Source organism: Convolutriloba macropyga, chromosome 8, assembly GCF_964194025.1.
Source record: "Convolutriloba macropyga chromosome 8, txConMacr16.3, whole genome shotgun sequence".
Classification (NCBI taxonomy): domain Eukaryota; kingdom Metazoa; phylum Xenacoelomorpha; order Acoela; family Convolutidae; genus Convolutriloba; species Convolutriloba macropyga.
The window spans coordinates 653,774-768,574 of NC_134475.1; the positions used below are offsets into that span (position 1 = coordinate 653,774).

Genomic DNA, 114,801 nt, shown 5'->3' on the forward strand with positions numbered 1-114,801 from the left:
ACTAGGTACACACCACGATATATCTCTAATTTCTATATTACCATCATTGGCAACTGCACCAGGATTAGCATTAACTCTATATAGAGCTCTATCATTATTATTCCCTTTTAATATTAGTTTAAATCCTAAACCATATATAATCTTTTCTAAATCATTTACGAAACCAAATAGATCACTCATCTTAATCATCATATACATATGAACTCGTTGTGCAGCAATATGGTCACCTTTAAGTTGACTATCTCTATTGCTCTGATTTCTAATAAAACCACTCTCATATTCATCATCAGTACTAGTTAATAACTTATACATCAATAAATTAGGATGACAATGATCTATATATTCAATAGTCCTATCACCACTAGTTTCAAGCTTAATTGAACTAAACAATGCCATCATAGCATAATTAACTAATCTGATATAAGCATCATTAGCAAATACACCACCAGCACCATCTGATACAACAAACTCTATCTCTAGATATGAATCACGCAAATTTAAGTGATTCTCTTCTCTATTGAGTATGATATTAACGTTAGTATTAACCGTATTCATTGTTGCCAGATTATTTGGTTTATATTTTACAATCTTACTTTTATGTGTATCATTATTATAACCATAAGTTGTATCCAAATTAAAATCCATTTTTATTAGATAAAAAATGACTGATTCACGAAGCGGTTTCACCGAGAGTTTAATGTTAAGAAAACTACAAAATATACACGAAGCTTTACCTAAAACTAAAGAAGAGCGTACACTTAACTTTAGAATGATAAAACCAACAGAAAAGTTTAACTTTAGTGAACCTATACTTAATACAACAAAGTTAGGTTTAATTAGATTATCTGTTTATAATTCAGTGTTTAATGTGAATAGGAGAAAAAATCAATTCTTATATGCTAGTACTGTCATACAAGATGATGAAGTTTTACCTCGGGCTCTTAGCTCTGACCCTAACTTTAACCCTATCTCTACCTCAAGCCCAAACATTACATCTATATTTGGTTATAATTATAAAGGAATCCCGTTGCTATATTCAACTATTACACCGGGGGCATATGAGTTAACTGATATAGCAGAATTAATAAAAAAAGAAACTGATGGTAATGTTATAATAGAACCTGATAAGAATACGATGAAATGTTTAATGGAAATAAAACACGGAGCACTCAGCTTTGATATAGAAAACTCACTAGCCTCATTACTAGGATTTAGAAAAGTAATTTATAAAAAAGAAAGATATAAATCTCAGAAAATTATTGACATTATGGGTTTTAGTACTATTAACATTCATTGTAATGTGATATCTGGAGCTAAAGATAATGGTAAAGATACAGACATACTATATACTTTTAATCTAACTGAACCACCAGGTTACTTGATAAATATTATACCAACTAATATCTTGTATCAAAATGAAACTAAAGATAGAATGGAATATTTAGAATTTCATATTAAAGATGAGCATGGAAGACCTATAGACTTTAATGGTGATTTATTAAGTTTACTTTACATCTAGTTTAGTCTTTATCTTTATCTTTATCTTAATCTTAATCTTAATCATATCTTAAACTAAACTACAAAATTTTCCTATCCCAATTAATTCTTAGTTTACTATTAATATTTTTATTTTTAGTTATATCAATGACAATATAATTATAAGGCTCTTTCCATACCTTATTACATATATTAGCAAAATCACTATAACTAAGTTCAACATTATTAAAGAAATCATGATATATAGATATGAGGACTTTACCTCTCTGTTCAAATAAAAAAAATAGATTACAGTTCTCTCTAACACTCTGCCCATCTCTGCCTATCCAGAGAACAGGTTTTGATTAAGATATATCATATTGCAATTATTATGTCTACCTCTACAAAAGTTTTCATTAATAACTGGTTCTTTGGCTCTAACATCATCGAATATCATTAGTTTCTTTAAGTCTTTGGGTAGTTTATCGGGAGATAGTAAATCTTTTATATCTTTAATAAATTCAACATCTGCTTTTGGGTTTATTCTTTCTATACCATGGTACTGATCACCAGTAGGTCCAATGATGTATAGCTTATCAAAGTATATACTAGCTAGAATTAGTTTTTTTAATAAGAATGTCTTACCACATTCACTAGGACCAGATATTATACATCTAAAGTTATCTGGGAATGCGGCTTCAGTAATTATATCATCATCATCATCATTTAACCATGAATGTAGATCATTATTTTTGTTTATAGAGATACTGTTAGTAGGACTATTGTTATTAGGTTTAAACTTTTGATGAGGCTTCACCCATGTTTCACCATGTTTTTCATCCAATAAATATATAAAATTATCATTATCATAATCATTATCAATATCATTATCATTATCATTATCATTAGCAATATCAATGTCATTACCACTATCATTAGCATTATCATTATCATTATCATTATCAATGACATTATCATTATCATTAACATTAACATTATCTTTATCATTAAAATTATCATTATCATTAACATTAACATTATCTTTATCGTTAACATTGTCTTTATCATTAACATTAACATTATCTTTATCACTAACACTAACCTCATCATTATCTTTACTACAACCTAAACAAAAACACTCATTTTATATTCCTGGATATTTACATTGATTGACTAGAATATTCAAAGCACTTTTAATTCTAAATCCTCTATCAATAAGATAGATCATATATAAACAATAAGCCCCACAATAAGATTCATCATATTGTTGTATTCTCTCATTATAGCCTAGATCAACATATTCTTCTAAAGATAAAGGTGGAGTTTCTACACCAAAACTATCAAAGTAATACATAGGACCATCTTCTTTTCTTATAATTAAAACCCAATGTGTACCTTCAGTTGGATGTAGATTTACAATAATGTTAGAGTTAGGTTCACTTACCATTTCTGGTTTATCATCTCTCATTACAATCTCAATTGGTGTTAGACTTATGTCTTTACCTATATCTTTTATTCTGATATCACTCATAGCATTATTAACAATATTAAATTTATTATTGAATTCCTCAAAAGTTAGGATGAGCATTTTAATATTATAACTTTATTACATCTAAGTCCAATTATAAGTCTAAGTCTAAATCTAAATCAAATCTATTTTTATTATATAAAAATGGAAACAGGTAGCGCAGTTTTTATTTTTATTATTATAATTTGAATTTGTTATATAATATATGATTCAAGACCAAGTAAATATACAAAACTAGAAGAAAGCTTTGGTGGATTTATGAATAGGAATCTAGTTAGATTTGAATATGAAAAGTCACCATTACATACTATTGTTTATGGTGGAACTGGAACGGGTAAAACATATTTTAATGGACAATACTTAAAGTTATACTCAGCAGTCCAAAACCAAGACCAAAACCAAAACCAAAACCAAAACCAAAACCAAGACCAAGCTAAAAATATAGTTATAGTTTGTAAAGATGACAGAGACAGGATGGATCCTGAGTCTAATAAGTTTTATACTGGGTTTAATAAATGTGATATAAATATGATCACAAAAAATAATATGCATAAATTTCAAAATTGTGTAATAGTACTTGATGATATGGGTGATAGGTTAAATAAGGATATAGGTTATTATTTTACTGAAGGTAGACATTATAAAATTCAAATGATTGTAATGTGTCATAAACCAGCTCAAATAATTAATACAGCAAGAATGAGTTGTGATACTATTTATTTAACAACTTATAATGGACCTGACCTATTTAAAAACTTTAATGAGATATATAAATGTGAACATGACTTTAGTAAAATAATTAGTGAATTAAATAGTAACTATTATAATTATACAGATGGAATGTCAGATGAATCTCGTTATGGTATAATTAAATATAATAAAAAGGAAAATACTTTTATTATTATTAGTAGTAATAGAACAATGATATATGATTCAAGAGTTGGTTTCCTTGATTTAAAAGCTCTTAGTTTAAAAGATGCTTTAGGAAGAGAAGACATAAATAAACTTATAGCATATATGAAACCACTAAAGATTAATGCAACAGATAGAAATGTTATTAATCATGTTAATTATCAGTTTTATTTTAATAAACTTCTTACTTTAAATAATATTAAAATTCAGAATGATGTTCTAACTAAAGAAATGATTATGGGAAGGGGTATGAAAATTTTATCAAATATTGGTGGAATTATAGGCACAGGTTTAATTATTTTTAGTTATATTTATCCTGATTCAATATCAAGAAATGCTGGAACTGTAGCAATGGGAGCAAGCACAATGTTGAGTGAAGTAAATACATTAGTTAATGTTGGATATGGAGAAGAGTTGGAAGGTGAAACACGAAGCAGCTATACTGATCAATGTAACTGTGACTTCGTCAATGAAGAGACGGGAATTTTGAATAGAAATGGAGGAAAGTTTTTAAACAAACTATATATAAATAATGAAGAATTTAGAGAAGAGATTATAAATTTTGTTAAAGATAAAAAAAATTAGACCTTGATTTGATCTTAGATAAGAGATGTAAAACTAATACACTCAATATTTTAGGAAATAAATATTTAACAGAGTGTATCACATCTAAAGATAATACTAAAGATTTAATTGAAATCATGGCTAAATATTACCCTGTGAAGGATTAGGTAAATTTTATAGTTTACCCTATTATAAATGCTTTTACAATGCTTAGAGTGTAACTATAAATGTGGAAACATTGCTGTTTTAAAATATCATTATGAATCATTTCATAAAGATAAAACTGATAAATGTATGTGTGGTAGTATAATATTAAGTGGTATTTGTGCTAATAATTTTTCTCCGTGGGGTTGTTCTTTAAAAAATGAATCTAGTTCTAGTTCTAGCTCTAATTCTAGTTCTAACCCTAGTTCTAATTCTAATTCTAATTCTAGTTCTAACCCTAGTTCTAGTTCTAACCCTAATTCTAACTCTGTTTCTGGTTCTATCTATGACTATAACTCTAACTCAGATCCTAACCCCAACCCTAACCCTAACCTTATCCCTAACCCTAACCCTAACCTTAACCCCAGCTCAGAAGTGTTAACTAGATGTTGTAATAAGTGTAATTATATAAAACCACTAAATAATTTTGATGAGGGTAAGTATACATGTAGAAGTTGTACTTCAGCTAAAGTTAATTTTCCATATTGTACTTCTGTTGTGAGATATGATGGGATACGGGCTCATGTAAAGAAACAACATCCAGATATAGAATTGACTAGAGGATTTAGTAGAAATCTGCAAAGCAGGTTCCCTGATATAACTGATCGGTGTAACCGCTTCGCGGATAAAACAATTAATCCTAGTTGAAAAAGTCCTAGAGCTGTAAGTCCTTTAGTTAATAACCAAACAGAAGAAAATTGTTCATGTAAATACTATAATTTTGTATCATTTCTTTTTAATAATGGAAAAAATATAGAAAAAATAAAAGAAAATATAAATTTATTGAAAAGTATAGATAATTTGAAATAAAAAGTATAAAAAAATAAAAAAAATATCAAAAAAGAGGGATTCACTCTTTAAGAGCGAAAAAGAGCGATCTTTTCTACTGGGGATCACTCCGAATAAGAGTGAATCACTCTTAAAGAGTGAAATATAAATTTTGCTTTGATTTTTTGTTTTATTTTTTGATTTTTATTTTAATTTTTATCAAATTTAGAGCTAATATATAGTAGTGGATAAAACAAGGCTTCCAGAAATCAGTAAAATTTGGCCAGATTCGACATGCGTGATTAGCGCTTGGAGAAAGGGTCAAATTTTGCTGGTGGTTGGAAGCCTTGTTTTATCCACTACTATTGTTTTGTTTTGCTTTTGTGGTATTTGACCTTAATTTGCTATAAAGTGTGTAAAGTGTATACTTGTGCCACTGAATTTATGGATTATATGCCTAAAGAAAAAAACAGATGGTGTTCAAGATTGAAAGCAAGATGCAGAAAGTGAAGAACGTTAAACATGTAGATACAGACCTTTATATCAAAGCTGTGATTGATAAAGATGGCTATCAATACTTATAAGTTAGCATAATAAATGCATATTGCTGTTGGGTATTGTTCTAACGGTGGTTGTAAGTCAGTTATCGGCCTGGATTGGAGTTAAAAATTTGTTAGAGATGTTTTATGAATGAGATATTGTAAGAGGAAACACAAAGAGGAAGATATTTGCAATGTAAGACGAGCAGTATGATGATAATAACACATCAAGTTTGTGATTCTGTGTGTTTGAATGAGGTTAGAGATCATTTTCATGAAACTGGTAATTACAGAATGCCAACTTGTAATTTGTTTAATCACAATTATAAGCATATTGTCTACATTCCAGTTATATTTAAGGATTACAGAAAAGGATATTACTGCAACCTGTTCACCATGAAAAGTTTAAGCAGAACAAAAAAGAAAACAGCCAGAAAATTCCAGTGATCGTAAAAAAATTAAATCTGGCAAATTAAAATTCCTTTAGGGTTTTACTCTCATTTGAAAGTATGTTTATTGCGAAAAATGAATTAACACTCAGTTTTTTAGTTTAAATTGCTTTTTTGTTAGTCTCTGTTTCAATCCAAAAGAATTCATAAGTAGTATATCTAGAGTCTTTGTCGTCTTTTTAGTAAGTCACTTTATAGTTTGCCTGCATGCCGTAATAACTTCCATAGTAGACATTAGACTCTACGTTGCCTTCACTGACCAACATATTAATTTCATCAGGGATATTTTCGTCGTCGAGAGGAACTTGAACTGGTGCTGGCCGCTTGGGCGTAGTTATGGGGGTTAGCTTCAGTTTTCTCATTTTCTGTTGTAACGACATGGTAAATTTGAAAATATGCAGGTGATGAAAGATATTTGTTCAGCGTCTGAATTTCCTTAGTGTTGCAGAGAATCTGTTGTTTTTGCAAAATATTATGTCCCAGTGATTCCATTCTCTCTTCTTTTAATAAAGTCATTGTTAGTTAATTATCAATCGTTATGTAACTTCATACTGCCAATTTTAGAGATCAATTCACCTGAAGAACTGACGGAGCTGCCTTCTTTTTTCGACGGCTCATTGGATGGCAGGGAGATCCAAAAGAAACACAACTGTGCTTTATTTTTAACACAAGGTCTCCTCTTTTGCTTTTCTGGCCGGTAGAAAGAGTGCAGAGCGAAAGTAATATTATCAATTGGCGATTTAATATCTTCAATTTTAGGACATAAAAGAATTTCCAAATGTATTACCTCTTTTTGCAAGAGAGTTTAAAAAGATTCTGTTTTCTCTTTCCCTTTGGCAAAAAATGTCCCTAACTGAAACCGGAAATTTATGGCTGCAAAAATTTGTGATAGAAACCAGTAGGGGTGAAAAAATTTAATAACTCACTTATGAGATCTCCTGTCACTAGCGGAAAGTGAGTGGTAGTAACTGACGGAAGAAAAAAGAAAAAGAATTGTATCCGAATAAATCTTTGAGCAAAGCAATAACTCTTTTTATTATGAAACCAGTTTCTTGTAACGAAAAACTTCAAAAACTGATATCACTATATCCTGATCCAGCATTCCATCAAAATGAACAAATTGTGTTTGAACGCTTTCACCAAAAACAAAAAGCCAAACCCATGATATGACCCAATTACTCGTTTGTGATTGGACAAGGTAACACATAGGAGTATCCAGTGCCTTAGTTTGAGACTTGATAAGCAACTGCACTGGAAGAATTTAGCATAAAAAATATCTTAAGTATTGGTTAAATATTTTTCTTCAAGTTACTACAGCTGAAAGTTTTTAAATTGTATTGGGGCGCTGTCTTTTTTGCGGCACGAAGAAGAGTACTGGAGAAGATCTTTTCTAAAATCATTTTTATTGGAGTAAACTTTGAAGCAGGAAATGAAACACGTGAAAGAATTTGGAGTACTTTTTGCCAAATAAATTGAAGAGTGAAGCAGAAAGGGAGTGGTTTTTTTTGTTCGTATCGTTGTTTTCTAAGGAGCGAGGAATTGAGGTCTGAAAAAACTCTAAGTGAGTTAAGTTGTTTGTTCCAATGCGACATTTTCAAGATTTTTTTTTTCAATTTTATGGGTTAAAAGTTTTGGTTAAGCTTTTGTTTTATTATTAGGCTGGTTTAGGTAGTGGTATGAAAGTTTCTGGAAATTCATACGAAGTTAATGCTATTTCGGAGGTTTTTCATGTATTTTGCTGATTTTTGGGCTAATTTATGCGATTTTTTGAAGATTATTTTGTCTTACTGCCTCAAATGGGTATTGAGAAGACCAATTTTACTTAAATAATTTTTAGATAACAAGTGTTGGTACAGTTTTTTAGATATGAAAAACTTTTTTTTTGAGAAATATGACAAAAAATGGCGAAATTTGAAACTAATTTTTTAGATTTGCCTTTTTGTGTTTTTTTTTTCTGTTTCTCAGACAAGTTTCTCCGCTTATTATGACTTGCAAATTGTGTTGCGGGCATCTGGATACCCTATTGGCGGAAAAGAATTTTTGTTTGCTTATATGTGCTTTTGTAAGTTGTTTGTAAGAGCTTATTTTTTCATGATTTGGCTTCAAGTATATTTATAAAAAAAATCTCATAAGTGTTTTTAGTAGGTACTAGTTGTTTTGGTGAAGTAGTTTTGGCACAGATAATTATATCGGGATCTCAATGAACGACAAAATTTGATCGATTTTTAGTATAATTTAACAGATTTGATTTTCTTGTTTTTACTTTTTTTGTTTTATAGTTTTGCTTCAAGATAATCATAAATTAGTGGAAGCACATTTTGTCTGATCAGTAGTTGAATGGTGTTTAAGTGGATTCTACTTCGAGTCGTTTCCAGATTTCTCCCGGCTACGTTTTTTTAAGATCTGTTCACACATTTTTATGATTTTTGAAGTCAAATTGGAGTAGTGATTTTGGTCACGCCGAAACAGGAAGTGGAGCGAAAAAGCGAGTGGCTTTGTGGCTTGTAATTTTTTTTCTAGTTTTAAAGTAGAGGGAGAAAACGGTGTTTGAACAGAAGTTCGCTTTCTCGCCAGTGGTTTTTTGTTCGCAGGCCGCAATTTCACTTCGATTCTTACTGTTTTTTCGATTTTTGGATCGGATTTTTTTTTCAAAATGGATATCCCAATCCATTCATAGTTCCTTCTAGGTTTAGTTATTGGTTTGAACCAAATTTCTATTTCTCGCCAGTGGTTTTTGCCCATGCGGCATTTTGACATTGTTTTTTTGTTTTTTTTTTTTAATTTTTTTTTTTTTTTTAGAAATGGTTTTTCCAATTCACTCATAGACTGTTCTAGTGTATTTTTTGTTGAGTCAATGAAAATTCTTTGAATTGTACTTCAGGACTTGACTTGTCCTGTTGTCTTTCATTTCCTCGTCACTTGACCCTGGTTACGAGATAACCAACCGTCAATTGAAGTCAAAGCCTTGAGTGACAGCAAAATGCTTGCTTACATGCAAGAGCTAATTCTGAGAAATGGTACCATTGCTAGTAGTATTTATAGTTGAACATGTTGATGCAATTTTATTCATCAATTTATTTTATTTATTTCCTGACCAACTGACCCTGTGGTTACGAAATAACCAACTGTTTGAAGACCAGTTTTGTGGCAGAAAAGGTTGGCGGTCAAGCAAGCTGATAGGCAAGAAGGCCGAATTCTGAAAAAGATATGTCAAGTAAGGCAAAAACTTTCGAGACGAATTTATAATAATTTATACCTGGTGGGCTAGTGGGCACGCCATCGATAGCTTGCGGGCTCAAGACAGCTGGATCTTATAAAAATGACGCATGTTTGTTTCTTTGATGCATTTGAATTTATTATGAATTGCAAATACTATGCGCAGTCTTGATTGTAAAGCTTGACAATGAATTCATTCTGAGAGATTACATTACACAACATCCTGCTAGCTTTTACTTCAGCTTACTTTGCAGAAAAATGCATGGAGCCATTTCTGAGAAATCGTAGACTGAGAGTTTATATTTACGTCTACGTTAACTTTGGTACATGAACGGCTAAACAGCTCTGAATACGGTTATACATAGAGACCAGCAGTAGTGAAAGCATTTACAAAATATAATTTTGATGTTATTTAATGCTACAGTCGTTGAACCAATCAGACTTGGCTCTGTGCGAAAGCCCAGACGGGATTCACCATTGTTTAATGTTATATTTTTATTATACCATATGACCCGAGCCAATAACTATTTTGCATGGCGCATGACAAAATAACAATAGCCGAGGACGAAAACTCGATACTTACAGCGTTACCATCTTCATGTCTCTGCTGATTAAACAGTGGCTTTTATTAAATCAAATTTTCGCGTTACAATTCTGATGACGATCTGCGAGTAGTTTTATTTTATTACACGTTTTACCGGATCAAAAAAAACATCCCGTTTCAAAATATCTTTTTTCAAAATATCCTGTTTGAAGAAATATCCCGTTTCTTCGTAGTTTTAATACACGTTTTTACCGGATCAAAAAATATCCAGTTTCAAAATACTCTTAGAAATTCTTCCATCATCAAGTCATTAAGTTGGGCCTGCCAAAGACATGTTTACTCTAATTCACCAAAACAAAAGAGAAAACGCAACTCGAAACGATTCAAAAAATTTACAGAAACTCGTGGAACTTGATTGCGTCCTCAGCTCGCGTCGTCAAACACAGGTTGCGTACTTTTTTTTATCCAGACACCAATACCAAATTTGCCAATCTCAATTTGCCTTATGTTTTACATTGTCTCAGTGATAATGAGCATATCACACAAAGCTAAGTCAAATTTATCTTTAAAAAATTGGATTTTGTTTTAGCACCCGGACCTAACGCGAAGTCAATATCAAAACTAAGTAATTCTTTACAAGTCTCATTTCATTACTGATCTACATCCAACTCCAGATCCAAGTCTTGCATTGTAATAAAAAAGATCTCTTGCATCAGTTGACCTGTTGCATCAAGCGGAACTGTTATAGCCTACAGATGGCTTTTGTGGCTTCACTCCATCACCTGATTTCGGGAATCATTCCGAGTACGATTCACTGGATCAACAATATTCGCCACATTTCCTAGAATCGGTCCCTGGACAACACCGAAAACTTAACCGCGGTTTCTTCATTACTTTTTCTTAGTTGGAAATGCCAGACATAATATCATGATAGGAAATCTTCAATAAATTGATTCAAATCTAGTCAAATTCTCGTCAAAACGAGAAAACGTGGCTGACTTTAGCTTAGCACTTTTTAAAATGACCTATAACTCATCATAGGGACACTTCTCATCCGGCTTGGAGTAGCTTTGGGGTTATTTGAAAGCACTGTGGGGAAGTTGGTATAAATTAACCTTGAAAACCTGGCACATTACAAAACTCGGATGTTTTCACCCAAAATGCGTTTTCAAATGATTTTGACTTGAGAATCCATCTTGTTATTGAAACGAATGTTAGCCAACTCTTGCCCAAGCCGTTCAAGACTTGTAAAACAAGTATAAAGACTTGCTCAGTACTGAATAACGAAATGAGACTTGTATTTAGATTTTCCTAGTACTGATAAAGAATTGGAGTTAGTACTGAGATTAAAGTTCGGTCTAGGTAGTTACCGAAAAGCAGCGACCGTATAACGCAGCGAGGTTCACGGTATATTTGCAATCAATGAGCTTAAAAAAATCATGTTACGCTCCATTTAAAATTAAATTCACATTAAAATTACCGTAACATAATACAATATAAATTTTCCTCAGCTGTGTTAAAGTGAAACAATTTTTCTCTAAAGCATTTTTTTACTTTCTTTCTACATTGCTGAACGTCCACTGGTGTCTTCTTCCAAACCAAGGCAGATAAATTTATGCCTCCATCAGACCTTGAAATAATATATGATGCTGTTTTTGCAGCAATTTTTAAATGACGATAGAGCAAAATACTTGTTTATCGATGGCTTCAGAAGTTTTTTAAGGAAACTGTTTTCATTGCTGCTACAACTACTCCATACACTTCAGAATCATTGAGTGAGACACATGTTTTGTCAGTAACAAAACACAGTAAAAAACATCGGCTCTGGCGCCTTCTGAAAAATTCATTTGAGGTTAAACAATATGCAGCAGTGCTGATGTCAAACCATTGTTCACGAGTGAATGTTTGTGAGGTGAAAGTTAGGGTAAATTAGAGTAAAACTAAGGTTTCTGTTGAAATGATCAGGTCATATATGTTAGGTTTGATAATTGGGTCTATAATCAGCAAAACTTGTAATAATCGTTGAGGTGAATTCATGATGAGGGAAAAAAGTTACGCTTCAATTCACATTACAAGTCAAATTAACCTAATAGTCAATAAGGTATAATTTTTTCTGAACGTCACTTAATTCGTTCGGCTAAAACCATAGCAGATAAGTGATATTATATAATGCTGTTTTTAATGAAATTTTGCGGTGCTGATATCCTGAAAAATTTGTTTTTTTTTCTATAGGCTCAGATGCTCATTAAAAACCTTATTTTTTATCTCTACGACATCTACTCTTTAAGCAGTCGAACAATTAGGCGAGACATTTGCCTTGCCAGTGACAAGGGAAGAAATCAGCATCAAATGAGAGAGATATGTTTAAGTCATTCAATAGTCATTTCTGATTAACCATTGTAGAATCTATTTATTGCAAAAAGGCAAAATTGAAAATATGCCAATTGAAAAAATTGCTAACGGTCAAAAAAATTTTAAGTTTAAAAGTTAATGTAAGTCACATTAAAGTTAAAGTTTTTGTCTAGTTGATCAGGTCAGAGCAGTTAGGGCTTATAAGATCGTTTATTATTACCAAAATTATAATAACACTTGAGGTTTAGTGAAAAAAAGGTCATCTGAAGTGAATTTAATATGGTATAAATTTTCGAAACGAATTATAGCCTAACAATTACTCTTTTTTAACTCAAATGAGAGCAAAAACAAATTTACGCGCAATTTATCAATAATTTGAAAATTTACTCTAACAGTACTTCAAGTTTCAAGATAAGTTGGAGAAAAATTTTTCATGAACCAAAAATTGAAGTAAAGTCTTCTACGCCAATTGTTATAAAATTTTGGTCGTATATTTCATTATGAATTTACGCAACAGTAGCAGATACCTATCAGCTACCTACATATAAATGAAATCTCCGAACCCAATATAGAGCGAAACGTTCCAAACTGGTAGCGATAGAGAAAAGATAGCAAATTGATATTTCTGAAATAGTGTTAATGTAAATCGTTCTATGAGTAAACGTAAAACCGCTTATTGTTCCGACCCCTCTTGAGGGGGGGGGGAGGAACTATATACTCAACTGGGTTTTTTTTCAGTCAATTTTGGCCGACCGATATATTCATCGTAGAGAGTTGAGACTGGTATCATTAGAAAGCTTGTCCAGCGTAGAATATGGAATCAAAAAGATTTTTTTGATTTTCGTTTTTGAAGGGAAATATCGAGGTTTAAACTTTCGAGAAAATAGAGTGAATTCCGTTGATTTCATTCAACTTTTTCGGAATTTTTACTAAAATTTCGCCAATTTTTTGATAAAATTTAATAAAATTTCATAAAAATGTTGTTGATTTTACGTTTAAAGACAAAATACCTTGTCGGCTATTTTCATTGAATTTTTGTTGTCACAAATTCCGGCTATAAGTTTCACAAAATTCAGACTTTTTCATCAAAAATAGCACGAAATAAGTTTCTTTAGTCCACTATGATTAAATTTGCAGGAAGCGCTCACCCAAACACCACTAACACAAGTTTTGTGAAAATGGGGCTAATTCCGCTTCAACTTCCGTTGAGAGTGCTCTGTAAATAAAAATTTGCCGTTTTTTGCTAACTTTATTCTTTGATTATCAAAAACGCAGCATTTACTTTTGATTTTTTAACAAAATATCTATATCAATGACATTCCAAAAATTATATATTCTTAATGGACAATCAACACTAGCAGGACTAGTTCTGTACCAATCTTGGACCGTTACAATCCAAAAATATATCGGATTGTCATCAGTCGGTTTTTTATAAAAAAAAAGGCGATTTATATTTTTTATAATAATTAAATAAAAGAACATTTCGAATCAAAGCTCACTAGTGATAGGTCCTATTAGCTTCCTAATTAGTTTTAAATCAATTTGTCTAGTTGATTGCTTGAAGCTTATGGTCGTTTCGACTTTTAAAATATTTGATTTTTAAATAAATAAAATAGCTTAATGAACTTTGTCTCCATTTTTCTCTTACTTTGGTCCACTTGTGGCTTAGTGTCAGCAATCAAAGAGTGCTCCTTCTCTCAGCCAAATTCAAAATTAGTCTTTATTGCGGTTTTTTGCCTTAAGTTATGGTGTTCTGGCTTTGATAATACTAGATTTCACAATTTGTTTTGAATTTTTACATATTTGCCCGTTTTTCATGTTTTCTAATTTTGTCAAATTATCACGTTATTGTCAGTTCATATATCATATTTTTCGCGTTCAAAATAATGCACAATTGATAATATTTAAATTCTTAAAGATATAGATTGTGATTCTTTACTGCTTCGACAATACATTCTCGAAGAATTTATTTGGTATTTTTAATTTTGTCTTTAAGTGTCGTTTTTACTTTGTCTTTTTAGTCGTATTTAATTTCCTGTACAATGACCCGGTTCGATTTGCCTTTCCTGGAAGAGTAGATGAGCCGACGTTCTGATATTAGAAGATAAATAATGGCTTTCATGACTTTGAGAACAATTGTTTTCCAAAATGAAAAAAAAACGTTTCAACTTCGCAATTTTGTTCCTTTTATTGTCTGTTTGTTACCTGGCCTCTTTAATTAAATGTTTAGGATGACAATTTTTGTCAAGAGAAGGTGTCAAAATGGATTGGTGTCACAAAATCTAATGTTAAAGAATTCGTTAGGAATTTACTGACTTCGATACTGGTTTTTCACAAAAAGTAAATTAATTTTTGATTTTTGTCATATTTGACGTTCTTTTTGTAGACGTAAGACATGTTCTGTTTAATTTCAGTTCTCAGGGGCTTCCTCTAAAAGAAAAAATGAACCTATTCAATTTTTTCACTTTGTAATTAATGGCTTTTATGTCTTTGGAAATAATTTTTTTTCGATAAAAACAAGTTTTACTTAATCTTGCTTTTTTCTTTTTGGACTAAATGTTACCTAGTTTCATTAATGAGAGTTCACATAATACATTTGAAGGGAAGGTGTCAAAAGAGATTGATGTCACAAAATCTAATGTTTGTCATTTTATTCTCCACCTGACCCGATAAAAGCCACCTATACCCCCTACAACCCTAGTGCGACCCCCCACTAGCTTTGTAGTACCATAAAAACCAGTCCCAGCTCGTCCCAGTATCAACCGTGAAGACTTAAACACAAATAAGCTCTGAAAACGCCACAATTTTGTCAGGAAAAATCCAGTTATTTCCCACTAGAGTCAAAAATATTAACATCTGACAAAAATTAACCATACCATCAGCACTCCCACGTCTATATCTCTCAGAATATGCACTCCCAGCCCCCCAGTGCCAATACAAGCTGAGAAAAGTCTGCCAAAATAACGAAAATCACAAAAATTTAAGTGAAATTTCTGAAAAAAGTGATCAAACATGCATCTTAATACCCGAATATGCCCAATTTTATTGTTAATTCAGTTAGCCCCACTCATGAGCAGTCCAACCATAGCAATATCAATCATTCTGAACAAGTTTTTCATAGCCTCATAGCCAATAACCTATCCCCTATCTGAGCCTTTTCAAAAAACCCAGGTTCACTGCAGCAAAAACGTTATAACTCGTGAAAAAATAGTTGAAACTGCCCCAATTTTTGCGCTGCAGGGTTTTTTGAGCCGATAAAGCGATTCACCAATTTTGAGCGCAATCGAAGCATTTTAAAAATCGAGTGACGCTGGGCCCCTCAATTTTGGAGACTTTTTGAAAATTCACGAACATGTTCATAAAATCCAAAATACTGATCGAAAACCTGATATTATTAGCTTAAAATCCGCATTCTTAAGCTCTACACGCCCATATCAAAAATATTGAAAATTTTTAAGTAAAATGTTGAAATAATAGCAAAAAACTGAAGCCTACCAAACTCTTCTCAAATTCGTCAAAATAGAGCCAGATTTAGAACATAAAAATAGTATCAAATAGCCGAATTATGAGCCCATATCCAATATTCAGTCTCCCTAGTAGTTGCCCAAGCCCAATAAATCCATACAATCGCACAGAAATTCATAAATGTTGAAAAAAGTGAAAAAAACGAAAATTGCAGATATTTCACAAAATTTGGTCCGAAATTCTAAAGTGAAAAACTCAATATATTATAGTCAAATAATGCATTAAACTACACCAATAGCTGCCACCAACATAGTACTCACTAGTATGACCCACAATTACTGTCAAAAATCAATTATCTTCAATCTATGTCAACTTATGCACCAAACATGACGCTTCACAAGTAAAAATTCAGTACATTTCACAGAAAAACTGGTATAAAACCTAAGTTAATCGACTCCAAATCTACTAAAATGCTACCCCTGATAGCCAAAGATATCAGCACTAACAGTTAGCACCTGACTTTGGCCACTAGAGAATCACCAGACTGACACATGTCTCGAAGAAGCTCAATTAGTGGAAAAATCATGCCTAAAATCTAGCATTTTGGACGTAAAAATCAATGTTCTGACCCGATAAATAGCTTCAAACCCTATAATTCAGTAATCTACATTAGTACCAGGCACAGACAGCACCATTTTAGCCATTCAAAACCGATAATGTATGAACAGTGACGACTTATGCAACTCGAAATTTCATGATTCAAAAATAGCCAGGTTCAGATCACCAAAAACAGTAATAACTTTGCAAAAAATGCTTAAATTGAGCCAAATTTTTGCGCTGCGGGGTTTTTTAAGCCAGAGAAGCGACCTGCCAATTTTGAGCCCTATTGGAGCAATTTAAAAATTGAGTGACGCTGGAGCCCTCAATTTTTCGCATTTTTCGTTTTTTCAGACATCAGTAAAAAAGTTGACCAAAAAGTCTCCAAAAACCTGAATTTATTGCATAGTTATTCCCCACCGATGTCTACTGAGTGGGCCAAGCCAAAAAATTTGCCCAAAGTTCAATAAAAATTGAAAAATCCACATATTTACCACACCAGCCCTGATGCGGAAAAATCACCAAAATTACGAAAAAATTACATGTGAAAATTAGTACCAAATACTCTTCCAAATCAGACCAAATTACATACAAGTGCTTCTAACAACCAGGACAAGTATCTAGAACCATTATAACCAGTCTATGATCAATAATTAACAAGTAAATTAAAGTTAATGCCCAAAAATCAAAAAAAGTCGTTATGTCACCAAAATTTCACTTTCACAAATATGTCATTATAAAGTCACACACCGCAATTAAAATGTTACCACATGCTCATACACACCACAGCTCCTAGTTCCAATAGTCAAAACCAATTATCAAAGCTACAATTGACAAATAAAAAGTAAAAACTCACCTATAAATGAAGTTAAGCTATATGATGAATGCAATTGTACCGACACTAGTCATTTCTCATCGGCACTATCCTCAGCTACGGTACCACCACCACTAGTACACTGACCGGACTGACCCCTTGTCCTAGTAGAACGAGTCACGTACCGCTCAGCATCGTCCAACCTGTTTAAATGTCATTATAATAAACAAAAAGCCTCAAAATTATATGAAAAACACGATAAATATTCACAAAAACAGTTAAATACTCACTTTGGAAAGTCCACAATTGGCTCACAATGGTACCAATACTCATTGTCGATGAATTTCCCGATGCACTGGATCAGTATAGCAGGAGCGGTGGCTTTAGCATTGATAGAATGCCTGTAACACACCCAGCCGCCCCCCATTTCCTCAGTATACTGCCAATAAATATTGACGTTGCATCCCAGGAAAGAAGCCATACCGACAAACTAAACAACAAAACCTCAAAGAGTGCCTACCTACACATGCACATATCAGAATTAACAGTAATTACAATAAAACTTTACCCAGAACTCGGCCAACGACCCATTATCTCCACTCTCAGCAATCTCATACTCCGACACAAAGTACCCTAACTGGTCTTTTACAAACTCAGAGAATCCAGGCGATCTTGGCCACAATAGCCAAGCGTAGAGCGCGAACATTATGCTTGGGAACCTTCTTGTCTGCAACAAACCAAACAAATGTGAATTAAAGTAATAAACTTAGTGAAAATTGCGACAAAACACAACAAATACCTGACTTCCGACCATTTAATGTGTAGTACAGAGCACTGAGAGCACACAGACCACCAACTTCGGCCCTCACACCAGCCGCACCAAGCAACTTTGGAGTTTTAACTGACACTATGTCCACATACTCAGCATAAATGTCATTGTAAAACTCCTACCCCAATTCGGCACACACGTTCGCACGCAGATTTGCACGGAAAAAGTGCAATGCACCTCTTTGCCGTGCATCTTCTTCACGAAACATGGCACACACTCACGACTAGCTCTAAACAATAAGCATACACCACTCCACAATTAATAATACATGTAACAAACTAAATAAAACCAAATAAAAATATAAATAAATATTATAAACATATGCAATTACCTTTCAACAGCGGCCTGCAATCCTCCCATTGACCGTGGAAAGAAGAACCCAGCAGCTTTCAGGCGATCGACTTGTGACCTCACACGAGTAATGTGCTTTGCAGAAGCACTAAACCCAACATGAAGCGAAGCCAACTCCTGAGACACCATCTGCTGAGTTGGAATTTCCTTCTCCTGAACTTGCATCTCGTTGCCCATCTTCACTTCCACTTTGTACATCAACTCCTCCCGATGTACGGCCAATTCTGATGTTCCCACGTTCTTTGTCCCCAGTACCATATGTTCTGCTTTGTCCCGATAAGCTCGTCGCTCCTCTGATGACCGAACAAATGATGGATACATCCATTCAGACTGAGACAACGACTTGCTTCGCAAGAAAGTCAGAAAATCCTCATACTGAGCAACATCCATGATTCACAATAACTATCTGAAAGTTTAAAAATTGAGTCAAACTAGTTATTAAGCAAGCAGAAAACTAAAGTGTTAAGTCAAAAATGAACAATCACAGGAATGATAACACACAAACAGAACAATTTATGCAATAAATGCCAAGGACGTTTAAATACCATGCTATAATGACCACTAATAGTTAATAACACATGCCGCAAAACACACAACAACGCTTTGAACACACAATTACACCCTTCACTAGCATTCACTTGTTTACTACGCCTCTCTAATTCTTCCTTTTGTCCCCTACTTATATCCTCAACCCCCCCCCCCACAAAACAAGTCTTGATATATTAATTACTACCATATTACTAGCACCATGTACGAAGTATATTAGTAGCACCAGTCAATGTAACATGTAAAACTACAATATTACAGTCAGTCCCAATAGTCCTTACACAGTCATATTAATATTACTATTACACAATATTACAACTATTAATATAGTTAAATAAAATAAAAATAAATAATAAGTCACACTGAATCTTCCTCGACAGCCTCCCCTGATCTTCCCACTTCCCTCCTCCTCCTCCTTCGATTTGCCCACACTCCCAACAATCCAGATACTAATGATAATAATGAAAAGAATACTAATATAATAATAATCCACCACTCAGTCCCACCACCACTCCCATTATCAATAACTATATCATCTACTGCTGTCATATTGCACTTTGGATGTTTCAATCTTGACCAGTGAATAGCGTTCCTTCCAACAAACCTGGTCCCATTCACACAGCACCCAATAATTATGGCAGAAACAGTGATATTAAAGCACATGGTGCAATATTGTGGGCAAAATAATCTGAAAAACTCGAAAAAACATGTAAAGACTGCATAATTCGACCCCCCCAACCACTACCCCCATCATCACACACCCATCATTCAACCAAATAACCACACTTCAACATGTTTAAACACCATATTCAGTAGTAATATCAATAAATACACACGTCAGCACACATCACCTAAAAGTAAAGTACACCTGAAATAAACAAACATCAAATAAACAAGTGCCATATTGAGAAAACTTGATCTAGAAGCCCGAGTGAAAGTAACTAAATGAGCAACTAAACACCGGAAGACCAAATAGAGCCAGTTGAAACACTCAGAAGAGCCACATCAGTAGAAGATTGTCCTGAAACATAGTCGATATTATTGAAATATGGAAATGTTACTCACAATTGTGTTGAATCTCTTACTTTTCGGCCCCACTTTTGAAACCCCGATTAATACAGAAGCAGCTCTGGATAAAGGCATCATCTTCCATAAAGAAGGAAAGATTCTGATTTCCGAAAAGTTCATAAATTTGGAATTTTTAGTACCGTTTCCTCGCTATAATTTCACTATCAGACAACAAGTAGAGACTCTACTTAATGAACTCTCAAAAAAATGGATCACGCAATCGGAATTTTGCAACCTTACCCATAGCACTACTTACCGGAACCAAACAGCTGCCTTCAATGTTGATTGGCTTTACACGAAAATACTCAATGAAACCATAGAAGCCGAAATTGAAGTCCTAAAATTGTGCAACGAGACTGAAAAACTCCTTACTAGAGTCGAAGAAGACCCTCACACTCGACAAAAACGAGCCGCCCCGCTTGCAATAGCAGCCGCAGTTGCTGGAATTGGACTCTTTGGTCCAGGAATCGCAATGAGTAGCGGAGGATGCGGTGGAATTACAGGAATTTTCGGATCTTGTCAGCGAACGTCCCAAAATGCTGAGAACATCGACAGATTAGCCAACAGTTTCAACAGCCTCAATGACTATGTAATGGAAATCGGCGCACAAACCGATGAGAAATTCTTCCTAGTTGCTGACGAACTTGCAAAGGTTTACAAAGTTCAAAACGAAATGCAAGAAAACCAGAACAGAAACTGGAAACTAGTAGAGGAACAGTTTGCAATTATAGATCACAATCTGAACGCACTAGCAACCTGCATGGAAATCCAATTATCACAGCAACAATTGAATTTTAACTTTGATACAGCAGCTTCATTACTTCTCACTCTTTATGTAGATATTAAAAGTTACAGAGCAGCCTTATATTCTTTTCGAATTAATGTTATAAACGCAATTCCTACTTTGCTTGACAAACGTCTTCCAATCTCCTTAGTGCCTCGTAAATCTTTGATAAAGATCCTTGATTCAGTCCATGATAGCCAAAAGAACGCCCCAGATCGTCTAGCTTTGGCAATACCCATGACTGACATACTTTCGTACTACGATGCGAAATTAGTACAAGAGATTTCGACAGTTGAAGACGGACTTTTACTGACACTAGCCATTCCCCTAGCCTCTAGCCAGACATTGTTCGAAGTTTATCGTGCAATAGTAATCCCTATGCCTCAGAAGGACTCCGTAGACGCCTTACGATATGTAATAGAGGGAGAGTACTTAGCAATCTCAGAAGGACAGATGGAAACCACAGTATTGACGAAAGCTCAGTATGACAACTGCCTTGGATCGCCACGATACAGAATCTGTCATGAGACAATGGAAACCCACCTAGGATTCTCCTCGTGCCTAGCAACCCTCAAGTTTCACCACACAATCTCAGCATTGAAAGTATGTGATACAGAGAAGGTTGTGTTACCCAACCCAGAACGAGCACAGAACCTCGGATACGGAATTTGGCTCCTAACATCAGCTTCAAGTGATTATACCCTTAGTGAGATTGGTATGGACGAAAATGGCCGACACATCAATGTTCCTCACAAAGGTTATAACATCTGTTTAATCACATTAAAATGTGGACATACAATGTTCAGTGACAACATTAAGATTCGAGCTGATTTACAAAGCTGTCAGTACCTTCCAGCAACCAGAATTAATGTTAAATTAACAGATCCACTTGCCCATTTAATTGATTCAGTGCCTAACATACATGAACTTCCGAAATATGACTCTCCCACCGAAGCAAATCTCGATTTATTGAAGAAAGTTAAAACGGAATTTATTTACTCGAACAGAAAATTATCAACAGAGTCACTAGATGCCATAGCAAAGCCAATTACCACTGAAATGAAGACATTCAAGCCAGCACTAATTGATGAACTTGAATCTTACGTACCGATCAAACTTTCCTTTTCATTAACTATTATTGTTTTTATCGGAAATCTAGCATTACATATTTTCTTCATGTTCTTATACCATAAAGTAGCCTTTGTACGAAGAATGGTACCAAATTTCATGAAGCTCAACGGAACCAATGTACCGCTAAACCCAGTAGTTTCCGTGCCCAAACATCTAAAAGCAGATGTAGTCACAACTCTTGCCAAACAACTCAAGCAACCGCCAACAGTCATCTCTCCAGGAGAACTTGGAACCCTCAAACGACAACGACGAAATTCCATGCCTGCAACTTCTACCATATCACTCAACACCATAGACCGATTTAACACAGACGACGAACTGGACCATCAAGCTCAATCCCGAGAGGAGAGTATGCTTTAAGCTCTTGAAAGTCTTATATAGTTCGACAAGCATTTTTCTTTTAACAGTTAAAATATCCCTTCATTCATTAAGTTCTATAAATCAGTGCTTTATAAGTTCAAACTAGTTCTCCAATCCACACCATAAACCAGTGCTTTAAATCATCCATTCAGTTCGACCATATGTGTTTTCCCAACATCAAGTTTAGTGCCATTATTCAAAGAAATAACCACGATTCTTTTCAAGGCAAATTCAATGTCTCCTCTTAATCCTAACTTTATCTTATGTTCTCACTCTTTATTCAACATTAGCGCACTTTCACATTCTTAATGTTCCTTCAAAGCTCTTAATCTTGTCTTAACTTTCCTCACTTTAACCTTTATCGCATTTGTCTTAACTTAAACTTTATTTCTCTTAACTTCTTTAATTGTCTTTAACTTAAATGCTATCGTTCCTAAACAATTTTCTAAGAAAACATAAATTGGGTGGCTCTAACAAAAATATGTTTATAACCTCATATTCGTGCAGATTATATGTTTTATAGAAAAATTGTAAAACCCCAGTTCTTTCCCTAAAATTTTCATGGAAAATTTTCATAAAGTCGGGTAGTGTCACGCCCCTATTTCGTCCCTCATAGTTACGTGATGATATTCCTCAAAATATCCATAATTAAGTGCTTTATATTAATTAATATTCAGTTAGTTTCAAGGCCATATATAGCCAGTATTTCCATCTAGGCCTGTAACCTCTAATTTGTTTATGTTTACGAGAAACAACCGCAGATTGACAGTTTTACTAGCAAACACTTCAAGTGCCTAAAAGCCTCAATATTTACTTTTTTGAGTTTCTTGATGATAAATTCACATAATCAGTAAATAAATTCATGAGAGATTATGTACTTGGTGAAGTAATTATTCTGATAAAGTAGGTGCTAATACGGAATTGTATATGTACTGAACAAACACCAAGAGACGTACAAAAGCCGGAAATTGCCCAACTTGAAAATCAGTAAATATTTGCGAAGGACCAATACAACTCAAGGCACAATCTTGCGGAACCCACAATCACCAGAAAAGCGGAGAACCAGCCTGACAATCAGTTGCCTATCATCTCATAAAACTTGATAAACTTGAGAAACTTCTTGTTAAAAATATTAAACAATTCTTGCTAAAAATAAATAAAGATTGAACTGGAAATTCTCTTGAAAAAACTCCAAGTTTGGTAAACTTAGTTACAGAAGAAATAGCGACTAAATTAACACTAAAATGCAAGGCAAACTAGTGGATATATCACGCATCCGAACCGCTCAATAAAAGGCTATTACTAGCTAATTTTATTCAAAATATATCTGCTAAAAATCGCACTGTGAAACACCAAAATAAGTCCTTGTAAAATGCTAATTATTCAAGTTAATTACTTCAAATATAAACCTCAATAACACCACGAGGATCACTATTAAAAATCAGTGCGTAACAGTCACCATAACAATTAAAAACAGATTCCCATCTATACCACATATCCTGCTTTTCAGTAAATAATTGATCTCACAATATATATTATATTTAACATTGTGAAGTATTTACGCAAACCAATTATGACACGCACAGACATTATTGCTAATTTTAAATAAAAAATTATTGAATATAGGATAACAGCATTTGCTAGTTAGCATAACTAAAAAAATTTTGCTTGCTATCATAACTACTAGTAATTGTAAAATTATTTAAACAGCACTGAGAACTATTTAGTGCAATAAACATAAATTACAGGGCAATTTTAGCAACAAGTAATTACAACAGAAATTAATTGAATTGTAGCACATATCCAGTAAAAGAACAATAATTGAGAATTCTCTATTATTATTAACATATAATAATGAATAAAATTGATCGACAAAATTGTAGCGACAATGAACGATAATATAAAAACAAAAGAAGTGTAGCGCATTTCAATCAAAATGACAGCAATTTGCAAGGAGTCGTAGAGAGTTACATTTGGTAACACATTTCAACTAAAATCAAGACATATAGCCTACAAAAACCGAAAATTAAGTCTATTCGAAAACTTAAAAGAATCAAATGAATATTAAAGAATGTAAAAAGCGGTCATTTTGAACACGTAAGAATAGATTAATATTGATTCTCTTCATCAAACCGACCTGCTAACTTCTTGTTCACAATCTTCGTTTTTTACGTTGTTTGATGGGCTTGCAATGGACGAAATTTTGGATCTCGGGGCCTACTATTGGTAAATTAAAATTTGTCTCTTCAACATAGGGCCTCGAAATTTTTTCATGAATTGTTATCGCAGTGACGGGAATTTCCACGGTTCTTTGCTGTTTGGGTAGGTTTTCAGAAGGCTCTTCACGTTGCACACATAACGTTGACGATCTTAATCGTAGAATTTGGCCGCTCGTCTTCGTTTCTTCCCAGTAGATTTTGGTGGAGTTGGAGACGTCAGGGGGTTTGTCTGTAATGGCTCTGGTATCACGGCTATTGTCAATTGACAGTGGCTGTGAGGGTTTTCTGGCAGGCATCGGTTGTGAGATGTCTGAATTCGTGGAAATGACTTTGGATGTGTTCTCAGCTTGTGGATGTCTTACTTTCGTCTCTCCTCTGAATCTGTCTAAAGTTCTATTATGTGCTGACTAACTTTTTCTTCGGTTAGCTTTTCTTGGGAAGAGGCCTTCTTTGTGCATATAACCTGTAATATGTATTACGTTCGTTTTTTGTGCCAAATTTTGCTATGTTTTTTGCGAATTTATCCTCGGGTACAACTGGTTTTGTAATTGTTGAAGTCATAGGGATGTACCCGACACCATAGTTTCTGGAGCAAAAAATTCGTACAAACCCCGGAGATCTTGTTCGGACCTCTTTGTCACCTTCCCTGCCAATTTCAATTTTAGTGACTAATTCCTGCTTGGGATAGGTTTCAGTAGTTTTGGGTGGAGTATTTGGTGCAGTAGTTTTGGGTCCTAGAATTAGGAAACGGAATTGTTTTTCTACCCATTGTTTCGTCGTCCACCGTCTAATAGCTCCCTAATCATAGCCTCCACCTCCAAAATCTCATTTCATTCTGCCGTGACCTGTCCATTGTCAACAAAATAATTAGCTACGGGAACTGTATTGTTGTCTAAATAGTCATTCAAAGTTATTTCTTATATTAAAGTGCTAAAATTAGATCTTTACTTATTTTACTAAATGGCCTCTTTGGTGGTCTACCGAAATGAGCTTGGAAAGGCGATACAGTTGTTGTTTTTTCATGGATGCGTAATTTGCATACTACTGATTTAATAGGTGACTTTATTGAAAATGTGTTGCAATACTTGCACCCTAACAAATCTCATGCATCCTAAACTTCTTTTAATTGTTCTGTATTAGTCTTTCAACTAAACCTATAGCTCTATGATCATTTGCTGAGGCCGTAATTAGATTAATATTGTTGTTATTGCAAAATGATTTAACTTCCAATTAATCATCTTGCTTGATCTAGAAGCACGTTTCTATGAATTCTGTGATTATTTAATATCTTGATCTTTCTCTTTTGTAATTTGACCAACGAAGTCTTTTTGATTTTTTTTTATTCAGTTCCAAATATGGAATGAGATGTTTCCAATGTGATGCTGGTATAACAGATTTGAAATTTTTGCCTGGGTCAGTGAAAGGTTTGCATTTTGCGTTTTTTTTTCAAAATTTTCTGCGGATGTAAGGCCAGAAAGTTTAATATCCCATGGATATCTTTCACGACAAATATGTAGATTTTATAACGGCCTCGCGAATGCACTCGGGAATCGACACCCGTTCGTCAAAGCACAAACATCCTGACCGGACGTGTAGATCGCGCCGATAGGAGTGGACTTACTGGTTTGCATCTTTCAACCCGTGCTCATCATCTGGTGGCGTACAGTCTGTTACTTTATTCAGTGCTGCGTATTTGGTTGTAAAGACTGCAAGAAATTTTTTTAAACAATCGGGTTAGGTTGTTTTCAAAAATTTCTGTTCTCAGAAGAGGGAACTTCGAGTTTTTTGAGTTACTCAAGTTCTCTTTACAAGTACCCTGGATTTGTGTTGCTGTTTTGCAGTTGAGGGACGGTTTTGCAGTTGATGAGTTTTGAATCAGGAGCAACTGATTTGTACGACAAATAAGGGCGGAAAGCAAAGTGGAGTTGTTTACTTTGCAAGCATTACTGGCGTCAAAAAAGTGTTTTTTATTTATCACCTCAATGTGTTGTGAATGGCATTTTAATGGTGAATGATTCGTATATACTGCTACAATTGAGTCATGATTGCAGCTAATTGTGGCAACCCGCAATTCCTGTCATATTCGTTCGTGACTTTTGCTTGCTGATATGGATGGCGCAAAATTCATTCAACAAGACAGGTTTTATCAACTGGGATGCGTTCCATGTTAAAGTAAAAGTTAAAATTTGTTTGAAAGATGCTCCTTCATGATAGATAAGAAGGCTCGATGATCTGTAATAACGATGAAAGATTAAATAAACAAATAAGAATAGAGTGTTCTACAGTTCTCACCACTCCGAACAAATCTAATCCGACTCGACTTTGTAAAATTTGTTCAGCCAATTATTATTGAGCAACTCGTTTCTTATTTAAAGATCTTTTTCGCTCTAAGCACTGTTATTTGTCACATTGAATTCAAAAACAGTTTCCGGAGGTAGGATTATCTTATCCGGGGAGGGGCTTCTCTACGAATGATCGATAGAAGTTACCGCTTTGACAAGAATCGCTAACTTCCAGATTACACGCTAAAGCTGCCGTCTCTAATGTATGATTTTCACAGAACGGTTAAGTTGCAAGAATGGCACATTCTCTGTTTGCTAACGGCGCCAAGTGATGATCGGTTTACCGGAAAAGAGTATTCTTATTGCAAATGTAGCCAACAATCAATTTAATCGGAATAGTTCAACGAATCCACTATTTCATAGCTATAGTGAAATTACTGTTTTCTTACTTCCGAAGCAGTTTCGCTACCAAAACACCTGATAGTTATCTATTTGGAAACATAGAGTTTTTCATCTAGTTTAGTTTTAGGGCTAAAACAGGAGACGTTAGAAGAGAACAGAATTGGACAATAAGATTCAAAATAAAGAAATGTGATACATTTGAAAAGTGGGTTGTGTGAAAAAAATGGCCCCCCTCTCTAGACAGGAGGTAAATCTAATACAAGTGAACAACTATTTATCATCTGGATCGAAGTCACCATAAGAATTTGGTACATATACCCATCTGTACCACCTATCCTACTTTTCATTAATTAATTGATCACCTATATTTTATCTGTAACATTGTGAAGTATTTACGCAAAACAATTACGACACGCACAGACAATTTTTGTAATGTAAAAAAACATATTGCATTATTTATTTATATATATATATATATATATATATATATATATATGTATATATATATATATATATATATATATATTTATATATACATATATATATTAATATATATACATATTTATATATATATTTATATACACACACACACACATATATATATATATATATATATATGTATATATATACATATATATATAAATATAAGTATATATACATATATACATATACAAAATTTTTTTGCTAGTTAGCATAACTAAAAAAATGTATTTGCTAGACAACTTAACTAGTATTAATAGTACATATATTTGAACTGCATTGAGAACTATTCAGTGCAATAAATATAAAGTCAACCAAAATTTTAGCAAAGAGATATTAAAACAGAAACAAATGGAATTTAGCAGATATCCAGTATAAGAACAAAAATTGAGAATCCTATAAAATTTTTAACATAATATATTTATTAAAAAATTTTAACAAAATGGTAGCAACAATGACCGGTAATATAAAAACAAAAGAATTGTAGCAACTTTCCATCAAAATGACGGCAATTTGCAAGACGATAACGGGTGGTAAATTTGGTAAAAAAATTTCAATTAAACTCAAGACATATAGCCAAGAAAAACGGAAAAATAAGTCTAATGGAAAGCTTAAACGAATCAAATGTATGATTAAAGAATGAAAATACGTTTGAATACGTTTGACTACATTTAATTTGATTCTCGCCATCAAACTTACATGCTATCTTCTCGCTCACAATCTTTGTATTCCTACCTCGTTTGATGGGCTTCCGACGGACAAAAATTTGGATCTCGGGGCTTAATATTGTCAAATTAAAATCTATCTCTTCAACATGGGGCCTTAAAATATCTTCACGATTTGCTGTCTCAATTACGGTAATTTTTTCGTTTCTTTGCCGTTTTGGTGGATTTTCAGATGGCTCTTCACGTTGCACACATAACGTTGACGATCTTAATCGTAAAATTTGGCTGCTCGTCTTTGTTTTTGTTGATGGAGTTGCCGACGTCAGGGGTTCGTCTGGAATGACTGTGGTATCACCGCTATTACCTTTACTGCCTATAGCTCCTGGTAGACCTCAATTTTAAGAAATGTTTGAATTCCTGGAACTGAATCTGGACGTATTGTCAGTTTCTGGATGTCTTACTTTTGTTTGTCCTCCGAATTTGTCTTCAGTTCTTTTCTGTGCCATTTCTGGACTAATTTTTCAGTTAAGCTCTCACAAGAAGAAGCCTTCTTTGTGCAAATACCCACTAATTTGTATTCCGTTCGGCTTTTTATGCGAAATTTTGGGATGTTTTTGTTGCGAATTTCATCCTCGGGTATGACTGGTTCTTTAATTGTTGAAGTCATAGGGGATGTACCCGACACAATATGTCCTGGAGCAGAAATTGCGTACGCAGCTAGGAGATTGCGTTTGGTTCTCTTTGACACCTTCCTTGCCAAATTCAATTTCAGTGACTATTTCCTGCTTGGGAAAGGTTTCAGTAGTTTTGGGTGGAGTATTTGGTGCAATAGTTTTGGGTCCTAGAATTAGGAAACGGAATTGTTTTTCTACCCATTGTTTCGTCGACCACCGTCTAATAACTCTCTATTCATAGCCTCCACCTCCAAAATGTCACTCCTCTCTGCCGTTACCTATCCATTGTCATCTAAATAATTAGCCACGGGAACTGTATTGTTATCTAAATAGTCATTCAAAAATTTTTCTTTTATGAAGTGCCACATTTAGGTTGTGTACTTATATTAATAAGTGGTGTGATTAGTTGTCTTTGTCGTACAAACCCCGGAGATTGCGTTCGGACCCCGGAGAACCCAGGAGATCACGTTCGTACCCCGGAGAACACCAGAATTTTCGTACGAACCCGGGAGATCGCGTTCGGACCTCTTTGTCAACTCCATTGCCAATTTCAATTTTAGTAACTGTTTCGTGCTTGCGATAGGTTTCGAGAGTTTTGGGTGGAGTATGAATCAAGAAACGGAATTGTTTTTCTATCCATTGTTTCGTCGTCCACCGTCTAATTGCTCTCTATTCATAGCCTCCACCTCCAAAACGTCACTCCTCTCTGCCGTTACCTATCCATTGTCACCTTAATAATTATCCACGGGCACTGTATTGTTGGCGCCACTTCAAACCAGCTACAAAAGCCATCAGACAGAAAAAAATAATTTTTGAAACTCAAAAAACTTGAAATTTGTCAAAACTCAAAAATGGTCAAAACTGAAAAATTTTACAAGTTGAGACCGAAAATTTGTTCACCCCCCCGATTTTGGGAAGGCAAAACCCGAGCAACCCGAGTTTATGGCAGACGGTTAGGGTTACCTCTAAGCTATCCACGGACCCAATGAACGTTATTGCATCAGACCCACAAGTGTGTCTATTAGCACTTATCTGGTGCAAAATTGGCATTTTTCAATATTTTGTTATTTATTGTTAATTTTCTTAAGTTGTTTACTTTATGATATTTTAGATGATCATTAAAGGTGAAATACCGTTTATTCGAGGCATTCACAGCCGCGTAATAACCATCCGTGCTTATGTCAACAGAAGCAAATATTGCAGTAATTTGACATTTACTATGTAAACAACGACCTAAATCATTTTCTTGATTAACCAATCAGAGACAAGTGCCAATGATGTTTTAAATGATAAATATTTGATTATTTAATTTAACTAAATTGTTTGATTAGTCAAACCGAATTGTATTTAGAACCATTAGAAACTGTTACCAAGAGCAGTTGGCTCTCAGATAGACTAAAAATTGATTCTTAACAACTTTAGTCTTTTTTCTAAGTTTTGCTAGATCTTGAGATCTTGTGAGTTCTAAGTTAGTTGAGCTTACTTGACGAGGAGTTTGCAACAATACTAACTACTGGCTGAAGCCTTACAAACTTCAGCGCGAGATTGAACATAAATTATCACTTAGGATTTTCTTAACTTCAATCAACAAAATTAAAGTTACAGTCCTTTAATACGTCCGAACGACTAATGATTTCTGCGAGATCGTTAGTCAATCGAACCCTGTGAATAACCAGGCTGGCTTAAAACTCAAGAACCAGGCTGTGATATATCGGTTCCGCTGAGATTCTTGAGCAGCCGCAACATTTGGTCCGCCGACTCGGACAACAACAACAGCAGTGACACGAACAGCAACGAATCTTCGATTCAACCTGGTGGACCAAAACACATCCAGCAACGATGGCCAGCAAAAGTCCCAACAAACACTGGAAAACAGCTGATTGGAACGCGAGTGGTCAACTCAAGACGTTAGAGAAAGAGCAAGCTGACCTACTCAAGTCCTTCTCCAGACACCCTAACGAGCAAAAGTACAAATTAGTGGAAGATTCTGTTCCAATTGAGAACGAATTGTTAGAGCTAGAAAAGAAATTGAAAGCAGAAATTTTAAGCGAATCCGAAAAACAGATACTGTGTGATCAGGCGGAACGATTATTAGAAAAGCTAGATGAAAGTTTTAATTTTGCAGGATGTCTTCGAATATTGAAGACAAAAGCTTGTCACTATGGGTTTACGAATTTCAGTAATGCTAGGAGTCACTATTAAGACTTGATCAAACAGTACAGGCTCAGCAAGGATTGTGGAAACCAAACATCGTTAGTGACAACTACATCGGCTGGTGACAAAGACCCAAACGACGAAACTGTAATTGATACAGGTAATGGAGCAATAGAAAACGCTGAGGAGAACGCCGAGGTCTCTTCCAAGCATTCTGCTACACATGGAAGCAGGAAGCAACCCAGTATCACCAACACGCGATCATCGAGAAGGCGACAGATCGAAGCAATGGAGCTCGAAAACCTAAGAGCAAAGAAAGAAACAGAGCAATGCCTGCGAGAACGCCAGTTGGAGTTAGAGCAGAAACGTGAAGAAATAGAACTTCTTCGCCAGCAAGAAGAGTTACGTAGAATCAGTGGCTCAACAAAATGTCCGTATACGGCCACTATCTCCAAATTTTGTTATCGACCCTCCAACGAATGTCACCAAGGACAGAGCTGACAAACGTTTCGGCACTTACCCAAAAACTACCCCACTGTTGCAACCGGGTGAAGGCCTTTTCTCAACGCAACTGACTGAACCAAGCATTGTCAAGAAACCAGAAGTCCTTAAACCAATTAGAGTAACGGACCCACCAGCACCGCCGTTGACAAAAACGACGTTTCAGCAACAGGGAACGTCAGCAGTTCAAGACAGAAACAGGAGTCCCATTAACAACTTTCGAGACAGGTCTGCCGAGAGCAGAAACAGGAGCACAATGAATCACACCACTCCTCAAGTCATCTACCAACCAGTACCAAGCAGTGGTGCTAGTGGCTTGCCAAAACTAAAACTGACTGAGTTTTCAGGAGATCTTCTGGAGTGGCCAGAGTGGTCAGGTCTCTTTGATGTTGTTGTTCGTCAAAAGCCAATCAGCGATACGGAAAGATGCAATACCTGAAGACCACACTCACGGGTCAAGCAAAAGCAGCAATATCAGGAATGGGATTCAGCTCACAATCAAACTATCATGCTTGGGATATACTCTGTGAGAAGTATGGCAAATCAGATATCATAGTCAACGCTCAATTCAAGAAAATACATACTCATCCTCCAGTTTGGCATGACGATTCTACGAGCATCGTCAAATTCGCAAATGTGGCAACAAATGTAGTAAACACTTTGACTCAACTTGGATACACATCCGACCTAGAATCAGAAGGAGGGCTAAGTTCAACAACTAGAAAACTTTCTCCGCAACTGAGAGAACAGTGGTTGCAGTACATGCAAGATCGTCGACTACTGAGAGGCAACCTGATTGTTTTCAAAGAGTGGCTTGCCTCCAAAGCTGCAATTCATGAGAACTTGTTAGCACAGACAAGCTCGTTGTTTGACAGAAACAAATTTCAAAGCCGTGATAAACCGAAGACGAGTACCTTTGCTTCAAATGCTGAAGGGTCGAGCAAACCTAAGTATTTTGAATGTCCCTTCAAAGACGGACGACTCCCCATTTGGACATGTGACAAATTCAAGTCAAAGAAAGTAAATGAACGACGAGAGCCTGTCCAGAAGTTTCGACTGTGTTTCAATTGTTTGAAACCAGGTCACATGTCGAAGGACTGCAGAAGCAGGACATGCAGTGTACCCAGCTGTGTAGTTCGCTGTGCACAACAGGTTTTTGCACAGCGAACTACCGAAGAAGGAAACTACAAAAAATGTCTCAGATGCTACAACTGCAGTAGCAACTAACATCACCCAAGGAGGACTCCCAGTGGTACGAATCAAGCTGACAAACAGAGACTTAAGCCTAAATGTACTAGCAATGTGCGATTCGGGATCCTCAATCTCATTTGTGGACAAATCAGTGGTGTCAAAACTCCAACTCCAAGGCCAAAAAGCATCTCTATCAGTAGCAGGGATCCACGGATCACAAGATGTCAAGACGGATATAGTGCCAATAGCTGTTTCAGTGCATGAGAAGTCTCGACCATTAACAACAGTGCATTTCTATGTGCACGAGAAACTGAAGTTGGGTGACCAGATTGTGGAGCTGCAAGAGTTGAAAGAACACTACCCACATTTGAGGAATTTGCCAGATCAGAGCTACAATCTAAACGATGTTCAAGTGATTCTTGGACAAGATTGTTACGACATTCATCACCCTTTTGAATTCAAGAAGTCAGAAGACAAAGCTGCACCATAGGCAGTGAAACCAAAAATTGGCTGCGCCTTAAGTGGTCCGCTACCAGCGAAGCAGGCAGCAACTCTTGTCACAACAGCAACATCACTTGCAGATGGCAAACTAGCAAACGAGTTGAGTAAGTGGTGGGATATCGAGTCCTACGCTTCAAACTGCGATGTCACCGGACATTCAAAGAAAGAGCAACGAGCAATCAAGACGTTGGAACAAACAACGCGATTCAACGGTGAAAGATTTGAAGTAGGACAGAAATGAAGTAGTGAAAGAAGTGAAGTTACCGAACAACTTCTACTATGCAATGGGGCAACTCAAGTCCCTAGAGTGACACCTACAGAAAGACGAGACGCTACGAAAGCGCTATCAGGAAATCATTGACACGGATGTCAACGCTGGCTACGTTCGGAAAGTAGATCAAGCTGAACTGAATGAAACCAAAGACAAAATGCAATGGTATTTACCACATCATCCTGTCATAAACCCGCATAAACCCTAAAAAGTCAGAAGAGTATGCAACGCAGCAGCAAAATTTTAAGGTGTTGCCCTGAACGACAAACTTCTATCTGGACCAGACCTTCTGCAGAGTTTGATTGGAATCATATTTCGCTTCCGAGAACACCAAATAGCTTCATCAGCCGACATAGAAGCAATGTTTCTTCAAGTAGCTGTCCCAAACGATGACAGCCGATGTTTACAATTCTTATGGAGAGAAGATCCAGAGCAGAAAATAGAAGTCTATGAGTATACACGACACGTTCTTGGAGCGAAAAGCTCGCCGACTTGTGCAAATTACGCTTTGCATCAAGTGGCGAAAGATAATGCAGTCAACAACGAAAGTGTTGTCAGAACGGTTCAGCGAAACTTTTACATGGACGACTTCCTAAAGTCAGTCAGAACCCCTAGAGAAGCAATCGAAATCTACCAGAAAGTCAGAGACATCCTCATCAAAGGTGGATTCAATTTGACGAAATGGATAACAAGTGACGATGAAGTCAAGTCACAGATCCCAGAGACAGACAGGTCAACGAAAGTTGTGAAAACGTTCGAAGCAGAACCACAATCATCTTCAATCCTAGGACTCAACTGGAACTGGAATGTAGACACAGATAGTCTCATAGTCTGTCGTGGCACTGAGCAAGAAGTTCCAGCAAAAATAACTCAGAGAATTGTCCTATCCTTTGTCTCAGCAGTGTTCGACCCACTTGGGATTTGCTCACCCTTTACGATAAGAATGCGGTTCCTACTCAAAAGCAATTTGGCAGCAATGGGACAATCGTGGGACAAAGAGTTGTCAGCAGAAAACTCAAAACTGTTCAGTGATTAGTGCTCTGAGTTGAGAGAAATAAGGACGATGTCGATAAATCGACTTTATTTTGAAAACGGATGCACAAACCTGAGACTTCACATCTTTACAGATGGATCAGAGGAAGCAATGTGCATTGAAGCATATCTGCAAGATGAAGCAATGCTAAAATTGACATGTGTAATAGGGAAATGCCGTGTGGCACCCATCAGACACATGACGATACCGAAGTTAGAATTCAAGCCGCAGTCAACGGAGTTCGTCTCAGAAAGCAGATTTTAGACGAGCATGATGTCAGAATTGACAAAATCTATCATTGGAGCAACTCATCAACAGTGCTACAGTGGCTACAGTCAGCGCACAAGAAACAACAAGTGTTCGTTGCTAACAGAGCAGCGGAAATACTGGAAAACTCATCGATGGATCAATGGAGTCACGTCAAAGGTGTCGAAAACCCTGCCGACATTGGAACCCGAGGAAGGTCCATCGAAGGCCTCAAGGAGTCCGTATGGCTAAACGGGCCGGCATGGCTCCAGGCAGATGAAGAAAAGTGGCCAAAGCCGTGGTGCCAAGTGAACGCACTCGAACCCGAGCAAGTTACGAGTAGTGTAGCAACAGAAACAAAACTAGACCAACTATTTGACTGGAGACGATACAGTACCTTCAACCGAATTAGAAACTTCCTTGCCTAGTGCATGAGGTTCAAGACAAAGCAGAAGGGTACCCTCAAATTGGACGAAATTCATCAAGCAGAGCAAATACTGCTTAGATTTATTCAAAACGAAAGCTTCCCGAATGTTTCGAAGTCTATAGCCAACAGCAAAGAAATCTCCAAATTTTTAAACAGCGCCAAATTGTCACCTTTCATAGATGAAGATGGAACAATTAGAGTGAAAGGCCGACTGAAGCATTCAAACCTTGATTATAATGCAAAACACCCAATATTGTTAACAGCAAAACATCCAGTTGTACAAGTTCTGTTGGAGAAAGCACATTGAGACAACCTACACGAGGGCACAGAGTACGTGAGAAACATGCTCCAACAAGAATACTGGATCATCGGGCTGAGAAATGCATTAAAAAAATCAAGTCGAGATGCATCAAATGCAGACACAGGAACGCCAACCCAATTCACCCACCGATGGCAGATCTACCCCGAGAACGACTTGATGAACATGTGTTCCCATTCACCCATACCGGAGTCGACTACTTCGCACAGTCATTGGACACCGAGTCATGTTTAGCTGCATTGACAAGATTCATTGCAAGACGTGGCTATCCAAGTACCATCATCAGTGACAACGGAACAAATTTTGTTGGAGCAGCCAATGGGCTGAAAGCATTCATGAACGAGTGGGACAAAGATAACAATGAGAGCACAGAAAAAGATTGTTTGGAAATTCAATCCTCCCGGAGCTCCTCACTTTGGTGGAATCTGGGAAAGAATGGTTCAAAGTTGCACGAAGGTCATGATTGCAATCTTGGGCAACCGAAGCCTCACCGACGAGGTACTCAGCACAACAATATGTCTTGCAGAGCAGACTCTCAACGCAAGACCCCTGACAGCAGTAAGCGACGACCCTTAAGATTTGACAGCACTCACACCTAATCATTTCTTGCTAGGACAAGAGGACGCGAGTGCACCATTCATGCCATTCAGTGAACGCTACCAGGACCTGAGAAAATCATCCAAAACGGCTCAAGCATATGCCGACATGATCTGGAAAAGGTGGACTCGGGAATATCTTCCACAATGGAACCAGAGATCGAAGTGGTCAAAAGAACATGTGCGAAACCTCAAAGAAGGCGAGTTAGTTTGGCTAGTAGATGACTCTGTGAAACGCTGTGAGTACAAACTTGGACGAATCATTGAGATCTTCACTGGCAACGACGGATTTGTGAGATGACCGAGAGTCAAAATGGCACGTGGAGAGCTAAACCGGCCAGTCGTGAAGTTAGCGCCAGTATTCTACGATGGTGTTTCCGAGATCGTTAACAGGGCTGGAGATGTTGGCGCCACTTCAAATGAGCTACAAAAGCCATCAAACAGCAGGCAATAACTTTGAAACTCAAAAAACTTGAAATTTGTCAAAACTCAAAATTGTTCAAAACTGAAAAATTTTACAAGTTGGGACCGAAAATTTGTCCACCCCCCGAATTTGGGAAGGCAAAACCCGAGCAACCCGAGGTTATGGCAGACGGTTAAGTTACCTCTAAACTATCCATGGACCCAACGAACGTTATTGCATCAGACCCACAAGTGTGTCTATTAGCACTTATATGGTGCAAAGTTGGCATTTTTCAATATTTTGTTATTTATTGTTAATTTTCTTAAGTTGTTCATTTTGTGATATTTTAGATGATCATTAAAAGTGAAATACCGTATACTCGAGGCATTCACAGCGGCGTAATAACCATCCGTGCTTATGTCAACAAAAGCAAATATTGAAGTAATTTGACATTTACTATGTAAACAACGACCTAAATCATTTTCTTGATTAACCAATCAGAGACAAGTGCCAATGATGTTTTAAATGATAAATATTTGATTATTTAATTTAACTAAATTGTTTGATTAGTCAAACCGAATTGTATTTAGAACCATTAGAAACTGTTACCAAGAGCAGTTGGCTCTCAGATAGACTAAAAATTGATTCTTAACAACTTTAGTCTTTTTTCTAAGTTTTGCTAGATCTTGAGATCTTGTGAGTTCTAAGTTAGTTGAGCTTACTTGACGAGGAGTTTGCAACAATACTAACTACTGGCTGAAGCCTTACAAACTTCAGCGCGAGATTGAACATAAATTATCACTTAGGATTTTCTTAACTTCAATCAACAAAATTAAAGTTACAGTCCTTTAGTACGTCCGAACGACTAATTATTTCTGCGAGATCGTTAGTCAATCGAACCCTGTGAAGAACCAGGCCGGCGTAAAGCTCGAGAACCTGGCTGCAATATATCGGTTCCGCTGAGATTCTTGAGCAGCCGCAACATGTATTGTTGTCTAAATAGTAATTCAAAGTTATTTCTGACACTAAATTGCTACCTCTAGGTTGTGTATTTATATTGGCGTGTTTGGTGGTCTACAGAAATGAGCTTGGAAAGGCGAAACATTTGTTGTTTTTTCATTGATGCGTAATCTATATACTACTGATTTAATAGGTGAATTTATTGAAAATGTGTTGCTATACTTTCAAATCTCAATTTTCATAAGCTTCTTTTAATTGTCTGTATTAGTCTTTCAACTAAACCTATAGCTCTATGATCATTTGCTGAGGCCGTAATTAGATTAATATTGTTGTTATTGCAAAATGATTTAACTTCCAATTAATCATCTTGCTTGATCTAGAAGCACGTTTCTAGGAATTCCGTGATTATTTATGTGGTCTTCTAAAACCATTACTCCATTTGGACCGTTTGCTTCTTCAAATACTTCTGATATTGGACGTTTAGAAAGTTTGTCGATAGATGTTAAGAATTATATAACTCGATCTTTCTCTTTTGTATATTGACCACCAAAGTCTATTTGAGTTTTTTTGATTCAGTTCCGAACATCGATTGCGATGTTTCCAATGTGATGCTGGTCTTACAGATTTAAGATTCTTACCTCGGTCAATGCGAGATTTGCTTTTTGCGGCCTTTTTTCAAAATCTTTCTCTGGATGTTAGGCCAGAAAGCGATTTGTCTCATGGATATCATACTCCAACTTATTGGTGAATTAAATGTAAAACTCTAAAACAGCCTCCTGAAAGGGATTGAGAATAGCGATCCGTTCGTCAAAGCACAGATATCTTAAATAGACGTGTAGATCTCGCCGATAGGAGTTGAGGTACGGGTTTGCATCTTTGCACTTTTGCTCATCATCTGGTAACATACAGTCAGTTACCGTTTTCAGGACTGCGTTTTTGGTTTTAAAGACTGCAAGAAAAACTTCCTTTGTGAAAAATTGGCTGAGATTGTTCTCAAAAACTTTGTTCTCAGAAGCAGGGTCTCCGCGTTATTCGAGTTACTCATGTCGTTTTCACAGGAACTTTGGATTTGTGCTTCGTTTTTGCAAATGAGCAGGAGCAACTGATTTGTGCAACGAATGAGGGCAAAAAGAATAGTGGAGTTGATTACTTTGCAAGCATTAATGGCGTGAATTGAATTTTTGTTATTTAGCGCCTTAATATAATTTGGATGGCAATTTAACGATGAATGATTATTATACACTGCTAAAATAGCGTCATCAATTGTGGCAACCATCAACTCCTTGTCATATTTGTTTGTGACTTTTGTTTGCTGATTTGGATGACGCAGAATTCATTCAACAAGACACGTCTTATCTACCGGGATGTGTTCAATGTTTAGGTCGAATGGTAATAATTGATCTACCGTACATGTCAATCTGCTATTTTAAGATTTGTTTGAAAGATGTTCCTTCATAATTGATAATAAGGCTTCATGATCTGTAGTAACGGTGAAAGATTGAATTAAAAGATAGACTTTAACGTATTCTACAGTTCTCGCCACTCGTAACAAATCTAATCTGACTCGATTTTGTAACATTTGTTCTTTGGTTACTGAGTGACCGCCAAGTGATAATCCCCATACAGAAAAGGAGATTTCTTATTGCAAATGTAGCCAAAAAGCAAGCTTATCGAAATATTACCACAAATCTACTAATTTATAGCTATAGTGAAATTATTGTTTTCTTATTCCGAAGCAATTTCGCTACCAACACACTCGATAGTTATCTACTCGGAAATACAGAGCGGCGTTTCGTCTAGTTCAGCTTAAAGGCTCAAAAAAGAGAATTCGTAAGAAAATTGAATTTGAGTTTAAGATTGAAAACAATAAAATTTACTTTTGAAAAGCGTGTTGTGTGAAAACATGACTTCCTCTCTAAGCAGGAGGTGAATCTAATACAAGTGAACAACTAGTAATTCATCTGTGCTAAATTCACTATCACAATTTGGTAAAGATTCCCATCTGTACCACATAATCCTTTTAGCGGCAGCGCTCAGCTGAGCTTGTTGTTATCTGCGGCTATCGATCTGCTGCTGGGCTTGAATTGCCAGCCAATGGATTGTATCCTCGCATAGATGCAAAAAGGCTTCAATGAGAATATCACTGCTTGTTTATAGTACTGATTTAAACTTTTTGGCAGCTGGTATAGCCTGATAGATTGATTCGCTTGTCGAAATTTACTACGGCAATAGCACATTAGGATTGCATCTGATAGCACTAAGAATGTTTAAGTTTTGTATTGTGTGTAGCACTGCCACATTAATGATGCCAGTTGGTGTAGTTTTTGAATAATAAAATAAATATAGATATGAGCTCTAGTTTGAGCGCTAGCATATATTGTGCTCTAGGTAAACAATTTTATATTAGTTACAGCCAAAGTCCTTAAATACTTGATCTATTTTGCTGGCGCTCCCCAGCCCAACATAGTAGTTAATTTAGCACCCCCCAAACGCTTTGGTTTCGCGAATTGTCAGAGCGACATTTGCATTTCATTGAATGTTTAGGCAGATTGAAGGCACTTTTAGAATATTTTTTTTTGAAAAATTTAGAAAAATCAAGACTTTATTGTAGCCGATAACCCACAAAATGATATAATAATTTGTTGATGCTAACTTTAAATGCATAGAATTTGGTGCTGAAATACATAATACTTTCAAACTTGCTATGCTAACTTTTGCTAATTGCGTAATGTTCTATACAAACTTACTTAGTTTTAACAGTCTGTTTAAACATGCATAAATGGGTGTGCCAAACTAATCGGGGGCGCTAGCAGAAAAGATCCAACTACTCGCTCCCTGAAAAACAGCTTGTCTCGGTATTCCTCAGTTCGTTACAATCTGCTCGATGCCAATAAATTGCAGCACAATTACAGCCCGGGCAGAGGTGTCACGGCCATTCACCGCAAAATTATGTAAGATAAGCGGTGAATGCAGAAATTTTTGTAAGATGCGGTGAAAATTACATAAATCTGGCGGTGAATGCGGGGAAAATACCTTAATCGCCTGGTAGCGGTGAAATTACATAAATTCACCGCTTTGAAAAAAGTGTCCAAATTATGTAAGATAAGCGGTGAATGCGGTGAAACTACATAAATTCACCACTTAACGTAGTGGTGAACTTACATATATTCACCGCGTGGAAAAAAGTGTTAAAATTTTGTTAGAATAGCAGTGAAGGCGGTGAAATTACATAAATTCACCGCTTAACTTAATGCTGAACTTACATAAATTCACCGCTTAGGAAAATGTGGTAAAATTGTGTGAGAGAAGCAGTGAAAGGGGTGAAACTAATTTTGCGGTGAAATGCGTTGAATTTATTTAAGTTCGCCGCTAGAGTAAGCGCTGATCTTACAAAAATTCACCGCAAAAAAGCGGAAAAATATGTAAGATAAGCGGTGAAAAGTTAGTTTTTTCACCGCAAATTCCGTACATAATTTTGTGGTGAAATGCGATGGATACAGTGAAATTATGTAGAGTACGCGGTGATCTTACAAAAATTCAACACAATTCACTGCTAAAATATGTAATTTCTCCGCTTAATATAGCGTTGAAATTACATATTTTCGCAGTGAATTGAGGTGAATTTATGTAATATCACCGCTTACTCTAGCGGTGAACTTACACAATTTCACCGCATTTCACCGCGAAACGATGTACAAAATTTGCGGTGAAAAAACCAACTTTTCACCGCTTATCTTACATATTTTTATCGACCCGGGAGTATCTCTTTTACTATTTAATTTGTCAATTTTTTACATTCGATGAGATATTTGGTATAATTGGGTACAAGAGAAGCAAACAAAATCAACGCCTTCATTGGTCATTAGATGAATTAAGGGTAATGTGAAAGAAGGTCAGTTTTCGATATGCGATCACTGCTTGATTTTGATTCTCATGCATCTCCAGACGCACTTGTTCTGATAATGGAAACCACGGTTGATTGATTCAGTGCAGAAACACCTTTTTTACACCTTAACTCATTAGGGCAAATCTACTTTATTTTATTTTGTTTTTGTAAACTTACCCTATGGGCAATGTTTTTTGTCTTTTGGGCAAAGTTTGGGTAATTTACCTGAACCGCTAAGGTAAAATATTAAGTTATTGTTGTGATGTAAATTAGGTGCGGAGGTCGCGAGTCCTTAACTTTTAAGGTAAAGTGAGGTGAAGGTAGCCTAAGTTACACTAAATGATGGGATGAAGTCCGATTTATTTTAACAGTTAAAGTGAGTTAAGTTTTTAAAGGTAAAATTAGCTCCAATTTGTTTGTTGAGAAGTTATTTCACAGACATTTTATGCTACGCTTCCTAGCGAGACTAATTTTTGTTATTTATCTTTTTAGCTTCACTTCTATCACTACACAACGTTCGAGAGACTGAACGAAATCCGGTCGTCTGGGGTTCTCATTCCCGCCACTCCCACATTTCGTCTTAATTTGGGACACGGGGTGTACATTACTGACTGCTCGCCAAGGTCAAATACGGATCAATTGAGGTAAACAAGTTCTCGTCATTTCTGTAGACAAATTACTCCCCCGCTCTTACAGTAAATTGGGAGGAATTTGAGGACAACAAAAAGCGGGGTCGACCAATCTTTGTAGTCAGGCCGTCTGAAACTAAAAGTTCCAATGAGTTAAAGAAATTACCCGGGTCGAGGTGTCACCGCTAAAAATCGCAAAAAGATGTAAGATTTGCGGTGAATTTGAATAAAAGTATAAGATTTGCGCTCAATGCGCTGAATGTGGTGAAAAAAACTTTTAAGCAGTGAAAAAGTTTTTCAACGCTACTAGCAGAATGCGGCGAAAAATCATTTTCAGCGTTACCAGGATGCGGTAAAAAAATTTTTCACCGCTAAAATTGCAAATTTTATAAATATTTACCGCTAAACTCAACGCTTATATTAAATTCACAGGAATTTTCATTGACGTTAGTGACAGATGGCGCAGTGGAAAAATAAAAGTTAATGACATGTAGGAGGTGAGTTTAGAACCCGTGTAAGGCAGTTTGTTTTTTGTAAGAAATCCGGTGAATGCGGTGAAAATAAAAATGTCACCGCTAAAAATCCCAAATCTTACAAAAAATCACAGCTAAAAACCTGAAATCTTACAAAAATTCACCGCTTTCAGCGCGTTCAACGCCAAAAGATGCGGGCGCTTTGCGGTGAGAAAGTTTTTTTCACCGCTATTCACCGCTAATCTTACATTATTTTATGACCAAACCTTCACCCGCGTATCTATTATTATCAGAAGATTGTTCGGCACAAAAGTGACACTGTTGTACTAAGTTAACTTGGGTACGATTCGCGGTCCGAACCTTTAAATATGTTCATAAAGTGAATTCGCGGAGCTCTAGTTTCAATTTAAGAATTAATTTATGTGAACAATGGCAGAACAACTTTTTGTTAGAACGGGGGGAATAACCAATTTAATGAACATAAAGAAGTATGAGTGGGATGCATCAAGCATGAACAAAAATAGCGGCATCACAAACACAAAAAAAACAGAAAACATGCTTTTTTCACAATTTTACAATGTAAGCCGTGAAAGTTGTAGCATAGTTATTAGAGTCAAGCATAGATAGCTCGATAAACCCATAACCTCCAGCTGACATGTTTGTGTCAGGGGTTTTTTAGAACCCTTATGGACCTAAAAAAAGCGTTGGATATTCAAAACTTTGACAACTGAAAGTCTATCATATCATACCTGTTACCCAATGAACCGAACGATTAACATTTTTTCTGAAAAAAATAGTTATTTCATCTGATATTTCAAAGAAACTGTTTTCTGGTAATTTTCATTTCAGAAACAGTGATAACAAATTGTAACTCAGAGAGCTGAATGATCACCACAAACAGGAAGACAAGATATAAATTTTTGCAACAAAACCGGAGAAAATATTAGAAAACAATTTCAAAATTGCCCACCCTTTGCAATAATCATTTTGTTTCTATTCAACTAATGTACGGCTCGATCAAAATTATTTCACTCTGGGATTAGTCTTGTTGTTTTGAAAATAATTTAAAATTTCTACAAATTTTGCCATTTTTTAGTTGGTTATCCTTAGAGGACATCCTGTGAGCCATCATTTTGGGATTTTCGAGAATGGGCTTTGTAAGCGATCTGGCAAGAAAATGAAAAAAAAATGGTAAGAGAATTTTGATTTTTATCCGTTACCATACGACATGATCAGAAATATGGTTTTGTATCTTAAAAAGTTAAAATTTGAAAAAAAAAATGGTTGACGAAAAAAGGACTAACGCCGGGGAATTTGCTCCTAAACGTCTGACAAATTTTTACTTTTATCACTGGCTAGCTGCGGTTTAGGGAGGCTAGCTTTAATTTAATCAAATAGGCGCCCGCATCGTGGGAAGGGGTGTTAGTGCTGAGTGCAGGTCTGGGTAAGCCTGTGGGGTTACGGGTGGAATGAAATGGATGTGGGGAGTTGGGGAAACGTGGGAGGAAATTGGGAGACGGGGGTGGTGAAATTGGAATTGTTCAAACTCCAGGAACCTAACTTCACATCATGAATTAGAATATATTTAGCAATAGGCTCTTAGAGAGATTATTAAACTCCAGGTTTTACCTGTTAATTTCGTTTTTCAGGACGGAAAATTGAATGGTAGGACTAAAAGAACGATCAGACTATCGGGCGTTCTGAATATCAAATAAAGAATAAATGACAAAAATGGAAATTTAGTTGGCGAATGAAACTATAAAAATGTTTTCAAAAATGCAGACATAACTGTTAGCTTGGGGTATGAGTAGGTAGGGTGTTGGAAAATTGTAAGCTGGGAGCGGGGACTTAGAGAGGCGGGGTAGGTAAGCGGGTGGGGCAGACAGGTTAGTGTTAATTGGTCCGGGTGGGACGCAAGTTTGGTAGAAGTGGGGAGGGTAGAGGTAGTGTTGGTAGTTGGGTGGGTAACTGTATCTTGGACTGTCAGTAGGTTCCGCTATGGGAAGAGAAGTTCTCAAAATGTTTGTTCAATCTGGAATATTATCATGAGTTTTTGATTACTATACAGTAAAACTAAGCTACTGTTAAAGTTCAGAGCTCGAAAACTGAATGAACTCAATACTTTTAAAAACGAAGTGAAAGTTCAAGCGATGACCAGACCTGCTTCAGCTAGGAAACGAAGGTAGAATACCGAAAATAATTTGAAGAGCCGTAGAACATCCCTAAGGTAGCCTTTTCTAAATCAAAATATCAAAGACAAAATTTAAAGAAAAGTGATTGCCTTGTAAAACTGTACAAATGCAGACATGGTTTTTAGTTTAGGATTATGGGTGGACGGGTGGTGGAGGCTACTGGGGGAATTGGTGGTGGGACATTTGTGGGTGTTGATGTGGCGGCTTTGGTGGGGGTGGTGGTGGGGTAGTAGGGTAGTAAGGGGGTACCTTTTAGAAATCCATTAGACCTCTTCGTGTCGTAGAAACCTGCACAATGGAAGTAATCACCGAGTTGTAAACGAGACCAACAGGACAAATATCTCAAATTTTTCATTCGAGAGCTATTAAAAAACACCATCATTTTGCCAAAAACGGCTTTAATTCCCTTCGTTTTTCGGTCTTTAAAAATCATTTGAGGGAATAAGCTGTTTTTTCATGTACAAAACCTGAATTTCACACAAAATGTTTGCCTACGACAAACAATTGACCTTTAATTTGTCTAATTGTGTGCTACACCATTTCTTGTGCGGAATTATCGCCTGCTCTTGCCTAAGATTTGTTCTTTTTAAACTTCTCGGTAGTTGTTTCCCTCATATCATAAATGCTGCGTTTCTTTTCTCCACAACTGTTCAAACCGCCAAAAAACAATACAAGGTGCAAAATTTTGATTTTGTTTTCTCGGATTTTTCCGTATGTGTCCTAAATGCTGTTGGTGGTGCAAAAAATATGCAACCGCTAAGCGGAAATGACTCAATTTCTTTTCTTATATTTGTATGACCACGGAGATAAAATAGTGGGAAAAATTTTTAAACACGAGGAGTTTTTTAGGGTTGAAGACCCATAGTTGGCAATTTCAACACGGTAAATTGTGTGTTCAACAAACATCCTGTAAAAAAAATTTAATTGGGCACGAATAACATCCTCCAAGTATCGCAAATAGCAATAAAGTTTGAGAAACAATATCTGCTGATGAAGATACAGCTTACACGCAATCTAGGGGTTATTTTCTGGCAGAACAGTTAGTAGAATTATAAAACTAATTCCAATCTGCTTTAAGATAAAATGAGCTGAAATTAATTCAAATGGATTCAGTTTCAGCTCCAATTGATTGCCAGCTTGAGCAGCCCAATGTTTATCTTTAAGGAAGTTGAGCACCTTTGGTATGCAGAGTTTACTGTAAGAAATGTGCATATAAGACAAACTGTAGCGCTTTTATTCAGATCCTCATCCCAATCGGGTCACAAATTTTATAGACATATTTTCCTTGTCATTGCTCACAATGCTTGTAATTTTCAACAAACATGGCAGTAATAAATGAAATAACCGACCAACGTCGGGCAAACTCCTCTAAAACGACCGGTGAGCTGCTGGCTTCTGTAGTAGATAGCTGGGGCTTAAGGATGCTGGCATCAAAAAACTATAATTTTGCATCAATTTTTTGCGGTGCATCTTGCTCAATTGATGTTGCACTTAGAGTTAAAAAACATTGCGCTAATGCAGGGCTTTGAATTGCGGTTATAGTGCAAGAATTAAAGTTATCACAGCATTTGATCAAATCCTGTGATAACTTTAATTCTTGCACCATGACCACAATTCAAAGGCCTGTATTAGTGCAAATTTTTTACTCTAAATTTGACATCAATTGATCAAGACGCACCACAGAGTTTCTGATGCGGAACTAACTCGTGAAATGAACTAGGTTACTCAAATTTTTGTGATAGCTAAGACCATCAAGTGGGATCCAACATTAATCACTAAAACCAGAAAAAGAGAGGAAGATAAATATAATTAATTTCTACCTAGAAACAGAGAAAAACCAGGAAGAATGTTAAAGTATTTTTTAATAATCTTGAATGGATTTAAAAACTGAATGGGCTCTTAACACTAAATCTACTAATAGGGTAGGCCGTTGTGGTCTTTTTCCATAAAACATAAAATGATTGTTTTCTTGGTTAATTTTTAGTAATTATATTAAGCAGCAAGAAATTTTTTGATGGAATTTTTCAATTTGAGGTTGGTCGAAATCACACAGACAGATTAATTAATCCAACTCGGGATAAATAAACCGGTGGGTCCGTCCAATAATCTGTCTGTCAATGTATTCTCAAGTCAAAAATTGTGTCAATATGAAATTGTGACTTATTTTGGAGTCTAAACCTGGCTTCACTTTGTTTTGATGGGACAGCTGATCGGTGACCCAGTAAACTGAATTGTGACAGAATCTAAAACAGGCTAGTAAACAAATAATCACCAAATTCAAAGACATAAGCTTCTCTCTATGACAGTTAATTATTAAGTTATTGTACGTTTTGCTTCTTTTAGTTCATCTCTGCGAGAACTGATATACTTACTATGGTGCTGCAAACTTAAATGAATAACATACAACATTTACAATTACCCTAATTTATACGGTGATATGGTGACGAGCCCGAAATCAGCTCACCGAAATAGTGAGAAACTTTGCCGACCCCTTATTATATTAATATATCAAAGAGAAGTAGACGTGAAGCTAGAGACAAACATAAAAAACACCCAGAAGACAAACAGAAAAACAACTGAAAAAACACATAGAAATTCAAAAACGTAGCAAACATTCGGACCCGAAGGAATGCATCCTAATGGAATGTTGAGCAGTCAATCACCAAATTTTTGGAGTCAACAATTCTTGGTGAAAGAAAACTGGGAAAGGACAACAGAAAACTATGGAAAAAGTGCGAAAAATTTGGACTATTGAAATCAAAAAGGTGGCAAATAATGCAAGAGCTCGCTGAGTTACAAGCGAGACGAGAAACAATCCGATATAGATTTCTGGTATACATGCATTGAGAAATATGCAAACTGTAAAAAAAAAACTAAGACGAAAGATAAAAAACTATGCAGGCATTATTGCCCAACGGAATAAAAAACAGAGCACAAGCCGTTACATACCAAGAGATGAAGAAAAACGTTCGGCGAAATCCACAGTTAGTGGCGATATCCATAGTTAGTGAATACAACCAGCAACAACACAAAGTCCAGGAGTACACCCGATATAAAGCAGTAACTAATAGCAAAAATCAGAAAACCGCGAAAACACGGCAATACAAAATTGGCCACATCTCCGGAGATTAAGTGCTCTCGGAAACAAAATTATAAATAATGAATAAACCTAAAATATTTGGATCTAGAACAACGCAATGTCGCAAAAAATGTTCAACAGAAAAATACAAATGTCAGAAAAAGCAAAACTAATATACGTTCAAACAAAATGAACCAAAAATTGGGGAAACAACAGCACAAAACGTAAGCACCGAAGTCCAAGACAAGCGGTTTCGGAAAAAACCCAGGGAAAAACCCTCCAGCCAAAATTAGGTAGAAAAAAACAACGGAAAGAAACCCCCAAGGAAAAAACCCACAGAAAAAAACTCACTTGACTGTCAAAGAGATTTAAAATCAATCAAATTAAAATAAATGAATTTTATTCTAACAGAATTTCAATGATAGAAAGCAAAAAATTGAAATAGTTTCTCAAAATGACATGTTTGAAACAGTTAATTGCAAATACACTATGGTACCAAAAAGCTACGTACACCTAAAGATTTTTTAAAAAGCGCTACAAACAACAAATAATATGACATTGTGAGTTCAAATTTGTTCTCTAATAACGCGTCATTGCACCTTTAGCTTTTTAAACGTCTAGTAGACGGTTTTATAGTTTTCATGCAGGTTTCTCACGACGTCTGCGTCAAGTTCATTCCAAATTTCATACACTTTTTCTTCTAAATTTTCTCAAAAAGTTGTCTGTTTTCGTAATCGTTGCTTCAAAATCGCCCATACATTTTCAATAGGATTCAGATCTGGACTGTATGCTGGCCATTCCAGTACCTTCCACTCGTTTTCTTGGAAGAAATTGCCGATGATCTGCAATTTATGCACAGGAGCATTATATTGTTGAAAATAATGTCAAGGAAATGCATTTTTTCTTCGTAAATTTTCAGAATTTCCAAATAACCGTCAGCGTTTAGCTTGTTTGGACACTTAATAAGCATTTGGGGTCCATCTGATCGTATTGCACCCCAAAACATAAGTGATCGTTTGTCCGAACTCAAATTTTTTGTGTTTTTTTTCAAATCCCGTTCCATTTCTTCGAACAACCCTAACAATCCCGTCGCTCGAGATGCGCACCCTTGTTTCATCAGTAAAAACAACATTCTGCCAGAACGACAACGGCTTCTTGAGCTTATTGATACACCATTTTGAACGCAAACACTTGCTTTTCTTCTTCAAACTGACTTTTATTGCAGCATTTCTTAAAAAAACGCCATATTTTATGATAATTCGTCTAACTGTACCTCTGGAAATTGTCTCGTAGCAAAACTAAGCATTATGAGCCACTCGAATGCGCTCCAGTGAGGTTTTGAGATCTTTCAAAACATCGGCAATTAACTTTTTTTCTGATTTTTTTTACAACTTCCGCTCGATTTTTGGGCCTCGAAACTGTTGTTTTTCAGGTAACGTTTGTATGCATACAATGCACTGGATCTTGATTTCAAGTTGAGTTGCTTTTGTATTTTAGATTATGAAAATCCGACATCTCGTAGCGTAAGAACTTGGAAAACGTTAAAAGAACAAAGCGGTTTACACCATCTTTTCTGTTTAAGCGGAGAAAGTGAGAATGAAATTTCTCTTAAAACTTCTAAATTTCACACCTTTTTTCACGCCTTAGCGCAAATCATGCATATGAAGCACGAATCATGCTTTGAAAGCAGAAATCATGCTGTACGTAGCTTTTTGGTACCATAGTGTATTTTACAAAATTCTAAATTTTCCACATTGTGGCATATTGACAAAGCGTTGTTTTTCGCTTACTCCCATTCCTGTTGAGGCGGCTGAAATAAACTTCCTCAAAATAGTCAACAAAATCCAGAGCTTCGAATTCGCAGCGATAATTGCAGCATTTTGAACCAAGATTCAGTATGTTTGGGGGGGGGGGCGAATGTGCAAGTGCTGCAAACGGTAACATTGAAGGTTACTAAGGTCTAGCAGGTATGCTGTCAGTTCTCCAATAGAGCATTGATAAAACTCTAAACATGGGAACTCAGTAGAGCTGGACCACATTTCGATTTGCAACAAGAAAAACAGGAAAGAAATTTTAACGAAACTTGGACTACATAAAGAATAAAGTTGAATATAAAGGACACAGAGCATCCACCGAAAGAACAATAAATTCAAAATAATCAACTGGTTAAGATACAATACAGACAAAATGGGTATCCGACCAAAAACTGGAAAACCGAGGCAGTTCTCTCACTGGGTGCGTTAAAAATGTTAGGGTTGGAAGGTTATTTCTCTGATTGAGGCAATTTTCTCGTTGCATTCCAGTCAAATCTAAACAACATAAACGCCTTCAAGAAAAATTTAGACGTTCCAGAGACGCGTTGGAAACGAGAAAAACGCGGACGAGCATTTTAAAAAGCAAAATCAAAAGTCCGAAACACAAAATACCTCACGCACTACAACAAGAGAAAGAAGAAACAATTAATTTGTTGGCTGCATGTAGACTCGGATGTTGAGCAGTATTTTGGCAAAATGAAAATGGAACGAAACGACAAATCGTTGACGGAAACAGACAATATAAAGAAACCAACTGATCAGATGTAAAGAAAAACTTACCCATCACTAAATTCAGCATCAATTGGTAAGAACGAAAATTAATGGGAGCTATCGATATTTTTAAGGATGCGTGAATGAAGAATACTACTTCTGAATCTTCAGATGAAACTTCTTAGACTACGCCAAAAACAGTCAAAAATGAACAACTGTTACACAAATGTTCAAAGAAAAGTTGTGCACTGATGGTCATTACAGGACCAATTACACACCATTTCGGACATCATTCAAACTTCAAACTGGCATCAGTTATTCTAAAGCAACCAGTTGAGAAGAAAGAAAACACGCTGCGAACGTCAAAAAGAGCTGTTTAGGGAGCAGTCCTTTTAATCACTGCATCATTTTGTTTTAATTCTCTAAAACAACAATTCACTACTATTTGCGTCGAAAATTTACAAGGTGAATGAAATTTTTGAGTTGAACAAAAACAGTGAAAAACAAATCAGAAAAACAAAGAGCGGAAAAAAAGACTCCGCGATGTTCAAGATGACAGGAGTGAGAAAAAAACGTGTGAGACTTGTATCACAAGACACTCATACTGCAATCGAAACCCTTTACGCGTATACAAACTATAGATACGTTAGACGAAACTCTAGAGACATGCATATACAGCCCCAAAAGATCACAGAAAACTAAAAAAACATCCCAACAGATTTCGCAACATTTTATTCGCAACAAAAAACATGTGCGTGGCTTGGACCACGAACGAAAAAACCCTATACCAATACTTGACGGAAACGAACGACTAAGATTTGACTGCAGGGCTACCTAAACCATTGAAGTGGATATCATCATTCAAGGAATGTATGTGTCATACGTGGACATCATTCAAAAATTTAGAGCAGTAAAATTAACAAGATGCACTATTTTGGTTCAATTTTTTGCCCTTCATTTGCTTACTAATCAGATTTCATTTCGTAAATCCAGCTTGTCTTTGTTATTGTCTGTCCACCTCTACTTTACTTCCCGCTGCATCATCAACCAATTTTGTTCACAAATAATGTTGTTGACGACTACTTCACTTTCATTCTGTTTTATCAATGAGTTCAAATTGAGTCGTCAAACTTTTTTTTTGATTTTGCGCGGCAAAGCTGAGGCTAGAAATTAGACACGCATTTCGCTTAGAGAAATCCACTCTAGAAATTTAGTTGTTATCACGCGCAGCGAAGACGGTAGTAAATTAATTAAAAACAACTTGGCATAGCCAGCAAGAGAAACGAACCTTGAGATTGACGGCTTTTGGGACAAGCCCACTCCTGACCCACCTCTTCGCTGAGAAAATTGGAGAGCTAGTCGTATCGCCAAAAACATCATATTGGACACGCTGCTCGGCCCCAAACTAGAAATGGTGAATTTGCCATTGGATCCGATATACGAGGAGAAAATTTTAGGTTCATCAGAAAAATGGGAACGGGAACGCAATGCCCGAAAAGCTAAGAAGAAAACAAACTGGCAGAACAAATATCAACGCTTGGTGGAAGTTGGCATAATGTGCGGAGATAAACATTGGGAACTCGGCGACCCAAAGACTGCGTCGCTGCTATGCGTGAGTATCGGATCGGTGTGGAAGGGCGTCGAAATCTTAACATCAAGAACCCGCACATCTTCGTAGACGCATTGTCTACATCAGAAGTTTGGAAATTATTAGGAGAGGCGTTCATCAGACCCTGTAATATAGAATTTATCAGACATTTTTTCCACAAAACGACACAACTGCAAAATGAAAAGGTAAAACACTTCTACCGAAAGCTCAAGAGAATTAGCAGATAACTGTGCTTTTGAAATAAAGAAGAAACACTCGTCAGCGATGTCTTTATAACAAATTTAATCGATCCAGAAATTCCAAAAGAGTTGCTGAAACATACGGCGGAACCCAGTAAGTTTCTCGAATTATTAAACATCAATATGGAATTCGGGATGCAAACTCAATTTTCAATTCAAGCCCATAATAAAACCCTTGTTGCGGCAAGCTTGAATACGATCCAGTATCCGTCTATCACCCGCTCCTCAAATTGGTCAACTACAAAACATTTCTCGAAACAGGGTGCTAGACAACCACTGTTCCACTGCTGAAACTGCAGGATAGTAAGAATCCCGGGTCACAGAGCCAAATGTACTGCAAGTCGATCAACATGCAATAATTGAAATTTAATGAACGTCGTTGACAAAGTTTGTCGTAAAACAAACAAGCAAAGAAAAGCTGCTAACCACAAGAAAAAATCGGTAAATGTTCTAGAGGAAGAACCCAAACCAAAAAATTCAAAAACACGTACAATCTTTAACTGGAAACGGATTATATGAATCCAACTATAGCGGTGGGATGACAATATGGTTGCTACACTCGACAATGGTATCGAAAAAATTGAACCAATAAATATGACCACCAAAATCGGAAGCATCTCCACTACCCTACTGGTTGATTCGGGAAGTGCATGCATTATTTTGGACACGCCACTCGCCACGCGAATAGCTAAGAGCAGTCTAGAAGCAATATGGGTGAGCGAAATGGACAAACCTCAGTTGCGTACGTTATCGAATCCGATCGAGGCTAAAAGTAACATACGAACTCCAGTGACAAGCAATGGCTGGCTCATTACAGATGCAGAGCTCAAAGTGGTAGCACAAGAACAAATCGGTAAATGTTCTAGAGGAAGAACCCTAACCCAAAAATTCAAAAAACACGTACAGTCTTCAACTGGAAACGGATTATATGATTTCGACTATAGCGGTGGCATGACAATATGGTTGCTACACTCGACAATGATATCGAAAAAATTGAACTAATAAATATGACAACCCAAATCGGAAGCTTCTCCACTACCCTACTGGTTGATTCAAGAAGTGCATGTAGCATTTTGGACACGTCACTTGCCACGCGAGTAGCTAAGAGCAGTCCAGAAGCAACATGGGTGAGCGAAATGGACAAACCTCAGTTAAGTACGTTATCGAATCCGATCGAGGCTAAAAGTAACATACGAACCCAAGTGACAAGCAATGGCTGGCACATTACAGATGCAGGGTTCAAAGATGTAGACGATGGCCTGAAACCACTAATGACAACGATCTTTTTGATCAGCTTGGACTTGCAGTCACACGACTCCAATTTGAAAAAAGGTAATCAAGTGAATATAATTTCAACAGATTGCGCATTTAAAGAACATGTAGCAATTTAATTTCTTTGTCTGATAACCCGTAATTGAAGATCAAAAAATTATGTAGCCAAATCAAAACTTCATAAACACTTCCAACCAAGACATCAAACAGAAAAACGCATTCCAAATAATTTACAAGATAAAATAAATTTAAAACTCAAAAAATTAATTGATGAAAAACACATCAGAAAACTCACAATCTGCCCTACTTATCTCCTCTATTGTAGTCACCGTTAAGAAGGATGATTCAATAAAGCTAATTCAATTCTAAAAATCAGAACAAAGCTATCCACAAAAGCCAATATCAAGCAAATATCAATATCCAACAACTTAGCGATCCCGTATCGTAAAGCACTACCTTCTTCTTAACGTTAGATCTTAAATATCCATATAGCCAACTGAATTTAAATCGCAAAAATACTAACCATTGCAACTTTAACACAATAAGTCGTGATATGACAGGCACATGCCAATTTCAAACAAGATTTTATGGCCTCACTGCACTGATATGCCTACAGAGTTACAAAATGCAGCGGATTTTACCTACTTAGGTTTAAATAAATGCCTACTGATCTATAGATAACATATTAATAGTTAGTAATTGAATAGATGAAGAACATAAAAAATACGTCTTTGATTGCCACCGTCATCTAGATGAGGAAAACTTTTGGGTTAATTTGCCTTAATGTCACTTTGCAAAGTTAGAAGTAAATTGGCTGGGTTATCACATATCATAAAAAAAAATTCTGCCCATCGAAAACAAAACATTTGCCATTTTGTCACATGAAGCACTGAAAACCTTAAAGGAACTTTGATTTTTTTCCTGGTTTTTTACATTTAATTAGCAATTTTTTTCCAAATCTTGCTCAAAAAAGTTATGCACTAGGTCAATGCTGACCCTCCGTCTACCCCAACACCCGACTCGCCGTCGTCGGCCGCCTCATCAAACGTCTCAGAACTCACAATTAGCCCCCAAGTCCCAACATTTGATAATATTGTGGGGGAAGTACTTAACAAAAGCCTAATAGCTTCTCACCAGCAAAGTCGAGGTACTAAGAAAAGTGCGAGGCTGCGTTCTCACCAATAACGAGAAATGGCTATCAAAGATAAAAGATAAAGCCGTACATTCACTCATTCTGGAGGGACTAACATGTGCGATCCGGATGCCTTTACATAGATAAAAAAAATCGCGCTCCCGACGTCTTGCGAGAAGTCCTTACTGACGACATACACGCTAGCCACCCGGGTACCTGATATGTAAGGAAACACATTAAAGGTGGCCATACATGAATAGGGAGTTGGTTGTCAAATCAACAGAGTGTAAAGATAGCACTGGATTTGGTAAGAATCGTAAATCGGTAATTTCCGCTAGGCAATTCACCCCTCATGCCTTGTGCTGAACACAACAAGGAAGTGCAAATTGATTTTGGTGATGTAATTATGATGAAGAAGACAACGAAGTATATTTTATAGCTGCAAAAGATAGCTTTTTCAAATACCCCATAGCATGTATATTCGAAAAAGCAACTGGCCGAGATGTACCGAAATTTTTGGACATGTATATTGAAAATTGTGGTGTACGACGTAAAATCCGATTAGATCAAGCAAAATGTCTTGTGGAAAGCCAGTACAGAACTTTTATCATAGAAATAATATAGAACCTCCAGTAAAAGATCACCCAGCAATCGAACTGGTAGAAAATCTAAAAGAGACTATTAAAAATAGGATTCCTTGTATCAAAGGAAAGAAATTGACTAACAAATTCGTCCGAAAAACAAATTCGTTCGACATAAAGCCAGCTTTAAAGATCATACTTCACCAGCTGCGATTATGTAAACAAAAAACAACAAATATTCTGCCCTTCACATATTGGTAGAAAATTTAATACTCAGCTGAGCGTAATAAGTACTGCACCAAAAATTTCTAATATCTCTCGTACGAGGGTACTGTATAGTACTTTATAGATGAAGAAACAGTTTAAATAGAAGTCAATCTCCCAGACGATAAAAGGATCAAAGGATATCGGTGCGATATCGAAGTTGAGAGAGGGGAATGACAAGGGCCACATATGATGCAAAGGAACGTGAGAAGAACAGCGATGACGGCGAATCATGTTTTCTACATTCAAGACTCAGCCACCCAATTCCCTTATCTGAACGAAATGTACAGCTAAAATTGGACTAAAAAATACCCGGAAGAAAAGGTCAAAGAAAAACATGAAAACCTCCGTGAATTCTTCGCCACGTGCTCGAACATTGTCAAAGTGATTCTCTCAAATTCGAAAGTTAAGGTGCCAGGAAAATCGATAGTAGCGATATTGCGAAGTTTGAGCACCAAACCCCCCTTAAAGTGTACGCAGACCGACGTTGACCCCGTACTGGTGAAAAACTGCTACAGGAAAAAGATTCAGAGCCACGTCAAGGAATTCACACGAAAGCTCAAAGGCAACAAGAAGATGAAAAAGAAAAGACGTGAGCTGGGGAGTGGCGTCTCATCTTCAAAATGAAATATCGCACGCGCTATGAGAGGACGCATTCCAAAATTCCCGGAATTCTTGGCAATCAGAGAGCGACATCCTTCACTAACTGAAGAATCGCCAGTCGATTTAACCCTGCAATAGCTTAAAATGCAACCTCATCTGCTCTAAAACAAGTTCCTCCCACTCAGGGGATTAATAACACGGACAAGCGATCCAGTGGAGGAACCTGAAGGAGTCCAAATTATTATGGTTATTTCGACTCGTCATCGGAATTACTGGTAAACTGATCCTCCTTAACGTGAGCGCCTAGCTGGAGACGTCAAAGATGTCCAGCCACCGTCCACATCCGCTATCAAAACGGTGCAAGCAACAGCGGATTTGGTATTAGAGGAGAGAAACCTGGCGCCTTCCATTGGAGAAGTCTCCCCTGCCAGTCTGCGAGTGGGATATTTTAATGACAACAGGTGCCCGACACCCGAGGAGAACATAATATACATGACAGTAAATGAAGCGGAATTAGAAATTGACTCCGCTTAAAACAGTTTTGGACAACTATTAAAACTGTATATTTTTACCTATCATTAGCTATTATAACCAGTAAATAAATTTTTATTACATATTTAACCGGGAACCGTAGGAAAGACAATAGGCATAATTTGCATCTGCTTTAGGATCTTGGGGAAAACAATACTTTACATCACCCGTTGTGAAGTATACTACAGGTATTCTAACTTAAACATCATTCCTCTAAAAAACAAACAATTTACTAGAAAGCAATATGGAAGTAAACAAGACAAATTTTTCGAAAAATTATTCAAAACTTTTATGGACATTTGAACTCGGCTGCCTAAGACCATAACTGAAACGGCCAGAGAAGTTCGGGAAAACTACTGGAGGGAAACCAAGAACAGCAGCCGTCTGGCTGGAGTGGACGCGTAAAGCAAACCAAAACTACGGGCAATAGTTATGACAACACAAAATTTATCAAGTAGACAGCGAAACCAACACACCGCAATATCAGTCGTAAAACCAAATTAGCACCGCCAACATTAGAAAAAAACCCAACTATATGATAACCAAATTGAAACGTCGAATGCAGTATCAGTTGGCGCAATGTTTATTGCTCAAAGTGAATATAAGATGTTCGACAGAGCGAAGAAGGGGGGTCAATCAGCACTACAAGTTTCCACTTTTATTTTTTAAAGTTACAGTTATAATTATGCTCTACCACCCTTAATTAAGCGGGAAAATAGGGGCGCATTTTTTTTATTTTACACTATTTACATTCTTTTCCCCGTTGTTTTTGGGTAAAATGCTCGGCCCGGGTGGCTAGAGACCACCGTATTTACAAAAAATTATAATGTTTGAAACCAAAATCTCTCAGATACGACAAGAAAGTTCAACACACACTGAATAGTTATCCAAGAAATATGGGCTGTGGAAACAGCAAAGATTTGGGGAAAAAGCACGTTTATCTGCACAAAATATGTTCGATTTATCGCCCATTTTACTTAGTTTAGTAGCGATTGTTGAATAATGCAATTTGTTGTTAACTGTGCACTTATGACTTATTTTTGGTAGAACCTTTGATTTAATTTGCTGAAATTTTAACTTGTGCTTTTAGATATCAGCTGTTTCGTTATGGCACGAAGCAAGACCACAAATTGCACGCCTTTGTTCGAATGAAGAAGAAGGACATTCTGCAGAGGTATAGTGACATCAAACAATACTCAGATGGCAGGCGATCTTTCAGAATCAACACCAATAACAGGCCAATACAACTGAAAAGAATCCAGCATAATTTTGGGTATCGGTAAAAAAACGACTGACACAACTACTTTCTCCCCCTCCCCAACCCCACCCCCCTCCCTCCTACTTTTTCTTCTACTTCTACCCCCCCCCTTCGTCCTCTTCTCCTTCTTCTTCTCCAAGTTGTATAAATTATTGGTGGAATTGAAAAGTAGGACTAATTGTCTGAGAAAACAGTTTTTTTAACAGTTCCTTGTAGTAACTAGCAAACATCACCTCGTTAGAGCTAAAAAGCATGCAAAATTATTTGAAAAATTGGCATGGCCAATCTCGTCTTAAGTGTTCATCTATAACTGATATTCTTACACCAATTTGGTGGTAAGTATTCATTGTATGGGATAGATCTAACTCTCTAGGCTATCAATGTTTTTCATGCTTCCATTTGTGGCCAAATTTTCATGAAGACTAATATTTGTAACCTCTGAGGGGGGAAATTAGTTCCAGCTAATCTTGAATGTCAATTGATTATTCTAATGAATAATCTACTCACGCGTTTAATCAATTGATTTTATCATCCTACATAAAATATTTCAATTTTATTTGTAAAACCGATTAAAAGAAAAAACCGCAGATCTCAACTAAACATGACACAAAACAAGGTTGTGCATTCAGAAGACTTTACTGATGTCATTAAACACAGAAAAATAAATAAATAATGTATTGTGGATTGAGTGCAATTGCTCATTCCCCAGTTCGCCACCCGGCAAGAATCTGAACAGACTTTTGGTTAACATGCAGGATTCTCTTAAATTAACCTAGTCCAGGATTCTCTTAAGTTAACATAAAAGCTAGAAAAGCCTAGCCAAAAACGGTGTTGGACGGTCCATATTTGATTTGAATCCATTACGGGCGTCTACCAGTACATTTTATGTGTACATTTGTTCGTTTTTGTTACCGGATTTACCTTTTCCTAGGTTAATACGTTTGTACACCGTGCGTGTGAAACATACTTACAAAATTCGCGCATGAAAAGGCGGTCAGAATTTAACTAACTTTGTACTAACTAAACCAACTTGAATAGCTAGTAAGAAAAATAATTTACGTTACATCTAAAAAATTGAACCAAACTTTTGATTGTTTTGCTCATTTGGAAGGGGACCCACAGAATAATGTTCTCAATTGGAGTTCTTTGATCCAACTTCATAAACTTGAAAAGCTTTTTCTCAACCTTTAAAAGCGATGACTATATTTTTTCAGCCAAATGTTTTTAAATCCGGAAGAGGGGAAATTATTATTATTTATGAATTATAAAAATTAAAATTTTTTCAGCGTTCGAAGCCTACTTTTATAAAATTTCGATTGCTAATCTCCGAGGATATGATGCATCAATTTAGTGTGTGTTTCGTCACGTAATAAATGCCTCAAATCAGCACAAACAACAAACATTTTGACAAATGCGCAAGATTGAGATTGAGGACAATCAATGCTTGAAAATATATCTGCTTTGAATGAAATGTTTCCAGTATTTAATAATCCGTAAACTATAGAGAAAAATTTTTCATTCGCAATCAGAACACGTGTAAGAAACGCAGCTAAGCATATAGTTCATCGCCAAAAAAGGGTTGGGACAAAAAATTTATCAGAAGACTATCTGTCTCAGTTAAATTGAAACCACAAAATAGCTCAAATGGACAGTTTGCTAGTTTTAGCTGCTCAGAACAGCAAAATTTCCAAACCCAAATTTCAAAAGCATATCTATGGTTGCAATACAAAGAAAAACAAATTTTGCATTGGCAAGCCAAAAAGCCGCAGGACCTAAACAATAAATCAGTAAGTATTGATAACTGTTATATCGTCTTCTGGATCTTTTCCGTTTGCGCCCATATGTTGTTATATAGCACGTTACTATGTAAGAAAATAGCACGTGCGCCTGGGGATCATAAAAGATTTATTCTCACTAAGCCGGGGGGCAGAATAGATCCGTGCTCTGTAACTAGGGGTGCATAACGTACTGGCGGAATACACAAACGGGAAAGACCCCTTGTTTTTTATATAACGAACAGAAAACCCTCAAATTTGAGTAGTTTTGTCCGAACTTCAAGTTACGCTCTCCCATATTAACCATACTCATCTAACATCGGAAGAGTTGCTGTACAATATCATGTTGTTGCTGGGGGTTTGGAGCTGATTGACAGCTGACTTCATTTGAGTTTAGCAATAGGCTGCACATTGTCGAGTTCATTAGCTCACATCTATACAAGAGAGCAATTTGTATCAGACAAAATTCATAAGAATCATAGACCCAAAATTACCGAAGAAATCAAACTGGTCAACGAAAAACATTGCAAGAAAGGCGCGTAAGTTCTGAAAAAAATTTAAACCTACTATATTCTTCAAAACTTTGGGAATGAAGAATTGATTTTCTAATTAACATCGGCTATATTTAAGCAATTTACTGTCAATGACTAGTGAGAGGTAGGTTTCGGAAGTATCTAATTTGTGATGCGGGAAACTAGCTTACGCATAACTTTGAAAGGCGCACGTGAGGGAGTTGAATGAAGTGTCCCTGGTGGGATTGGGTAGGGAGAGTGAGGGGCGCATAAGATGCAGGGTGGAACGGGATGGGCGGCAGTGAGGGCGAGTGGATGTTTGCATGCGGCGGAAAAAGGAATTAGACTCTGAGGGTTTTTCTTAAATTGCCCTTTGTACCATATTGATACCTAAAGGATCCGCTGCGCAAAATACTCTCCTCCAGTGTACCTTTTTTGGACGAAGGAATGTCGAATATTAAAACGAAAACAGACCATCAAAAAACTTGCATAAAAAGGATCAAAACGGAGAAAACGACATAAAACCTTAATAGCAAAAAAAGTATTAAAAAGATCAGTCTCACAAAAGCCTGGCAAAAATCAGTATTTTCGACATTCGGCCACCCTGTCTTCAAAAAAACGCAGCAGGAGAATTTAGTGTATTTTACTGGCGAAATAACGTTCGTGACCGGGGTTAAAGTGAAAACCAATCTGCTGGTGACCCTGAGCACAGACGTACAATTGATACTTGGAAATCAGATGATGGAGGGAAAATAAGTATCAATCGACTTCAACTCTAAGCAGCCGATGATAAAGAGAGCAATATTGTAAATTTGTCTATAAACCTGGAAACCCTAGGCTGTACATCTTTGTGAGACCAAAACCGAGGCCAGTCTTCATCAAGATGAAACAACAGAAAAAAGACAGCGCGCGGTAATTTAAGAAAGGACTCTAACCCAGTGAAGAGGTAGAACAAATTTATTCTGAAGCAATACAAGATAGCAGCCAACAAACCGTCGTCAGAAGAACACTGCTATGAGACTTCAGCGACGTTTTTGCAATGAATGTCATAGACCTTAGGTAGACGCAATTGGTGCAGCACGAAATTGACCCCGTTGATAGGTTGCCCATCACACTTGCTCCTCGTGGATTTGAACCTGGAAAAATCACAGTGAATAAGAAAGAGATTGAGGACATACTGGCACGAAACATTATGCGACCACCAAACAGCCCATGCGACCATCAGAAGTATGGGAGCAACCAGATGTGCACGAACTTCAGACGATTCAACGAAGTAACAAAAAAGACGCGCTTCCTCTCCGTAGAATTGACCAGATAAAGGATCTTGACGAAGCGACGGTATTCTCAATCCTCGACTTGGCCGGAGGATACCGGCAAAATCCATTGGCTGAGAGTGACATACCAAAATAATTGCTCAACGCTCCCGATGGCGGACATTACGAATAGATCAGACTTCCAACGCGCCGGGAACCTTCCAGCGAATTATGACAAGCATTTTCAATCTTTACATTTTCTAGTTTGTTCTCATATTCTTGGACGACGTTCGGGTGTTTAGCAAGAATGTGGAAGAACACGAAAAACATATGCGCCTCGTTTTTCAAGTGTTTCGAGCTGCCAATCTGAAACCCAAAACAAAGAAATGTCGCCACTTTTAAGAATCCGTAACCGATTTAGGATACAAACTGAACCCAGAAGGAATTGCACCAGATGACATTATACTCGCTGCAGTATGCAACTAGAAACGACTGGAGAACCATAGCAAAGTGAGCTCCTTCATTGGGTTTTGCAGTTACTACAGAGGTTTCGTGAAAGATTTTACTGGAATAGCAAAACCTCTTCACCGGATAACAAAAAAGAACAACCATTTCGCTTGGAACCGTGAATGCCATAATAATTTTGAAAAACTGAAAATGGCTTTGATCGATAGATCAGTACTCATGCATCTGCACTTCAACTCACCTTTTTATCGTGGACACGGATTCAAGTGATAACAGTCTAGGAACAGTACTCTCAAATACAGGAAATCATTGAGTAGAACAACCAGTGGTCTTTGTGAGCGGAGTTTTAACGCTAGCAGATTGTCGTTAATCAACAACAAAACAAGGACGATTAGCACTCATCCAGAATTAGCAGTCATCAAGATCATTCCTACTTTTGGAGAACTCAGTTTGTGCTCAGCGCAGATCTTGCGTTGCTACAGTGGTTATTTAGACAAAAAAATGACAGGATGATAGTCAGGATGCTCAAAAGACTGCAGGCGTTTGATTTCGAGGCATTACATAGACCAGGAGACATGTACTGGAATGCTGATGGCCCGTCAAGACAGTGCATTATCACACCACATTTATCTGAAGCTAAGAGACTGGACTAGTTTGGGAGTAGCCCTGCAGTGAGTTCTCTGGAAGACGTCCCTGGAGAACTAATATAGTTACAGCCGAGGACGCCAACGAACAAAGGAGTATCCAATTTCAAGAAGACGTAAACTCACTTCGACTGACTCAAAGAAACGAACGATCCCTGCCTGCGTCTCATCTTGCATTGGGCTAACGCCGAGAAACATAAAGTCCAAAATCCGCTAAGCGACTTGAAAATCAAGAAGGCAATTGCCATAGCACAAAGCGAAGACGCAGTAGTGATATGGGAGCCCTGCGACCAGACGGAAATTACTGATGGCGTGCTGTACAGGAAGTCGCACGTGGACGAAAGCTATGGAAAACAAAACCAACTCGTAGTACCGCAGGGACTCAGAGAGACAGTTTTGGAACAACTCTACGATTTAAAACCATTTTGCCTTTCAAAAGAACTTGGACAGGGCAGGACAGAGGTTCTGGTAGACAAATATAATAGCGATAACACTGAACGAAAATATGAGAACTGCACCCTGGGTCAAGCACGCAGTACCGCTGGAAAGAAAAGGATAGCCCGCCTCCAGATTATCAATGTGGGGATACGGTTCAGCAAAGTGGCCGCTGATATCCAGGGACTTGTGACACGAGCAAAGACAAGCATTCCAAAGTACATACCGGCATTGAAGGACTATTTCACAAAATACGTGGTTTGCCTTTCCCTGGAAAGGACAACTGCAAATGTTAGTAGAGCGATTGCCGAGAACTGGATTTTGACGTTTGGAGCACCTGACTCCCTTCACGCCAATCAAAGAGCAAAATTCTGCAGCGAACTACTTCTAGAAGTGTGCTGAAATTTTAGAATAGCAAAAAGAAAATCTCCATACCACCCGCAAAGAAATTGCATGAATGAGCATCACAACAGAGTCACTGCATATGTCATTTCCAAATATTGCGCAAACAATAAAAGCAGCTAGGGCAAAAAGATTCCCTATTTCAACTTCGTGTGCAATACGACAGTACAAAAACAACAGAACAGACTCCATTCTCACTTGTTTGGAGAAGAATGCAAATGTCCAATTGACTTGCTACTTCCAAAAGCACCTATACACAAAATTGCCAACTACGAATTCACAAGTTGGCTAAACGAGCATTTCAGTGAAACACATACGAATGCCAGAAACACTTGACTACAGGCAGGAAAGACAAAAAGGTTTCTATCAAAAAAACGTTTTCGGCAAAGAGATGAAGCCTGGAGAGTGAGAGAGAGAGAGAGAAAGAGAAAGAGTGAGTGAGAGAGAGAGAGAGAGAGAGAGAGAGAGAGAGAGAGAGAGAGTCTATCTTCTCGCACCCCACAAAGTAAAATTGACAAAATTCTTCATTCAATTGAACGGACCACACAACACCATTGAGAAGACGACAAAAGAAAATTAAAAAATCTCAAAGGAGGCGAATTCAAAGAAAGTGCACATTGTTCACTACAATCAATTGAAGCGCGTGAAAGACGGGGAGGGACCACCTGGAATGGAAACGAGATCTGCCCATTACGATAAATTGCAGAAACAACGGAAAGCGGACAACATCAAGGAAATTGCTAAAGATGAAAACATGCGAATCTTCACATCAAAAGTTTTGTTGACACAACCACAACAACAGCGTCCGTAACAATGGATAGACAGTCGGAGATATTAATTTCTTATTTGCTGACTTCCCGAGCATTAGAAAAACTCCAAAAAACATCATACACGCGGAAAAAAACAGTAATGAGCAAGAGGCAACCGAAACGACTCCACATGTTCTCAAAGAAATCCAGAAACCGTTTGTGACGCCGACTTAAAAGATCAGTTGGACACCCCTTCCTCAAAAACGCCACAAGCCCAAAGTGGTGATGAGAGATCTCATTGATGAAAATTCAACACCTGCAAGTGCGACGAGAGAAATGTGTAAACCAAAAACTTTTACGGAACTTCTAAGATGAAAAAAAGACGATAGCGACCTCTCCATTACAAAACGAGAGAAAAACGAGCGGTCAAATTTCCGAAGAGATCGGAACCTCGATTAGGTTTCTAAACAATCTATCACATAGGTTTTGGGAGCATTATAACGTTGATAATCGCTTAAAGAAAATCGTATTCTCATAGTCAATAGGAACATTATTTAGGCGAACGTTGTCTACATGTTTTTAAATAATTTGATAACGTTAAATTTCTTAGGCTCTCAATTAAACATTGAAAATGGATCTTTAATTATTTTGCCTCGTTGTATTATAATCAGATTGACTTCACTTTTACTGTGAAATATCATAAGAGGAACTTGATCAGAAGCAGAGTTTGGCAAGAGCATCTTAAAGTGGGCGGACAGGGTGTTCCAAAAATACTATCGCGAAAATCCAAGAAGAACGGACCAAGAGTTGGATTGTTTGGCCAAATGGACATTCTTTAACGATCTATATGTGTAGAATCTGAAAAGTGAACTCCGCAACAAGCCATTCGTGGGGTTTGCAGTTAGGGTGGGCCCAGCCATTGATCTGGGCAGCAGTAATTCAACGCAGCCTCAGCCGGAAACAATGCGGATGATAATAATATTTGGAGTACTACCGCCACGATTGGAGAGCAATACAGCAGAAATGCCAGCACACAAACAGAAAATCAATTTTAGAGGCAGAATTTAACCCAGAATTTTACCTCCGTGTGATTCAAATCGTCCTTTCTGGGCAGCAAAAGAAGCGGTTGGAAATAGAACATTTGATCACGGTGTGATATCTCTTACTACGGAGATATGTATCTGATCTGCGAATACGTAGAGAATTAGTGAAGTTCTATGTGAGCGGCGAATCCAGTCTATTTTGTGAAGTATAGGAATAGAGCTCTCAATTATACTGAGCAATAGTGTTGCGATTGCGCCACTATTTCAAGACGTGGAATTACGTCTCGAATCCTTACTCAACTATTTACTATCAAAACAGGAGAGATTGCGAACAAATGAATTTCAGAAATAAAGCGATGAGAATGAAAGATACTTTTCAGTAAAAAGTGCGAAAGTATGATTATACTGAAAACTTGACTTTACAGTCGGCGGTAAAGTTCTACCTATGTGAATACATATATGAATAAACTTTTAACTTAACTACCACAGGGACAACTAAAAACTTAGTACACTTTGTAGGTTATGTTACAACCGTACCACATATCCAAGGCTTTGACACATTTTAAACTGCAAGTAATAAATTTTTTATAATATAAATAACATATGTATTGGTTGCTATAATTAATAGTTTAGCACTCACACTAGCAACCAGAATTGCAAAAAATCAAGAGAACTGGAATTGCAATGGCTTTCCAAGTGAAATTAAAAAATAAAGTGAATCATTAAAAATAAATTTAAACAGATGAAGTATATTAAAAGTCAAATGCAGCACAATTGTAACGTCATTTAAAATAACAAAATTCTCACATCAAATAATAGTCACATGATTTTATTCACAGCAAAATTGAACATAAATGAATTAACTCAACAAATAAATTAAGTTCTAAGATTAAGAAATGAAATTGAAAATTAACTGGAAAAGATTTGAGTTTACTGACAAGTCAATTAACCGTTTTTTAATTTGGTTTTCAGCATGGAAAATACTCATGCTGACTTCACGTTTGTAGTCACCAAAATCATACTCCTCTGGAGACCAAGTTCCGACTGGTTGAGGTTCTGGTGGGCTTACAACCGTTAATTCACAGGATGTGTCAATTACTGATGGTTGCAAGGCCTCGTCATGGATTACCGTTTCAATTACTGGATTAATCTGTTTTTGGCTTTTGGGCGCCGTCATTGGTTTGGGATTGCTTACTGAATACACCGAGCTCTCGAATCCAAAATAATCCGGAGATTTCCTAGTCCTTTTAGACTTTGAAGTTGTCGGGGTGACAGTCGAAGAGGCCGCTGAAGAAGCTGCTATCGACAACGCGTTGGAGGTGTTCGGTGTAGCTGACAATTTGCGCGACCGACTTGTCCCGACTTGAAGTTTCTTTGGCTTTGAAGACGACATAGCCTTAGAAATATGCTAAGGAAATTGCTAACGATGAAAACATGCAAATCTTCACATCAAAAGTTTTGTTGACACAACCACAACAGCAGCGTCCGTAACAAGGGATAGACAGTCGAAGATATTAATTTCTTATTTGCTGACTTCCCGAGCATTAGAAAAACTCCAAAAAACATCATACACGCGGAAAAAAAACAGTAATGAGCAAGAGGCAACCGAAACGACTCCACATGTGCTCAAAGAAATCCAGAAACCGTTTGTGACGCCAACTTAAAAGATCAGGTGGACACCCCTTCCTCAAATACGCCACAAGTCCAAAGTGGTGATGAGAGATCTCATTGATGAAAATTCAACACCTGCAAGTGCGACGAGAGAAATATGTAAACCAAAAACTTTTACGGAACTTCTAAGATGAAAAAAAGACGATAGCGACCTCTCCATTAGAAAACGAGAGAAAAACGAGCGGTCAAATTTCCGAAGAGATCGGATACTCGATTAAGTTTCTAAACAATTTATCATATAGGTTTTGGGAGCATTATAACGTTGATAATCGCTTAAAAAAAATCGTATTCTCATTGTCAATAGGAGGATTATTTAGGCGAACGTTGTTCACATGTTTTTAAATAATTTGATAACGTTAAATTTCTTAAGCTCTCAATTAAACATTGAAAAGGGATTATTAATTATTTTGCCTCGTTGTATTATAATCAGATTGACTTCACTTTTACTGTGAAATATCATAAGAGGAACTTGATCAGAAGCAGAGTTTGGCAAGAGCATCTTAAAGTGGGCGGACAGGGTGTTCCAAAAATACTATCGCGAAAATCCAAGAAGAACGGACCAAGAGTTGGATTGTTTGGCCAAATGGACATTCTTTAACGATCTATATGTGTAGAATCTGAAAAGTGAACTCCGCAACAAGCCATTCGTGGGGTTTGCAGTTAGGGTGGGCCCAGCCATTGATCTGGGCAGCAGTAATTCAACGCAGCCTCAGCCGGAAACAATGCGGATGATAATAATATTTGGAGTACTACCGCCACGATTGGAGAGCAATACAGCAGAAATGCCAGCACACAAACAGAAAATCAATTTTAGAGGCAGAATTTAACCCAGAATTTTACTTCCGTGTGATTCAAATGGTCCTTTCTGTGCAGTAAAAGAAGCGGTTGGAAATAGAACATTTAATCACGGTGTGATATCTCGAATCCAGTCTATTTTGTGAAGTATAGGAAAACAGCTCTCAATTATACTGAGCAATAGTGTTGCGATTGCGCCACTATTTCAAGACGTGGAGTTCCGTCTCGAATCCTTACTCAACTATTTACTATCAAAACAGGAGAGATTGCGAACAAATGAATTTCAGAAATAACGCGATGAGAATGAAAGATACTTTTCAGTAATAAGTGCGAAAGTATGATTACAACCGTTAATTCACAGGATGTGTCAATTGCTGATGGTTGCAAGGCCTCCTCATGGATTACAGTTTCAATTACTGGATTAATCTGTTTTTGGCTTTTGGGCGCCGTCATTGGTTCGGGATCGCTTACTAAATACACCGAGCTCTCGAATCCAAAATAATCCGGAGCTTTCCTAGTCCTTTTAGACTTTGAAGTTGTCGGGGTGACAGTCGAAGAGGCCGCTGAAGAAGCTGCTATCGACAACGCGTTGGAGGTGTTCGGTGTAGCTGACAATTTGCGCGACCGACTTGTCCCAACTTGAAGTTTCTTTGGCGTTGAAGACGACATAGCCTTAGAAATATTGCTATTCGCAAAAGAAATTCCAAAAGCATTAACTGCTTCGGGTTGTCGACGTTTGATCTTTATATCCCTTCTGCATTTTTTCTTGAGTTCCTTCGAGTGCTGAGCTATTTTCTCTTCCGTTGTTTTATCATACGCACGTGGTCCTTTTTGGTCATATTGCCACAATTTGCTCCGCCCGTGTCCCAAACTTAGCATCATCACTATTGCGCACTTTAACCTCTTGTACACCTGGCTCTTTGATTGCCGTTGTTGTAGGGGATCTTCAGACGACCGTACTGCCGGGTGCTTGCGTCTCCCAATTTCCCCTCAAATCCCGTTTCGAACGCTTGGTGACTTTCCGAGCCAACTTTAGTTCTAAAGATCGTTCAGTGCGTGGTATTGGGTTTGACAATTTCGGGTGCAGAATGAATCTCGAAATTTATTTGTTCTTGTCCCCATTGTATCGTCTACCCGCGTCCACTTGAGTCTTTGTCATGACTTCTTCAACTAGAGTTTCGCTTCTTTGTCCAGTTACCCAGCCATTGTCGTCGAGGTAATCTTCTACGGGTTCTGTGTCAGCGTCTAAATAGTGATTGAGAATTTTTAATATGACAGATTAGATGACTTTGGTATTGTACTTATGTTACTAAGTGGTGTGTTTTGTTTCCTTCCAAAATGTGCTCGGCATGGTGTCACATTTTTGGTCTTTTGTTTGCATATACGTAATTGATAGACTATTGACTTTATTGCTTCTTTAATTGTGAATGCGTTATTTTTATTATTTTTATTTCATGCAGCTTAGTCGCCTTTTAATTGATTGTATCAAACACTCTACTAATCCAATAGCCCTGTGATCGTTAGCAGGAGCGGTAGTTTTGTTGATATTCTTTTGTTTACAAAATTTTTAACTATATACCAAATTAAACAACGTGCTTGGTCAAATCTAAAATTTCGGGAACTCCATGTATCTGTATATATTCATCAAAAAATTTGATTAAATTAGGTCTATTAGCTATATTGAAAACTTCTAATGCAGAATACGTAGAGAAACGGTCAATACATGCAAGAAAATGTATATCTTATTCTTTTTCAATGGTAATTGGCCCGCCAAAGTCTAGTGGAATTTCTTTAAGGTTAGGTTCAGAACACTTAGTAAAGGCTGCCATTTCAATGCTGGAATGACGGCTTTTAGATTCTTACCAATCTCGGTGCAGGGTTTGCACTGCGCGGCCTTATTTAGGCTTTCCTTATGCACATAGGGCCAAAGTGCATATTGGCCTAAGGTAATCATACCCCAACTGCCTGGAAGGGTAAGATGCAAAGATTCGAGGACCGCATCCTGTATAGAGTGTGGTATGGCCACACGTTCGTCCACACATCCTGAGCGAACGTGCAAGTCCCTCCAGTACGAGTGGAGGTAAGGGTTATCCTCCTTACATCGTTGTCCATCATCTTGAAGGATGCAGTCCCTCACTTCTTTCAATACTGCATCTTTAATTGTGAGCACTGCGAGAAATCCTCTAATGAACAATTGGGTCAGGTTGTTCTCAAAGACCTCCTCCTTTTAGAGTTCCAAGTTTGGTGATGCTGGGCCCTCGTTTGAAGAACGGGTGGAATTGATCTCCGAATTAGGTGTAGACTGGAAAATTACTCTGCTGGTCGCAGTTGTTGGTGGAGTTTGTTGAACAGCATTTGAGTTACTCAAGTCTGAATTTTTGGAAGGCTGGGTTTGTGCAGCGTTTGCAGAGTGAGAATGAAGCAACTGATTTGTGCAGAGATTTAAGGCAGAAAACAATTTGTTTGGTGGGCTATTGAGGCACGTGTGGAAAGTGTGATCTACGCTGTTAAAGTGCTGTGATTGACAGTTTTGTGGTGTGGTATTTATATAAATTGCTGCAATTGCATCACGAATGCGGGCTATTGTTGCAACCGCAAATACCTCATCATATTTGTTTGTAACTTTTGCTTTTTGATTTGATTGGCGAGAACTGTAATCTACCAGCCTCATTTTCGCGCCTGTATATGTTCAATATTAAAATCAAAAGGTAATAATCGATCCACCCAACGTGTTAAACCACTGTTATAAGTTTTGTTAGATGTATGTTCCTTCATAATAGAAAGTAGTGCCCGATGATCTGTAATGATTGTGAATGATTTTCCAAGCAAGTAATATTCAAAATACTCAACAGACCAAACAACTCCTAGTAATTGTAATTCATTGATGCTATAACGTTCCTCATATGAGTTCAGGAAGCGAGACGCAAATGCAACTGTATGCGAACATTTTGGTGATCGTTGTTCTAATGCAGCTCCTAATCCACCTCTAGATGCATCGCATTTGATCCGGGTTTCCAACTGTGGATTATAGTGTGTGTTTTCTGTGGCATTTGCTGCTTTGTTTTCAATATGTTGGAAGTGAGTTTCAAGTTCACTATTCAACATAAATTAAGTGTTCTTTTTAAGTAAAGGTCGAAGTGGATGACATAATTGAGAAAGATTAGGGATGAAATTACCAAGATAATGTACAGATCATAAAAATGATAGTAATTGTTTTAAAATAATTAGGTGCTGTTAAAGTTAGGATTGCTAATGTTTTAGTCGCAAGTGGAGCGATTCCAGATTGAGTAAATTTGTGACCCAACCATTCTATTGCAGTTTTTGCGAAATGACATTTGGGTAAGTTTATTCTCAAATTATCCTCATCTAATTTCTTAAGACATTTAAAAGCTGACTTTAATTGATCTTCCTTTGATCCACGACTAACTACTATAATATCATCTAGAAAACAATTAGTATTTTTCTGTCCAACTAATGTGTAACCCATTACTTTTTGAAATGCCGCTGGCATGACAGTTAACCCGTATTGTCCGGCAATAAAACGATATGTACCAGTACCTTCACCACTGAAAATATTAAAGTTGCAATGCCGGGAGGTTTCCGGGTCTAATTTCAATTGACTATATGCGTAATTCAAATCCAGCGTTGAGAAGTAAGCTGTTTCTTGTGATGCGTTTGCGTTTAAATTTTGTTGCATCGTGTCAATTAGATTATCAATATTAGGCATCTGGTATTTATTTTTGTGAACAGATTCATTTAAAATCTTTGAGTCTAAAGCCAATTTAACTGTTTAATCTCTTTTCACAGTCATAGCAATTGGGGATATGAAGTTTTTATCGGAACAACTATTTAATTTTATGATGTGTTTTTCATCTAATAGTTTTGTAAGTTCTATGCTAACTAAGGAATGAAGGTTAATAGGATCACGGCGTCCTGTTTGATGTGTTGGTGTAAAGTGTTTGTGGAATGTTGATTTTACTGTGTGTTTTAATAATCGACCGATTCGAGAGATTAGACCGGGAAAGTCAAATGCTATTTGTTTCTTGATGAAACATTGGTTTTGATCAACATTCGAGACTTGTTTAGTTTGTGTGAGAGATAGTCCAAGCTGAGAAAAGAGATCTCGTCCAATTATTGGCCTATGACCGTCTTCAACAACTGTAACATTGACATCTACAGCTGCCCAATCAATGCATCTTACTGATGTATCAATTACACCGATGGTCATGCTTAATTCGTTAGAGAAAGTTTTTAGCTCTTGAGTCTCCGGAGATTGCACCCAAAAGCTTTCTTGACCATTCAAAAGTCTGCGTTTGTTAGAATTCTGTTAATAATAGTACAAACGCTCCCCGAATCCACTTATGCTTTTGTCTCTGTACTTCCGATACGAATGTTCACAATAACTGTTTTCACTTCTTTGATATTGTCACTATCAGAAACTACAGCAACACAATTAACATCAAATTCATCATAATCAGAGACATAATTAGAATCATAGATATTGTGTGTTTGGAACATCGTCTCAATTTGATTTGCTTATTCTCCTTCTACGGCAGAAGTACCGATCGCTGCCGCTTCAGAAGTAGTATCATCTATGTTATTCACTCTTCGTTTAAGCTTCATTTGCGATTTTGTCTTTCTACAAACTTTGGCAAAATGATTCGCAATTCCACAGTTTTTTCCACGAGCAGGGCAGTTTTGGCGATAGCTTGCTGACCATCCATAACCATAGTTAGGGCAAATTGTGCGCTTAACCAAAATTATTTGTCGGGGTTTTAACTTTGTTCCAATAATTTTGAATGCTATTGATAGAAATATTCACTCCCTGATTCGAAGTTGACTGAGATGTTCCACTGACATTTTCAACTGATTTTGAGTGCCCATCTCAGTGTTCATTGCCACTTCTAATGCTTTTTTAGCCGATCTCGTTTCTTTCAGTAGCTCTCACTGTATTTCACCGACCTGCATATTTGCAATAAAAACATCTCGAATGACAGACTCCTCATGTCTACCGAGACCGCAGTTCAGGGAAAACTCTCGGAGACAACCATAGAATCTTTCAACTGGTTCTCCTTTAAGTTGATTTTGGGTAAAATTATAACAAAAAGCTCTCTGCATGGTGAAGACTGTTACCGCGTAAATGATCAGCGCTTTTTAAACAAAGCGAGAAAATTATAGTAATCTCTTAACCATGTAAGCCTTACCAAAAGAGAATGCACAAAATCTCTTCTAATTTACGTAGAAAGGTTGGAAAAAAGTTCGTTTAACATAATTTTCGTTGAGCCTACTGATATACTAAATCGATTGCGCTCTTTTTAGCCTTAATATTTTTATGTTTCGAAAAAGTATCGGTGATCAATCTGAGCCGAAAATCGGCTCAGACAAAATACCTGCTAACGAATACTGATAGATTTGCCGGGCCACTACGATTTGCTTTTTCGCCTTGATGATGCTACAAAACAGATGCTTAAACGTTGCGATATAATTTTTGCCTTGATGTGAAATAGAACCGTTGATCAGAGAAAACTTTCCGTTGAACCTTGCCTTTGTACAGCACGTTGCTTACAGTAACCTTTACGTAAATTTGCTCGATTTCTATTTGATTATTCAATTAAACGATGTGTCGATAGTCTGTTTTCATCTATATTTTTGGTGCCGCTCATCTTTCGAACCACCGTTTTTTAAAGAAAACCCCAACTCGTATTAACTTAAAACGGGGTGTCAATCTGCATTGTCAGATTCCGGTGCGTAAACAATCTAAAAGCAAGTCTGCCAATTTAATGGCAAATATTTTCCCTCTACCTCTGAACGCAATAATGGCTGCTTTATGCCCCCATCACTTTTCCTCGATTATATCTGGAGAAACTTGACTACTACCTAACCCACCCAAAACAATATTGGCTTTACTTTATAGCCATTGGATAGGTTCTCACGCTAAAATTCTCTCTCAAGACATTTGCACTAAGTCCTCGTTTATTATTACAATCACCCACAAATAACATTCTGCAGATTGGACAAGGGCAGTGCCGAATATCAGAATATTCAGACATAAAAATGTGCAAAGGTTCCTCCATCTGGACTACAATGATGTGTTTACTCCTCAGTTGCGGTGCTATCAATCCTGCCATATTTGATGCCCCATATTGGACATTGGATGCCATGTTACCATATTCAGTTCTTCTCTGTTGCTACTTTGAAGAGAAGGGTTACTGAAACTAGCGGCAAAAGCAAAAAACTGTAAGACTCATCCAATAACTTATTTTGAAAAATGTTTCTGATTGTCGTAAATTGATCAATAACCGGCAAATATAGCTAACCCCTCTTAATTTGACTCATACTTATTTTTTCGGGTAATTTCCCTTGGTTACCGATAACCTATCCCTTATATTTTTTGAGTTTAAAAAAATCAAGGTTCGGAGTTTGAGAAAAGCTTCTGAAATTCACAAATCCTTTTCCGCCAGATTGTACAGAAAAGCAAGTAGTACTATCCTGATAAATCTCATTGAAATAAAATAATTTTTGGAGAAAGGAGCTGAGAAACCTTTTTATGTATTTAGATTTAAAAAAACAGCAATTAAAAATAATTTAGAAGATATATTCTAAAAGCCTATAATTGATAACTGTACATTTGTATTGACAAAAAGGCCATTTAATGGTGGCTTGTTAATTCCAAATATTCCAAAACTCACATCCGTTATGTTGTAAAAACATTCTATGGTTTTCATAATAGCTGCAAGTTGACTGCATCACGCCATAAAAACTTTGCCTCAAGCGTTACAAGACCATTATAAAAAAGTAATTTACGCATTACCGGGTCTGAGTTTCAATCCTAACGCGGTGGAAGTACGAAAAACTGTTCAGTTCCAATTTAGTCACTTCTTTCGTGATAAAAAGAGGCTAGTTGTATGGCATGATGTTGTGAACATCGTCAACGTCGTGAACATTGTCCCGTCAACGCAATAACAACAATAAGCCTTTAACACCTTCACAGCTTATTGAAGTGCTTGTAAAGTTTCAGGAGCGCATAGAAGCTATAGTGTATTGCCCAAGAGAGGGAACTCCTGATATTTACGATCAGCTCAAGCGTAGTACTCTAGTTACCATCTACATAGTGAAAGGCATCGTGTCTAAACGTAAACAGAAAGATCCTAGTTTACTTAAAGAGTACAGAGCATTACACCGAAGGCCTGCGCTTGAGCTGAAAACACTCACTATTGTGTTAGCACATAAGAACAACCTCCGGTCCTTGATAACACCCTCCCGACCGAAAAAGCTCTCTAAGCGCCGTCGTAAAACGCTTCGCACCCGTCATGCGTTCGAGGAGGCGGAAATCATTCAAGCCTTTGATAACCTGAATTTCACTTAGTCTTGCGTTGTTGTGGGAGTCTACCCACTGACTGGCGGTGTGACTTAGTTTAGTCACGAGTTACGGGTTAGTTTGTGGTTGGTTCTCTCCTATAACGCTTTACTAAACGTTTCGTTCTCCCAATTTTTTTTGAGTTATTCACTACCGTCCGTTTTGCGCAGGTTATCTCGTTTCATTTTCCGTTTCCGTCTTTTAGTTTCCGTGTCGCCGTGTTTCTTTCTATTCCCCGTTTATCTGTTGTATGATTTAGTATGTTGAGTTTTTGCTGTAGTAAATTTGTTTTCTGCTAGTATGCTGGTTGGTTGTTTAGTCTCGTTGCTTGCTAGGGTGTGGCTTAAGTTCATTCTGGAGTTACGGCTGGTTTGTTTCGTGACTTTCACCACACTTGTTTGCTAGCAATTTGTTGTAGTTTTTAAAAATTTTGGTAGTATGCACTTTTGTTGTCTGGGTATGGTGGTTTGCTAGGGTGTGACTTGAGCATGTTCTGGAGTTACGGCTAGTAAATTTCCCGGCCTTTCCGACTTTTGGATATACTACTTCGTTGCTGTAAATTGTTTGATGTTTTGATGCTGTAGATAAATCCCCGTAATGTTTTGCGCTAGCTTACCTGGCAGTAGCTTTTCTTCCTCTTTCTAGGGTGTGACTTAAGTTTATTCTGGAGTTACGGCTAGTTTGTTTGGCTGAGTTCGTTGCTGTGGTCTGCCAGCATTGATCTTCCCGCCTCCTCGCATGTGAATTACCGTCTCCCTCCCGTGCTATCCGGGCTTTCCGTCCCGTCGAGCGCTACCCGCTTTCTTCTAGTCCGTATCGTTTTCTCGTTTCGTCGCGCGCCGTCTGCCCGACGTTCCCGCACCGCCCGTGCCATTTTCCCGCTTCGTCGCGCGCTGTTCGCCCGACGCTCCTGCTTCTCCGTTCGGTTTCCCGTTGCGTCGTGCGCTACTTGTTCGGCGTCTCTTCCCGTCCATCCCGTCTCCCGTTCTGTCCCGTGTCGCGCTTTCTGCGCTCACCGTTCTTTCTTTCGCCGGGTACTATTGTACTCGACGAACATCTTTGCTCTTTGGCGGCGGTCTGCTAGGCAAACCGTCACACTAGTGTTCGGTATAACCCATTTGTGTTGTGTTGTTGCATGTGTGTGTACTTTATAATAGTACCAAATTAAACTTTTGGTTCCTGTTTTGATAAGATCATGACAACATTGCAGGACAAATTCAACAAACTTTATAGTACGAGGGCAAAATTAGAGGCTGAATTTAAGAACATCTGTGGTGAAATTAACAATGCTGTGGATTAGCAAGACAGGAAAGTTAAGATCGAACGTCTGATTGTGAAGTGCAAGGATGCTTTTACTAGAGTAGTTGATAAGAATGAAGAGCTCTTTGATCTGGCACAAAAGACTGGAGATCCAGATGCTGCCTGTAAGAAACTTGAAAAATGGTTAGAGACTGTAACAAAGAAAACTGATGAGTTCATTGCTGCTGCTCGGGGGTATATCAATTCGGTCCATGACAAAGAGACAGCAGAGCTGTATACCTTTCACCATTCAAGATCAGGTTCACATATGAATTCCTCAAAAAGATCAAGTCAGCGTCAACGAGACTTAGAACTATCAAGACTCAAAAGGGAGGAACTTGAGAAGCAACATGAGGCAAAGCTTCGCATTGCTAGACAGCGTCTTGAAATTGAAAAAAAAACGAAATTGCGGGAATTGGAAATTGAGGAGCTTGAAGAGGATCATCGCAAGGAAGTAGCTGCTGCAGCCCTTGAGGAAATTGAGTTGATGACAAAATCATCAGCAGACGTGTCTGGTACAGGCAAAATGAGTGGGCTCTTTACGGAAAGAAGTTCAGTCAAGAGCAAGAAACTTGTTCAAGATTAGGTTAATTCGTCACCGGCCGCGAATATGGCAGATGTTGCAAACGAACCGAGTTTGCTTTTTGCTGGTTCCATCACCCAATCCAACCAAGCAATTGTCCAACGACCCTCTTCAACTCAACTTCCAAACTCACACTTCAATCTCAATACACATGGTCAAGTTGAGAACAAAATCAACCTCCCTGTCCATGAGCCGCAAGAACCAAGTAGTAGAACCAATGTAACCAATGATGCACATGTTGCAAACAACATCATGCAAGAGCAGCGACAGCCTCAATATACGCCTCCATCACCACCAATAAACTTTGGTATGCCAACTCAACTAAACGCCCCAAACACAGCCCGACAATTGTCTCAAGCAACAATGCACTTCGATGGTTTACAGTTAGATCATCAATCCCGTGCAGGTCGAGCATGCCGGGACAGTTGATTTTATTCAGCCCTCCGTGTTCACCACCTTTAAATATACTCGCTAATGATCCGCTACCACATAATCCGCAACAAGCACACATAAATGTACCAGCCCCTCCATCCCCCGTTCTAAACCCCGCACCAACTCATTTCCTGTTAATCCCACCAGCATTCTGCTTTCCTCCTTCGCCACCACAAGCACTCCCACTGCACGCCACTAACCCCGTGGCGAATAATGTCAATCTGTTACCCTATTCTCCGCCTGCACCATTCATTTCCTCCGCAAACGTTTTTGTACCCCAATTATTTCATCCACCGCGCCCACAAAAGAGTTTCCAGCCCCAAAATTTGGTCTCTATAACCCCCGCATCTCCTGCTCCTCCGGATCCAAATGTCTGGCGTTTTCCGTCAGCAGTCCCATCTAATGCACTACAACTTGTACGTACATCTGCAAACTTATACACCGTACAACCGGCCCCGTTAATCAACCCTCATATCACTACATTGCTCCGCTCTTCTCATGTAAAAGCAGCAGCAGGCGCTCAAAATTACGTAACATCAGACTTCATGCAAGCGAATCCATTTAGTTCTTCCACAGGTACCGCCCCCACCTTTGTCACTGCGATCATTCAGCCAACATATGGAGACACCATTCCAAATCCGTTGTGCTCGGGTGGCCCGTCGCATCCCACACCTTCGGCTCCTTTATTGGACTCCGCGGATTTGATAAAGCAGTTGGCGGACGCAATCACTTTTAAGAAGAACGATCCATTGCCCGAATGGAAGTTGTCACAGTACAACGGTGATCCCATGCAGTGGAACGAATGGTTCGGACAATTTAAAAAGGCCATAGACGCACAGTCCTTGACTGATGATATCAAGTTAAATCTCTTGTAACTGGAAAAGCTAAAACCGCCATCGCTGAGTTCGCATACTGTGGTGTAATGTATAAGGACGCACTTAGGACACTCGAACGTAATTTTGGTCAACCACTGGCAGTAGTCAGTGCACACTTAGACAAACTCAGCTCTTTTCCTCCACTAAAGATGCACAATAGTGATAACATCATAAACTATTCTGCAACAATTTCAAGTTTTGTTGGGGTCTTTAAATCACTTTCATATGACTCGGACCTTAAGAGCGCCTCAATTTTTAACACGGCTGTGCAAAAGTTGCCGCCCAATCTAAAAGAGTCTTGGTCACTCTTCACAGTGAAGAAACATTGGGTTAAGCCAACACTCCTTGACTTCAACGATTGGTTGAAGAAGAAGGCCGAGGCACACGACTTAATGAAACAAACTTCATCGAAGGCAATAACTGAGGATAACACCAACTCAGTAGTACAGACCAAAGTTTCCTCAAGAACTTTTGCAATCTAAGGGCACACAGAGAACAGCCTCAACATCGGCAACACCTTCAACCCCTCGCTGCATTGTGAATGAAGGTAATCACTGCATCTGGGAGTTTAGGGTATTTAAAGAAAAGTCTCCCACTCAGAGAGCAAAGGTAGTGGCGGAAGCAAAACTGTGTTTCCAAATCCCAGGAAATGCAGGAACGACGGTTGCAACAGCTCCCATAATACACTTCTTCATGGAGCTGAGAGGGTTTATCCATCAAAGTCCCCTTCAAGCAATAGTAAATCTAATGCTGGCGCAAATCAAAGTAAACTTTCTAATGTCCAATCATCGAGTAAGACCACTACTTTGTCATCTGTGAGTAATGTGAAAGGCCTCCTTCAGGTGACTGAATTACACTTGAAGAGCTCTTCTGGAGAAGATACCACGGCTTTAGTTTTGTGCGATACCGCTTGCAGTAACTCTTGGGTGTCGAATGATCTTGCAAATAGACTTGGTTTGCACGGTACAGCATTGAAACTAACAGTCAAGGGTATAAATACTGAGGAGGTTGTAGACACTAAGTTAGTTGAACTAATTCTAACACCACGCAACAACCAAGCATTTGAACCATTTAAAGTAAGCCTTTACGTAAAGGAAGATTTGAATGTAGGCGCCGATGTTATCAACATTGAAGCACTTCAGGAAACTTACCCGCACCTAGCAGTTCTAGACGCAGTTACATATTGCTTTGAAAACATTGAGATGATACTTGGCCAGGATGTGTATCATGCCATCCGCCCGTTAGAGTACTTCGCTGCCGACGAGAAGTGCTCGCCCTTCGCTGCTTGCTTACCCATAGGTTGGGTTCTAAGCGGCCCTCTACCGTCGTCTTCAGGTTTAGTCTCGACGTGTTTTAAAGCAAATATGGAGCAGGATTTTGAACTCGCTAGTCAGGTAAAATCTTGGTACGACATGGAGTTGTACGGCGCACTTAAGCAAGTAGACCCACGATCCGCCTCGGATGCACGTGCGCATGGAATTCTTGAAAACACCACCGTGCATAATGGAAAAAGGTACGATGTAGGAATGCTATGGGCTGAAGACAACATCAAACTGCCCAACAATTATTTCTCAGCGCTATTTCAATTAAAATCGTTGGAAAAGCGGCTAACGAAAGATCAGACCGTAAGGTAAAAGTACTTGAATACCATCAAAGAGGACTTAGACAAGGGCTACGTAGTAAAGGTCAAAGATGCTCATAAGGTGGAAAGTCGCTCGGAACGAGAGTGGTACCTACCACACCATCCAGTTGTTAACCCGAACAAGCCGGGAAAGGTCCGTAGGGTACTAAACAGAGCAGCTAAATTCCACGGCTTATCTCTTAACAAGTCGTTACTCACCGGACCTGACTTACTGCAAAACCTAATCTATGTACTCCTACGGTTCAGACAACATCCATTTGCCGTATCCGCCGACATCGAGGGAATGTTCCTCCAAGTTGGAGTTTCACCATTATCAGCCATCATTGCGCTTTTTGTGGCGGGAGGACCCCACATCAAATGTTGTGGTACACCAGTATAAACGCCACATCTTTGGGGCACAAGATTTGCCCACCTGCGCCAACTACGCACTTCAACGCACGGCAAGTTATAATGCTAATGAGTACCCAGAAGCTGCAAAAGCCGTCCTTGAGAACTTCTACATGGACGATTACTTAGACTCAGTGGAATCCTCCGAGAAGGCCCTCATTTGGTCGAAGGAATTGGTACATCTTCTCCATCTAGGTGGGTTCAAGCTTACTAATTTTGTAAGCAATGTACCAGATCTGGCTGACCGAATTGATGGGTCAGCTCAATCCACTGAACCGAAGGTCATCATTTCATCCAAGGAGGAATCAATGCACGTGCTTGGGCTTAAGTGGGATCACAACAACGATACTCTGGTTGTGAGTAGAGGTACTAACAGCACCATCACAAAAAGTCTAACACAGCGCTTGGTTTTAAGTCTAGTGTCAAAGGTCTACGACCCAATTGGTCTTGTCGCACCGTTTACTGTTGGTGCTCGTTTAATCTTGAAAGACATCTGGCGTGTCAATGGACAAAGTTGGGATAAAGAGTTGCCTAAAGACACAGTTGACAGATTCCTTGCCTGGTGTGTGGAACTGCCGCGGTTAGCTGACTTCACTATACCGAGAAGTTATTTTCAGGACCATTCCAACATCTTGAACTCCACATGTTTGGTGACAGCCCGCAAGAGGTATTCAGTGCAGTAGGTTTTCTTAAGGCTCAAGTAACTGGCACCTTCGGGGAGTTTATTACAGAGCTGGCGTTTGTCTTCGGCAAGGCCCGTGTCGCACCTATGAAGGTAATGACAGTTACTAAGTTGGAATTACAAGCCACTCTTCTTGCTGCCCGTTTAAAAAGGGAAATCTGTCAATCATTAGCGGTTACTGTGGACAAAGTCATTATGTGGACAGATAGTACCATCGTCTTGCAGTGGATAAACTCAACAAACAAACACCCCATCTTCATTGCAAATCGTGTTAGTGAAATCCTGGAGAACACCAGCGTTGACCAATGGAACCACGTCGCCACTTGTGATAATCCGGCAGATGCTGGCACGCGTGGTATGTCCGATGAAGTTTTGCAATCATGTAGCTGGGTGAGGGGTCCTGACTTCTTGAGAACTAAGCAATTCCCTTTTGTACCAAATACTGACGTCGTTGATAACATCAAGCTCGGCGTTGTAACTAAGGAACAAGATGATGACTCCATCTCATCTCCGTAACCAAGCCCCCTAAGGAACAAAGCACTAATCTAATCCCGTTTGATAAGTTCAGTTCTTATCAAAAACTACTTCGTGTCACCGCATTTCTGCGCCGTCTTTTACCATCTCATGAAAGTTACCGTACCGTAGACGGCAGCATAGCCGACCCTGTTGAGCTTGACGAAGCCGAGCGACATCTCCAGTACTTGGTTCAGGGAGAGTCCATTAAAATTGAAAGAAAGGATCTTCTGGACAACAAATCCGTTAAGAAGAACAGCCGCTTTGCTCAGTTTACTTCGTTTATTGGGCCTCATGGTCTCATCCGTTTTTTTGGTCGACTCCGACGGCTAGTGGAAATTGACTTTGACACTAAGCATCCTATCATGCTGGATGCGCGTCATACTTTTGTTAAACTGTTTCTGCGGCATACTCATTTGAAGAACCATCATCAGGGCGTCGATTACTTAAGGTCAAAGGTACAGGAACGTTATGCCATCCTAAAACTACGTTCCACACTGCGTTCCATCAAATCAAACTGCGTCTTGTGTAGAAAGTTCCGTGCAGCAACCATTCAACCTATCATGGCAGAACTCCCAAAGGAGAGACTCGCATACCAGTCTCCTTCCTTTACCAACACCGGGGTTGATTACTTCGGCCCATTCTACGTCACAGTTCGTCGGACTACCGAGAAGAGGTGGGGATTTCTCTTCACTTGTCTCACTACTCGTGCTGTCCATGTTGAAGTTGTCCCGTCCATGGACACTAGTTCCTGTATAATGGGAGTGGAGCGGTTCGGCTCCCGTCGGGGTGCTCCTGCTATGATTTGGTCGGATAATGGTACGAACTTCATTGGAGCGGAGAAAGAGCTCCGTGAATGTATAGAAAAATGGAAAACGCTTAACATCGCCACCGAACTTGCACATAAGGGCATTAAGTGGAGGTTCAATCCACCCAGTGCACCACACCAAGGTGGCATCTGGGAGAGGTTGGTCCGTAGTTTTAAGAGGGTAGTGTACACCATCCTCGGTACACGCCGCCTAACAGATGAGGTGTTGAACACTACTTTTTGTCTTGTTGAACACGCACGTCCGTTAACGCCCGTAAGCGCCGACCCGTCCGACCTAGGCGCAATAACACCTAACCATTTCCTACTCGGTAACCAAGCAACCAGAATTCCGTCTACCGTTGGCGTCGACGAGTTCGATCATCGTAAGCGGTACGCCCGGGCACAGTCCTACGCCAATGCAATTTGGGCAGGTTGGATTAAGGAGTACGTACCTGCGTTGAACCGTAGATCTAAGTGGCAGACGACTGCCGAGCAGCACCTCAAGATCGGTGATTTAGTTTGGATCGTTGAAGAAAGTAACCCTAGGGGTTACTATCTAACTGCTCGGAGTGAAGAACTCCGTTACGGCTCCGACAACGTCGCCCGTTCCGCCGTCGTACGCACGTCATTCGGATCGCTCGTCCGCCCACTCGTTAAGCTTGTACCGATCCTTCCGACATTTTCTTCCGGGCCGGAGGATGTTACCGCATAAATGAGCAACGCTATTTAAACAAAGGTAGAAAAGTATATTACGTAATCTCTTAACCATGTAAGCCTTACCAAAAGAGAATGCACGCAAAATCTCTTCTAATTTACGTAGAAAGGTTGGAAAAAAGTTCGTTTAACATAATTTTTGTTGAGCCTAATGATATACTAAATCGATTGCGCTCTTTTTAGCCTTAAAATTTTTATGTTTCAAAAAGTATCGGTGATCAATCTGAGCCGAAAATCGGCTCAGACAAAATACCTGCTAACGAAAACTGATAGATTTGCCGGGCCACTACGATTTGCTTTTTCGCCTTGATGATGCTACAAAACAGATGCTTAAACGTTGCGTTATAACTTTTGCCTTGATGTGAAATAGAACCGTTGATCAGAGAAAACTTTCCGTTGAACCTTGCCTTTGTACAGTACGTTGCTTACAGTAACCTTTACGTAAATTTGCTCAATTTCTAATTGATTATTCAATTAAACGATGTGTCGATAGAGTGTTTCCACCGATAGAGTGTGTTCAACTGGTTCTCCTTTAAGTTGTTTTTGGGTTAGAAAAGTATAACGATCGAAAGCTCTCTGCTTGGTGAAGACGTTATCCAAACTCTCCCAAAGGTCCTTTGTATTGATCAATCTGAATAGTTAGTTCTTGAGAACCAAATTTCCGACGGCCCTCCTTCCCAAGACTAATATAGGTGATTGAGACAGCTTTGGTGTCGCAGAATTTTCATGGTCTATCGCCACACAGTATACCCGCCGCTTCAATCTTCTGACACTTGTTGAGCCACGCATTCTTGAGTTGTTCATTTCTAATTCTGCGGTCTCTTTCGCTTTGAGCGGTGCTGATCTCTATATCTACTTCATAGAAAGGTTCTGAAGGAAAAGTAACCTTATCTGGTTGTGCTTCTCGTAGGATATCGATAAAAATACCCTCTTTAGCAAGTATGGCTAGCTTCAAAATTATACTCCAACGTTCTCATCTCAACGAGGGTTCCAATGTTGGTCGTTCCCAAAAGGGCTCTATTCCCAAGAGAGCACGTTATTTAGTTGCTGACTGCGCGATGTGATATCTCCTTCTACGGAGATCTGTATCTGAGCCGCGAATAAATAGAGAATTAGTCAAGTTTTATTTGAGGGGCGAATCCAATTATTTTGTGAAGTGTAGAAATACAGCTTTCAATTATACTGAGCGATAGTGTTGCGATTGCGATACTATTTCAAGACGTGGAATTCCACCTCGAATGAGAACAACTAAATTTCAGAAATAAAGCGATGAGAATGAAAGGTACTTTTTAGTAATAAGTGCGAAAGTGTGATCATACTGAAAACTTGACTTTACTGTCGGCGGTAAAGTTCTACCTATGTGAATACATATATGAGTAAACATTTAACTTAACCAACCCAAGGACAACTAATAATTAAGTACGCTTTGTAGGTTATGGTACAACCCTACCACATAGGGGATAGGAGGTGATAACCGGTGACCAGCAGTCCCGATCGGGAACTCGCGTGATCTGCCAACGATGTGGGCAGGAAGGACACTGCAGCCGCGGATGTGCAAAATGAAAGCACGAAGTGAAAGAAGATCAACGTAAGAACTGAAAAAAACTTACTGAACTTTAATATTCAAAAATCTATGATAATGAACAGATCAAGAACTTGCTATAACAACTCTATTTGTAATTATAATATGCTTTCACTTTATTAAGGCAATTCTTTAATTTCTCTTACTTATAAACGTTTAAGAGAATAGTCTGGTCCGAGTGGGTGGCGTAGAAAAGGGAATTTCTACTTAAATATCTAAGAAAAATAATAATACTAGCGAAATGTTGGCAAATAATAATACTAGCGAAATGTTGGCAAATAATACTAGCGAAATGTTGGCTAATGTTGCATATTTTCTCAGGCGTTTTAATTCACATTAGAGGGAAAACGAAATGACTAATAAAGATTTTTTATAGGTGGTATGAAACAAAGGCAGTTTGGGTTCCAATTGAAATTCACTTAACAAAAAAATTGTTTTAGTGCTCTTTGATAAATTTTCCAAAAAACAGTAACAAATAACACTACTATTTTTCATGCTTTTATACGGATAAATCTATTTGGAGCAGAAACCTTTCATGATGTTCATTTTTTGCATTGTAATATTTACAACTGGAAAACAACTTCAAACAACTCTGATTGGAAAAAATAGCGCTTATGTTCTAACAGGCTCCGATTCCTCTGAAAAATTCCTATAAAACAGTTGACATCGTGCAATCTTTTCCAAGACAGCTATAAGTGGAACTCCAAAAAACCTTTCAGTTTACAGCAGTCCTTCAATAGGTAGAGCAAAAGACTTGGTTCAACTCAATGCTCTGCAACAATCAGGAACTGAGCCCACTACAGCGCCACTTTGATGATTTAGTCTCCTCCATAAGGACGGAGTATGACAGAGCAGAAAGGAGAAAAGAAACCAAAGAAACCATACAGATATAATACAGCGTCACAGGCGATCGCCTCACTTGTTTGCGATAGGCTCAGCAACTGCTGTAGCATTGGAGCCGTTGTTAGAGAAAGCCGACTGCAGATTTCTCGCTGTGTTCGGTCTTCGCAACAGTCCTAGACAGAAGATAAAAAGGAAGGGAGACTACACAATCTCGAATCACAAACAGTTCACCTTAACGACAAAGAAAACGAATCAGTCCATATTCCAGCAAGCAGCAGCCTGAAGCTACATCAAATTACGAAACGAGAGTAAAATTACAGAAAGGACAATCGTCGGAAATTGCAATCTAATTAGTACGATTTTCAAAAAAAAATGGAAAGCATGTGAAAACAAGTACAAGCTTGTGATCACCGGAGAACGGATGTTTTTATGTTTGCTTTTCGAGCCCAGAGTGCAAGCAACAACAACACTGAATGCAAAATAGAGCGAGCCAGAAATTCAAACGCTGCACATGACAGAAAACAATTTTTTTACAATTCTGGGACTTCTAGCTAATGGGTAACAACCTGCAACACTGATACGTTTTTTGGAAATACGGAAAAAATCTAAAAGTTGAATTTCAGTGGTAAACAATAATCAATTCTCCCGAAAGACTCCTGACTATAGTACAGTTTAGCACTAGTCAAGAAAGCGTATCTCAATAACGACAGACTCCTGATCAATGTGATGACTATCGTCTAGTGGTGAGCGTATTCAGACGTCTACAAAGCAATCGGGCTACCTCAACCCATCAAAAACTTTACAACGGCAGCAACACGGAATTTGGTCTGCAACTATTTAATTGTGGCAAGATGAGGAGAAAGTTAACACAGAACTGAACAGTGAAGAGAATCTATTATGCCCGGATACGCCATAATGAAAAGTTTTTGCTCAAAAAGGAAGGAGTTGGTGAGCGCACAAGATCAGGTATGCTTAACCTCTCTACTTTACGAGCATGAGGTGCCGACATTGAGGACCTGTGGACGAGAAGTGATGGAATTGCCAATTTTGTCAACTGCATTCTACTTGGGTAACTCTATCTACTTTTCATGTGCGGCAGATGCGTAGCAGTTCCTCTACATTATGATGTACTCAAATGGAAAGAAAACCTCTAGCAGGGTGAATGATTGCAAAAGCTGCCTGGTACACCCTACAAGAACCAGAAAACTGATTTACACAACGACGGATTGATGATGTTACTTGACCCTGCAGAATGTTGAGAGCCAAGTGGTCAGCACTCGAGATAATCTTGGCGCAGTTTTTACTGTCCCAAGTGTCCCCACAAATCCTTCAACAAACCATCAGCAGATGCTGACGCTACATAGAGGTCAGATCACAGCTCCCAAGATGTGCAAACGGTGGAAATAGCACCTCAACTGGTTAAAAAAAACGGTTGATAAAATACAGACACAGTACAAATCGGACAGCAGCAAAGAACTTCGCTTCCAGTCATCCTCGGGGAACACACTATCAGAAATGGCTGGCCTTTTGCATTCACTTTATGGATTCTGGGCCTCATGATTAAGACTGTTTGGCTAGAAAGGGAGTTCTACTTGGATAACAGAAGAAGAAGATCCATGAACAGTTCGACAACTGATAAAATCAGACATGATGGAAGTGGAACTCACACGGAAGAGACTTAACCTAGTAGAAAGAATACCAATCGAGGACACTCAAGTTGACTGAAACTAGCGTACCGGAAATTTTGGTGATGGCGCTGCTTCCTAGTTATACCCTTTACTCTTAGTACATTGAATTTTATTATTCAGGAGAATAGTTTATTCCATTGGGTGGAACATAGGAACGGAAATTTGAACTGAAGCTATTTTGGGAAAAAACTAATTAATATTGACCTTGAATTATTCCCTAACATAAACGCAAAATCAAAATCTGAAACCGTACAAATATAAAAATGGCGAGAAAACCGAACTGAGGTGAACGATGGTTGCATAAGTAAATATTGATTCTGATAAAGACTATTATAGATCCACCACCAAATTCTCACCAACTAATGAAGAAGTAGAAGCACAAATGAAGACTTGAGGTATCAAATTTATAAATTAGCTTCAGAAAACTTTTCCGAAAAAGTCATTTTTCACAAAACGATTAGGAATTTTTGGACTAAACTATTGTATCCAAACATAGATAAGCAGTATACATACGGCGCAAATTCAACCATTATTTAAAACGAAGCCATTCCGAAAATCACTAAACCGTTGTGATAGTAAAAATTATGGAGTAACCTTGATTCGACAACAGATCTCTGTCGTGGTTAACAGATCTTGGGTTAACAGATCTCTGTCGCAGTACTGAAAATTGTAATATTCGGTGAGGTTGAAGTATTCAGGTAACTATACTTTTCATCAGATTAACTTTTTTCAACTATTTTTTCCTTCTGGACCTGTTTCTATAACTAAGTAGAAACAAAGCCGGTATCTTGTAAGTAGAGACTTTGCGTTTCGCTACTTGGGGTTGAAATAATACTTATACTATCTGTTCTACAAGAACCGGAACCTAGTATCAATTCATTGGATTTATCTTAGTTTGATAACTAATTAAAATAGTGATCAACCAATCAGTAATTCGGCTAGGTTTAGTAACGAAACTAGAGGACAGCAGTGAGGCCAGTACAGTTTAATAACGCTTCAAAAAAGTTCTGTTAATGATTGAACGAAGGGCTTAGTATGACCTTTTAGTCTCATTAAGAGCAGTAGATTTGGGAAGTTACTGCTCCGCCGGTAATATTTTCGGCGTTAGGATTTATTCTTGGAACACTTGTGGAATTGTGAATAGGGTAAAACTCCATTGTAAATATTCAAATTCTATATTTAGGAATCAAGTCGAAGAAGGCTAATTTATTATACTCTTATTACCCAATTGAGCAGTCCACAAACAATGCCGGCAAATTGACGGAAATTAACCGCCGTTGACCCGCTTAACGCACATTGGTATTGAAACAGAAAAAGATTCAGAGAGGGTTTTTTTCCTAAGTGTCAAAATCTTCATATTTGGTGTAAAAATTTTGTGTATTCGGTTAGATTCTAAAATAACACTATCTTCAGCTTCTAAACTGAAAGCTTTTAAGCATAATGCTAATGCCCTCTAGCAATGGCTTTAATGAACTTCGACAACCTGTTGCATTACGACTTAATGACCGGACTTTATATGTTTATCCTGTTTCTTTTGATTTCGCTCTTTTGACTTTTACCGTAATCACTACATTACGTAATTCAATACGTGAAGGAATTTAAAATCCATGCAGTTGAAACAGTGAGTGAAGTAAGTCAGAAGTCGAGCGTGAAAACCGTGACTTACGTAAAACGGAGAACTTGATCAAAAGGTAAAGCGAATTTAAAAAAAGGAGAGCACCTAAATAATAGCCGTTGAGAGACTGACGGCGGCTATAAAAAAATTTTCCAGATCTATAATACAAATAATGAAAACTTGAAAGCGAGACCTAAGGAAAAAACGCAAAAACAAAGAATGATTACATAATTACACAAAAATTTCCCTACTAGTTGTAACGTCCAAGGCGCAAAAAAGCGAAATTAAAGCGGAAACATTGCTGCAAAAATCAAGTCCTGCAAACTTTCAACTGTCCTTTCCCCGCAATAACACCCAACTTCTGCATAACTAATTCTATAAATTTGTTTTCAGACCGTTGCCGAAAAATTTCATATTTGAACAAAACAGAAAAGTTTCCGCAAAATTAAACTTAACTCACTAATGTTGAACAACCTTCTCAAACGACTGGTAAAGGGTTGATAGCAAGCAGCTTTTCTGAAAAACAAAAAAGATAAGGAGAAAAACCGACAAGAAACGCGAGGACAATAATTGCTTCTAAATTCGGTCACGATTAGTAAATTCGCTTTACGCAAACACGCATCAAAGATCGAAACCAATATTAAAAGGTCAAAATAGTCCACACGAACTTGCTGTAAACCTGCACAGGAAACGTCTTCTAAATCGTCAAAACGATCAACATAGCTCAAAATTCCAATGAAAAGCTTAAATTTATAAAGATCGCGAAAGCTCCCAAACGAAATACTACTTGTCAATATACGAGATTAACAACTGCCCAAAAAGTGAAAACTGAAAAACCTGCAGATGATCAATCTTGTGGCAAATGTTTTTTTTTCAAACCTCTCTTCCTCTCTCTTCTTTCTCTGGAGGACCAAAAACCTCTTTTCTCTCATTTTTCATTCTGTATTTATTCAGCAGATTGACAAGCACAACTTATCAACGTCGCGCGAATTACTCTCGAAGAACAGGCTCGCTGTTGTCTTCATTGGGAAAGCTAGCTGAAGACTTATTGACGGCGATACGGGGGCGTTGAGCACAGTGGTGAGCTCTCAAGAGTATCGTGCGTGGGTGGTTACTTTGTGGTCAAACTACTGCTTTACCTGTTCATCCTTTTGAGAAACAAAATCACATGCTCACACAAAAAGTTGGTACTGTGATCAATCACAGTTAAAAAGGACCAGTATCTCTGATAAATTTCTACATACTCCGTTGGTCAGCAAATAAACAACTAACGTTGAGCGATTTACTGTCTCAAACGACTGGGTGGCACAGTTGCTGCTTAAAAGGAGGGGGAGGGGTTCAAACTAAGAACCGCCCTTCACACTTTGCTCCAAAACAGTTTCGGTGATTCTGCGACTAGTCGGCTCACACTAGTCACTTATTTCCTTCCTGACTTTGTTTTTGACGGGGTCAGACTAAAAATTGGTCAATCGAAACGTTGCATAGAAAAACATTGCAATTAATCAAACAAACCCACAAAAATAAGATGAAATTGCCCTCGAATGATAGCGGGGCATTTAATGCTGCGTGTTGGTAGCTTTTTTATGGTTGCCTGCCTGAGAGGCATTCCGTCCCGCTTCCACCCGGATGGCAGTGTGAGAGCCCACTGAGCTTAGCCAACCTATTGTGCCGCTTCCTCGCTTATAATTGCTCTTGTTTTAGCGACAGACAATTTCGGAATGAGCGCAATTCAGAACATAGCCGGCATATTGCCGGAAAATAGCCACGATAGATGCTTGTGGCTATGACCACTAGTCCTTTAATAGACCACTACACTTTTTGGGTTAGATTCGGACTCATTTTTGAGACACAAGCTCTATAATGAGAAAGCCGTAAAAGGGCTTTTCAAAATTAATATTCGAAAACAATAACTCAAGACTCTAATCATCAAGAATTCGGGAATATATGTTTGGCACTACTTAGATACACACTATTGGGTTCAGAAGTCAATTCATTGTGTGCTAAGTCACGCAATTGCCTAAACGAAAACGCGGGACGCAGGGTAAGACGAAACAAAAATCTGTTAGACGAAGTAAAAAAAACATAACAGGACAAGTCCAGAAATACAATTCAAGAAAATAATGAAAAACTTGAAGTACTTTACATGACCAGCAGATCAATTGAACAATGCCAACCAAAACACAATAATTTCAAAAATTGAAACAAACAATAAAATAAATTTAAAATATACTTATTGCTAAAACTCTTGCGGCTTTTACCACTAAAGCAAATTATAATCCCTTTAAATATACCTTTTTCAAAAATGTGTTCAAAACCAATTTTTGTTTTTGAAATCGGCCCAGTTATATATCTGCAAGACCCGAAATAAATTCATTGGCCCTTGAAGGTCGATTAACCCAAAAATGACCAAATTTTTTTAAAAATCAATTGCAAATTTTAATGAAATGTTGCTGAAGCTCATCATATTAATAACTTCAGAATCCTTACTGTGTCTCTAGCGGCTATCCAGTAGCTCAATTCCAAGCCTTAAAAAAATCTTTGGCTCAAAGATCGATAGGCAATAATTTTTAGAAAATTCAAATTTCAAAAACAGAAATTCGGTCTATTAAAATGTTTAAAACCATTCAATTAACCCCTAGCAACTATTTATTGACATACTATCAAACGCTGGATAATGTTACCTAGCTCCTTTGGCAATGAATAAGAGACAAAAATTTCAAAATTGGAAAACCCAAATTTTATCAAAAAGTTTCTAAAATTCGAAAGGTTAAATTGTTAAACACATCCAATGAAACTAACAACCATGCAGTAACTTTTTTTTATCAAACTGGAATAGGTTTTCTGGCACTTGAGAATGAACTAATATCAAAAATTGTCGAGAACTTTAGGAAACCTTAAAAAATAGCAGATTTTAAAAAACGCTAAAATTCGAGACATTAAAATGTTGAAAACAATATCCATTGATACTAGAAACTATGCAGTGCTCTTTTCACAAACCCTAAAGGTGATTCCCTGAACCCTGAATCTGGAAAAACAAAAAATGACGAAAAATTTTCAGTATCATTTTGCGTCTGTGTTTGTAGTACCAAAACATATAGCTCATAATATGGTCATAACAAGTATTTTGTTTCGCAAAAGGCTTTCATCATTCATCAACCTTTAAAACTTCAACGTAAGCCTAATCAAAAAAAACCTCAAAAAACAAAAAAACCAAAAATTGCAACATTTTGAGCCCAAAAACTCCTAAAATGACCTTCCAACCTCAAGTTAAGACCATCCCAGCAGCTGCACCACTCAAAGCACTTGGAGGACTACTAAAGCCCACTTTGGGCCTCGAATTAAACTTAATGCCCGCTGGGCTTCACCCTTTTATCTCGTTTTGAAAGTAATTGAAAAATGTGTGAACACATCTTAAAACAGACAGTGCCCCAATACAATTCAAATGCTTTGAATTGTGAAAAAATAGGAGCGCAATATCCGGCTGGAATTGCTGACGCCGCTATTAATCATGCAAACATTAAGCAGTCAAGCACGAAGTCAGTTGACAGCTAAAAGTATCTAGCATAAAATCCCCAAAAAAATTTTTTCATAAAAAGACGTTCACAAAAATTGTTTTACACATCATTCGGAGGCAATTACAATCGGATCGTTGACATTTGGCAACCCCCCCCCCCCCCCGACTCACGTTTCATTTTTATACTGAGTTACTATTTAATGTCACGTGCTTAACTGGGGAGGGGGATCCTAAAAATGACCACCATATTCCGCTTTTGCTTCCCGCAAAGGCAATAACCCAACAATCTTGTTTTCTTGAGCTGTCGTTTCGCTGAGATTTTAAAAGAAGTTTCATTAAAAGATCAATTCAAGCGACTTCACAATCTAAATTCGCTCATTCTCTTTTCGAAAGAGAACTTGAAATAACATTTTCTGCGCCCTGTTTAATGCACACACACATATACTAATATATGGCTGGGGTTAGGTAGGAGAACGACGCATTTTGCCGTCGCTTCTGTAGTTTACACAAACACCTTTTACCTTTCTTTACAACTGTGTACAATGTGAAAGGGCCCACGCAAAGAGATAGTACATTCAGGCGAATATCAATAGTCGACTTCTTAAGAGTAGTAGTGATTAAAAATGCACCTTGGCACTTAACAGAATCTAGCTGATTAATACAGACAGCACCCACACACAATTAGGACAGCAACCTAGTTTGTACCCATCACACGCCTCGGAACTGTTTCCTCTTTCCAAGTAAAATATGTCCAAATATGTAATATTGTATCTCAAAATTGCATTAGTTTTCTTTTTCGCCAAGAGGCTTGAGAGCAAAAAATTTTCTAGGATATGGAAACAGATTCCCCGCTCCTTGCAATCGGGTCGCAAAGTCGATTTAAAGGTCAACTAGTCGCAGTATGGTGGTGGTGGGCCGATTTGCTGGATGACCGCATTGACTTACATACAAACAAACAAACAAACATCATAACAATCAAAGTGTCCTTCTTGCAGATCAGACGAGTAAAGAGAGGGAGTTTAAATAAAGAGGTAGCACAACTGCTATTTAATTATGTACATCTGTTAACCAATTTTAAATCATCAATCGTAGTCAACTGCAGAAAATAACAATCGTCTTTTTGTTTTGTTTTTTTTTCGTTGCTTTCTTACAACTACAACACTACTACTATTTGTTGAAACGCAGGGGCCAAAACTTCCAATCAAACGTCCCTACCAATTCCCTAATTTTTAAATCCCCGTTTAGAAATAACTTAACGTCTGACATATGGCATCAGGATATCTTTGGAAGTTTGGCCCTGAGAGCGAACTTCACAAACGTCTAAATCTCTGGCTTTAAAAGTTAAACAACAATCTGTTAAAGTCAAATCTGCTAATACACAACTATGTATTGCTTTTCCTAAATACCCGAGACCATGAGTTAACCAATCATCAAATGGAGCTCAAGTGAAGAGAGAGAGGGAGAGATCAAGATCAACACGATCTTATTTAGTGTTCAATTCATTAATGATGCACAATGATGACTGTTAATGTAAAGTATTCAAATGTAATGTATCAATGTAATTGTAACAATGTATGTAATATGCTAAACTGAGAGAAGCAAAAAGTAAAATGAAGTACGAACAGCCCAGCCAGTTGTAAGCTGTTATTTGGCAACTGTCATCTGACAACAAAACAGCTACTTACTAATCTAAGACAGCTGGTTAGTTAATACCATTCATAATTTCATGCCATCCATAATTATCACAGCAGCTGTGGTTATCATTGACTAGCGAAAATCAAAGTAGTAGTTGTAGTTACATAACACACTGATGACTGACTGTCGATTATGAACTTGTTTACAAACAACCACGTAATGGTTAGTAGTATTTTTCATGTACGAACTAAAGATTTCTTATTTAACGTTGTCTTCTCAACTCGAAGGCACTTAAAGAGTTCGGTGACTGCGAGATACGACACTAGTATCTGTACTAAATAAATACACATTCTGGCAAGTTTGTTACATATCAAGTTTCAATACCAATATCCGATCGCAGTTTGTCCATTTACTCATGTTATCAGTTTTACTCATGTTATGTAACTTGTCCTGGCGTGTCTGTTGTGTATTTGAGAGAGAGAGAGCGTGCATGTGTGATAGTTGGAGAGAGAGAATGTCCCGTTGCTCCTCTCTTTCTCTTACAAGAAGTAGTTCCTCTTTGTCATGTTAGACAGGTCTACTCGACAAGCCTCATCGTTGATGAAGAGGTTCTTCAATTTTCTCACACAGTCTTGGGCGCCATTCAGACTGTCGAATACCAGGAAGGTCCTGTTCTCATTCTTCTGCCAGATCATTCGAGTTGGACGCACCTTGCGATCCTGCAGAACATCTCCGAACATCTCTTCGCCACATTCCTCAGGGATGTCACCCACAAACACTGCTGGCTTCATGCTTGCAGGCACGAATTCATTCGGACGTCCTCCTTGTGGTCCACCTCTTCGCCCACCTCCCATCAAATGAGGCGGCGGCATTGGCCCATAATAGCCCTGAGGATTGCGATATCCATATCTCGATCTCATTTGTCCTGGTGGTGGATAGAAGCCACCTCCATTGAACCTTCCAGGAGGGGGCATGCCATAGGGATGCATCCACGGTGGCATATCATAGGGTGGGTATGGTCCATTGTACCTGCGGTTTCCTCCTCGACCACCACCTCCGCCGCCACCGCCTTTGTTGTTATCCTCACTTCTCTCGTTTTCAGAATTTTGTCGATTGCTCTCACTTCTTCGATTCCTTCTGTTCCGGTTTCGTCTAGGAGGCCTACCGTCCTCGGCACCACTGTTCTCTTCGCCTTTTCCGGACGTTTCTCCTAAAATCAACACTAGCTTTACACAAACGTGAACACATTTTAAAGTGTCCAGCACAATTAGCAGACATCCGCAGTGCACAACTTGACTAATCGGAGGAACATACTCGGCAGAAAATAGCCTCCATTGATTCCCATAACACCGATAGGGATTAAAATAGAAAAAAAATTGAAAATACTGATTGTGTAACATAACATTTCAAGTCCGACTTTTTGATTTCATTTCTTAGTTAGACGTACTCGTGTTTCATCAGGGGCTAGTGTTAATACCAAAAAGCATCTTAAAGTGGGATCGCGTTTCTATTTTGATTTTGTTTTTCAATAATCTGTACACTTTGAGATTGCTCTGCTGAGCAACTATTGTTTTAAAGCACTTTGAGCAAATTCAAAGAAGTGTAAAATTAGCCTAGAGAGGCTGACAACAGAGGTAAAGCTGAACGTATTCTTATTCGACGAAGTAAAAACGATAGCACCAAGACTCCGGAATCGACTCGAAGTAAACCTTAACTCACTAACAGAAGTAACACACAACTTTTTACTTCATAACATTTAGTTTCGATCAACAAACAGAGGAAACATAACCGACTAACGTCGGGCGAATTGCTCTCAAACGACCGGCGAGCGGTTGGCTCCGTCAGCAGCTAGCCACGGTTTAGTGAGGTTAGATTTAGCTTGATTCGACTTAGCAACTTTTGCTTTTCTAGCCTTGATAGTAAATAAATCAAATAAACTGATATTTTAAAAATTTGCAATATTGCAAATATTGAAAGAAAATTTTTTGTCTCTGGAGTTATGTATCGTTAAAGCTCAGAAAAGGACAAAAACATCCAAAAATTTTAAAGATAGCAAATTTAACAAAATCTTGCTAAAATTCAAGATATTAAAATCCTCAAAACCATTTTATTGTCTCAGTCTCAAGAGACTATCCAGTATCCCTATTTCAAGCTTTAAATAGTTTCACTGGCTCTTAGATCCGAAAACTTGGATCATATTTTTCCGAAAATTTGAAGAATAAATTTTATCAACAAGTTGCTAAAGCTGGAGTCATTAAAACATTGATAACCATTCCATTAACTCTAAAAACTATGCGACAGCTTATAATCAAACATGGAAAAAGTCCCTAAGGACACTGGTGCCAGAAAAAATGATAAAAAATTTTAAAAAGATTCGAAAAACTTAAAAAAATTGCAAATATTATTTAAAAATTGCTGATATGAAAATCTTGAAAAACATTCTATTACATCTAGAAGCTATGCATTAACCTATAATCAAAACCGAGATGGGGTTCTGTGGCTCTTGAGGCTGGAGAAACCCAAAAGTTGCATAAAACTGCTAAAATGCTAAAATTTTTGATATTAAATGCTGAAAACTAATCCATGGCAAGAATTTTTTTTCAGTAACTTATTATCAAACCCTTAAGGGAGATTTTCTGTTAGGTTGAAAAACCGGAATAGTGACAATGTCAAAAAAAATGAAAAATTGCAAGTTTTGTAAAAAAAAGCGAAAATTCGTGTTGAAAACATCCCACTACCTTAAACAATACAGTAACATATAGCCAAAACCTAGAAGAGGTTCCTCGGCTCTTGAGGCTGAGGAAACCTAAATACCGATAAATAATTTCGAAAAACTTACAAAAACCAAAAAAATGCCAAAATTTGTCATGTTAAAAAAAGAAATCTATTCAGTGGCAAGTAAAATTTTTTCAGTAACTTAATATCAAACCCTTAAGTACTTATTCTGCCCCTGCGTCTGGAAAAAAGTGGATAATGAAAAATACATGTCAAAAACAAATTGCAGAAAAAGTTTGCACATTTTGAAAAAGTGCGCAACGGCGGCTGATGGGGAGGGGGCAACAGTGGGGTGGGAGCAATAGTGCGGTGGGGGGGTGGTGGTCAACAGCGGGGGTGTTTTCAACCTCTTAAGAACCGCCCTTCACACCACATGTATGTCTCTAAAGTTTGAGCTGAAAAATAGCTGAAAGGCTCTAAGACAATCCACTGTGCGCTTCTTGTTCATCTCGTTTTTGAAAACAAAAGTCAAAAGCGTCAGACGAAAAATCAGTCAAGCAAAAAAATCGCATAAAAGACAGACTGGACTAATATAATGAGTTTGAGAGCTATTAAACAAATTAGAGACACCGAAACATTTTAGATTTTAGAATCATTTCAGAATGTCTGACATAGTTAGTTTATCTTGGACAGATTATTACACCATACAAAAAACCACAAATTATACACCCCGAGAGAGGAGAAAAATCAAGCAAAAACCAAATAATTGAACAACAAAAATTGTAAACATTCTAAAAGTCTCTAAAAAAGCAAAGAGTCAAGATTCGATAATTCTTCTCAGCACACAAAAAACACCTATTAGACACCCAACCGCACTTGAACACACTTGAAATAATATAAACACAAACAGACTAATGTCGGAAGAATTTGCTCTCGAACGAAAGGCGAGGCAGTTAAATTCAGTGGCTGCGGCCTAGATAAAATTTTTGGGTGCAAAAGAGGTTGGCCATGCTGGGATTCGAACCATACACCTCCGATCCCTCACCAGAAGCACTACCCACAGGGCTATCAGACCCTTCTTTTTGCTATGCTTCAATCGATTTTAACAAGCTTTACATCGAGTGAGAGGAATAGAGATCACTCAAAAATGAAGAACGAAGGCTTGAAAGTCACTTAAGTCAAAGAATGTACCAGAAGAAAAGCACAAAAACGGTTAAACGAAAAATGTGCATAAAAAGACCAGAACCTGTACAATAATTGCTATGAAGTTTGAATTAAAAAAACAGCAGAATATAGTGAATTATCTTTTTAAAACTCTGGCCTATCAAATTCTAATTGATTTCACTTAAAAGAAAAATAAGGAAATTCAAATTGAGAATAGAACAAAAAACATAACTGACTAACGTCGGGCAAATTGCTCTCAGACGGAGGCTTCGTCAGTAGCTAGGCACGGTTTAGTGAGGCTAGCTTTAGATCACTTGAAGGGGCGTAAGGTGAGCGCAGCGGGGTGCAAAAGTGGATTAGGGGACTGATATGGGCGCGGTGGGTGGGTGGGATCAATTTCTAAGAACAGAACTGCTCATTGATTTAAGGACTCTGTTCTTTACCAGTTTATTCCTTTTCTCAATACCAGAACCTCACGAAATTTGGTCAGCCGGAAAATATCAAGACAAAAAATTGGTAGTACAAAAATCTCAAACATAACCGACTAACGTCGGGCGAATTGCTCTCAAACAGCTCTCGTCAGTAGCTAGCCATGGGGGGAACCGGGGGTGACGGGAGGCAACACTGGGTTGGGGGGGGCAACAGCGCGGTGGGGGTTGGAGGCAATAGTGGGGGTGGGGTCAACAGGGGGGGGGGGGGGGGGGGTGTCTCAACCTCTAAGAGCCGCCCTTCACACCATAAGTATGTCTCCAGAGCAGTTTGAGCTGAAACAGAGCTAAAAGGCCCTAAGAGCACTTTATGCCCGCTACCTGTTTATCCCGTTTTTGAGGACGAAAAGTCAAAAGCGTCAGACGAAAAACCGGTCAAGCAAAAAATCGCATACAAAAGACCGACAGGACTAATATAATTGCTATAACACATCAGCAGGGCTGAAAAATCATTTCGTTTGAGAAAGCTAGGCAGAGTGCTAGAAAATAGCCGCAATAGCTTTGTAGATCTGCTGTCTCAAAAAGATAACCTAAAAAAGCAGATAAAGATATTCTTTTCGTTAATTGCTCGCTTCTATTTATTAAGAACCTGCGCATCTTTTCCGCTAGCACCCCCATTAGTACATGTCTAAACACTATGAATGCATTTGAATTATTACGTTTGAATACGTGCAGACATTTAGAAAACATTAACAGAGCGGAAGCTTTCAACTTTTTTTGGCAGTGGTTTTAACGTATCAGAAACCATATTTGCAAACAATTTTCAAAATAAAAGCAGTAGATCTCATTAAAAAGCCCTAACTCCAAAAAAATTCAAAATGAACGAGTTTTTGGGATCTACTACTTTCATTTTCTTGAAAATTATTGCAAATATGGTTGATGATATATTAAAACCAGAAATTAGTTATGAAAATAAACTTTTCAGAAGGGAGACAAACATTAATTTTTGGGTTGTGCCTAAAATCCCCAGTGTTTTTAGATCTTTTTTGTGCCCCTTCCCCCCTCCTAGCACGTCATGCTTCCCCCAGTTAGAGAGCACGTGCCATTACATAGTAAATCATTATGTTAAAATACGGCACATGCGTCTGCGGGGTGCATATATTATGCACCCACTTAGCTTAGGGGGACCAAGAAGGGAAAAGATCCGTGTTTTCTATGTACGTGTTATATAATTTTTCGTGTGTACAGAATAGCACGTGCTCCTGACCGGGTGAAGTGCTTACTACGCTGGGGTCCAAAACATTTTTTTACAGATTGTCTGACATAGTCAGTTTATCTTGGACAGATTATTACACCATACAAAAAACCACAAATTATACACCCCGAGAGAGGAGAAAAATCAAGCAGAAACCAAATAATTGAAAAACAAAATTTGTTAACATTCTAAAAGTCTCTAAAAAAGCAAAGAGTCAAGATTCGATAATTCTTCTCAACACACAAAAAACACCTATTAGACACACAACCGCACTTATAAAATAAAAACAAACAGACTAATGTCGGAAGAATTTGCTCTCGAACGAAAGGCGAGGCAGTTAAATTCAGTGGCGGCAGCCTAGATAAAATTTTTGGGTGCAAAAGAGGTTGACCACGCCGGGATTCGAATCATGCACCTCCGATCCCTCGCCAGAGGCTCTACCCACAGGGCTATCAGACCCTTCTTTTTGCTATGCTGCAATCAATTTTAACAAGCTTTACTTCGGAGTGAGAGGAATAGAGATCACTCAAAAATGAAGAACGAAAGCTTGAAAGTCACTTAAGTCAAAGAATGTACCAGAATAAAAGCACAAAAACGGTCAAGCGAAAAATGTGCATAAAAAGACCAGAACCTGTACAATAATTGCTACGAACTTTGAATTTTAAAAAAATGCAGAATATAGTGAATTATCTTTTTAAAAATCTGGCCTATCAAATCCTAATTGATTTCACTTACAAGAAAATTAAGGAAACTCAAATTGAGAATAGAACAAAAAACATAACCGACTAACGTCGGGCGGATTGCTCTCAGACGGAGGGCAAGCAGCTGGCTTCGTCAGTAGCTAGGCACGGTTTAGTGAGGCTAGCTTTAGATCACTTGAAGGGGCGTAAGGTGAGCGCAGCGGGGGTGCAAAAGTGGATTAGGGGACTGATATGGGCGCGGTGGGTGGGTGTGATCAATTTCTAAGAACAGAACTGCTCATTGATTTAATGACGTCGTTCTTTACCAGTTTATCCCTTTTCTCAATACCAGAACTCACGAAACTTGGTCAGCCGGAAAAAATCAGACAAAAAATTGGTAGTACAAAAAATCTCAAACATAACCGACTAACGTCGGGCGAATTGCTCTCAAACGACCGGCGAGCGGTTGGCTTCGTCAGTAGCTAGCAATCGGGGGCACCGGGGCTGATGGGAGGCAACACTGGGTTGGGGGGGGGGGGCAACAGCGCGGTGGGGGTTGGAGGCAATAGTGGGGGTGGGGGGTCAACAAGGGGGGGGGGGGTGTCTCAACCTCTAAAAACCGCCCTTCACACCATAAGTATAAGTCTCCAGAACAGTTTGAGCTGAAACAGAGCTGAAAGGCCATAAGAGCACTTAATGCCCGCTACCTGTTTATCCCGTTTTTGAGGACAAAAAGTCAAAAGCGTCAGACAAAAAACCGGTCAAGCGAAAAATCGCATAAAAAAGACCGACAGGACTAATAAAATTGCTAAAACACATCAGCAGGGCTAAAATAATCATTTCGTTTGAGATTGCTAGGCAGAGTGCTAGAAAATAGCCGCAATAGCTTTGTAGATCTGCTGTCTCAAAAAGATAACTTAAAAAAGCAGATAAAGATATTCTTTTCGTTAATTGCTCGCTTCTATTTATTAAGAACCTGCGCATCTTTTCCGCTAGCACCCCCATTAGTACATGTCTAAACACTATGAATGCATTTGAATTATTACGTTTGAATACGTGCAGACATTTAGAAAACATTAACAGAGCGGAAGGTTTCAACTTTTTTGGCAGTGGTTTTAACGTATCAGCAACCATATTTGCAAACAATTTTCAAAATAAAAGCAGTAGATCTCATTAAAAAGCCCTAACTCCAAAAAAATTCAAAATGAACAAGTTTTTGGGATCTACTACTTTCATTTTCTTGAAAATTATTGCAAATATGGTTGTTGATATATTAAAACCAGAAATTAGTTATGAAAATAAACTTTTCAGAAGGGAGACAAACATTAATTTTTGGGTTGTGCCTAAAATCCCCAGTGTTTTTAGATCTTTTTTGTTTGTGCCCCCTCCCCCCTCCCAGTAAGTCATGCTCCCCCCCCCCCCCCCAGTTAGAGAGCACGTGCCATTACATAGTAAATCATTATGTTAAAATACGGCACATGCGTCTGGGGGTGCAAATATTATGCACCCACTTAGCTTAGGGGGAGCACGAAGGGAAAAGATCTGTGTTTTCTATGTACGTGTTATATAATTTTTACTGTGTACAGAATAGCGCGTGCTCCTGACGGGGTGAAGTGCCTACTACGCTGGGGTCCAAAATAGACTAGATCGCAATAGGACTCATTTTCGAACCGCTGTGCTTTGCTACCCTCGCAATAATAACGAACCTCCTTCTGTGTCATTCTGCTCATTGGCATTCCTCCTCGAGTCCTCCCTTTTCCTCATTGATTTCTCTCTCTTCTGATTTTTCCTTTGGCGCACTTTCTTCGCAATACTCGCGGCTGCGTCCCCACTTCCAGCGGCCGAGGCCTAAAGTTATGGAATGATTTAACTTGTATACAGCACGCCTTAACAGGTTCTACTACTCGTTTCCGTAACAAGACCTTCATTTGTTAAAATTTGCCTTCAGTCAACTTAATTTGCGTGATCGTAACTTATCACTGACCAAAAGTTCACACAAAATGCCGAAAGAATCCAGTGCCAATTGTCAAAATGCCAGAACTTCCCATATACATAGGTAGAAGTAGACTTCCAAGAACTTTTGTCATTTTAAACTTGCAAGCTGAGTGTGTTTTAGGTTGCGCGACTCTGCAGAAGTCACTTTGAAATTCTGGCTTCACATCTCGAACAACAAGGCTATTTTCCATAAACGCCAGAAGTTCTCAGTGACTTCAAGCAGAGTGGTTAGTCAAGAAAACTTGACCACAGAATCCCTTTCCTCCAACTATTCGTTCCCCGATACAAGCTGATCATTTTCTACAAGGTGAAAAGGAAGCAATTCCACACAAATCAGTTGAATCTACCTTTGTGGTTTCGTCAATTGCATCGTCCTCGGTCGCTGACTTCTCTCTCCTCCTTTCCCTCTGGAAGCTCCGTCGCTTCTTGTAGTGTCTATTGTTCCTCGACTCAGACAGGGGTGCTCCATTGCGTGGGCGGCGTCTGAATCGGCGGTCGTTGAAAGAGCGACTGGATCGTCTAGCCTGGTTGGTTTGGCAGCTCTTGTCAATTTCATTATCATCCTTGATGTAGCTAACAGACTCCGGGTTCTGTCCTAATTTGGGAGCCAGCGTCACATCCACACCTTTGGCTTCCTCTTTCTCCTTCAGAAGCTTCAGCACTGGAACTTTCTCAAACTTCCGCTCCGTCAGCTTTGACCAAATTATACCTAGAGCAAATTAATGGGTTATGCATTAAATGGATGATAACCCTTCCACAGTTATTTTTGGTCCTGATACCAAGATTACAAGAAACGGTGATAAAGCTACGCAGAATCAACACAAATGATTTCAACGTTTTACCAGCAAATCACTAAACGAGTCAATGTCTGTACATATGTACATGCGTATTTTATAGCTATATAATCTTAAGCCATTTTACCGCATATATCACGGAGTTATTCTCGAATGATGCCGAGAAGAACCGAGAACTCACCAGCCGGCTTCTTGAGAGGGGTCTCGACCATGAGCGTCTGAGTTGGCGAAACAATGATATCCACCGGCAGATCATACTCTTGGAATATCTCCTCCGGCAGGTCATCTTTGATTTGGCAGTCGTGTACACACGTAATAACACAGGTGTCTCCCTTGACCGCTCCCATAGCCATCATCATACCCCACTCGAGGTCGGCAAATCCCTCTCCCTTACCCAGACGCCGTCCCTTGCGGCTAACAACAGAGCAACCCATGATCACCAGATCTACCTGGACTTGGTCGTCCAGGCCCACCGGAGTGCTGAATGTCCTCACTCCCTCGCTTGTTGCACAAAGAGCCACCTGCTCGTCAGTCGCATCTTGAGGCGGGTTGATTTTATTAAAGAGACCCGAGGCCAACCGTGAACTGGGCACCAACAACGTTTTCCCTTCCTTCAATGCAAAGTACCTCAACTTTTGTTGTGGTCTGTCGGGCCCGATTACCACCGTCTTTGCCTCTTTGAACTGCTGCATCTCGGCGACAGATTCACACGCAAGGTCAGCATCCTTGAAATTGGGGATCCGTTTTGTGACTGGTCGTGGAGACGCAGCGATGTTGTTCTTCTCCATGTAGATCCACGTATCGTAGCGGAAAGTCGACTTGGTCGGGGTTTTAGGCTCCCGGGGAGTTCCGTCCACTTGTAAAAACGTCGACCGCTGGAACGGGATGGTACATTGGGTCTTCTTCGTAGTATCGTCAACAGCCTCAACGTCTAACAACGACATTGGATCTGCTAGAAGTGCAGCAGTCTTAGCCGAAGGTTGGCGTCGTCTCCGTCCACTTGCACCTTTGGCTGCATCAGCAGGCGAGCTCTTCTGCGAGTCAGACGAGGGGTGGGCCACATCTGCATCACTTGTCACATGTTCCGCGGGCGTCGATCCGTTCTCTACGACGGTTGCTGGCGCTCCCGCAGACTCCGCTGTACCTTCAGCACCAGCGGTGGCCGTATCTTGAGGACCTTGTCCTTCAGTAGTCTGGGCCATTTCAACAACTATAACAGCAATTTCACTTGAAGAATTCTTGAGCAAATTGATTTTTTAGGAAATCAAAACGTGAATGAGTCACTTTTTCCCGCAGGATTTTTACCTCAAAACGAACAACAGATGAACAGATTTGAAACTCGTGACTCTTGAAAAAATTCTCAAATGGTTGAATCGAGTTAAGAGAAAGAAAGAAGTCAAAGAGAACAAGATGTTGGAAAAAAATTACTTCATTTTGTGTCGAACATACAAAATTGAATCAAATAGATAGTCTAAATTCAACATAATTTAAAACAGCTGATTCAAAATAAAAGCTCAAAGGGATAGTATTAGCACGGGTAGATCTTCACAACTCGCAACGACGGTGTAAGACGATAACAATGATAAGACGAAACTGAATATTAAAAGTCAAGCCAAAACTAAAGCTAGCTTTGGCCCTCCATCATTGTCATGTGCTTAAGAAACTTAGAAACATTTTCCATTTCATAAGGCGTCACCTGCTTATGAAAAAACACATTTAAGAGGTGGGGGTTAAATTGGTGCGGGTCAACGCGTCCCTGCAGGCGTGTTGATCTTTTTTTTATCAAACCGATAAATTGCGTGCGAAGATAACTTCTTTACTCATCAGACATGAAGATTACCGTAAAAGAAAACTTTGCCAAAATTTTCGAACAAGTCAAAAATTTGATTGAAAAGACAGTCTATACCCAATTTCTTTCCAACCTCTAAAAATTACCGTTTGATATACTCCATTTCCACAATAAAAATTGCACAATTTCACGCACAGCAAAAGCCGCCAATCTGAATGAATCATGAATTTTTCCTACAGACCAAATTATTTTTAATTGCTCTCAACCGAAGTTTGTAGCAATTATATTAGAACTGTCGGTCTTTTTTAATGCGATTTTTCTCTTGGCCAAATTTTCGCCTGACGCATTTGACTTTGCTTCCTCAAAAACGGGATAACAAGTAGCGCCCAGCGGGCATTAAGTGCTCTTAGAGCCATTCAGCTAGTCTTCAAGTATGCGATTCGCATAATCTGTTTTGGAGACTTCTACTTATGGTGCGAAGGGCGGTTCTTCGAGAGTGACGCCCTCCCAGCTGTTGCCAAGCCATCAGCCCCGCTGCAACCCCCACCCCAGCTGCGCTCACTTACGCCCCTTCAATTAAGCGAAATATGGCCTCACTAAACCGTGCCTAGCTACTGACGAAGCCAACAGCTCGCAGGTCGTTTAGGAGCAATTTGCCAGACGTTAGGCGATTATGTTTTCTACAATCAGCCCTGTCGGTTTTCAATACAAAAATAGCAAAGACAAACATAGATCACCCCACAATCAACTAAAGTCTCCTTACCTGGGCTGCCCACCCAGAGTATTTCAATACTGAACCTGCCTATTTCAACAAACTTGAAAACCCAGTAGAAACATCATAATTTCAGCAAAACAGTTGGTCATAGTTACCGAGTAAATAGCAAAATGAGCAACGCTCTATTTGAATGAAATGAGCAATCTATCCAGCAACAAAGAATGCGTCATTTTCTTAACCATGTAAGCCTTATATCCGTTCTATTATGCGCAGAGGGCTCAGAAAAACTTGGTTTAACCTAACTTTTGTTGAACCTTCTAATATACTAAACCGATTGCTCTCGTTTTAGGCTTAAAATTTTTATGTTTCAAAACTTTTCGGTGATCAACCTTAGACTTAGACCTGCCAAAAAAAACGCTACTAGATCTGTCGGTTTGACGCACTCTGCTTGATGTTACGTTGACTTTATCGCGACTTACTTATTGAATAAAACAAGGTTCCGATAGACTTTTCAGCTACATTTTGGCGACTCGACCCGTGTTAACAGGCGTTGTTCGGTCAATCCACAATCAAACATTAACGGCCAATTGCGTACAAAATACCCTGCAACCTCTTTGAGGAGTCCAATACTGATGCTGGAAGGCTGCCTGGGTTCAAAAAGAGTGAATTTGAGGATTCCCAGTTCTACTATAGGTTACAGAATTAGTAGTAATTACATTACGAAGACAGGGGCGTTATTAATCTTGCAATTAACGATTAGTTTGGTATTCTCATTAATTATTTCGTATTAGAGAAACATTACTTAACAATGGAAGAGACCGGTTCGAATGGCTGCGCTAGTGCGAAGTGCTCCTTGTCGACCAGCGCGGGACCTTCGGGTCTACTCAGAGCTTATAGTGGTTGATGAATACAGACGGAAAACTAGCTGAAAAAACAAGACAGTGCGACCAAAGTAGCCTCATAGAGAACAAAAAACTAACTCAACTGAAATCTGTATTTTAATGATCTGTATTTGATTCATAACCAGCCAATCTAGCTAACCCTCACTTAATTAGCACAAAATTATACCCGTTTTTGCAGGTAATTTTCTCTGGTCACAAACCTTACATTAATCGATAACCCGACCCTTACATGTTTTCGATTTTGACAATTTTTGGTCAAAACCTTGAATTAATCAAACTGAGGTGTTTCTTGCTGTTCTTGACATAAAAGTGTAGCAAAACAAAATTTGAAATAATTGATCAATTTTCAAAAAAAAATTCAAATTACAGAAAAAGCTGATTAATTGCGGTTCTAGCAATATTATAAAGTTCTAAAATAAGGGTATTAATGGTATTCATCCTGGCTGCAAGTTTACTTCACCACGCCATAAAAACTGCGCCTGAAGTAACACAAAATTGTTACAAACATAACGTTTACGCATTACCGGGTTTGAGCTTCAACCCTAACGCTGTCAAAGTCCGAGCAGTTCCAGTTGAGTCATTTCTTCCATGATAAACGCCTAGTTATATGGCATGAGATAGTGGGCAATTGGCTTTCACGTCATCGCAGCAGCAATAAGCTTTTAACACCGCAGCTTATTGCAGTGCTTGAAAAGTACCATGAGCGCATAGAAGCTAAAGTGTATTGACCCAGAGGGAACTCCTCTGACATTTACGAACAGCTCAAGCGCAGTACTCTAGTTTCCATCCATATAGTGAAAGACAGTGTCTAAGCGCAAAGGAAACAGACCCTAATTTATTTTAAGGGGTAAAGAGCAGTCCATCAAAAGCCTGCACTTGAGCTGAAAACACTCACTATAGTGTTAGCGCATGAGAACAATCCGCGGCCTCACGCTCCCGACCGAAAAAACTAAGCGTCGTCGGAAAACGCTTCGTAACCGCAGTGCGTTTGAGGAGGAGGTTTTTACTGAAACCTTTTGTAACCTTAATGTATCCTAGTTTTTCGTTGTTGAGTCCAGCCACTCACTAGCGGTCTGATTGAGTTGACTCACAAGTTACGGGTTACTTTTTGGTTGTTTCCGTTCAGTAGCGCTTTTATAGAAATTTGCTCTCCAGTTTCTTTGACATTACATACAACTCAATACCTTCGATGATCACTTTATCTCCAATGGTAAATGTGGTAGCATGGATTTTTCTATGCACTTCTTCAAGGCCTCTCCTTGGTTTAGTCACAGGGCTCATCATGTCCCACTTTAAGCCAAATAACATAGACACTAATCCAATTGATGCAACGTGAGCATCTGTAGAGGACTCATTTGAGCAAGTTCTCTAGAATTCCTAAATCATATTGCGGTCTTTTGGCCAGATCTTGTGTGTAATTTCCTGCATGCACTTCGGGCCAGCAAAACTTTCTTCTTCACTGTATAGGTGGTCATTCTGTTGTTTCATCAGATAACCGTCATCCTCTTCCTCTTCACCGACACTAGCATGCAATTCTTCAGGGCATCAAAGTTTTCTTCATTGTGTACGTGGTCATTAGATTAGAATCATCCTCTTCCTTTTCAACGTCACCAGCCACTCTGCCTTCGCGCTCCCCTCTCTGGTTGCTTTAACAAAGGCAGGCATTCTTTAGGCGAGATCCGGTGAGTTATGTCCTGCATGCACTTCTTCACGCAGCAAAGCTTTCTTCTCCATTGTGTAGGTGGTCATTCAGTTCTTTCATCAAATAACCGCCCTCCTCTTCCTCTTCACTGTCACTAGCAACTCTGCCTTTTTGCTCCCCATTCTCTTTGGTTGCTTTAGCAAAGGCAGGCATTCATAGGGCGAGGTCTGGTGTAATATGTCTTGCATGCACTTCTTCAGTGCAGCTAAGCTTTCTCCTCCATTGTGTAGGTGGTCATTCAGTTCTTTCATCAGATAACCACCATCCTCTTCCTCCTCACCGTCACTAGAAACTCTGCATTTTTTCACCCCATTCTCTTTGGTTGCTTTAATAAAGGTGGACATTCTTTAGAGGAAATCTGGTGTTCCATGTCCAGCATGCTATTCTTCAGGGCAGCAAAGTTTTCTACATTGTGTAGGTGGTCATTCTGTTTTTTCATCAGATAACCGTCATCCTCTTTCTCTTCACCGACACTAGCAACTCTGCCTTTGTGCACCCCATTTTCTTTGCTTGCGTCAGCAAAGTCAGGCAATCTTTATACGAGATCTGGTGTTCTATGTCCTTCATGCATACCTTCAGGGAAGCAAAGTTTTCTCCATTGTGTAGGTGGTCATTCTGTTCGTTCATCAGATAACCGTCATCCTCTTCTTCTTCAACGGCACTAGCAACTCTGCCTTTGTGCACCCCATTCTCCTTGGTGTTTTCAGCAAAGGCAGACATTCTTAATACGAGATCTGGTGTTCTATGTCCTGCATGCACTTCAAGTTTTGTCGATTGTGTAGGTGGTCATTCTGTCCTTTCATCAGATAATCACCATCCTGTTCCTCTTCACCGTCTTAGAAAATTTGCGTTTGTGCTCCCCATTCTCTTTGGTTTCTTTAGCAGAGGCAGGCATTCCTGTTCTTTCCGATATTCAAAATTATCATTAAAGTTCAATCTTAACGTTTCTCACCTTAGCTGCTGTGTCTTCCTTCTGTGCCCCATATATCAATTGTACATGTAGTATGTTGTCATAAGTGATGAAAGATGTATTTGTTAATGTTATATATTGTGGATGATGGTATCCTGGTTCGTTGTTTCGGTCTTGTGACTTTCTAGGATGTGATTTAATGATTCACGAGTTACGGCTGGATTCTATTTTGCATTTTTTAACTTTACTTATTTACTGGCTCCCCTGTTAAGAATTAAATTTTGCTGCTGTATTTTCGCGTGTAGCTATGATTTTTAGACGGCCATGTGTTGTTGCCTTCTAGGGTGTGATTTAAGTTTATTCTGGGGTTATGGCTGGATTGCTTCTTTTCAGCTGCCATATTCTATTCTACGAATGCACTTTTATAGTTTATTTCACTTTTGCTGTAGCTTGTTTAATTTTGTTAGTATGCTGATTGGTTGTTTAGGTTTGGGTATGGCTAGGGTGTGATTTAAGCTTATTCTGGAGTTACGGCTATTTTGTTTGGTTGCATTCGTCGCTGTGCCCTGCTAGCATAGTTTTTCCCGGCTCTTCGATCGTTGCTTTCTCCCTTCCCGTCCGTGTTCTCCCGCCTTCCGGTTTCGTTGCGCGCTACTCACTCAACGTTCCCGCTCAGACCGTCCACTTTTCACCCCGAGTTGTGCACCCGCCGCCCATCTTTCCTTGCCATCCGTCGCGTTTTCCACCCTGTCGTGCGTCGTTCGCCTGTCGTTTCCATCGCGTCCGCTTTGTCCCCCGTTTCGCCGTGCGCTGGGCGCCCGCCGTTTTCAAGTCATCCGTCCCCTCTTGCAGCCACATCGTGCTTCATTAGTTTGGCGTTTCTCCCTTCCGCCGGCCACCCGTTTGTCGCGCGTTAGGCTTTCGTGCACTTAACCCCTTTCCTCTTGTTTGTTTCGCCGGTACTTCTGTACTCGCCGAACACCTTTGCTCCTTAACGGTTTACTGTGCAAACCCTCATAATAGGGTTCAGAATAACCCATTTGTTGTGAAACCTTTGGTTCCTGCTCTGATAAGATCATGGCAGCATTACAGGAAAAGTTAAAGAAAGTTTATACTGTGAGGTCAAAAATAGAGGCTGAGCTAAATAACATCTATAATGACATCAACAATCCTATTTGTAAGCAGGACAGAAAAGTTAAGATCGAGCGTCTGATTGTAAAGTCCAAAGATGCATTCACTAGTGTAATTAAGAATGAGGAGCTCTTTGATCTGGCGCATAAGACCGAAGATCCGAACGCCTCCTGTAAAAACCTGGGACAATGGCTAGAGATTGTAACTAAGAACGTACATTGATTTGGTCCAAGACAAAGAGACAGTTGAGCAATATACATCTCACCATTCAAAATCTGGCTGATTTATGACTTCGTCAAAGAGGTCAAGCCAGCGTCAACATGAATTAGAAATCTCAAAACTAAAAAGGGAGGAAACGGAAAAACAAGACGAGGCAGAGCTGTGCATTGCAAAGCAGCGCCTTGAAATTGAGAAACAAATGCAATTGAGAGAATTGGAAACTTGAGGAGGAACATCGTAAACAGGTAGCTGCTTAAGCCCTTGAAGAAATTGAGTTGATGACAAAACCATGAGCCGACGGTTCCAGAACAGATTAAGTGAGCGAGCTGTTTAGTGAAAGGAATACGGTAAAGAGTAAGAAAGTTTTTCAAGATTGGGTCAATTCTTCACCGGCCGGGAACATTGCAGATCTTGCAAATGAACTGAGTTTGCACCTTTCTGGTTCCACCGCTCAATCAAACCAAACCACTGCTATTCGTGCTTCTTCAGCTCAACCTCTAAAATTGCATCATTTGGATCTCAATACACATGGCCAAAATGAGGCTAACATCTACCTCACTGCCAATAGCCCGGAAGACAGGTAATCTAAATCTTGTTATTCATAATGAAACTAACATCATTTAAGAACAGCAACAACCTTAAAATACACCTTCATCGCCACCAATAAACTTTGGTTAGCCGGCACAAATAAGCGCCCCGATTACAGCCCGACAGCTGTGTCTCAAGCTACAATGCATTTTGATGGTCTGCAGTTAGACGCCTAACTAGTCCGCAGGTCAAGTATGCCGGGACAATTGAACCTGATGATCCCTCCTCGTTCACCACCATTAAATGCACTTGCTAATGATCCTTTTATCCTTAATCAGCCACAGAGCTGTGCCAATCAGTTACCGCTCTCTCCGCCCGCACAGCACATCTCTCCTGTAAAAGGCCCCGTTCAACAACCATCATGTCCCTACATCGCTCCGCTCCTCCACTCTGTACAGGTACCAGTATGGTCCCAAAATCATGTTAAAACAGACTTCAGGCAACCAAATACATTTGGTTTTTCCACTGGTACCGCCCCAACTTTTGTCGCTCCCATCGTCTGTCCATTGTATGAAGCTTCCGTACCGAGCCCGTTGTGTTATGATGGACCACAGCATCCCACACCTTCGAGTCCTTCTCTGGACTCTGGGGATTCGATACAACAGTAGGCGGACGCAATCACTAGTAAAAAAAACGATCCGCTACCCGAGTGGAAACTGCCACAGTACAATGGTTGACCCCTGCAGTGTCATTAATGGTTTGGACAGTTTAAAAGTCCCATAGATTCAAAGTCACAGTGATGATGTCAAGCTGACTTAGAAACTCTAGCAACTGTAAAAGCAATGACCGCTATCAACGAGTTTGCATATTGCGGTATAATGTATAAAGATGCACGTTAGAGACTTGAACGCGAATGTGGCCAGCCAAGGACACTTTTCAAGGCACATTTAGACAAAATCAACACTTTTCCACCACTAAAGATGCACAATAGTGACAACATCATAACTATTCTGCAACAATCTCAAGTCTTGTTGCGGTCTTTAAGTTGCTTTCATACGACGCTGACTTGAATAGCGCCTCGCCACTTAACACAGCAGCGTAAAAATTGCCGCCAAATATGATAGCGTCATGATCACTCTTTACGTTCCAGAAACATTTGGTCAAGCCAACACTCCTCGACTTCAACGATTGGTTGAAGCAAAAGGCTGAGGCACATGAATTGATGAAACAACCATCCATAAGGGCAAGAACTGAGGACAACACCAGCTCAGTAACAAACACCAAAGTAGCCTCTCAAGGACATCCGCCGCCAACACAAAGCAAAAAAGCACATACAAACCGGCTGCAACTGCAAAGGCATCAACCTCTCCTCGCCGGATTGAATGCAAAGCAAACCACCGCATTTTGGAGTTTCGGGTATTTAAGGAGAAGTCTCCCACTCAGTGATCCAAAGTACTGGCCGGAGCCAAACTGTGCATCTCGTATTTAAGGGAAAAACATGTTCCGGCAGTGCTCAAAACCAAGTAAATGTAGTAAAAGGTGGTTGCAATATCTCCCATACCACACTTCTCCATGGAGCTGAGAGGGCTTAACCATCTAAATCCCCTTCAATAAAAACGTTAACCATGCTTGCGCAATCAAAGTAAACTTTCTAGTGGGCAATCATCGAGTAAGACCACTAAAATGTCATGGAAGGCCTCCTTCAGGTGACCGAATTGCATTTGGCTTATTCGTCGGGTAAAGATACCACGGTTTTGGTTTTGTGCGATGCCGCTTGTAGTCACTCTTGGGTGTCCAATAGTCTAGCGAAAAAATTTGGTTTGCCCGGTACAGCATTGAATCTAACAGTCAAGGGTATAAATACCGAGGAGGTTGTAGACACTAAGTTGGTTGAACTGATCGCAACACCACGCGATAACCAAGCATTTGAAACACTTTAAGTCTGTCCTTACGTGAAGGAACATTTGAATGTAAATGCCGACGTGATAAACATTACAGGACTCCAAGAAACACCCGCACCTAGCAGTTCTAGACGCGGTTACATATTGCTATGTAAACATTGAGATGATACCTGGACAGGACGTATATCATGTCATCCTCCCGTTTAGAGTACTTCGCTGCTGACAAGAAGTGCTCGCGCTTCGCTTGCCCATAGGTTGGGTTCTAAGCTGCCCTCTACCGTCGTCTTCAGGTTTAGTCTCGACTTGTTTTAAAGCTAAAATAGAGCAGGATTTTGAACTCGCTAGTCAGGTAAAATCTTGGTACGACATGGAGCCATATGGCGCACTTAAGCATGTAGACCCACGACACGCCGCGGATGCACGTGCGCATGATATTCTAATAAAAACCACAGTGCATAATGGACAGATATGATGTCGGAATGCTATGGGCCGAAGGTAACATCGAATGGCCAACAATTATTTTTCAGCACCCGTTCAATTAAAATCTTTGGAAAAACGGCTTAAGAAAGACCAGCCTTTAAGAAAAAACTATTCGAATATAATCAAAGAGGAGTTAAACAAGTACTACGTAGTAAGGGTTAAAGATGCTCATGAGGTGGAAAGTCGCTTGTAACGAGAGCGCTACTTACCACACCATCCGGCTGTTAACCCAAACAAGGTTCATAGGGTACTAAACGAAGCAGCTAAAATCCATGGCGCATCTCTTGATAAGTCATTACTCACCGGTCCTGACTTGATATTAAACCATATCTACACATGCGGTCCAGACGACATCCATTTGCCGTATCTACCGACATCGAGGGAATGTTCCTCCAAGTTGGAGTTTCACCATTATCAGCCATCATTGCACTTTTTCTGGCGGGAAGACCCCACATCAAATGTTGTGGTACACCAGTATACATGCCACATTTTCGAGACAAAATTTGCCCACCTGCGCCAACTACGCACTTCAGCGCACGGCAAGTGATTAAACTAAGGAGTTCCGGCAGTGCTCAAATCCCAGTAAATGTAGTAAAAGGTGGTTGCAATATCTCCCATAGCAAACTTCTCCGTGGAGCTGAGAGGGCTTCACCATGTAAATCCCCTTCAATAAAAACGTAAATCATGCTTGCGCAATCAAAGTAAACTTTCTAGTGGGCAATCATCGAGTAAGACCACTAAAATGTCATGGAAGGCCTCCTACAGGTGACCGAATTGCATTTGGCTTATTCGTCGGGTAAAGATACCACGGCTTTGGTTTTGTGCGATTCCGCTTGTAGTCACTCTTGGGTGTCCAATAGTCTAGCGAAAAAATTTGGTTTGCACGGTACAGCATTGAATCTAAGTCAAGGGTATAAATACCGAGGAGGTTGTCGACACTAAGTTGGTTGAACTGACCGCAACACCACGCGATAACCAAGCATTTGAAACACTTTAAGTCTGTCCTTACGTGAAGGGACATTTGAATGTAAATGCCGACGTGATAAACATTACAGGACTCCAAGAAACACCCGCACCTAGCAGTTCTAGACGCGGTTACATATTGCTATGTAAACATTGAGATGATACCTGGACAGGACGTATATCATGTCATCCTCCCGTTTAGAGTACTTCGCTGCCGACAAGAAGTGCTCGCGCTTCGCTTGCCCATAGGTTGGGTTTTTAGCTGCCCTCTACCGTCGTCTTCAGGGTCAGTCTCGACTTGTTTTAAAGCTTAAATAGAGCAGGATTTTGAACTCGCTAGTCAGGTAAAATCTTGGTACGACATGGAGCCATATGGCGCACTTAAGCATGTAGACCCACGACACGCCGCGGATGCACGTGCGCATGATATTCTAATAAAAACCACAGTGCATAATGGACAGATATGATGTCGGAATGCTATGGGCCGAAGGTAACATCGAATGGCCAACAATTATTTTTCAGC

General features: G+C 38.5%; 2 protein-coding genes across 3 annotated transcripts; one reads left to right on the forward strand and one right to left on the reverse strand.

Moving 5' to 3' along the window:
• The first annotated feature begins 9,969 nt into the window (after positions 1-9,969).
• Positions 9,970-93,333, forward strand: LOC142344367 (uncharacterized). Of its 2 annotated transcripts, none has more exons than XM_075395959.1 (4): positions 9,970-10,646; positions 42,200-42,351; positions 57,927-58,115; positions 93,203-93,307. In XM_075395959.1, exons 1-4 carry the CDS (start codon positions 10,533-10,535, stop codon positions 93,264-93,266), a joined length of 519 nt encoding a protein of 172 aa, XP_075252074.1. In that variant the 5' UTR covers positions 9,970-10,532; the 3' UTR covers positions 93,267-93,307. The 2 variants fall into 2 exon arrangements, with proteins under 2 accessions (XP_075252074.1, XP_075252075.1); XM_075395960.1 differs by having other exon boundaries at positions 9,971-10,646; positions 57,927-58,109; positions 93,203-93,333.
• Positions 92,703-104,295, reverse strand: LOC142344366 (uncharacterized). Its single transcript, XM_075395958.1, has 4 exons — positions 103,220-104,295; positions 102,592-102,953; positions 101,956-102,097; positions 92,703-95,217 (listed from the first exon to the last, which is right to left on the reverse strand). Exons 1-4 carry the CDS (start codon positions 104,238-104,240, stop codon positions 94,547-94,549), a joined length of 2,196 nt encoding a protein of 731 aa, XP_075252073.1. The 5' UTR covers positions 104,241-104,295; the 3' UTR covers positions 92,703-94,546.
• Positions 104,296-114,801: the final 10,506 nt, after the last annotated feature.

What these genes read in the sequence shown, in the direction of transcription:
- LOC142344366 (XM_075395958.1), bottom strand. Translation starts at nt 104,240, where the DNA reads ATGGCCCAGACTACTGAAGGACAAGGTCCTCAAGATACGGCCACCGCT. An exon ending in CCCTCTCAAGAAGCCGGCTG is followed by an intron (nt 102,954 to 103,219) that starts GTGAGTTCTCGG and finishes AATTTGCTCTAG; the next exon opens with GTATAATTTGGTCAAAGCTG. An exon ending in CAATTGACGAAACCACAAAG is followed by an intron (nt 102,098 to 102,591) that starts GTAGATTCAACT and finishes CCATAACTTTAG; the next exon opens with GCCTCGGCCGCTGGAAGTGG.
- LOC142344367 (XM_075395959.1), top strand. Translation starts at nt 10,533, where the DNA reads ATGTTTACTCTAATTCACCAAAACAAAAGAGAAAACGCAACTCGAAAC. An exon ending in GCTCGCGTCGTCAAACACAG is followed by an intron (nt 10,647 to 42,199) that starts GTTGCGTACTTT and finishes TTATCTTTTTAG; the next exon opens with CTTCACTTCTATCACTACAC. An exon ending in TCAAATACGGATCAATTGAG is followed by an intron (nt 42,352 to 57,926) that starts GTAAACAAGTTC and finishes TTGTGCTTTTAG; the next exon opens with ATATCAGCTGTTTCGTTATG.